A 132,141-nucleotide genomic window follows, 5' to 3' on the forward strand; every position below is an offset into this window, starting at 1 on the left:
TGAAACAAATATTTCCTGAAACAACATCCGGTACCACATGCAGTGCATTCTGATGTTTTGTCCTATTCCATTTCCTTTTTTACATGCTGTCCACACCCCACTAATGAGCCTCTCCCTGGGACTCTGCTCCTAGTGACCCGCTCCCCAACCTCGTCTCCCACTATGCCCTGCCTATTCCCAAGCGCTGTCTCTCCCACCTGGAGCACTCATTGTGCAGGTGCTGCCGTAGCCCACTCCCTCCATCTATTCAGGTCTCTGCCCCAACAGCACCCCGCCCCCCCCCCCCTGCCGCCCCAGAAAGGCATTCCCTGGCTACCGGTCTGAAGTCACGTCCTCTAGAGCCCTGTCATTCTCCGTCCCTTTCCCTGCTTTCTATAGCTCTGTGGCACTGATCACAGCCTGATATTATGTCACATATGTTTGTTGTGTATTTGTGTGCTGTCTTTCTCCCTGACTAGAGAGTCAGCCCCATCAAACATGGACTTGATCTGTTTTTGCTGCGCTGTGTCCTGCCTGCACCACAGCAGCCAGTTTTTAAAATCCTGTGTGTTTCCAGATGCAAGAAGAGATAACTTGGCTCAACTAAAACTTGCATTTTCTTGCTTTCCTCCCTTAATTATGGACCCAAGCCCAGCTTCCGTGGTCTCCTGCATTCATGTCGAGTTCTCTGCAGCCCTGCCGTGACCAGGGCCTTCAGCTCCTATCCACCAGTGTGTGCTCAGCTTTTATTGAACAACCGGCTTCTCTCTGCTTCCACGTGGCTATTCCTCCAGACTTCTCAGCAATCTTTTTTATTTCCATCAAGAATCTGAGAGGAAGGAAAGGAAGAGGAGGGAGAGAAGGAGGGGGAGAAGAAGGACAATGCATCGGCCTTCTCTATCACCACTTCTCTTGCAATAAAGCTTGTCACCCTTGGCCCTCAGGCTTCTGCAGGGCTCACTCACGTCAGACGCCCAGCTTTGGCATTCTCCCCTGAAGTCTGAACTGTCTCTGCATTAAATAACTTAAGAGTTCTCTTTAACTACATTCTGTAGCTCAGTGTTTTCTGACTGGATACAAACTGCTTCTACCTCCTTAACACGTTAAGCGCCCAGCCTGTTTTGTTTTCTGGACGCAAAGTATAGTGTCAGTCACCGGTGACTGATAGGGCGCTTAACGTTAAGGGCTGTATGTTTCTCTCCCTCCTGACCATTTTGGGGGGAGGGGTACTAGTAGCTTCCTCATAATTAAGGGTTTTAAAAAGGGGATTTGATTGTTAACTAGCAAAGACAAGGTACACAGTGTATTAACGGCTATGTAAAAGGGGAAAGAGGAGAATATGTATTTGGTTTTTGTTTGTAAATGGTTAAGAGACTCAGAAAATGTACATAAGAAATAAATAACAGTGGGTCCCTCTGGAAAGTCCCTGGGGAACAGGAAAACTTTTCCTGTTATTTAGTGCAAGCATTTAATCAGCCAATTAATGTTGAGCTGTTGGCCCAGGGGGTGGACAGGAAGGTAAGTTTGTGTTTGGGAGGAGGAAATAGCTCATCTACGTGTCTGTGGGAGGTGAAGCCTGTGATGTCATCAAGAGTGTAACTAAGGGGACGGATGAAACTGGCCTTTGATACCCAAGGCCATTTAAGGAACTTTGTAAGCCCCAGGGACGCCTACCTTTATTATAGCAAACCTGTTAAAGTGCACTCACATCCCACAATAATTACAATTTTGCCCCGAAAATTTGAAAGGATTTTTATAATTTTGTTTTGGAAATTATTTGGTTCTGAATAATATTTAATTTGCAATTGGCTACGATTTCTCCGAAGTCACCATCCCTGCTCGGGAATTCTTATAAAGTGGGGAAATCTAACCCTCAAATTCTTTCCAAATGGAATGACTATCCATGCTAAACTTTGTGATGAAGCTGACATAATGTTAGGTTCTGCTGGCATTTAATTATTTATTACTTTTGCTTTCTTTCTGTATTTGGAGCCAAAATTCTCTTCTCAGTTCGATACAAGATGAAATGCCCCTTTGATTAGTGTCCCCATCTTTCCTTTTGGAATCTCTACCCCAGGGTAAGTGGGTCCTTAGTTCCCTCCTCCGTCCCTCCAATGCCCCTACCTCTCCCAACCTTATCCAGTCAACTGTCTTCAAAAGTGTCTCATGCTCAACTCTCTCCTCCTCCATCCTCTACCCTTCTTCCACTTCTCACCCTTTTTGCCACCTAATTCCCCGTGTCATCAGGACCCCTGAGCTCTGGGCTCTGCTAATCTGATAATGCCCAAGTGGCCAATGGCTCACAGTCTAGGCAGCATGTTCACATCTTTTCAGTTACATTTTAATTGGGTCTTTCCAGAGACACATTTGAATTCAAAGGTCTCTCTTTAACGATGTAACTTAGGGTTCAGTTGTAGGAGACATTTCTGTGCAGGTGCAAAATCCTTCTGGAGTAAAGTTCAAGAAAAAAACGCTTTTCCTTTGGGAGCTCACAAATTAGTTGGGGAGATAACATGTGTACTATATGACCGTGACGTAAGACAGACAGCACCATTCGGGACGTGTACGGGAAGGGCTGTGAGAGCTCACATTAAAGAACTTGCTTTTAGCGCCAAGAATCATAGAGGGGGCTTCCTGGAAGAGGTGACATTTAAATTGGAGCCTGAAGGAAGAGCAGGATTTGCGTGGGATTTCGGAAGCCTCTTGCCTTGGGTTTCTCTCTCCTGACACTGTTCACAAGTCATTCCAGCAGAGGGCAGGCTGAGCAAAGATGGGATGGGAAGTTCGTTGTCCCGCCGAGTTTCATGTTGGTCTCGGCATAGCCAGAACTGTCTGGACAGCTTTCTGGGCTTACTAAGAAGGGTGAGTCCGCTCTGTGTGAATTTTGAAGTTATTTGCTCCAAGTCTGGGCTCCAGATTTACTCCTTTGTCTTTGCCTGGAATTGATACTGAGTTTGCATTCACCATGGTTCGGGGCAGTCTGATGCCTGGTGCCACCTCTCCTTGGACACTAGCAATGCCCTGTTACAGAGGCTGGGCCAGGCAGGTTTGGGCAGTCCAGGATGGGGGAGGGGAGAGGTCAGCTTTTCTCCTCCTCCCCTCATTTTGTCCCTTCTCTCTAAAGAATGGGGAGCTGTTGCTTTAGTGCTACACCTGTCTCTGTCTCAGGTTAGATGGCACAGATTCAGTCACAAGTGGTTTACAAGGAAGTATTCCCATGACGCTAAGTGGGTGGGGAAAGCAGAATAGGAAGAAGTCAGTGCTCGACTTCAGGTGCAGGTCCAGCTTTGGCCTGATCCTGCAGGGAGCTCTGAGTGTAACTGGTAGCCGGGGACTGTCCCACCTGGGCAAAGGGACTGACAGGACAGTACTTTCACGCTCCTGCACCCATCAGTCACTCCGTCACTGGCTCTGACGGCCCAGAGGGACGTAAACTTGGTGAAGTGGCTCTGGTGGTCCATGGTTTTTGTTTGTTTGTTTGTTTGTTTCTATGGATTTTAGAGAGAGACGAAGGGAGAGAGAGAAACCTCGATTTGTTGTTCCACTTATTTATGCACTTATTGGTTGATTCTTGTATGTGCCCTAACTGGGGATTGAACCCACAACCTTGGTGTATCAGGACGATGATCTACCAGGCGTCCTTAAACTACGGCCCGTGGGCCACATGCGGCCCGCCGAGGACATTTATCCGGCCCGCCGGGTGCCGCTGCCTGTCCTGCTTAGCAGCGCACTCGTCCCGGGCCCGCAGTGCACATAGGAATTTGTTCATAGTTGTTTTTTTTAAACTATAGTCCAGCCCTCCAATGGTCTGAGGGACGGTGAACTGGCCCCCTGTTTAAAAAGTTTGGGGACCCCTGATAGCCAATTGAGCCACCTGGCCAGGTCCTGGCAGCCCATGTCTTATCCTTTGAAGACAGTTGCTGACAGGAGCCTTTAGGAGTGAACACACGGAAGCTGCAGGATGGACACGGCTGGTGAGCGGGGATCCAAGCGGATCAGGGGGCAGCACCAACAGTGTTTGCTCCTCTCTCCAAGGGCCCTTCTATCTTTCCAGTCTCCACAGGACCAAAGCCTCTGTCTCTCCAGGCCGTGGCGCTGTGTGGCTGGGAGGCAGACTGTAGGCTGCAGGCCTCACGGCTGAGGAGAAAGGGGGATCAGTTCCGCACTTGCCATCGGGGTCCCCGCAACCATGAGTGCTGCCAGGGAGCCCCTCCCGGTGGGCTGAGCGTTCAGCCTCCCCAGATGACGACGACCTTGGAGCTAGCCACTGGGAGACAGCAGACTTAGGGAACGAGAAAGAAAACAAAAGTTCTTGAGACTTATGGGCGCAGGAAAGAAAACTTACTGGCGGTCTTGTTAGAGGAGCTAGCAAATCAACTTCTCACTTTGGAACGGGGCGGAAGACAAGAGGAATGTAGAGCTGCAATCTCAGTGTCAGCCCAGTGTGGACAGTGGACAGTCAGGAGGATATTGGTGACCAGCGTCACGGAGGTGGGAGAGGAGGTCTGGGGAGACCCGTGAAGGATCAGCGCGCACTCGCCTTCCCATAGGACAGTTCCCAGGATCTCGGCACCCAGGTATTCATTTCTGTCCCCTAACTCCTCCTACCCGAGTGCCTCAACATGTGTCCCTTCAGAGTTCTCTTCTCTCCGCAACTGTCAATTCAGAAAGCCCGGGGGATGTATTAATGGCAGAGAAATGCTCCAAAAGGCGTTACATTTCATCCAGATGCCCCTCACGTCACTGAAGAGTACATTCTTTCAGGGCAAGGGCTGTGTCTTCTCCACCTGGCAGGCTGCCTAGTGGGGGGTGTCCCTACAGTAGCTCACAGGCCACCAGTGTCCAGCTAACTGGAAGTGCGTGTTTACTGGTAAAATATTAACCCCCTTCCTCCCTCCACGCACACAAAAGAGGTCTGGACAACTGTGTGTGTGTGTGTGTGTGTGTGTGTGTGTGTGTGTGTGTGTGTGTGTGTTTCACAAGCTCCCTAAGTGATTACTGTACTCATCACAGAATAAGAACGCTGCCCAGCGTGGCCGGTGGCTGAGTTGGGTGCAGTGTTGCGCTGTACACCAAAAGATTGCGGGTTCAATTCCTGGTTGGGGCACATGCTGGAGGCAGCCGATCAATATTTCTCTCTCATATCCATGTTTCTCTTTTCCCTTCTTCTCTCTCTAAAAATCAATAAACATATCCTTGGGTGAGGATTTCACACACACACACACAAACACAGTGCCCAATGCTCAGGGACAGAGCAGGTCCTCCAGAGAGCGTTTGAAGCAGTGACCCTCAGGGTAGCGCCCTCCTCTCTGTCAAGCCACATCTCACCTTCTCAGTGAGCTCCACCCCCACCCTAGCACCGTGGGTCCCATCCGGCTCCCCTGTCCCCACTGGAACCCACGCTCCCTGAGGGCAGAGACCTTCGTGTCACTGACCGGACTCCGGTGCCTGAAATGCAACGTCTACACATTGTGGGTGTTTAAGAAATGTCTGTTGCATAAATGAAGGACGTGTATCTGTGGAAAGGCATCAATGCAGCTGAAGAGAGAGATCATTTTACGTCTAAGCTTCTTTCATCGCATTGTGCTGAGGGTCCCCAGGCCACGCTCGAGTGCAGTGATTCACTGGAAGGACTCACAGGACTCGGGGAAGCTCTTACAGTTTATTACACAGAAGGATGCAGGCGGAAGTCCGCAAAGGGGAACGTGCAAGGTGACGTGCAGGAGAAACCAGCCTCAGCCTCCCAGGTATCTCCTCCCACGGAGTTGCATGAGGATGCACTCAATCCCCCCAGAAACTGTGTGACAACACTCGCCAAATACTGCCAACCGGAGAGGCGCATCCAGCCCGGTTGTCCAAGGGTTCTACTGGAGGCCGGGCCTGGAGGCACGCAGGGCCCATGTGACTGACCTCCACGCAGCCTCTGCATTCTGCCCCGATACAGCATGACCCAGGGCCGCGGGCATACAAAACAGGCTTATCATGAGTCAGCTTGTTGGCATAAACTGCCCATCACACTGATACAATACACATATATTGGTTTCTGCCTGATTCCTGGCACAGAGCTCTTAAAACTTATCATCTCCTGAATAATAGGAGCATCTGACACAGGGCTCCTAACCCCTCGGCATCTCCTGGGCGATAGGTGTGCCTTTTATGATAATGAGGCAGCTCTTGGTGGGCTACTGGGAGGGACTGGTCACCAGAAAGACCGAGCCGTGATTAGAAACTCGGAGTTTTCAGCTCCACCCCCCACATCGAGGGGGAGGGGGACTGGAAATTGAGTTAATTGATCGTGCCTACGTAATGAAGCCTCCTTAAAAACCCTGGAACACGGGGTTCACAGAGCTTCTGGGTGGTGAACCGTTCACGTGCTGGGAGGGTGGCACACCTCAACTCCTTGGGGACAGAAGCTCCTGCAGCTGAGACCTTTCAGACCTCGCTCATGTATCTCTTCATAGGGCTGTTTGTATCCTTTAAAATATACTTTGAAACTGTGGTACATCTACACAATGGAATACTATGCTGCTGTAAAAAAGAAGGAATTCTTACCATTTGCAACAGCATGGATGGACCTGGAGAGCATTATGCTAAGCAAAACAAGCCAGTCAGAGAAAGATAAATATCACATGATCTCACTCATTTGTGGAAAATAATGAACAACATAAACTGATGAACAAAAATAGAGCCAGAGACACAGAAGCATTGGACAGACTGTCCAACCTAAGAGGGAAGGCAGGGGAGAGAGGTGGTAAGAGATCAACCAAAGGACTTGTATGCATGCATTTGAGCATAACCAATGGCCATGGACAGTAATAGGGGGGTGAGGGCATGTGCTGGGGGGTGGGAGAAGCTGGGAAGAGTCAATGGGGGAAAATAAAAAAATATATTTAAAAACAAAAACTTCAAACAATAAATAATTTAAATAAAATAATAAAATAAAATATACTTTGAGCCCAGCCAGTGTGGGTCAGTGGTTGAACATCAACCTATGAACCTGGAGGTTGTGGTTCGATTCCCGGTCAGGGCACATGGCCGGGTTGGGGGCTTGATCCCCAGTAGGGGGCATGCAGGAGGCAGCCGATGGATGATTCTCTCTCATCATTGATGTTTCTCTCTCTCCCTTCCTCTCTGAAATGAATAAAAACATAGTAAAAGTAAATAAATAAAATATACTTTGAAATAAATTGGCAATAAACTGTTTTCCTAGGTTCTGTGAGCCACTTTCGCAAGTTTCCAAACCAGAGGAGGGGTCATGAGAACGTCCAGTTTGTAGCCAAGTTGCTCTCTAATAAACTTCTCTGTGTATATGGAATGATTTCCCCCCCAAAAATAAAGAAATCCCCCAGAATGTGGACACGGATTTTCTAAATTTCAAACTATTTCTCCAAGTCCTATTTCTCCTGAGGGGCACCTGTTCTGTGCTCGAACAGCAGGTCACACCCTGACGGTAGGAGCTTCCTCTCTCTCTTCTCCGTGTTGGGCTGACCCACTCTCTCCAGCCTGGGGAACAGCTGTGCTTCCTGGTAAGGGCTGTGTTCGAGTCCTGGGGCTGATGAGAAATCTGGGCTACCCTTGCCTGTTTGGGGGGAGGTGCTCAGTCTGGGATCTTGCTCAGGGAGGCGCAAGCATCTCAACTCAACCAAAACCAGGAGGTCCCAAACCGAGACCCAGCACAGCAAAATGAGCATGCTCATCCCCTGTGGGGGCGCATCCGCTGGTCCCTTTGGGGAAAGCAGCCAGCCAATTGTATCAGGAGCCTTAAGAATTGCCGTGCCCTTTATGTCCACACTCTCCATCGGGACTAAAGAAGTAGTGTGACGTGTAGAAGACACTTATGCGCAAACACGTTTGTCACTGTGTTGATAATAATGGGCAAAAAATTAGGCACAACATGAACCTCCAACAATAAGAAACTAGTTAAACGCCATACTACATCCCGTGGTAGGAGCTATCCAGTCGTTAGTAATGATGCGTGTAATGACTTCTCCGTGACGTGACAGTGTTAAAAAATAATCCAGATTCAAACTGCAGTAATGTGATTTTAGTAATGCGAAAAGAAATATGCTCAGAAAAAGACTGGGAGGATAGCCCAAATGTTAGCAATGGTGGATTACAGATTATATTGTGTATCTTCTTTTCACTGGCTACTAGCCACGCGTGGCTATGAAGCATTCGAAATGCAGCTGGTGAGACTAAGGAACTGAATTTTTACATTTAAAAAAGTTAAGTTTAAATAGCCACATGTGGCTAGTGGGTAGCATATTTGACAACACGATTCTATAATTTATTTTTATAATTTAAATTTGACCCATGAAACAAACTGCCGGTAAATGTCCACTTTGACAGGGTGTGAAACTGCACGAACCTCGACAGGCGGCCATGAGGGACAGCTGATTGGCTGTGGCCCTGAGTGCTCTTACCGCTAAAAGGGAAGAACAACTGCCCTTAAGACAGTTTCAAGGATCAGATAAGATGCTTACGCAAAAAGGCGGCTATGAAGAAAGACGCCAGGCCCGCTCAGTCTCCTCCAGTTTGGGACAAACTGATTGAAAGAGGAGCTGCTTTCTGGGTAACCTCAGTGCTTTCTGAGCGATGGTTCAGGCAGAGGAGGCAGGACAGGCTCCGGTCCCATCCCCGAGCCCGGAAGGTCCGTTCCTCGGGCTTGGCCCGATTCCAGCTCAGAGGCACTGTGCTTCTCGCTCTAAGGCACCGGCAGGTCCCTTCCTTTCTCACTGTACTCGTCTGGCTGAGAACAGGAGGGTCTGGCCGCTCCCCTGATGGAGTCACACCCCTCAAAGGTCCTGGGGAGCTGGGCTGGGGTGGCGAGAATCTCTTCCTATGAATGTGCACAGCAGGCTCTGAGGGTGAGAAGGCAGTAGGATACAGAGTGGATACAGTATTAGGAAATACTTTCATATTCAGGTAGTGAGCACCGGTTAAAAGGCTTGCCTTTTCTGGAGGCTCTGGGAGGTAACTGAATGTAGTTGGAGGAGGAAAGGATTTTGGAGTTATATCTGCTACCTAATAGCTTGTGTGATCTAAGGAGAATTACTTAGCATCTCTGAGCCCATTTCTTTGTCTATAAAATAGGAATAACTATACCTACAATACACTGCTCCACAAAAGGTATGTTTTATTTGAGACTATGTATAGCCCAACAGCATCCATATACCTCATCCAATTCCAATCCCTGGTGAGGCTGAGAGTGCAGTGGTAGATGAGAGAGGAGCTGGAGGCAGGAGAGGGCCTTGTTGGGCGCGCACAGTGGGGGGTTAATATGAGAGGCACCAGGGAGCCCTGGAGCCAGGGGAGCCCTGGGAGAGAAAGAGGTTCCATAGTGTTCTCTGAGATATGACACTTCCTGCATATTTATCCTGAGCAAGAGGGGAGGGGATGGGTGAGAAGGAACCAGTGGGCAGAATGAGGGTTGGAGATGTGGGGAGGGGCTGTGCTAGGGGAATAGTAAGTGGGAAGATGAGGCCCGTAGCGAGCCATTTCTCACGTGGACAACAGAAGGCTGCTCTGGGTGTGGGGGGGGGGGGCAGGGGGTGGGGGGCGGGGCGGCTAGACAAGTCTCTCCCTCTGCAAGTGTTCATTTCCACCCTCCTGGTTGGGACGCTGCCAGTGGGACGAACTCCAGCTCCAGGGATTTGATCCGCAAGGTCATAGTGTTGTCTGGGGGTGTGGCTTTCTCTACAGTAACATGATGCAGGTTCCCTCCAGTTGGATTTTTCCAATAACTCAGTAAAGGCCATACAAAGTGCCTTGCCCTCTGCTCAGCGAGACCCTGCTGCTGCCACTGCCACCACTCAGTACACGCACGCTGTGCCAGTGTCCTCTGTCCTGGGCCAGGAAAAGCACCCGCTCGTGCCCTTTATGGAACCCGTTTTTTAAGCCTAGATCCGTGTAACCTGGCACCCATGTAACCCAAAGACCAAGTCCCAGAGCAGGGGACTCGAAGTGCTGGGGCTGTCATCACCCTCTCGGCCGTGGAGCAGACCACAGCGTCCCCCTCGCTTTTTCTTCCCCGCACTGTTTGCTCCCTCCACTTGACTCAGACATCTGTCCCCCACCCCCTCCTTCACCACCCTCCCAGGCGATGCTGTCTGTCTGCACACCCGCCCGTCCGGTCACCTGCAGCTTTCCTGGCAGGCGGCCCCTGCGCCCAGTGAGCATCTCCGTGCTGGGCGCTCGCTGGCTTCCGAGGCAGCGAGTCCATTCTCGGGCAGTGTTGGGCATGAGCCCAATCTGCCTCCTAAGAGGGTACGTCGGTCCCAGTTATGTCCCCTGGAGCACTGCGAACAAGTTCCCTCTGTTTACATGCAGCGCTTCTCTCAGGTGGGTGACGTCACAGTGATGTTCACTCCATGCACTGCCCCCCCACCCAGTCACTCTCCCTTTCCTCTCCCTCCTCTGCCCTCCCCTCCATCCCCGGGACCTGTGCATCCACTTCAGGTCTCTCCTCTTCCAATTCTTCCTCCTCACTGCCACCAGGTGAATTTATCCCAAACAGCAACAAGCACCCTCTCCCTGTAGACAGTGGCTGGGAGAGTGCTCACTACCTAACCTGGCATTTAAGGTCTTCTTTCTTCTGCCTCTTCTGTTACATACAATTGCTTCCTTATACGGAAGCACTAGCTCAAGCAAACCAGTGACATCCACTGGCACCAGAACTTCCCATCAGGGCTCCGACTCTGGGGTCCAGTCTCCAGCCTTTGTCCTCCCTCCCCCACCCTGTGTTGTCCTTGGAGGGCTGACCACCGGACGCTCTGAAAGGATCTCCTCCACGCTGCAGAACCCAGTCCTCACCGCTGGGCTTTGCAAACGCTGTCTGTTTTGGACGAGTCCAATTGTAGGTCCTCGGAAAACTGCTTTATTCCCCTACACCCTTTGGAGGTGGGTGCTCAAACGATGAGTTTTGAGGATAATGATGTGATAAACCCAGCTGCCCGGGCTCCCTGAGTCTCTTCCCCATTTTCTTTTTCTTCAAATGTTCCTCCTAAGGGCATGCTTCGGGCTTGTTCTTCCAGCAGCTGTGCAGACCACTCAGAGAGCACATCTGTGGTCTGACCAGAGTAAGGTACCGGGGAACCGTGGTTCCCCCGAGCCAAGGGATGCAGAGGGGTGCAGTGGGTTATGATGAAACAATTTGGCCACTGGCAGGGATTTACTCAGGTTCCCAAATATCTGATTAGTGCTTGAGTTCTTTACATCTTAACAATGAGTCCTCAAGTTCTTCCTGAGAAAAGTTTTCCAGGATTGATCAGGAGTGATCACTACCTCCCTTGGCCATTCATTAAAAAAAAAATGGTTGCACCCTGGCTGGTGTGGGTCAGTTGGTCAGAGTGCTGTCCCATACACTAAAAGGTGACGGGTTCAATTCCTGGTCAGGGCACATACCTAGGTTGCAGGTTTGATCCCTAACCCTAACCCAAAATTCTAGAGACAGCAAATTTTTAAAATCTGAATTTCTAAGCAGTGGAGAGTTCTTAGATATTAGCAATTCCTCTCATCAGCCTGGTTGCATCTCCAAAATGAGCTTTCTTTTCATACTGTCCCATCCCCCGACCCAAACGTAAGTCTAAGCGATCCATGGCTCTGCCCCTAGGAGGCCCAGGCCCCTCCCAAGGCACATTCCACAGACACACCACATCTTCCCCTCACCCCTTTCGAACTCTTCTTCACAAGTTCTGAGGTTGGTTCAGCATTGACTCATCCCCTTGGTTGACTCAAAGAACACCACAGGTGTGAGCAGTTTACACAGACTTTATTTCTCGCCCACTGAGCACAGGAAAGTCTGGGCAGGCCTAGGCGTCGCACCACCTCCCCTGGGTCCCAGACGGACTGTGAGACTTGGTGGTAAGGGAGAGGGGTCCTAGTCCTGCCACAGATTGCTATGGGGTTATCACAAAGACATATGATTCCTGGTTCTATTTACACCACGGAGTGTGGAGAGGGTACATTTCTTACACTAAAAATATATACTTTGGAATCTCTAAAACAAAAATATCTCTATCTCTACATGAAACCTACTAGAAAGAAGGACATAGAAAACAGGGAAATGTACCAGCACCTCAAGTTGTCCCCTCCCATGGGAAGGTTGCTCTGCTCTCCACCAGACACCCTTAGTTTGGGAGGGCAGCCATATCTAACCACCACACAGACAAATACAGGTAAACAAGAGGGAGGCTCGTCATCTGGGAGGAGTGAACAGGGGAGAAAGGAGTGAGGAGGAGGATTTTGGCCTCTTTTGCAAAAGGAGTAATGGCACATTCAGTTTGCTACTTCTGTTTCCAACATTCCTGCTTGTGTGCGAAACCTGTGTGTTGGCGTCAATTGCAAACCTGCTAAGAGAAGCCCTAGCTCTGATTTCGGCTGGGCTCAGAACAGGGCCGGGGGTGGGTGCTCTCCCTCAGGAAATATTAATGCCATCAGCTAGAAGACAAAGCTCTGTATTCTCCGGAGCCGAACGTGGGTTAGGTTTAAGAAGAATGTTATTCCTTTTCAGAAGGGTTAGAAACCATTCCATTCCCTTTGAGCACAGAATCTCCCACAAGAATTATGCCTATGGATGAATCATTCCACCTTCTGGATTTTCCTACTGAAAAGATGCACAGAATTCTCCTTTCCTCTTTTCATGTTTCAAGCGGTGATGGGTAGCATGACTCCACACCTCTTTTGGTTATGAAATTAGCCTCCTTTCAGGTAAAGAAATGTTAACTGAGTCAACTGTCCATTCATATACGAGACCAAGGGTACCAAGAACCATAAAGAAAAGCCCTGGACGGGTAACTAAGTTGATTTAGTATCATCCTAATACGCAAGGTTGTGGGCTCAATCCCCAGTCAGGGCACTTACAAGAAGCAACCAATGAATGCATAAATAAGTGGAACAACAAATTGAGGGTTTTCTCTTTCTCTCACTCTCTCTTACCCTTCCTCTCTCTCTAGAATCAATCAATAAATTTTTTTAAAGAAGAATCATAAAGAATAGGTTTAGTAGAAAAAATCACTTCTACTTGGTTTCAGAATGTCTTTTTCTATTTATACTGAAATATGGATGAGCCTGAAAGCTTGAGAATCCATAATCCCTCATCCTAAATAAGAAAAACAACCATGATGTCCCCTTTGCAAGAAGCCCCAAACCTCCTCACCTCTCTCACCAGCCCCAAAACTGGTGGTGGTTTTTAGAACCTCTTACCAAGAACTTCTTCTCTCCAAGGAGAACTTGAAAGACTGAGGAAAAGACAGAAAGGATGCTTGAAAAAGGTGAGTTAGTAAAAGGGGTAGAACTTGGATGATCTGGCCAGCCACGGCCCGCAGGAAGACCTCCTACCTCAAGGGAGGCCCGACAGCTACAACCGAAAGAACGTTCACTGCAGGGCTCCTGAACGTCCTGCCCGGATGTGACTTGGAAAGCTGAGAAGTCCAAGGAAAATGCAGTAGCTAACTAGCAAACACTGTTGAAGTCCTAGAAGAAGGTGCTAACTCTCTTACAAAAGAAGAAATTTAGAGAAGCTGGTAAAGTAGCAGAGACACATCCTGGATAGTACTTCTGATGCACGTTATAAGGAGAGCTAGGGGACCTAGGGTCAAGTCTCCTCCTATGCTTCAGGAAATCATGGCGTCTCAGAACATGGACACTGAAATCAATGGAGAAGATTCAGGGAGAATTGCTGACTCCTCTACTAAAAGGAGAGTCTGGAGCTGAGTAGGTAGAAAGTAACGTGGAACTGGGAATTGTCTGTTGGGGATGACTAGAAACCACAGATTCCTAGAATCACAGACCTCTTGAAGGTCACAGTGGTCATAGCCTGAGACATCAACCAAGCCCGAGACTTAGCACGTACCAGATTTTACCAAACATTTATGACTGGCCAGTGTGGCTCAGTTGGTTAAGCATCGTCCTGTGTCCTGGTCAGGGCACATGCCCAGGTTGCAGGTTCCGTCCCTGGTTGGGGTGTGTGCAGGACACAACCAATAGATGTTTCTCTCTTGCATCAATGTTACTTTTCCTCTTTCTCCCTCTCCCTTCCTCTCTCTCTAAAATCAACAGAAACATATTTTTTTTAAAAAAAAAACAAAACATTTTTTACTAATTTAAAAGCCAGTCGTCCCAGACAAAGAGAAATAGCAAATGTTCACACCGTCTTTGGGAAATGTATGGCTCACTACCCCTCTATCCTAAAGGCAAATTTCTCTGAATAAGGAGACAGGGATAGGAGCTGTATGTGATAAAGATCATATCTCCTGATTATCCCATCATCAGAAGTCTGAAATCATATATAGCCTCAAAGAGCTAGCCTGCATTTTATGCAATCAAATGTATTTGACAACTACACAGCATATTTCTGCTGGTCTTCACCTTCTCTCCAGACCCTCCCTAGAAGTCATGGGCTAGGAAGTAGCACACCCTCTTAGCAATGCCAGTTCTTCCTTCCATCTTAGAACCAAGATTACACTCGCTATCTCTTTCTTAAATCCCGGGCCTCTGTACTACCAGCCCATTGGCCTACCAACACTCAACTGAAATCTGCCCTTGTCATAAAAGAGGTGACTGCTTCTCTGGCCCAAACACCAGGGCATGGGACTCATAACTACCTGCCTTGCTTCCCAACCCTAAGTCAGTTTCTCTACAGACTAATCAGCATGTTTGTCCCTGAGCTATCCATTGGAGAAGTCTGAGAGGGGAATCCATAGATGGGGAATGATCATATTGTTTTGATATCCCCACAGATTAGGTTGCACAGACTGACTAATAGCAGCAATGAAAGCTTACGGATAAGCACATATGCATATGCGCGCGCGCACACACACACACATGCACACACACGCACACACACGCACACACACACACACACGTTGTTGCTGCTTCACCTCCACTCCCAGTTTCCTATTCCACACACAGCCCAGCTTGACTCTGCTACCCCAGTCACCAGCCACAGACCTGAGCCAAGGAAGCAGCCAGGACTGAGATTGTTTGGTGGAGCTGAGAAACAGAAGAGACAGGTAGCAGAAATGAGTCTGGCTACTGTCTGAGAAAAACCTAGTGGCCTACAGCATTGCCTCAGCCTTAAAGCAGCTAAGTCCCTAAGGCTCAGTAACCTGGGAGGGTTTGGTTTGGGACTCCAAAGTGCACCGTGGTCCGATCACTGCTCTGCACAGTTAACAAAGGCAGGTTCCCTACTCCGGGGAAGCCGAGCAGACACAAAGTATCACAAGACATCAGTGTATTAGAAGAGAGATTTTTCTGAGTGATATTGTCACCCAGTTTCATTGCACGAAGGGCTTTCCCTGTTATATTTCTTACAACCACGCTGAGGCCAGGGAATAGGTGAAGCAGTCACCAGCTTCCCTACACAGAGGTGGCAGGTGAAGATGCGAGGGGCAAGATGGAGGGACAGCGTAGATAGGCATATTCTCCGAAAACAAAGGTGAAAAAGAAGGCGAGCTCCAGGAAGCAGCCAGAGAGGAACAGGGTAAGCTAGCAGGAAAGCTTTTCTCTTTGACAGGTTGCCTTTTGATTCTTCTAAATTAGGTAGGTAAATGTAAATGACAAATGTGAAGCGATGGCTCACAAAGATTTTAGTGCCCGTGTAGTTCAAAGAAATACTATTCCTGTCTGCACCACATGAAAGGAAGTTGAGGCTTCCTTGTAAGTAGAAAATCAGAAAAACCAGGAACAATTCCCACAACTCAAAGGGATATCATTTTAGCATTTGAAAGCAGCGTGCCGTTCAGCTGACAGATCACACATATTGCTTGTTTACAGCAGGCGTCCATTCTGAGTGGATGGTGTCCATCCTATGCCAGTTGTTAAATATTTTGAAAATCATCTGTGTATTAAAATAACTGTGGCTCTAAGAGTTAGGAAAAATATGAAAGAACTGCAGGATTCCTTTAATATCAAAGGTCCTTAGAGTAAGCCTAGAATACACTAATATATTTAAAAGCCTAAGGAATTGCAAAATCCCATTAAGGTATGTAGCCATTGCTTCACCTATGGAAAGGTGAGCACACTGAGGGAACATCCCACTATACAAAGATTTTCCAATTGGAAAACTAATATGATTGGATTCCTTGGGTGTTGACATGCTTGCTAGTCACATTCTGTGCACAAAGGAAGGGAAGATCTATACACACTGGAGCCCAAACCATTGATATTCATTGTAACAGAGAAGAGGAAAAACTATAAACATAGTTGTAAACTAAATACAAAATTAATTTTACCACTTACAGTTCATTTCCCAATATGGCTTTTTAGATCTGAGAGCCAGAACATTTATCAACCAACAGAAATCCATGATGATGAAGAAACCACATGGCGAAAGGTGACTTGGATCCATTGAGGTGATGATGGTTCACTACTAAGGCAGCTAAGGAGACATTACATAAGCACTTGGACATCTCCAGGAATGCAATCAAATGTGTTCTCAAGAGAGAGTAGCAAGACATGGATGTTTCTACAACATGGCCAATAAAAACACCTTATCTTCCTTTCCACTCACAACTATTATCAAACCTTTCCCAAGTATTTAGAAAGCAGACACTATGACAAATTTTCAGCTTAGGAAGTCCTTCCTAGTGTCTAAATGAAATCTTTCTATAGCAATTTAAGTTCAGTCTCTAACTCTCTCCTCAATGAAGCCAAGAGAAGCTACTCACCCTCACGTCTCATTATTGATTTCCCCCCAAGCCTTTTCCTGTCTAAGCTAAACAACTCTAATGCCCTTCTTGGCTCTTTCATCATCCAAGGTTCTTGCTGAGTTATGCAAACTGCTACTAGGGAACAATAAAGGTGCACCCAGGTCAGAGGCGTCTTCTGGCTACAGTGATGGGCACTGCCAATGCCCAGGCCACTGACTCTCCTGGTAGCCAACCCTCCTGACAACCTCTGAGTTGACCAGCATCCCCTAGAGCAGGCATTCCAACCAAGCCCAGGGCTGCCTAGGAGCCCACAGATACTATGGGACTAGAGAGCCTTCCCTTTTCTCTCTGCTCTGATCCCACTTCGCCACCCCATCCTTTAGGAAAAGGAACCTCATTAACGGAATCCTCAATGGCAGCACAGATCCATATGGCTTGGCAGGCCAGCAGAGAGTTTCAGAGAAAATGTCAGGAAGATGGGAAGCTGGGTCTTCAGTAGTGGCAGTTTTGAAGAGAAAGAGAAGGAAGAGGAGAAGTACCAACAGGAGGTGGTCTTCTGCTTCCACGTTTCCATCTGGCTGCTGGCATGGGGACAACTGGATGCCCTCCAACACACACCATGATAACTGAATGCTTCGGCATGGCTTGGACGTGACCCAGGACAGGGCCAGACTGGGTCTTGCTTCTTCTCTGAGAAATTTGCCATCTTCTCTGTAACCAGAACTTCCCTGAGGCATCTTATGGCCCAAATCTTCCATCCGGCAAAGACTTCTAGTTGAAGAGACTGAATAAAAGTGTTACAATTAGACAAAAAGGGAACACATGATTCATTCCTGCTTTTAACACAATACTTTTGAAGATGTCACCACAATTTGGATCTGGCTATATTTTAAGTCCATTTATAAGCAGACTAATTTTCAACTAAAAATACCCATATGCGTTATACATTTCAACAGCTGCCTGGATTTTCCTCTGAAGGAAACAAGATTCTATATTTCACCCACATTCAGCACAGATTTATTTTAACCCACTCGATTAAGAAATAACCAGTTTCTCCTCAGAGCAGCCTTCTGAGTGCAACAGTCAGTACTATTCCCATTTTCCTGCCCAGTAAACTGAGAGCCAGAAACAGTGGCCCACCAGATTGCACATGGAAGAATAACTAAGCCAGGTCTCATTGCTGCCCTACTGCTTTTTTTTATTATTAACTAGAAAAGTTAATAAAACCTAAGAGCTTCCCTTCAGCTATCTGCCTACTTAAACCTAAATGGTGTTTGGACTAAATTATTCCATTTGGGTGCATAGCCTACCTCACTGTAGGCAAAGACACCTCAAGACCTTCCAGTTTCTTCATTAACCTGATTACATTTGATCTATGCTATTGGCAAGTGATACATAGAATTTAGTTTCCAAAATAAGAAAACATCTGCAATTCAATATTTTAAAATCTTTACTTGGCAATAATTCTCATTATGGAATTGTATCAATACTATCAACACTATCTAAATATTTTAGCAATTTCCCAATTTGTGTGGTTGCAGTAACCAGAGAAATGCTCTATAGATTTTGAAATGGGGACTAGAAAGAAGATTAAGGGAACTAAATAGATAAAGCAAATTTACATCCCCAAATAATTCCATCCTGACTTTGGACCTGTATAAACGTTCAGCTCAAAAGAGCATATCTATTCAAATAGTTAGAAAACATTTTTACTTTCTTAGGCTTCTTGGGGTTAGTAGCAGGCCTAGAAGGGATATTTGTTAGACAAATTCAATTTTACGAATAAAATATCTTTTACTTGCAACATGACTGCTATTTTTAAAAGCCAGAAATAAGTAAAAATCAGCAATTATAGTTCTCTTTACCTCTTTTCCTTTGTATTTCCAGGGTTCATACTGAGAGCTTTCCAGACTGTGGTTTTAGGCATTTCATCAGATATATTAATCTCAGAGGGGTCACATCTGAAATGAACACTTAGGACAGTAAATGTCAGACATACAAATAAGATACATATCTCAGTCTATAATGACCACCAAAAGGGAAAAGATGAGGTCTGAAGGAGTGCAGCTAACAGCTCTTAGGAGGACTGGGATCCAGATGGTCAGGAGGTAGAGAGGCAAGGTGACCTATAAGGTGCTGGCTGCTGAGGGCTGAGCTGGTGTGCCAGGTGGTAGCCAGTCCTGCCCCCACAATTCTGCACTCCTTCGCGAGGCCCCTCGGGGGAAGCTGATGTTGGTGCTATAATGCCAATGGTGGCAGCATCAGCTCCCACTTACTGAGGGTTGGCTATACCAGCCACAGGGCTAAGCAAGCTTCATTCATTTTCTCACTTACTTGGCCAAATGTTTTTCATTTGTAGTTAACAAAAGACTTTTATATTATCTTAACTATCACAGATTCAGAGATTATTAACATTCTTATTTGAAGACACAGAAACCAAAGCTTCCAGGGCTAATTGACCATCCAAGGTCAAATGTCAGTAAGTGGAGAATCAAGACCTTGAATCCAGTCCTTGGTTTCCTAGAACCCCAGAGTCCTCTGAAGTTTTCTACAAGCCAAACGGTCTCCTTCAAAAGGCTAAGAAAGCAGGCAGTATCCTAATAGAGGAGGAACATTGCTCCTACTTTGCTGCCAAAGAATTCAAAGCCTATGGCTCCTTCTAGAACAACCTTCTAGAAAGTTTATTAAGGTCCAAAGACTCCATTCTTCTGGAATCAGTTAAAAAAAAAAGTCAAACTCATAGTACCAGAGAGTAGAACGGTGATTACAAGAGGCTGGGAGAGGGGGAAAGGGAAGATGTTGATCAAAGAATGCCAACTTTCAGTTATAAGATAAATAAATTCTGAAGACCATGCACACCATGGTGAGCACAATTAACAATAACGTATTGTACATCTGAAATGTGCTAAGAAAGTGGATCTCAAGTATTCTCACCACAGAACATAATGCTAACTACAGGAGGTGATGCATATGTTAGTTTGACTGTAGTAATCATTTCACAATATATACATCAAAATATCACATTGTACACCTTAAATATGTACTATTTTTATTTGTCAAAAATAAATATATTTAAAATTTTTTAAATGTTCAAAGAAAAGACTTTCCTCATTTCCCCCTCTGTATAAACACAATGAATTCAATGATTCAGCAATAAATTATCCAGGATCTAGATGACCCAGATCCCTTCTCTTCCTTTTCTGCCCCTTCTTGACCTCTGGGCTTCTTTCAGCTGCGTATCTCTCTTCCAGAGTGGAAACAAAATGCCAGGAATGAAACCACAAATGGACCCGTTTAGCTTCCTGTGACTTGTGGTGAGCAAGAGCTTCAATAGAGAAAGGGGCTGATATCACTGGCAGAAGGAAGGAATTTTTGTGATCCCAGTTCAGTTCACAGGAGTGTAAATGTCATGAGCCAAGCTGGAATGGGCTGTTCCTGCCCATCCCAAAAGGCTCGCCTAACTGTGAGAATTTCATGCCCACCAGGCTGAGAGCTCTCTGAAAACAAAGACCACATCCTATTCATCTTTGAAAAGTAGCAGAGGAAGGCAGAAGAAACACTGGGTTGCGGAGTGCAAAGACCAGGGTTTGAATCTTAAACTTCCTACTTAGCAGCATTGTGACCTTGGGCAAATTACCTAAAACCCTCCAAGCCCCGGCTTCTTCACTGTACAAATGTGGATAATGAGACTTAGAGCAGAAAGTTGTAAAGGTTAAATGAGTGCACATACAGTAGTAAATCTTTTAGCGCAGTCCTGGCACAGAGGAGACGCTCAGTGCATGGGCTCCCTCAGCTCTGTCCTCCTCGTGATTCCCAGCACTAGTCTAGTGCATCACACAAGGCTTGTCCTCAGTAAACCATGAAAGGAAAAGGTGTTTCCACATTTTCAAACAGGGAGGCTGAGTGTTGGCTTTTTATGCCAGCAACTACAACTGTGACCCTACCTGAGACACACACACACACACAAAGCCAGAACATTTACAGAACAATCAAAATAGTCAACATCTTGTTATTCTACCTGAAACTGTTGTTCTTTCCAGTACTACTTAGTAACTTCCTGCTCTCTAAGGGGAACTTGTCTCTCTCCATTTCTATCATTTTCTCGGCCTCCTGGAAAAAAAGAAGACATTATTATATCTTGTAAAGTAAAAGTATCAAGTAAAACCATAAGTCTACACAAGTCCATTTTTTCTGTCACTGTAATTTCTACCTAATTTTTCTCACATTTACTATAAAAAAAGGTATAATTATGTTCTTTCCTACATTTGACTCATCACAAAAAGAGAGACAACTAAATATTTATAACTATGGAATAGTATTTTTTTAAAAATCCTGACTCTGATGATTTAAACTATCAATTTCCTGGAAACACAGGGGACAAACAAACATGTTAAATGATACCAAGGACACATTTAATAAAATCTAAATGGTGGGAAACCCTATAGGTCAAAGACCCAATTTCTTCAACAAAAATTAAAAAGAAGGGTAATTCCTAAAGAGATTTAAGAAACATATCAACTAATTGCAATATATGGATATTTCGATCCCAATTCAAACATATCTATATATATATAAAAGCCTAAGCAACTGCTATGACCGGTTGACCCATCGCTATGACACACACTGATCATGAGGGGGCAGACGCTCAATGCAGGAGCTGCCCCCTGGTGGTCAGTGTCTCCCACAGCCAACCTCCTGCCGTCAGCCAACCTCCTGTGGTCCCTCCCCCTAGGTGGCTGGCCCCGATCGGCCCCAATCATTGGGGTGGAGATGGCCCCGATGTGCCCCGATTGCTGGCCAGGCCAAGGGATCCCACCCATGCACAAATTCATGCACCAGGCCTCTAGTTATTAAAATAATAATAAGGCAATTGGGAGAAATATTAATACTGAATATTCTTTCTACTTTTGTATATGTTTAAAATGTTCCATAATAAAATGTTTTCTTAGAAACAATGTAATTAATACAAAGGAAATAATTATAGAGAAAAATGTGTACAAAGATGTTTAATTAGTATAATTAAAAATAAAACCTAAAACAACTATAAACTTTAACAAAGGAAGAATATTTACATTAATTATTAGATAAAAATATTATAGAATACTAGAGGCTGGGTGCCCAAATTTATGCACTGGTGGGATCCAGCTGGCCCGCCCCCTATGGGGGCCATCGAGGGCAGGCTGGCTGGAGCGAGGGGCCGTGGGCAGAGCCAGACGGGGCGAGGGGCCGCCAGCAGTTTGCTGGCCAGCCCCGTCCCCGATCAGGGTTGGGGGGCCCCCTCGAGGGCAGGGACCATCGGGGTGAGGGGCCATGGGCGTTCCGGTTGTTCTGTCGTTCAGTTGATTTGCATATTACCTTTTTATTATATAAGAATTATGCAGCCATTAAAAGAATAAATAGCCCTAATCGGTTTGGCTCAGTGGATAGAGCACCGGCCTGCTGACTGAAAGGTCCCAGGTTCGATTCCAGTCAAGGGCATGTACCTTGGTTGCGGGCATATCCCCAGTAGGAGGTGTGCAGGAGGCAGCTGATCGATGTTTCTCTCTCATCGATGTTTCTAACTCTCTATCCCTCTCCCTTCCTCTCTGTAAAAAATCAATAAAATGTATTTTTTAAAATTAAAAAAAAAAAGAATAAATAGGAGCCCTTGTCGGTGTTTCTCAGTGGTTAAGGCATCAGCCCGCATGATGGAGGATCGCGGGTTTGATTCCCAGTCAAGGACACATACCTGGGGTTGCAGGTTTTATTCCCAGCCTCAGGTGGGGTGCACGCAAGAGGCAATCAATCGATGTTTGTGTGTGTGTGTGTGTGTGTGTGTGTGTGTGTGAGTATGTGTGTGTGTCTCCCTCCTTACCTCCCTTCCACTCTCTAAAAATCAATGGAAAAAATATCCTCGCATAAGGATTAACAACCACAAAAAAGAATCAAATATATTTACTGTATGGACACACAGAAACATGAGAGTGTCATAAAATCAAGGTAAGGGGGGAAATCAGAATATATAATAGCCCCCCCCTGAAATATACAATTATTACACTTATATGAAAACTATGTTAAGGATTTAAAGAGAACATAAAGAAATGACCATAAATGTTGAATGCTAACATGAAATTTTTGGGGTGAAATCTTCATTTTTTTCATTTGATTTAGTTTTTAAAATAATTTTATAAAGAATTTTTGTAAAGTAAGAATATAATGTTTACTAGCCACCTTATACTTAACATCCAAAAGGCATCCCTTGATTTTCCTCTCAAACCTGCTATTCCTAGGTCTTCCCCATCTTAATAAATAGCACAGCCATTCATCTAATTGTTCCTCCAAAAATCTAAGTCTTGTCCTTCATTCCTCTCCTACCCATCCTCACTATAATTAGCAAAACCTGTCAGCTCTATCTTCAAAATAAGTCCCCAATCCAGCCATTTTCACCAACTCTCCCTTAGCCTAAGCCACCATCACCTCTTCTTGCCTTAACTATTGCCAAAAGATAACAAGTGCTGGCAAAGATGTAAAAAAAAAAAAAAAGGGAACCCTTGTACACTGTTGGTGGGAATATAAATTGGTACAGCCACTATGGAAAACAGTATGGAGGTTCTTTAAAAAATTAAAAATAGAACTACCATATGATCCAACAATTCTACTTCTGGGTATATAGTCAAAGGAAATGAAATCACTATCTCTAAGTGATAGCTGTGCCCCCATGTTTATTGCAACATTATTTCCAATAGCTAAGATATGGAAACAACCTAAGTGCCCATTAATGGATGAGTGGATAAAGTTTATTACACACACACACACACACACACACACACACACACACACACACACACACACACTGGAATATTATTTAGCCATAAAAGGAAATCCTGCCGTTTGCAACAATGTGAATGAATCTTGAGGGCACTATGCTAAGTGAAATAAGTCAGACAGAGAAAGACAAATACTGTATAATCTCTCTTATATGTGGAATCTAAAAAAACTGGAGTCACAGAAACAGAACACATTGGTGGTTACCAGGGGTTGGAGGTGGGGTAAGGGAAATGGGTGAAGGTAGTCAAAGTGTACAGGCTTTCAGTTATAAGATGAATAAATTTTTCTGGGGATATAATGTACAGCATGGTGACTATATTTAACAATACTTAAAAATTGTATATTTGAAAATTGCTATGAGAGTAGATTTAAAAGTTCTCACCATAACAAATAATTGTGACTATGTGATGGATGTGTTAACTAATGCTATTGTGGCAGTTATTTTGCAATGTACCCATATATGAAATCATTATATAGTACTAAAGGCTCAGGGCACGACATTCGTGCACTCGGGGGTCCCTCAGCCCAGCCTGCGCCCTTTTGCAGTCTGGGACCCCTCAGGGGATGTCTGCCTGTCAGCTTCAGGTGCACATCCCCCCAAGGGATCCTTAGCACTGCCGCGGAAGTGGGGGTGGCACTTGCCAGCCACAAGCCAGCTTCTAGCTGAGCGGCGCTCCCCCTGTGGGAGCGCACTGACTACCAGGGGGCAGCTCCTGCATTGAGCGTCTGCCCCCAGTGGTCAGTGCATGTCATAGTGACCAGCGTTTGGTTAATTTGCATATTAGGGTTTTATTATATAGGATACCTTAAACTTATACAATGCTATATGTCAATTATATCTCAATAAAAGTGGGGAAAAAATAAAAGATTTTAAAAATTCAAGGTATTTTTTTTAAAAAAGTCCTTTAAAAGGCTTTGCCAAGGACACTATTTCAGGCACTAACTGTACTTGGAAACACTTTCCCACTCACTCAGTTCTTGGTCTGGTATTTTCATTTTGTTACATATCCATTCTTTGCATGTAGAGTCCACTGATGGAGGGTCCACTGTGTGGGTGGCAGATGGCAAGTGCTAAGGGAAATGAGGAAGGACAGAAAGTCCTATGCAAGTTATCTTTGCATGGTGCCAACCACAACATCCTCTGCAATTAGGTACATAACAAATACTCTCAGAAAACAATGGGTTTTGTATACTTGTCAAATTAGACCTTTCGGGAGAACATGACCCATTAGATCTGATATAAGAGCAGATTCTATGTTTATATTCTAAGTGTGAACCTGGTGAATAGACTAGATAAGCAAAGAAAAAAACAACTGGTTATCCAATCCAAAAATGAAGAAGAGAGGGACAAGAGTCCTTAATCCTTTCTCAGCTGAGAACAGCTCTGGAGGAATCTTCCCAGCTCCTAAACATGACACTTGGGATTCCAGACATGCTGACTTTTCATGTGGCCCTTCCTATGTCCTGTAATTTGAGGCTGCCCCAAAGTGTACAGTTGGTGTAAGAACTCTGACCTCTTCCTCCTTGGCCTTCTTTTTGGCATCATCCAACTTCTTCTTTTTGCTTTCAGGCATGAGATCATCTAACCAGCTCAGCTCTCGCTTAGAGAAACAGAGATCCATGACTTTCCTGACAAAGACCAAGGCCAAAACCTGAAGAAAAGTTTAAAAAGTGAATTAAAGGGACTCATTTACTTCCTGATTGTTAAAAGCACAAACTTATTTTCACAGCAGAATAGGACATTTCATGCAAAATCAAACTCATAATAATCTTTATAGTTGCCTTAAATTGACTGTCCTCTTTGTACCAGAAACTAAGATAAGTGTTTTATATACAATATTTTACTTAACTTTCAGAAGTGTCTAAAGTGGTAAATATGCACTGTTTTGAGCCACTGGGAGAGAGGAATAGGTTGGAGAGCAATTAATTTAATTCCCTCATTAAGAAGAGAAAACTCTTCATTTGTAGATGGCCCTAAGAGCTACTTTCCCTGGCTTGGGCCAGCAGGAAGGGCAGCAGGAAGCATGGGGAACATGGCCACAGTGGGTCCAGCACAGCCTAAGCATACTCACCATGGGGTGAGGGGACCTTGAAGGACTATCTGGATTCCCGCCAATCCTTTGCCTATGCGTTTTCCCCAGAAAATCCTTGCTTTATGCCCTGCTTCATGATCTGTAGTAGGTTTTTGTCTTTGTGCTCTGGTCTGGTCTGATAGTCATTTTATAAATGGAAAACTGAGGTCCAGGGAGAGAAAGTAACTTGCCTAAAATCTGACAGCTAATCGCCTTAATAGAAACAGCTCAGGGTGCCTCATTTGCTGCTCCATTTTTTCCCATAAGGGCCACTTCAGCCAGAGGAGAACAAATAACCCAGAATGACCTGCCTGGATTGAATGAGGTTCACCAGCTACCTCTGGTGGCTGGACAAAGAATGAGGCAAATCGAGCTTATGAAATTCAACCACATTTCTCCTGAATTTCTCTGACTATTTTCCCAATCGATCCAAAATTGATAGTATCCCTTCCAGGAGTTGTCAGGAATTTGCTACTTTTTTAACCAAACACTCAACCCCTGAACATAACACCCAAATGCAGAACCCTACAGATATTCTGGCAAAATTGAGAAGCCCATCAGGAGAGGATACATCTAGGAGACTAGAGAGAAAGAGACCCCCTCCAGTTTCCTAACCCTTGAATATTCTCTCAGTAAGACAGAGTTCAAAAGTACCTAACAAGTACCAAACATTGCCTTTTCTCTCTAGAGGCCCACCCTTTAATTAACTTTCACACAGCCCACTGAATTCTCAGCTTCCTCATGACAGAGGGAGCCAGAGAGAAGGCATCAAGAGGAGGCAATGAAACAGTCAGGTGGCAAGAATTTCATCACCACCCTAGATTTAGAAAACAGCTTGTCACCTGCACCACACACAGTTCAGCTTCCCAAGACTGTCCCAGACACTTAGTGTTAGACAACCTCTTCCTCTCTCCCAGTGGCTCAAAACAGTGCATTTCTACCACTTCAGAAACTTCTAATTGCATTAAATTATAAATTGGAACTCTATGCTTTGAAGTAATATGCAAATTATTGCAAACATGAAGAATCCTTTCCATGTCAGATTCACAAAAGAAAGTAAGGTGGGGGAGGGAAGAAGGAAGAGAGAACAGGCAGATCGGTAGCCTGGAAAATAAACATGGCAAACTGTTACACACATGTACCCACACCTCAAGGTCCCCAAAATAATGCTGCTCCTACAAAGACCAACCAAAACACAAAACCTCACCATCAATAGGTATTAATATCCAGATTTTATAAAGAACTCCTAAAAAAACAAAAAACCCAATTAAAAAATGGGCAAAGAATTTGAATAGGCATTTCTCCAAATAAAATATACAAATAGCCAATAAGCACATGAAAAAATGCTCAACATCACTAGTCATTAGGGAAATACAATAAAAACTACAATGAGATACCACTTCACACCCATTAGGATGGCTGTTACTTTTTTAAAGATATATTTTTATTGATTTTAGAGAGGAAGGGAGAGGGAGAGATAGAAACATCAGTGATGAGAGAGAATCATTAATTGGCTGCCTCCTGCATGCCGCGCCCCCCCCCACCCCCGCCCGCCCGCTGCCACTGGAGGTCGAACCAGCAAGTACCATATGACCCAGAAATCCCACTTCTTGCTATTTACCCAAAAGAACTGAAAGCAGGGACACAAACAGGCATTTGTTTCCTGTTATCATTATTCACATAGTCAAATTATTGTTCACAATAGCCAAAAGGTGGAAGCAATCCAAGTGTCTATTGACAAATGAATAAACAAAATGTGGTCTATATCATAATGGAATCATTTTTTTAAAAGGAAGGAAATTCTGACACATGTTACAACATGGATGAATCTTGAAGACGTTATGAGTGAAATAAACAAATCACACAAGGACAAATACTACAGGATTCCACTCAGATGAGGTACCTAGAGTAGTCAAATGCAGAGACAGAGAGTAGAATGGTGGTTACCAAGGGCTAGTGGGAGAAAGGAATGGGGAGTTATTGTTTAATGGGTACAGAGTTTCAGTTGTGCAAGATGAAAAAAGTTCTGGAGGTGCATGGTGGCAATGTGAATGTACTTAAAAATTAAGATGGTAAATTTTATGTTATGTATATTTTATCACAATTTTAAAAATAAGTAATAATTTTTTAAAACTCACCATCATTGGAAAGACAATGGCGGCTGGCGATGCCTTGATGACCCAGAGCAAGACCAGGCAAGTCAGCTGGATGAGAGTGAAGAGGTGCACTTTGCGTAGCGGCACGTGCCGGAGGTAAATGAAATCTGGCTGATGCTTTGCAGGCATCCCGAAGAGCTTCAGCCGATCAAAGAACTGAAAGAAGGGGACTGGCATTTATTTTCAGGAGGTTTCTCTGGGTCAGAAACTTCTTAGGCAAATTCATGTCTCTTACATCACCTGCTCTGAAAGGCAGGCAATAACCATTTCCACTGGACAGAAATGGAAACCAAGTCTCAGAAGAGGCAATTTGGCCAAGGTTGGTAAGTGACAGTGTCAAATTTAAAATTCACCTTTTTAAATTCTAGGTTCAAATTCCTTTTTCCTCCCCACACTGTGGACCTAAAAAAGCTCTTTCTCAGGGAGTGTTGAAAATAAAATAAGGCAATTGCATCTTTCTATTATCAAAACCAAATCTCTTTTTGGCTATTGGAGGAGTTTGCAGATTCTCATTATTACTTATAGTAAAAATATAAAATGAAACATAACATTCTGGATATAGAAAGTACGACTATTCTTATATTATAAAATGCAAAAAAAAAAAAAGGCCCAGAGAGATTAAATAACCTGTCCACAGTCGTATTACAATTCAGTATATGAGAATGACCACTGGACATTTCATAAAAACAAAGAGGAACCAGCCACCAATAGTAGAAGCAGCTACGTCATTGTCTCACCTGCGGTAATCAGTGACGAGCTCATGCGTTTCTATGTTCGAAGGATTCAGAGGGATTAGCTGGTAGATGGGAAAGGGCAGAGTGCCAGGAAGTACTATTTGCTTACCTGGAGCAGCTCCCACTATGCCCCAATCTCTTTACCAAAGTGCCCCCAGTTAAACCCCTCGCTCACACTTTAGCCTAGCACTGTCCATGTGTGGTTCTTGGCCAGCATCTGACAAAGCACCTATTATTTAATGTGTGCCTAATAATTGTCTGTTGAAAACTATAACAAATTACTGGAACCATGACATCAAGCCAGGCTACTCTGTAAGTCCCTGTACCCTCATGCCAACATGGTTGTATTTTGCCCAAAGTCCAAAGAAATGTCAAAATAGCTTAACCAGCAAGACTAGGGAAAAGTTTCTCAAGAACTAATTTGTGCTGGAGCTGTCTCCCCCTCCCACCCCGGTCAGGACAAGTGAGCGCACAGTGAGAAGACATTGCCCTGGCTGAGCCATATGGTACCTGAATTCCCTGTAGTGAAGAGACTCCCATGTAGAGGAAGACTCCATAGAGTACCGGCATCGGGATGAACTGAACACAAAGGGCAGAAAGACCAGAGATTACACTTGGTATCAGCACACTTAAGACTGTAACAACTTTTAAATCTCCAAGGGGGAAGTAAAGTCACAAAATCACAACATAAACATTACATTCGTTTCTGCTGCCTTTTCAAGATGTAGAAGTAGAGGCAAAACAACCTATGATAAAAACTCCTTTGTTCTGAAATGAAATGATTACACATAAGTGTAATATGGTCCTGGTTAAATCATAGGCCTCATTTCTTAACCATATTTGGCTCTTTCTCCTCTGTGGGGACACACACACACCTTTTTTTTTTTTTTTTACTAGTATGAGAGGAAAAGTGTATTTTTTTTCATTTTTTAAATGTTATTTTTTAATAACAGTTGACAGTCAATATTATTTTATACTAGAGGCCCAGTGCATGAAATTCATGCACGGGGTTCATGCATGGGGGCGGGGAGAGGGTGTCCCTCAGCCCAGCCCGCACCCTCTCCAAACTGGGACCCCTTGAGGGATGTCCGACTGACTGTTTAGGCCCAGTCCCAGTAGGATCAGGCCTAAACGGGCAGTCGGACATCCCTCTCACAATCCAGGACTGCTGGCTCCCAACTGCTCACCTGCCTGCCTTCCTGATTGCCCCTAACCACTTCTGCCTGCCAGCCTGATCACCCCCTAACCACTCCCCTGCCAGCCTGATTGATGCCTAACTGCTCCCCTGGCAGACTGTTTGCCCCTAAATGCCCTCCCCTGCAGGCCTGGTCACCCCCAACTGCTCTCGCCTGCAGGCCTGGGTCCCCCACAACTGCCCTTCCCTGCAGGCCTGGTCGCCCCCAACTTCCCTCCTCTGCCGGCTTGGTCACCCCTAACTGCCCTCCCCTTCAGGCTTGATCACCCCCAACTGACCTTCCTTGCAGGCCTGGTCCCTCCCAACTGCCTTCCCCTGCTGGCCTGATTGCCCACAACTGCCCTTCCTTGCAGGCTTGGTCCCTCCCAACTGCCCTCCCCTGCTGGCCATCTTGTGTCCACATGGGAGCAGCCATCTTTGACCACATGGGGGCAGCCATCTTGTGTGTTGGAGTGATGGTCAATTTGCATATTACTCTTTTATTATATAGGAGGATAGAGGCCTGGTGCATGGGTGGGGGCCAGCTGGTTTGCCCTAAAGGGTGTCCCGGATCAGGTGGGGGTTCCCTTGGAGCGTGGGGCAGCCTGGGCGAGGGGCCTGTGGTGGTTTGCAGGCCGGCCATGCCCCCCGGCAACCCAAGTGGAGGCCCTGGTATCTGGGATTTATCTATCTTCTATAATTGAAACTTTGTAGCCTTGAGTGGAGGCCTAGGCCAGCCAGGGTGTGCGGAAAGCTTGGCTTCCTCCATCGCCGGGGAAACCCAAGCCTCCTGCTCGCTCTGTGGCCGCAGCCATCTTGATTGGGTTAATTTGCATACTTGCTCCTGATTGGCTGGTGGGCGTGGCAGAGTGATGGTTAATTTGCATATTACTCTTTTATTAGATAGGATTAGTTTCAGGTTTACAGAATAGTGGTTAGACAATTATATAATTTATGAAGTGATCCCCTTGATAATTCTAGTACCCATCTGGCACCATATATAGCATATATAGTTATTATAATATTATTGACTATATTCCCTATGCTGTACTTTTATACCCCCATGACTATTTTGTAACTCCCATTTAGTACTTCTTAATACCTTCAGCTTTTTCTCCCTGCCCTCTCCAACCTCCACCCATTTGGCAATGCTCAGTTTATTCTCTGTATCTATGAGTCTATTTCTGTTTTATTTGCTCATTTATTTTGTTCTTTAGATTCTATATATATAAGTGAAATCATATCATATTAGTCTTTCTCTGTCTGACTTATTTTGCTTAGCATAATACCCTTTAGGTCCATCTATACTGATGCAAATGGTAAGATTTCATTCATTTTTATGGCCAAGAAAGATTCCATTATATATATGTCCCACCACTTTTTTATCCACTCATCTATTGATGGGAACTTGGGTTGCTTCTTTATCTTGGCTATTGTAAATAACACTGCAATGAAATAGGAGTGCATATATCTTTTCAAATAAGTGTTTTAGAGTTCTTCAAATATATACTCAGAAGTGGAATCACTGGGACATAATGCAGTTTCATATTCACTTTTTTGAGGCCCCTCCATATTGTTTTCCACAGCTGCTGCACCAATCTACATTCCCCCAACATTGCAAGAGTGTTCCCTTTCTCCACATCCTCACCAATATTTGTTGTTTGTTGATTTACTGGTGCTAGCCATTCTGATAGGTGTGAATTGGTATCCCATTGTGATTTTAATTTGCATTTCCCTGATGATCAGTGCACTGAGCATTTTTTCCTATGTCTGTCTAAAAAGGACATACAGATCCATTTTTAATTGGATTGTGTGTTGTTTTTTTTTGTTGTTGAGTTTTATGAGTTCTTTATAAATTTTGAATATTAACCCTTTATGGGATGTATCATTGGCAAATATCTCTTTCCATTCAGTAGGTTGTCTTTTCATTTTGTTAATTGTTTCCTCTGCGGTGTAAAAACTTTTTACTTTGCTATAGTCCCATTTGTTTATTTTTTTCTTTTGTTTCCTTTATCTGAGAAGATATATCAGAAAAAGTATTACTAAGAGAAATATCAGAGTGTTTATCGCCTATTTTTTCTTCTAGGAGCTTGATGGTTTCGAGTCTTACATTTAAGTCTCTCATCCATTTTGAGTTTATTCTTGTATATGGTGTAAGAAGGTGGTCTACTTTCATTTTTTGCTTGTATCTGTCCAATGTTACAAATACCATTTATTGAATAGACTGTCTTTACCCCATTGTATATACTTTTTTTGTAAATATGTTTATTGATTTTAGAGAGAAAGAAAGGGAAAGGGAAAGACAGAGGGAGGGAGGAAGGGAGGAAATCATTGATTGGCTGCCTCCTACGCGCCCCTCAGATGGGACGACCCTCAGCCAACTGAGCCACACTGGCCAGGACCACATTGTATATTCTTGCCTCCTTTGTAATATATTGACCATATAGGAGTAGGTTCATTTGTGGACTCTCTTCTGTTCCACTGATCTATAGGCCTGTTTTTATACCAATGCTGTTTTGATTACTATAGTCTTGTAATATAGTTTGATGTCAAGTAGCATGGTAACTCCAACTTTTTTCTCCTTTTTCAAGATTGCTGTGGCTATTTCAGGGCCTTTTTTGGTTCCATATAAATTTTTGCATTATTTGTTCTAGTTCTGTGAAAAATGCCATTGTTATTTTGATAGGGATTGCACAGAATCTATAGATTGCTTTGGGTAGTGTGAACATTTTAACAATGTTAATTCTTCCTACCCTAGAGTGCCAGTATATGTTTCCATTTATTTGTATCTTCTTCAATGTCTTATAATTTTCCAAGGACAGGTCTTTTACTTTCTTGGTTAAATTTACTCCTAAGTATTTTTTTATGCAATTGTAAATGGGATTGTTTTCTTAATTTCTCTTTCTGATAGTTCATTATTGGACACATACTCCCTCTTTTATAAAACTGATACCTCTTATTTTATTTTTTATTACAGTTTGCATTCAACACTTTCTATTAGCTTTAGTTATATAGCACAGCAGATAAAAATTCATATAGGTTACAAAGTGTTCTTTCTGATAATTCAAGTGCCCACCTGCACTATAAATAGTTATTACAATATTAATTATATTCCCTACTAGAGGCCCGATGCACGAAATTTTTGCATGGGGCAGGAGGTGTCTCTCAACCTGGCCTGCACCCTCTCCAATCCGATTCCCCTTGGGGGATGTCCAACTGCCGGTTAGGCCCGATCCCTCCACAATGGTTGAGGCCTGGAGATATGGCCACAGAGGTCCCCTTTCACCCCATTTTTCCCAGATGCAGGCCTTCCACCCACACAAAAACATATTTTCTCATATTTAAGTTATCTTCCAACTTTCCAAAAATCCCCTTTTAACCCCACATCTCACACCAGCCACTGCCCATTTTTCTGTTCCACTTCATAGAAAAACCTCTTGAAAGAGCTGTCTGCTTGCACTCTTTTCTTCCTCACCTCCTATTTACTCTTTAGTCCCTGTAACTCAGCTTCTGCCCTATTTTCCTACTGTATCTGCTCTTGTCAAGTCACATTAGGCCTCTGTGCGGTCAAATCCAATGGTCTTTGTGTAGTCTTCATCTTTCTAGACAGTTTCTAACTAATCCCTCCTGTTTGAAACATTCCCCTCACATGGCATCCTTGACACTACACCCTCCTGGTTTCCCTACCTCTGGCAGCTCCTTCAGAGTCTCTGTTGCTGTCTCCTCCTCTACCCAACTTCTAAATATGGAGCGCCTTATATTCTGCTCTTCTCTCTGCTCCTACTTCTCTCTTATATTTACCCTTCTCACTGAGAGATCTCACCTACTCCCTTGGCTGTCAATACCACCTATGTGCTGTTGACGCCCACATTTATGTTTTTAGTTCAGAACCCTCCTCTAGCCTCTTCACTCAGATGCTTCCTGAACATCTTATCCCAAATGTGGCCACAGCCTTGCCTCTGACGAAATCACTTCCTCCATCAGGCAGTCTTCTCTATCTTAAATGCCATCACTCTCAGTGTTGTATGAAAGGAGAGAAGGTTAGCACTACCCTTGACAAAGATGGAAGAGGCGCCTGGCCAGTGTGGTTTATTGAGCTTCAACCTATAAACCAGGAGGTCAGGGTTCAATTCCAGGTAAGGCACGTGCCCCGGTTGTGGGCTCAATCCCTGGTGGTGGGCATTCAGGAAGCAGCCAACTGATGACCTTCTCTCATCATTGATGTTTCTATCTCTCTCCTTCTCCCTTCCTCTCTCTTAAGTCAATAAAAATATATTTTAAAAAAGATGGAAGAGGCTCTAGAACCTAACAACATGCATATGGTTAAGGCATTGCCACTTAAATGCCATCACTCTCCACCCAGGTAGTCAAGTCAGAAACCTAGCAAACATTTTGACTTTTCCATTTTCCTCACCCCATTCTATATCCAGCAAGACCTTTGGATCTATCTCAAAAATACACAGAAGCCATGCCTTTTATCCATCCCTACTACCAACTTCCTTAGCCAAATCACCATAATCTCTTACCTGTAATAGCCTCACTGGTTTCTCTACTTCTATTTTTCCCTATCCCTAAAATTTAGTCTCTAATCATCAGCTAGAGCAGTGGTCGGCAAACTCATTAGTCAACAGAGCCAAGTATCAACAGTACAACGATTGAAATTTCTTTTGAGAGCCAAATTTTTTAAACTTAAACTTCTTCTAATGCCACTTCTTCAAAATAGACTCGCCAGGTCGTGGTATTTTGTGGAAGAGCCACACTCAAGGGGCCAAAGAGCCGCATGTGGCTCGCGAGCCGCAGTTTGCTGACCACGGAGCTAGAGTAATCTTTTAAAAATACAAAATGGATCATGTCCCTCTCCTGTTAAAACCCTTTAAAGTTTACCTTTACTAGTGTCAACAAGGCCCTGCATGATCTGTCTCTGCTCACTCTTCGATCTCATTTCACTGTTTTGTCTTGACTCAACATCCTTGAGCCATATGGTCATGATGTTTCCTAGAACATATATAATTCTTTCCCACCTAAGAGTCTGACTAGACTGCTTTTCTCCCTTTCCCCCATGCCATCTCCCACTGTCCATCTCGCCTTAAATACCATCTCCTTAGAGAGGCCTTTTCCAACGACACTAACTAAAAAACAGAACCCCTGCAATTCTATATAGCACCATAGACCACTATATATTTCCTTCTATCACGTATATTCTCTAATTATTATGTTTGTTTTCTTTTGGTTTTTATTTAATATTTTTAAAAATTGATATTTAGAGAGAAAGGAAGGGAGACAGAGAAACATCAATATAAGAGTGAAACACTGATGGGCTGTACCCTGACTGGGAGTCAAACTGGCAACCTTCTAGTGCACAGTCCTTACAGCCAACCAACTGAGCCACCCAGCCAGGACTTGTTTGTTTTCTTAATTAACTTCCTTTTTTTAAAATTTGTATTTTTATTGATTTTTTACAGAGACGAAGGGAGAGGTATAGAGAGTTAGAAACATTGATGAGAGAGAAACATCAATCAGCTGCCTCCTGCACACCCCTACTGGGGATGTGCCCACAACCAAGGTACATGCCCTTGATCGGAATTGAACCTGCGACCCTTCAGTCCGCAGGCCGATGCTCTATCCACTGAGCCAAACCAGTTAGGGCCTTACTTAACTTTCTTAACCACATCTTATATACCTTATCCAATTAGAATATGCTATTTCTTATTTTCAAAACAGGCACTCAATATATTACCTAATGAATAAATGAATGATTACCTTTAATATAGTTGTCATGAAGACTGAGCAGCCCATCAGCACAAAAATCATAAGGCCTGTCACTCTCTGTTCTCGGATGCCCAAGAACTTGGGCTGTTCTCCAGGAGCGGAGCACTCAGATTCCAGTTTGAGGCTGTTCACATGTGTGATGGACAGGACAGTTGCAGCCACAAACCAGGGCAGGCCCATGATGGAGCAGACACCCAACATGATGGCCACCATTAGCAGGTCCAGGTGGTAACCACAGCCTTTCTGTAGGGAAATAGAGTCTCCATCACCATCAGTTGGGCATAGAACAGTGAGCTAAGAGTATTCCAGCCCCTTCTGGTTTGGAGGGAACAGAGAAAAAAAAGGGAAACTTTAGTTTTTCCAAAACATGCCAATATCCATTCTTTATGCAAGTGCCCCCAGATCTCACTCTGCATCTCACACATTCAATTATTCATCCTTTCTTGGAAGAATAACCAGAGATCAAGCCACATCTTGACCATTCTAGATGGTAGACATTATAGGGGTTAAAGATAAATATCCTTATTGGGTTCCAGATCCTTGCTAAATTTGTGTTGCCTACTCTAAGTAAGGAAAGTACAGAGATGAACACATTAAGCATCTCACTAATACATTCATTGGAACTTACCCTACCTCTGTAGGATCCTTGAGCTTAAGGTTCAGTCTAGAAACCCCAGAAATAGACAGCAATGGGAGAATACCTGCCTCTAGGAAACAGTGGCCCAAGCCCTGACCTGAACCTCAGGAAGATAAGCCTGACCCAGAGCATGTGGCTATATAAGGACCACTAGGAACTGTGCCAGTCCAGCTTCCCCATAGGTTTGAATAGAGAGTAGTGGAGCCCAAGCTTCTTTTGTATCATACCATTGTACTCCACTCTAGGAATTGTAAACCCCTAGAAACCTCTTATGAGCTCCTTCCATGACTTCTTTTATCCAGGTACTACAGTTCCTGGTCTAAATGAATTTACCCTAAATTTTTTTAAAAAATGTAATAGGATGCCATTAATCCTTCTAGGTCAGAATTTCTTGTTACCTTGAGCTTGTGTTCCTTCCTGTTAATAATAACAGCTGTGATCTGCTGGTCCATGAATATTAAGATAGTGCAGAGTAGAGCTGGGATAATTGCAGCTATCACAGTCCACCAGGGATTGGGGCCAATGGGACTAATAATCCACCCTCGATCATCCCTTGTTGGCTAAAGGAAAAAACAAGGTTTTATTTTTGTATTTTAAGTTAACTATAGTCATTAGGGCAAAACAGATCAAACTGAATCACAATATCCACAACTCTTTTATTCCTGAATGAGAATCCTTTAAAAAAAAAAAAAAGGCAAGAATACAGCAACTTTTTTTTTCCAGTATAAGCTCTATATACTTGAAAGACAGACTTTTACACATTTCCCTTACCCAGTTCTCTTACCTGTGTGCATATATGCTTCCTTATCTTCAGTTACACTCAAGGCATTCTATGTGATTCTATTTAAAGCCAGCCTATCCAATTCTGCATCATGTTTCCTGACCTCATACTTAAGAACTTCTAACTTTCATTTTGCCACACTCTTGGTTCTTCATTTTTTCCTTTCTACCAAAGCACTCCACTCAGATATAATTATTTTATAACTAAAGGGCCAATACACGAAATTCGTGCATGGGTAAGGTCCCTAGGCCCAGCCGGCGATCAGGGCTGATCTGTGGGGTGACCAGCCGGGTGACTGGGCCCCCACTAGCACCCTCCTTGGCCAGCCTAGTGCAGGCCGCTCGCCAGCCCTGCCCCCTGCCACTGCCACGGGTCGCCTCCCTCTGCCTCCTTCTGTGGGGCGACCGGCGGGACAATCAGGGAGGGCCCTCCTTCCCCCCTCCCCCTGCTAGCACCTGCCTTGGCTGGCCTGGGGCCTGCAGGCTGGGGATAGCTCCCTTGCTGAGCGTCTGTCCCATGGTAGTCAGTGCACATCATAGCAATTGGTCGTTCCACCAGTCATTCAGCTGTTCGGTCAATTTGCATATTGTGCTTTTATTATATAGGATGTCTAATACTTAAAGAAAACTCTCATCTGTTCCTCATGCATACTCCAGAAACTACCCCATCATTGTGTTCTACTCCGCATTATTGTAGTGTACAGCAACTCTTTAGGAAATCTATGACCTTGCTCAGAGTCAATCCTCAATTATGAACTTCTTATGGAATACTCATTAGTTCTTTACTTCCTTCTCCTACTCTCCAAACCCCTATGTACAGAGAAAACAAACTTATCTCAACATTAACCCAAATAAAATATAATTAACAACAAAATTTTTTGTCCAGTATAATTTATTAACTTCAAACAATAAATATAAATAACTTTGACTCTCTTCCTCCTGAAGCCATATAATGTATGTCTACAGGACAAATAAAGGCAAAGTAGAGCCAGTTGCACAGAATCTCATGCACTTAGCTTGGAATGGTTTAGGGGTCTTCTCTCATCAGTACTGAAACAGGGGCCCAGGCACTATGAACTTGAGAGAGGAATCTAATGAGGAGACAGAAGGAAGCTAGGTAGTTAGGAATTGGTACCATGGTGGTGGGGAGGAAGGAGAACCAGGAACCTAGCTAAGCAGAGTTACTAAGGCACCCCAACTGGGCACGGAAGGGAGGGTGCACTTGGAAGACATAAGCTTTAAAATGTATGAATGTTGCTAAGACAGGCAGCTTGCAGATAACCAATCACAAGACAATGAGGCCTATAACCAATCCCAAGGATGTTATTAAGGCAGAATTATTTGAAAGGACCAATCAGGAGCTAGCAAGGCTGTAAACTGCATCCACCCCCTAAATTAAAAAGTGCTCGCTTGTTTCTCTCTTCTCTCTGGTGTGCTGGGTCCCAGGGGGATGCTTCCCTGTGCCCACTTGGCTTATGGCCATGTGGGGCTCTACACATGGATTAATATACTTTAACACCTGGCTGTAATATGTAAAAGAAGCTCTGGATATTTGTCTGCTCTTGGAACCCTAACTGCACCTTTTCCAGGACTGGCTTCTCTCAATAAACTTTGCTTCCATTAACGGTTTTAGTCCGCGAATCCATTCTTTGGTTTTGTGAGACAACCAACTCAGACTCAAACACCCTACAATTTGGTTTCATTAAAACTGCTGAATCTGGGTACTTGTTTGACCTTTCCAATGCCCCTGTAAAACCACACTGTTCATAAATCTTATTTGGGTGTTCATGGCATACCTAAACTCTCCTAGATCCTCAATCTCTGCCTCCCCCTTCCAAAGTACTCTGAGGAAGAAAAGTTCACCTTGTTTGGCTAAGCAGTAATCCTATATAATAAAAGGCTAATATGCTAATAGACCAAATGGAAGAACAACCTGTCGCTATGACGTGCACTGACCACCAGGGGGCATGTGTGGAACATGGCAGGCATTGGCAGCAGCGGGATGGTGGAGCAGGTGAGCGGGGGCGCCAGACCAAGATGGGGCGCCACTCACTGTCATCGGGGCGAACCTCTGGTGGTTACTGAAAATTCTTTGCTCCTGCTTGCCATGGTCCCACCTGCCACTCATACCCACTGCCAGTTCCTCGCACCGGTCCCGATCACTCAGCGCCATCAGCAGGTGCAAGCGGTGGCTGCCAGCCCTAATCGCCCCTGAGGTCTTCTCCACCTCCCCGCCTCCCTGCTCCTGAGGGGCAATCGTGGTAGCAGCTGCTGCTCACACCCGCTGCTGGCACCAGCCCCAACTGCTCCACACCATCAGTGGGTTCGAGCAGGGCCAGCGTCGTCAGCACATGGGAGTGGCGGCAGCAGACAGGGGACCGGGGGCCATGGTGGGAGGGCCCAGGCAGGGGCGTGGAGGATGGGCCAAGACCTGCCCCTGTACCTACTGTAGCCTCGCGGCCCACAGTTCCTTCAAGGTGTAAGAATTTGTGCACTGGGCCCCTAGTGGAGTATAAAGGCCCAGGATACAAACTGGCCCAGAAGTGACCCAAACTCAACAAAGCCAAGACTGTTATATCTGAAGTATTTGGTTCCATATTGGTCATGACTCTAGGATTCAAAGACTCCTGAATAATGTCACCAAGTCCCAAATTATAAATGGGTTAGATCAGTGGTCGGCAAACTGCGGCTCGCAAGCCACTTGAGGCTCTTTGGCCCCTTAAGTGTGGCTCTTCCACAAAATACCATGGCCTGGGCAAGTCTATTTTGAAGAAGTGGTGTTAGAAGAAGTTTAAGTTTAAAAAATTTGGCTCTCAAAAGAAATTTCAATCGTTGTACTGTTGATATTTGGCTCTGTTGAATAATGAGTTTGCCAACCACTGGGTTAGATTATAAAAGTTTACAAAATCTTTTAGTCTCCTTAATAACAACGTTCTAAGTGGTAATTAAATTGTCAGGCCAACACAAAAACTTATTAAACTCTGACTGACATTAAGCCATTAGTAATAGTACTAATCTACAGATTGGGTCTTGGGGGCTATGTGGAGTAACAGGAAAGGGAAAAAGTAAGAATATTTCCTCTCTGATTCCTAAAAGCAAGGCCTGCCAATGAACATTTTCTTTTTTTTTTAAATAAATCTTTATTCAGATTATTACAATTATTTCTCCTTTTTCCCCCCATAGCTCCCCCCTCCACCCATTTCCCACCCCACCTTCTGCCCTTACCTCCCCCCCACTGTCCTCATCCATAGGTGTACGCTTTTTGTCCATTCTCTTCATGAACCCCCCATACCCCTTTCCCCCTGAGAGTTATCAGTCCACTCCCTTTCTATGCCCCTGATTCTATTATATTCACCAGATTATTCTGTTCCTCAGGTTTTTAATTCACTTGATTTTTAGGTTCGCTTGTTGATAGATATGTATTTGTTGTTCATAATTTTTATCTTTACTTTTTTCTTCTTCCTCTTCTTTAAGAATACCTTTCAGCATTTCATATAATACTGGTTTGGTGGTGATGAACTCCTTCAGCTTTTTCTTATCTGTGAAGCTCTTTATCTGCCCTTCAGTTCTGAATGATAGCTTTGCTGGGTAGAGTAATCTTGGTTGTAGGTTCTTGCTATTCATCACATTGAAAATTTCTTGCCACTCCCGTCTGGCCTGCATAGTTTCTGTTGAGAAGTCAGCTGACAGTCGTATGGGTGCTCCCTTGTAGGTAACTAACTGTTTTTCTCTTGCTGCTTTTAATATTCTCTCTTTGTCTTTTGCTCTTGGCATTTTAATTATGATGTGTCTTGGTGTGGTCCTCTTTGGATTCCTTTTGTTTGGGGTTCTGTGGGCTTCCTGGACTTGTAAGTCTATTTCTTTCACCAGGTGGGGGAAGTTTTCGGTCATTATTTCTTCAAATAGGTTTTCAGTATCTTGCTCTCTCTCTTCTTCTGGCACCCCCATAATTCTGATGTTGGTACGCTTGAAGTTGTCCCAGAGTCTTCTTACATTATCTTCAACCCAGGGGCCCAGGCACTATGGATTTTTTTTTTTGCTTTTTGCTTTTTCGGTTGAGTGTTTTTTGCTTCTTTGTATTTCAATTCTTTGACTTGATTCTTGGGTTCCTCTATTCTGTTTCTGGGTCTCTGTATAATATTTTTTATTTCAGTCAGTGTATGTTTAATTTCTAGTTGGTCCTTTTTCATATCTTCGAGGGTCTCGTTATATTTATCGGCCTTTTCTAGGATATTCTTAAAAAGTCTTATAACCGTGGTTTTGAATTCTATATCCAATCGTTTGTTTTCCTCCATTTCTTTCATTTGTGATCTGATTCTTTGACCCCGCATTTTCACTGATTCCCTGAGTTGGTAAGGTAGATATTTGTGCTAGGTTTCTAATATGGCCCAGTGGGTCTGCTTCCCCAGTTAACCTGAGGTTGACACTCTTGGTGCACCCCTTTGTGGACTGTGTGTACAGCCTTGTTGTAATTAAGTCTTTATTGTTGTTGGTATCACTGGGAAGAATTCACCTCCGGGCCAGTTGGCTGTAAGGATCAGCTGTGTCTATGCTGGGAGAAGTTCGGTGCTGGAGACAGCCTTATAGGATTAGACTTGCCAAATTGCAATAGCCTCTGTGCTCAGCTTGGATGGGGTGGAGTCTCAGTTTTGGCTTCCTGTCAGCCTTGCCCTTGCATGCATGTGCGCTTTCAGTCCTCCGCCTTCCCCAGCTCGAGTCTCCGCCTGAGAGTCCAGACTCCCCCCACAAGAGCGTGGGTCCCCAGGGGCTCGCCTGGAACTGGGGTTCACTGCAGTCAGAACTGGGGCTCAGTGCCGTCAGGAGCCTCTGACTCCCTTTCACTAGGGAAAGCCTGTGGCAACCTCCGCAGCCTTTGTGCGCACTGGCACGCGCACGCGCGCTTTCAGTCCTCCGCCTTCCCCGGCTCCCGAGTCTCCGCCCGAGAGTCCAGACTCCCCCACAAGAGCGTGGGTCCCCAGGGGCTCGCCTGGAACTGGGGTTCACTGCAGTCAGAACTGGGGCTCAGTGCAGTCAGAATCCTCTGACTCCCTTTCACTAGGGAAAGCCTGTGGCAACCTCCGCAGCCTTTGTGCGCACTGGCGCGCGCACGCGCGCTTTCAGTCCTCCGCCTTCCCCGGCTCCCGAGTCTCCGCCCGAGAGTCCAGACTCCCCCCGTAAGAGCGTGGGTCCCCAGGGGTTCGCCCGGAACTGGGGTTCAGTGCTGTCAGAACTGGGGTTCAGTGCGGTCGGAAGCTTCCTTCCCCCTTCCGCCAGAGAAAGTCAGCCAGGCTCTCAGCCGCCCTTCCTCTCTGCGCGCACAAAGCCCCTTTGCCGTACCTCCAATTCTCTGTGAGCTTTCCTCTTTCCTTCTAGTTGTAGAATTTTCACTCAGCCAGCTTTCCTGTGGTTCTGGATGGTGTCCGTTCTGTCTTTTAGTTGTAGTTTTGAAATTGTTGTGCGAGGCAGCAGTTTAGGTGTTTACCTATGCCGCCATCTTGGTTTCTCCCCAATGAACATTTTCTTTGACATTCTTCCATTTCCCTTTCTCATCTTTCTTCCATCTCCCAGAGACCTTCTTCCCAGATGTCCCAGGAATTCTGTGCCTTCTGACTATCTTAAACCTACCCATCAGGGAACCATTTCAAGGACTATTTAATGCTCCCAAATTTCTTATTTTTATGCAAAATTCATTCCTCTTGCAGGGTTGACCTGAGAGGGAAAGGTAATTGCACTCATTCACACAAAAGTGAGAATGACATATTATTGGAAATATTACAGTTTTAAAGAGTGTGTTTTTTAATCCATAAATTTCTAACTGGTGGCATTTCAGCAAATTTACCAAAATACAATACAAAAATTTCAGGCCTACTTTAGGCAGAGCAAGGGAAGACAAAGGCCATTACAAGTCAAAGACTGCTTTATTCCTATCTTCCTTTTCCTCCCCAGCCTCTCATTATATGATTCTTCTCCAGTCACTGACTATAGCCAGGTTTTTTTCTCCTCTCCACCTCGTGGGGATCTATGGAGCTGAGTTCAGCTTTTCCATCTTCTCTATTTACTCAGTCACTGTCCCCAACAGAATTAGATTTGAAGTCCCACATATTGATCATTTATTTTACTTTTTATATAGGTTTTTGGGGAAATATTATAGATTATAGAGAGTTATGCAAACAATGAAATAGGGTTGAAAACATGTCATGGTTACTCTGGCAGGAGCCCTAGGCTCTGGATGAGGCACCTTCCCTAGCTCACCTCCTCACCTGGCAAAATACGTTAGGGTAGGACCAAGTCCTACGTTTAGCTTTCTCACCCTTCCCAGTGCCTCATACAGTTGGTGCTCAATAAAAGTGCTGTTAACCAGACTTGTGCCAGAGACCCATATTTCCACAGTAACTGGTATGCATTAATGTAAATGTGCACATTCCAATATTTTAAACCTTAACATTAAAAACAGTTAAGTGGCCCTAACCGGTTTGGCTCAGTGGATAGAGCGTCGGCCTGTGGACTGAAGGGTCCCAGGTTTGATTCCGGTCAAGAGCATGTACCTTGGTTGCGGGCACATCCCCAGTAGGGGGTGTGCCAGAGGCAGCTGATCAATGTTTCTCTCTCATTGATGTTTCTAACTCTCTATCCCTCTCCCTTCCTTTCTGTAAAAAAAACAATAAAAATATAAAAACAAAACAAAACACACAGTTAAGTGGCAGACTCCTGGTCAAGATGGCAGCATAGGGAAATGTGGTACTTGCATTCTCCCACAACCACATCCAAATTACAACTAAACTATATAACCACCATCATTCAGACCACCTGAAATCTAGCTGAATGAAAGTCCTAAAACTAGGATGATGAATGGGCTGGTACCACACCCACGTGTGGAAAATGAACATCAGGAGGGACATCTTGGTTGTGGAGGTACACCCTGAGGAGTGAGGGGTTCCAGTCTCATACCAGGCCCCCAGTCCAGGGTTCCAAAGCTGAGAAATCCCCATAATATCTGGCTGTAATAATCAGCAGGAATAGAGTTGCGTGAGATGGAGGGCTGCTGGAGTCCCAGGCAGTTCCTCTTAAAGGGCCTGTGCACATACTTACTCTGACTCACGAATCTCAGAGAAAAGGGGGGGAGGGGTGGGGAAGAGATTAACCAAAGAACTTATATGCATATAAACATAACGCATAGACACAGACAACAGTGCCATAGGCTTGGGGGTGTGGAGGGTAGAGGGAGTCAATGGGGGGAAAAAGGGGACATCTGAAATACTTTCAACAATAAAGATAAATTTTAAAATAAATTAATTTTAAAAATAAAAACAGTTAAGTTGCATTAATGATAATAAATAATACTTTTTGTTCATTAAATAAACTTAGGCTTGCTCCTTTCTGACTTGAACCTAGCCAAGCCTGATGAGTTCATTTTTCTGAAAAGGCATAAAGAGCAAGGTTCATAAAGGACTGAAAAACTCAGGATTTAGGATATGAAAGGAGGTCTTTGAAATTAACTCCAAAGCAGATTCTATGAAATTACATGAGGTACCAAGTACCCTGAGATCTGTTTACCTTGAACACACTTGGAACTTGAAGTTTTGGTGATGGGACTCCAATCAGAAAGTCAATAATCACCATTGTGAAGATTGTGAGGAAAACGGCAAAGTCACTCACCATGGAGCGTACCTGGCATGCAAAAGAATTAGAAAAGTGTTTTAGTAGGTTGAAAGCAGTAGAAAAGAATTTAATATTGTAAAAGGTTTAAAAATCCTCAGGAGAATGCTTTAATTTTATATTTGAATTAATACAAGCATATTTAAACAACAGGAATATGTTAATATGCCCAAGTTAATGCCTCCACCAAACCCCGAAATGGTTGCTCATTTCACTGAGTTAAAAACCCAAAAGGCCCTCTTGGCCTATGAGGCCCACACTCACTGGCATCATTACCTCTCTGAACCCAGCTCCTAATGCTCTCTGTTTGCTCACTCTGCTCCAGCACACAGACCTCCCTGTTGTTTCTTAAACATGCCAGACTCACTCCCACCCGAATCTTTGAACTTATTCATCCCTCTATCTCGAATGTGTTTTCTCCAGTAATTTCTTGAGTCGCTCCCTTATCTCCTTTATGTTCACTCAAATACGACCTTTATGAGATCTTCTTTGATGACCCTACTTAAAATTGGTTGCCACCTGCCTCCCCAGCTCTTCCTATACTCCTTTCCTGCTTTATTTTTTCTCCATAGCATTTATCACCATTTTTTCCTAAGAGGACTAACCCACTTTATAGTTTAGTGTAGCTTTAATAAATACAATGCTTCTGAAATGCTCAGTGCCGGTCTTAAGCTGAACTTCCAACAGAAATAGAGAAAATATATCTCAGCCATGCTGAATATCACTAATACCCGAACCCACCATGAAGCCCATCTTGACCATCCTGGGGCCCAGCGGCTCTTCTCTCCTCTGAACTCCTATGGCACTTACATCCAACTCTTTACTACTGTCTCATATGACCTGGTTGTTTCATATGTTTCCACTTCCTAGCCAATCTTTTGCATCCCCTACAGCACTTAACCCAGACCTGAGCAAGTAGTTAGTACATAACTGCCATTTGTTCACCATTTGTCCAGACTGGAAACAATGACCGGGAGCATATCTAATATGTATCTCCTTAATTACTGTGTAGATCCACTGAAGTCTAAGAACGTTTTAGTGATGTATGTGTGAACAGTAAATATCCAATCAACTGACCCCTTTCCCCATTCATACATCCTGCTCTGCAAATGTGCCTGATTGAAACCTCAGAGAAAAACCACCAATTCCTCCTGATTCAAGCTCCTTTTCAAAGCAATAGCCCCTTCAGCCACTCTAAACTTGGCCTATAATTCTGTCCTACCATAACTGGGCATGACAAACAGTGTCATCTGCATCAGGGAGAGGTTATTGAGGCTTCAAACACACAAGCAAACCAAGTCAGGAGCGTTCTCACTGCTGCAGTCAATTTAAACAGTGATTTCACAAGCTATTACAAGAGCCATTCTCGAGAGGAGACTTTGGGATCCCCTACCTAATCCAAAGCAATCATCCCAATTAATTATATTAATTATATTAAGTAGCCAGCTCTAGCTATTGCATTATAGAAATAAAACTTAATAGCATTTCAGAAATGAAACTTAGTAGCTGTTAGAGAATACTACTCCACCTTAAACTCACCTGTGACTTTTAAATCAAAAATATTTTACATATTAACTCCTCATTCCACACCACACATCTATGAAAGGGCCTGCTGGACACTAGAAGAAGAGATGATGCAGTGTGGCTCATCGGGACATTTAGAATTCTCCACCTGCCACTCTACTCAACAAGTAGCTTGGAGGCTGAGATGAGTCTGTTATATTAGGACTAGAGGCCCGGTGAACTACATTCGTGCACTGGCGGGGGGTGGGGTTCCCTCAGCCCGGTCTGCACCCTCTTGCAGTCTGGGACCCCTTGGGGGATGCCGCCTGCTGGCTTAGGCCTGCCCCCCCACAGAGCCAGCCAAGAGTCTGGCTCAGGGCTTCTGGCTAAGTGGGGGAGCACACTGACCACCAGGGGGTAGCTCCTGCATTGAGCGTCTGGCCCCTGCTGGTAAGTGCGCATCACAGCGACCAGTCGTTCCACCGTTTGGTCAATTTGCAATAGCCTTTTATTTTATAGGATTCTAACACAAAAGAAATGTATGAACATGCTACCTACTCTGGTTGGGAAATAGCGGCTTGTCTTAAATGTCTTTAAGGTGCTTGAAAGGATGAAGGTGGTGAAGAAGAGAATGCAGGACCAAAACAGCACATCAGGAGTATAGGGTCCGTGATGGCCACATGCAGGTCCTGTGAACTCTCCATGCATCTCCTGGCATTCCTGGAGAAACAAACATTCTGGATAATGAAAAGCAGGCAAGAGGGAGTAACTAGTGGCTGCCTTCTGAGTCCACCACTCACTGTGATCCCGCAACTGCTGAGGAGCACATGCTGCCAGCAGCGTTAACCTCCATATAGTCATGTGGGTCTCACTTGCGTAGGCCCCTTCCAGGTAGGGTGCCTACTTACCGTCTGAACTAAGACATTTAAAAAAAGTTTTTTTCATTGATTTCAGAGGAAGGGAGAGGGAGAGAGAGATAGAAACATCAATGATTACAGAGAATCATTGATTGGCTGCCTCCTACATGCTCCCTTCTGGAACTGAGCCTGCAACCCAAGCATGTGCCCTGCCCAGGAATCAAACCAGGTTCATAGGTCAATGCTCAACCACTGAGTCACACTGGCCGGGCCAAACTAAGACACTTTTGAAAATGAAACCAGAACTGTTTCAAGAAAACATGAGGTTCTAAGAGGGCCCTAGCAATTTGTACTATTTTTATTACAGAGGCCTTGCTGATTTGAATGTCCTTCAAGCTCCATAAAACGGGATCTGCTCCCCAACCCTGCCTGGTTTCATTCCCACATATCTTTAGTACAGTGCATGTGAGAGAGAAGTAAGAGATAATATTCTTTTATCTTTATGTGCAAGACAATTTTGAAGTGGGGGGAGTCAGTAATAATAGTTTAAAAGAAGAAAAATGCTTTATTTCTGTAAATGCCAGAGCTTGCTAAAGGGCTACCCACTTCTACCTAGAAGACTCCCTTAAACCTGGTAGTCACAATGTTAGGCCATCTGGCAGCTCCCAGACTTACAGTAACAGTCAGGTTAGCCCAGTGGACTTCTGTTGTCACGATGTTTTCATTCTTCCAATACTGTAGTGTGTGATTGTTTGGATTCTCTGGGACAGTACACCTGCAGCTGGAGGGGGGAAAAAAGATTCCTGAGGAAAGCAGCCAACTATTCAATAAAATATTTTTCGCCATGACTGGGCTAAAGGCTTTAGTATCAGAGCCTGCTTTGCTTCTCCTTTGCCCACTTCAGATTCCTGAGGTTGGTCTTACTGGATGAGGCCCAACCACACCCTGGTTTTTCAGTCAGTCATTAATAAAGATGGACTCAAATCAGTGTGTGGATCTTGGATTCTGTTGTATTGACAACCAAGCTTAGCATCTGATGCACTCAGAATGAGCCCTGGAGGTTTCTTAGTTTCTACCTCTTAGGCTTGTCCTGTGGAATTCAATCTACATAGCAAGGAGGACATGATAACCCACTCTGCTCCCAACAGTTTTCTCTAAACCTGGATGCCTTGCTCCCTATACCCGTCACACTACTGCTCTAAAATTCAGAGTCTCCTAACACTGTGGTATCCCTCGTAATCCACTATCTTGGCCATTCCCTGGCTTCCCAGGTCTCTTCCTCTATCTAAACCAGACCAGGCCAGACCTGTGTCACTGGCCACCATGCTGCCTCCCAGTCTCAGCATGCTTCATGCCTGAACTGGCTCCCTGTACACTCAACTAACATGGTCATTCCCACCAACTTTGTTTCATACAAGAATCTAATAAGCATGTCTTCTAAGGATACAGCATAAACAGAATTAAAATTCAAAAAGATCTCAATAGTTTACAAAATAGGAGGAATCAACAAAATGAAAAGTAATACGGAAATCTATAAAGTCCTAGATTTAAGTATATAAAAAAAAAAATCAATTCCAAACTTTGAAGCAACAGAGATATCCTTCAGTAGGTGAATGGATGTACTTTAGTATAGCTCAGTGGTCGGCAAACTCATTAGTCAACAGAGTCAAATATCAACAGTACAACGATTGAAGTTTCTTTTGAGAGCCAAATTTTTTAAACTTAAACTTCTTCTAATGCCACTTCTTCAAAATAGACTAGCCCAGGCCATGGTATTTTGTGGAAGAGCCACACTCAAGGGGCCAAAGAGCTACATGTGGCTCACGAGCCACGGTTTGCCAACCACTGCTATAGCTACACAATGGACTATTATTCAGTGCTAAAAAGAAAAAACCTAAGGGTCCTTCAATGGACAATTGAATAAAGAAGATGTGGTATACGTATATAATGGAATACTACTCAGCCATAAGAAAGTATAAAATACTGCCATTTGCCACTACATGGGTAGATCTTGAGAATACCATGCTAAGCAAAATAAGTCAGACAGAAAGAACCACATGATTTCACTCATTTGTGGGATATAAAACAAAAAGTAACAGGTGAACAAACAAAACCAACAAATGAATTCATACACATAAACAACAACATGGTGGTTACAAGAAAGGGGTAGGAGTGGGGAGGATGAGAAGGGTAAAGGGGGTCAAATAAAGGGTGGGGCAAAAGTAGGTTAATAGATAAAACCAAGATGGCGGCATAGGTAAACACCTAAACTGCTGCCTCGCACAATATCAAAACTACAACTAAAAGACAAAACGGACACCATCCAGAACCACAGGAAGGCTGGCTGAGTGGAAATTCTACAACTGGAAGAAAAGAGGAAAGCACATTGAGACTCAGAGGAGCTGCAAAAGGCTGAGGTACGGAGACTTGCACGCAGAGAGGACGGGCGGCTGTGTTCATGGGCGGCTGAGTGTGCGGCTGGCTTTCTAAAATGGGAGGGAAAAGGAAGCTCCTGACTGCACTGAACGCCAGTCCCAGGCAAGACACTGGGAAATCAGACTCATTCGGGGGGAATCTGGACTGTCAGGAAAAGAGAAAGCACACTGAGACTTAGGAGCTGCGGAAGGCAGAGATCAGGAGGCACGTGTGCGCAGAGAGGACTGACTGCTGAATGCACCGGAGGTTGAGTGCGCAGCTGGCTTTCTAAAGCGGGAGGGAGATGGAAGCTCCCGACCGCGCTGAACTCCAGTTCTGCCAAGTTTCTGGGAACCCCGACTCATTCGGAGAGAAACTGGACTGTCTGGCAGTGGGTGAAACTCGAGGGCGGCTTTCTCTCAGAGGTGCTTGCAGTGATTATCGAAGGACACTGAGACCCAGGGGCCTCATAGGGCAGGGCTGACGGGAAGCCAAGGCTGTCTGCTCTGCCCTGACACTCTGCCCCATCCAAGCTGAGTACAGAGGCTTTTGCAATTTTGCAAGTCTTGTCTCATAAGAGTGTCTCCAGCACAGAAGTTCTCCCAGCGTAGACACAGCTGATCCTCACAGCCAATTGGTCTGGAGGTCAATTCCTCCCAGTGATACCAACAACAATCAAGACTTAACTACAACAAGGCTGTACACACAGTCCACAAAGGGGTGCACCAAGAGTGTCCACCTCAGGTAACTGGGGAGGCTGAGCCACTGTGCCCTAGAGGACACCTACCACACAAATCTATTCTACCAACTCAGGGAAGCAGCAAAAATGCGGAGACAAAGAAACAGATCACAAATGAAAGAAATGGAGGAAAACAAATGACTGGATATAGAGTTCAAAACCACGGTTATAAGGTTTTTCAAGAATTTCCTAGAAAAGGCCGATTAATTTAGCGAGACTGTCAAGGATATTAAAAAGGACCAACTAGAAATTAAACATACACTGACTGAAATAAAAAATATTATACAGAGACCTAACAGCAGACAAGAGGATTGCAAGAATCAAGTCAAAGATTTGAAATACAAAGAAGCAAAAAACACTCAACCGGAAAAGCAATAAGAAAAAAGAATCCAAAAATTTGAAGATAGTGTAAGGAACCTCTGGGGCAACCTCAAGCATACCAACATCCGAATTATGGGGGTGCCAGAAGAAGAGAGATAGCAAGATACTGAAAACCTATTTGAAGAAATAATGACCGAAAACTTCCCCCACCTGCCGAAACCGGTTTGGCTCAGTGGATAGAGCGTCGGCCTGCGGACTGAAAGGTCCCGGGTTCGATTCCGGTCAAGGGCATGTACCTTGGTTGCGGGCACATCCTCAGTGCGAGGTGTGAAGGAGGCAGCTGATCGATGTTTCTCTCTCATCAATGTTTCTAGCTCTCTATCCCTCTCCCTTCCTCTCTGTGAAATATCAATAAAATATATTTTTTTTTTTAAAAAAAGAAAACTTCCCCCACCTGGTGAAAGAAATAGACTTACAAGTCCAGGAAGCGCACAGAACCCCAAACAAAAGGAATCCAAAGAGGATCACACCAAGACACATCATAATTAAAATGCCAAGAGCAAAAGACAAAGAGGGAATATTAAAAGCAGCAAGAGAAAAACAGTTAATTAACTACAAGGGAGCACCCATACAACTGTCAGCTGATTTCTCAACAGAAACTATGCAGGCCAGACGGGAGTGGCAAGAAATATTCAAAGTGATGAATAGCAAGAACCTACAACCAAGATTACTCTACCCAGCAAAGCTACCATTCAGAATTGAAGGGCAGATAAAGAGCTTCACAGATAAGAAAAAGCTAAAGGAGTTCATCACCACCAAACCAGTATTATATGAAATGCTGAAAGGTATTCTTTAAGAAGAGGAAGAAGAAAAAGTTAAAGATAAAAATTATGAACAACAAATACATGTCTATCAACAAGTGAATCTAAAAATCAAGTGAATAAAAAATCTGATGAACAGAATAAACTGGTGAATATAATAGAATCAGGGGCATAGAAAGGGAGTGGACTGACAATTCTCAGGGGGAAAGGAGTGTGGGAGGTGTGGGAAGAAACTGGACAAAAAGCGTACACCTATGGAAGAGGACAGTGTGGGGGAGGTAAGGGCAGAGGGTGGGGTGGGAACCGGGTGGAGGGGAGCTATGGGGGGAAAAAAGACGAACAATTGTAATAATATGAACAATAAAGATTTAATGTAATAATTTTTTTAAAAAGTAGGTTTATAGTTGTGAGTACCTGAAACACAGAGTTTATTATTTATTAATTATTGTATCATTATTTATTAATTATTGTATTATTTTCTACTAGAGGCCTGATGCATGACATTCATGCATGGGTAGGGTCCCTAGGCCTGGCCCGGCGATCAGGGCTGATCTGCGGGACGACTGGCCTCCCCATTCTCCGCCCCACCCCCCAGCACCTGCCTTGGCCAGCCTGCGGCCTGTGGGCTGGGGGCAGCTCCTGCATTGAGCGTCTGCCCCCTGGTGGTCAGTGTATATCATAGTGACCAGTTGTTCCACCAGTTGTCCCCCTTCCCCCCCCCCCCCCCCGCGCCAGTTTGGTCAATTTGCATATTAGGCTTTTATTATATAGGATATGAACAACTATTAACCTACTTTTGCCCCACTCTGTATATGGTGACAGAAGGAGCCTAGATTTTGTTTGGGTAGTGAGTACCCAATGCAATATATAGATAACGTATTATAGGATTGTACACTTGAAACATATAATTATTAATCAATGTTACCCCAATAAATTTAAAATTAATAAATTTTAGTCCAGGCCGAGTAACTCAGTTGGTTAGAGCATTGACCCGATATGCCAAGGTTGTGGGTTCAATCCCTAGTCAGGGCACATACAAGAATCAACCAATGAATGTATAAATAAGTGGAACAACAAATTGGTGTTTTTCTCTCTCTCTCTCTTCCCCCTCCCTCCCTCTAAAAAAATAAAATTAAATTAATAAAATTTTAAAATATAAATTAAAAAAATTAACTATCAAGCCAAAACACATAGAAGACCTTCAAGTGCATATTACTAAATGAACAAAGCCAATGTGAAAGCCAAATATTGTATGATTTTGCCAAACTGTATGATGTTGTGGAAAAGGCAAAACCATGGAGACAGTATAAAGATCAGTGGTTGCCAAGGATTGGGGTGATAGGGTAGGATGAAAAGGCAGAGTACAAAGGATTTTTAGGGCAGTGAAACTACTCATTATAAAACTATAATGATGGAATGCTCTTATACATTTGTCAAAACTCAGAATGTGTAACACCAAGAGTGAACCCTAATGTAAACTGTAGACTCCGGGTGATAATGATATATCAATGCAAGTTCATTGATTACAACAAATGTACCACTCTGGTATGGGATAGGGATAGTGGAGAAAGCTATGCATAAGAGGGAGCAGGAGGGTATATGGGAACTCTATGTACTTTTTGCTCATTTTTGCTGTGAACCTAACTAAACCTGCTCTTTAAAAAAATTATGTTAAAAAAATCAGTTCTACACATATTAACATAAAATCATTTAAAGAGTTGGGAAGTTCTAGCTTCACATCAGTTCCATATGAACCAACAGTAGAATGCAAATAATAAAAATACCATTTGAGCTTTATTAAAGAATTACAGTATACAGATCCAAAGCCTAATCAGGGCAGGGCTGATTACTTTTGTCTGTCTTCTCCCACTTAGATATAAGTCTCATGAGGATAGATCCTTTGTCTATCATATTCATCGCTCTTTCCAGGGCCTAAAACAGTGCTGGCAAATAGTAGATGCTCAGCAAATACTTGTTAAATAAATAAATTATAAAAAAGGTCAAAGAATGAACTTACTCCATTGCCAATGGGCAATTCAGGGCTCCAATGCCAATTGGCAATCCACTAGGCTTCAAAGATTATACTCCCTAATGGTTGTTATTTTGTGATAAAACAATTTTTAGAAATTCTAATAAATTTTGATTTTTTTAGGTTGATGAACAGGTAACTAGAATCTACAGAAGTGTCTCTGTTGATAGTTAGCAGACACCTCCATGCAGTGCGCTCTATCTACCCAGGCAGTTTCAGGTGGAAATGTCCACTTCACAACCAGACCCTCCATATCAGAACTGTACGGCCAGAAGGTAAGGAACTTGAGATACAGAGCTAGAGCTAAAGGATGAAAGTCTTTAGTTACAATTTGGAGAATACTATTCCAGAGAAGAAATGTTGTATAGGACCAGACTCTTCTTGATGATTGAAACCACAGACAAATACTAGTACTATTTTGGCCTCAATGCCTGGAACCAAAAGACATGCTTGGAAAGCATTTCTCAACTTCCATCTGAGTTTTACTCTTAGTCCATCTTCTCTGTCATCAATGTTGACTGTTCTCCTCTGGCAGGAGTCTCCACATCCATACCTGAACTCTGTTTCCCAAAGGGCCAAGACAGTTCCATAACAGAAGCTGTAAGCACTGCCTGGCATACTGTATCAGCCATTAAACTCAGGCCCTTTGCTCAATTAAAAAATAAAGAAAGACTTGCAGAAGCATACTTACTAATACAGGCTAAGGTGGTCCAGCTGGCTGTGCATGTGGATGGGATAGGTCTCTGCCAGGTGAACCAGCTTTTCTATTGCTTCATAGATGAAAATAATGCAAATTAAGGAAGCAAATGCTTCTTCAGTGAAGCGAGTAATGTAGCAGACAAGGGAACTGGCATCAGTTGCCACAAGAACAATACATAGGAAGGCGGTCCACAGTCCAATACAAGCACGCAAGGAGAGGTATGAAAGAGCATAGTCTCTGAAACAAGACAAAAGTTCATCAAAAAGCATGGATGGATGGCAGAAACATGATTAATTCATCTCATTTTATCTATACCAGTATTGCAACCCAATTTCTCCTTAATTCTGACTGTATTTCACTTTTAAATGCTGCCTTGGGACTGTTGTGACACAGATTTGCTTCATGGGTGGTATCTGCTATCGTAAGAACATGGAAAACGGAGAACTGTCCCACATACATTTCTGCCATTACTGCCCAATGCGATTAAGATCTTATTATTAGCCGAAACCGGTTTGGCTCAGTGGATAGAGCGTCGGCCTGCGGACTGAAGGGTCCCGGGTTCGATTCCCGTCAAGGGCATGTACCTTGGTTGCGGGCACATCCTCAGTGTGAGGTGTGCAGGAGGCAGCTGATCGATGTTTCTCTCTCATCGATCTTTCTAGCTCTCTATCCCTCTCTCTTCCTCTCTGTAAAATATCAATAAAATATATTTTTTTTAAAAAAGATCTTATTATTACAGTTAAGACAAAAAAGCTGGCCCAGCTGGTGTGGCTCAGTGGTTGAGCATCAACCTATGAATCTGGAGGTCACTGTTCTATTCCCAGTCAGGGCACATGCCCATGGTGTGGGCTCAATCCCTTATAGGGGGCGTGAAGGAAGCACCTCATCAATGAGTCTCTCTCATCATTGATGTTTCTCTCTCTCTCTCCCTTCCTCTCTGAAATCAATAAAAATGTATACATATAAAAAAGAGCTATATAGCTCTTGTTCCATATGCTCCTATTTCTAATACAAAAGTCTATTTAAAAATCAGTTCTAGGAAAAGTAGGGAAATTAGGGCATTTCAATCAGAATATAAAAGGACATATTAGGCCAAATTTAAAACTGACTTGAAATGGAAATGGGAGGAGTCTGAATTAGCTAGGGAAAGTTTTTTTAAAGATAAAGTGAAGGTGTGGCTCAGTCGGTTAGAGCGCTGTCCCATACACCAAAGACTGTCCGTTTGACTTCTGGTCAGGGCACATACCTAGGTTGCAGGTTCAATCCCCATTGGGGGTGCATACAGGAGGCAACCAATCGATGTTTCTCTCTTTCTCTCCCCTCCCCCCTCTCCATAATCAGTAAAAACATATCCTCTGGTGAGGATTAAAAAAAAAAAGACTAGGAAATCTTCTGTTTTAGGTATGGTACTACTTGGAGGCAGGACAATAGACCAAATGATGTTCATTCTTCAGGTTTTTACTGTCAAGAATGATGTTTGCCTACTTATATATCTAAGACCCTGGCATTCAAGCCTAACAGCCCAATAACACATCCATTAGAGTTTTCAGTAAATCAAGTATCTTACTTGCAGAATTTGAACAAAATCTTTTCAAACACAAGCACTGGCCCAGTGCTTCCCAGGATGGTGAGAGCCTGTCCTGCAAACAAGGAATAGGCAATCCCAGTCATGGAGGCTCCGAACAAGGATTCAATTGCACTCTGAGAGGGGAAAAAAAATCATCACTGAGTCCACAGCCCATCTGCAATGAGTCATGTGGGCTTATGTACATTCCTAACTTAGTTCTCATGCACGCCCCAATGAATCATTTGCTTGTATTTCATCTTAGCAAGAGTGATGTGTACACACTGTCTAATACTCCTGTAAATGGCATCACTTTGATAATTCAGAAGCCCAAATCCATCTACATATGGTTCCTTAACTAAGTCCTGTTCTACAGTGACTCACTTCAGTATTTAATAGATTTAGAAAGCACAGTAATACCATTCACACAACGATCTGTCATACACAGTCACCTAAATCTTATTTTTAAATGACATTAATATATTATTTTCCATCCTTAGAGCAACAGGCAATTAACTGGGCAATCAGCTACGGAAATTGATATTTAACCAGAAGTGAGTCTGTTCTAAAGCAAGAACTGTGTTGCTGCTTGGTATGAAATCAGAATACACAGTAATTCAACAGAAAGACTCTGGGGTCTTTAGTCCCAGCCCAGGCAATTTCTCCCCCAGTGAACTTGGCAGCCACCACAATATGTGATGTCTTCTTTGGGACCATGAGTAGTGGTAAGAAGTTCTTACTATGCGTCCCTCAGTGGCTTCTCCGAGTAACCCCCCAAAGGTGATGACAGGTGACATGCAGGCACAGTACAGGAACAGAAAGGAGGCCAAACACTGTAAGCTGAGTGCATCCTGGTAGTCGCTCCAGTACCAAGGGGCCTTCCGCTTGATGTCCAGCACCAAGCCTCCAAAGAGCCTGCAGAAACACAGCAGACAGGCCTCTAGCACAGTCCCTCTTTCACAGAAGCATGTGAACAGCACACATTTAAAAGCACTTCAAATGTGCTCTGTCCGGAGGTAGTACTTTGGCTTCAATTCTACCCCAAGTACAAGATTCAATTCCACTCTGAGAGGAAAAAAAAAATCATCACTGAGTCCACAGCCCATCTGCAATGAGTCATGTGGGCTTATGTACATTCCTGTCTTAGTTCTCATGTGTGCCCCAACAAATCATTTGCATGTATTTCATCTTAGCAAGAGTACTGTCTGGGGTCAGTACAGACTGTATTTGCAACCAAGGTCATGAATTTGAATGGTTATCCTAAGCATAAAAAGAATTAATTTAGGTATGTATATTACCCATTCAATAAAAAGTTCCAAAAAATTAATGTGAAATTATTAGTTTCAAACTTCAAATTTGTGCTGTTATGAGGAAATGTGCAAAAACTAATTCAAAGAATTAAAATTGTTAGTTTTATTACATCTTTTCTAGATAAAAAGCCTCTTTCACATGCACTTTTCTACTCTGAACAACTACCCACCTTACACCTGAGAAATTAGCATAATAATTCATTCATGCAGTTGATAAGTAGCAGCAGATTTGGGTGCCAGGCACTGTGCCAGGTACTGGAGATGCAGCAGTGAGTAAAACACAGGACCAAAGATCTAGTGCAGGAGACAGGCAGTGCTATGAGGGTGGCATGGCAACACGAGACAGGGAGGGGCATTTTATCGAGGGCCCAGTGAATGGACCGGGAGTTAGCCTAATGAGGCAGAGGGGTTAGCATGGATGAAACCTAGAGGTGAGAGGCCTGGCAGGTTCCAGGTGCTGAAAGAGATATGGCTGGATAAGACAGTGTGAGGGGCAAATAGCCGAGGCTGGAGAAGCTAGAAAAGCTGAGCCACAAAAAGCCTTGGAAACTTTTAAGGAATTAGAACTTTATCCTAATGGCATGTCAAGTCACTGAAGGATTGTAAACAGGGAAGTAACATAATTAAACCTGCATCCTGGAAGGATCACTCTGGAGGGGGTGTAATGAATGGAACATGGGGCAAGACTAGAGGCAGAGGTGGATGGATTCAGGGGCTAATCAGGAGTTAGAAGCAACAGGACTTGGTGGCAGGACTTCAGGACCCCTCTCCACCTCCCAAGGATGAGACAATATATCCCACACCGAGGTGAGCAGTGTTCCCACACTGAGTAACTTCTAAGTGTGGAGTAACTGTACCATGGTGAAAGTTGTTAGGTGAATAACAGCAAGAGCCATTCAGCATTCTACAGGACAATTTGCCCAGTTGCTTCTACAAATCAATGGCATAGACAAAAAGGAGGGAGGGCTGTGATAGAATGGAAACATAATAATCAAATGCAAACCTTAATTGAATCTATATCACATAAATTAATTCTAAAAAGATGTTGCTAAGACAATCACAAAATGGACTGAGCAACATGCAAATTTAAAGAATTATTGTTTATTTTGTTAGATGTAATAATGGCATGATAGTTGTTTGTAAAATGTCCTTATCAAACAAAGATACATACTGAAGTAGTTACAAGTAAAATGACATGCTACTGGTTATTTGGTTTTAAATAATCTAGAAAGCATAAAAACAAAACAATTAAGTGGGGGGAAATAGGTGAAACAAGACTGGCAAAATGTTGTTAACTCTTGATGGGCACATGGGGGTTCATTATACTATCCTCTCTTCTATATTTGAAATTTTTTATAATAAAAACTTAAAAAAACAATCTACTCTCTCATAAAAGGAAATTTGGCCAGCCCTTCCTTCCTTCCTTTCTTCCTTCCTCCCTTCCTCCCTCCCTCCTTTCCTTCCTTCCTTCCTTCTTTCCTCTTTTTAGGAGCCTGGAGGTGTGACACAATGTCTGGGACCTGTATGCCAGGGGAAAAGGCACAACAAGCTCTTTCTCCATTTGAAAGCTCTCTCTCTCCCTCTCTCATGGTTAAGTACAATAAGTGTGCTGGCAGACACCGGGAAGACACTATTCTATCACACCCACTTGCTCTTTTCCTCTGCTTTGGGTGGACATAGCTGGGATTCACCCATTCTTGATTTACAGCAGTAACATTCCAGTGTGGATCTGGGCTTAGGGGAGAGAAGCAGAACAGCCTTGTGACCTGCTTTCGATTTAGCTTGTCTGGCAAACCTAGCTTAAGAAGGAGCTACAGGGTCCAACTTAGAACACAAGAGATCCACCTCAGGGTTTGGGACCAAGACTCCAGTTTGTAATAAAGTGCTTTTTCTTGCTTTCTTCTCTGGGCAAATAGCCCCTCAAGGAACTTACAGGCAGCTGCAATTAGTCTGGGGCAAGATTCTATTGTTTCTGGGTCCTTAGCCAACATAGCATCTTAGTACCATGTGAATCTCACCTCTCAATCACCAATGACCTTCCTCTGAAGGATATTTTTCTGAGAGAAGAATCTCCTTCTGCAATAATGAGCCTCACCCCACTGAGGCAACCTGAGATGCTGCCAGGATTGGTCAGCCTCTGGGCACAGGAGGCACCTTCAGGAAGCACTGTTTGTGAGTAACAGACAAAAGATTTATCTGCAATGGATTTATGGGGAGCTGTAGAAAGGGAGAACATCTGTCTGCCTGGCTGTAATTAAAAGGGGAGAGAAAAGATCTGAGGCTCTTATTGATAGTATAAATTACTGAAATGATTTCTGAACACTATTTATGGAGTCAGCACATACCTCACTCATGCATAAAATCAGACCATAATTGCACATCTACCACAGGTATTAATAGACATGGATGCTTTTTCCACATTTTAGACTTCCTTTCCCTTTCAACACTACCCTTAATGTTCAAATTGGAGGTGGGGGGCAGGAATATGAATGTAAGCTTGATGCAAGAAAAGGACTTACCGTACAGAGGGTCACTAGGCTCTGGAGCACTGACTTAGGGAGCCCTTCTCTGGAGGGCTTTAGGGACAGGCCAGCCATCCATTTGTCTGGTGTGCTTTGGAAGAAATCTGTCTGAAGCGTTGGGGGGGATCATCGAGATAGCAGCTAATTCTTTTTTTTCATTAACCCTTCCTAGGAGTGGCACCCACACTTAAGTACATAAATCTACCTTTCCAGGATATCTTCTCTGCTGTGAAGGGTCTGGCCTAGGAACACTCTAATCAGACTTTCCTTTTGTTACATACAGGAATGCACTGGCATCACTGCCTACACCAGCCTCAGGGATGCTGGGGAGGTCTAAGACACTGTCTGAGCCCTGGCTTTGTGATCAGGTAACGCAAACCTCAGAGTTCTGTTCTCAACTTTGTCTCCTTAGAGTCTACATTCCCACATTTTCAAACACCTCTACATCCAATGCGGATAATATTCTCTAAGTCTCCAAGTTCTGTCCCAGGTTGTGCACCACCTCAAGGAAACACTACTAATGGTGTGCAGAATGATAAAACCTAGGCTAATGCATTTTTAGTCTATCCAGTCCTAGAGGATCCAGAAAGTTCTAGGATGTCCATCTGCAGGGGAAGGTTCACATTCACCCCCTACATAAATGAGACTGGGGAAGGGGCTAGAGTTGGCATGGAAGTATGGGTCCCTGATATAAGCATTAGGTTGCCTGGCCTAAAGGGCTACAATGGGAGCAAAGTGTCTTAAGGCTTTTAGAAAGGGCTCTGAAGAAAACTTCAGGAGCTTAGGAAGAGAAAGCATCTCCCACACCAAGCATGGACACAGGGCAGAGACTGTTCTATCACATCCACTTGCTTCCTTCCTCCTATTTCCCTCCCTGCCTCCCTCACTTTCTTTCTTTTCATTCAAAAGCTCTCTCTCTCTCTCTCTCTCTCTCTCTCTCTCTCTCTCTCTCTCTCTGGCTAGGTACAATGAATATATAGGTGGACACAGGGTAGACATTGGATAAAACCATCAGAGAGCTCAGATAACCCTTCTAATTTCAGCTTTGTCAATTCCAGAAGTTCCTGACATGACATTATAGAAGAACTTCCTCAAACCACATTTGAATTTGTGAGTAAAGTCATTTGGGGTTAGTAGTTAAACATGTAACGGTCCTAGCTATATAGGATTTTTTGGTGGAATGTTAGGCACCATTTCTGAGATTCTATAGCTATTGAAATCCAATCTAATGGGTCTCCTAAACTCCCTATGAAAGTGATTATCGGTGACCCCACTCAAAAGGCCTGGGGCCCTAGCTTCTTCTTCTCCCTCTGACACCAAAAGAAACCTGAAGTCTTATCTCTGCATGATTATCTGTTTGGAGGAAACTTTGCTGTCCTCATTTCTTCTACTTTCAACTCTAAATTCTGGGGTGTAGACATGCTTTATTGTCCAAAGATAAATCATAACTCTGAAATATGATCAAGTCCATGCCATGAGACCCTTCGCCTTAAAAAACAACACCTCCTCTAAGACAGTCTCAATCCTGGAACCTATTCTAAGGACAGATGCTTCCCTTGAACTGCCTCTCAACACCAGGCCTCCCTACCCAACACAGACCCCACACCACTTAAAGAAAATATTAAACTTAACCCTTAGAGGTCACTCCTTCTTTTCAGTGGCCCCTTCCATCAAAGGGCTCCTCCTTTCCTCCAGTGATTCCTCCCCAGGACCTACTTATCTTCCTCCATCCTCAATACATTCCTCCGACCATGACACATACTCCCCTACCAGGACACTGCTAGTTAGGTATCATTATCTCCTGCTCCTCAGTCTCTTTGCATTTTCTCTTGATGAATTTCCAAGAACGGAAAAATAAATCACTCTCCACAGTTAAACAAACAAACAAACACAAAACCACGAATTTCCACTGGGAAGGGTACTGAAGATAGAAAAATAAGGAAAGCAATTTTAAGCAAGGAGGAAAAAACTAAAGTGAAAGCAAGGGAGTAGAAAATGTTAAAAGTTTCTTTCCATGAGCTTAGTCTTGTACTGAGAATCTCCACCCAGCACATCATTCTTAGACAACACAATTTACAGAGTCAGGATCACAGTCTCAACCTTCTCCCATGATCTGGGGACATCACCGGATATCACTCCAACCCAAAATATCATTCTCTTTTACCATCTTCCTCCCTGGCAAATAAAACCTCCTAGTCTGGGAGCCTGCTTCTCTCTCCTACCATAGAGAACCTCCTTTTTGGATATCACTCTTTAAAATCTTGACCTAGAAGAGTAGACTACCTATTCTGAGACACACATCTATTTTTCTATCCTAAGGGAGTTTCTTAAAATAATCACTCAATACTTATCAATACTTATCCATACCTAGTCCATTCATGTTTCTGAACAGGCAGCATTCTAAAAGCATTCATTCATTAATTCTATATTGAGTGCCTGCTCTGTGCAGGGCACTGTGCTGGGTGCTAGGAATATAATGGGGTCCCTGCCCTTATAAAGCAAACATTCTAGCAGGAAAGACAATGAATCAAGCAATAATAATCCTACCTAATAAAAGAGTAATATGCAAATTGACCATACCTCAACTACACCCACAGGCCACACCCACAGGCCAATCAGGAGCAAGTATGCAAATTAACCCAACCAAGATGGCTGTGGCCATGGAGAGAGCAGGAGGCTTGGGTTTCCCCGGCAATGGAGGAAGCCAAGCTTTCCTCACACCCTGGCGGGCTCAGGCCTCCACTCAAGGCTACAAAGTTTCAATTATAGAAGATAAATAAATCCCAGATACCAGGGCCTTCGCTTGGGTCACTGGGGGGTGTGGCCAGCCTGCAAACTACCACAGGCCCCTCGCCCAGGCTGCCCCACACCCCAAGGGAACCCCCACCCTGATCCGGACACCCTTCAGTCAGAATTACCCAGGTGCTTTACATATGCTAATTCAGTCTTTTCAACAATATCCCCCAGCCAGCCCCCACCTGTGTACCAGGCCTCTATCCTATCTAATCCTATCTAATCAAAGAATAATATTCAAATTGACCGTCACTCCAACACACAAGATGGCTGCCCCCATGTGGACACAAGATGGCCGCCACAAGATGGCCAGCAGGGGAGGGCAGTTGGGGGTGACCAGGCCAGCAGAGGAGGGAAGTTGGGGGAGACTGGGCCTGCAGGGGAGGGCAGTTGGGGGGGACCCAGGCCTGCAGAGGAGGGCAGTTAGGGGTGACCAGGCCTGCAGGGGAGGGTAGTTAGGGGCAAACAGGCTGGCAGGGGAGCAGTTAGGCATCAATCAGGCTGGCAGGAGAGTGGTTAGGGGGTGATCAGGCTGGCAGGCAGAAGCAGTTAGGGGCAATCAGGAAGGCAGGCAGGCAAGCAGTTGGGAGCCAGCAGTCCTGGATTGTGAGAGGGATGTCCGACTGCCCATTTAAACAAGCAGTCAAACATCCCTCGAGGGGTCCCAGATTGGAGAGGGTGCAGGCTGGGCTGAGGGACACCCCCCCTATGCACGAATTTTGTGCACCGGGCCTCTAGTAAAGTATAATAAGAGCTGTAACAGGGGGTTGGCGGCAGGATGGCAGGCAGGCAGGGGACAGAGCTCAAAGCTGTGACACCACATTGCAGGAACACCTAACCTCACCTACAGAGAGTCCTGGAAGGCTTTTCAAAAGAAGTAACACCTAAACTGAGACAAAGGATAAATAGCAATTAACCAGGAGATGAGGAAGGATTCCCTCAAATCAGAGGGTACAATGTGTGGGAAGAACTAGAGGTGAAACAGAACATGGTAGGTGTTCTGAGAAACCTGAATGAATACAATACTTGATATATTCGTAATACTTATAGTCAATGGTTCCATTTGAAAAGTCATTCCCAGACAATTAAGATACCACAGAGAAGAAGGCTGAAAGCAAAGAGGATGACTCATTCCTTTACACATCTGCCCAGCAAGCAGTATCAGCTGTGAAACATTCCAGAACTTACCGCCCAGTGCGCTGAAGTTCTGGCCCACTGTGGCCCCCATGTGGTTCTGGTTCTACGTGGCAAACGTTTCCATTTGGAACTCCAGGCATTTTTCTTTTCTCCTTTTAACAGATGACCACAAAATTAGCAGTTAGCCATCTATCCTGTTCTTTCTACTAATGGGGGGAGTAGTAAAATAACCCAAAAGCAGCCAAAAAATACCCAAGTGTTTGTAGTTTTCAAATGCATTCATTGATTTGGGGTAGTTTATTGACTTTCGGGGGAGGGAGGGGACCACAAAAAATGTAATTTATCCTCCTCTCCACTAGTATCTGACTTCTAACTCTGCCTTGCTCAGAAACAGAAAAATGGAGGCTTTGGCATCAGATATAACCTAAGTTCCAGTTTCAAATCTCCCTCTGTATAATCTTACTTTACCTTAAAACCTTGAAGATAATTTTATTCCTTATTTGTAAAACTAAAGATAACAATACCCATTGGGGAATGCTGTTGAAAAGACTGAATTAGCATATGTAAAGCATCTGGCTTAGTGTCTAGTGCATAGTAGGAGTACCCTTCCCAGCTTTAATCTATGGGGAACTCTATTTGTTCTCTACATACAACTTACTCTTTTAATTTAAAATAGCTTAATTCATGTTACACTCCCAAAAAATATCCTTCTCTCTCCTCTTTGCCATTCCACATCAATTCTTCAAAAGTTGGCTTAAAATTCATCCTGGGTAATTCTGACTGACCCTATCACACCTGAGCTAATCTATATTATTGCATATTCATTTTTTCACTACTGTTCTGACATTCTAGGTGCCCCGAAACAGGACCACGTGTCGACTTATTTAGCATATACCCTACGTGGTCTTTGCTTTGTCCATGGTTGGTCACTCAGTGACACTAAGCCACCATTGGCTAATGTGCATACATTACCTGGGAAGGGACGTTTTTGGGTGGCTCAATTCTAATGGAAGGGTCCCACTCCCCTGGAGGGAGCACCGTCACCTGGTCTAGGAACTCATCAATCCCCGCCAGGAGATCATCTCGATCTTTTGCCTTATATGCCACATCATGAAAAATCTACAGAGAAGAAAAAACCCTCAGGAAAGTTGAAAATGACTTTACTTAAAACAATCACCAATGGATATGGTGAAGAATGAATACAACCTCGTGATTTTTATTTCTGTCATGGGGATCTGAAATGTAGAAAACTTTTAGCACTTAGAGAAGTGTAAGGATAAAAGGATTTTTTAAAAAGAACCTAAAGATGAGATAAGTCAAAAGAACTAAATATATGTCTATTTGTATAAGAAGAGATAAGACATTTGTATAATTCTTATAATTGTACAAGACATTCTATAATTCTACAGTTGTATAATTCTGTTATCTCCTCAAAGAATGGAATAAAGAGGAAGATGTATAAGAAAATTTTCCTGATCATAATGGTTGGAAAAACTGGATGGAATTACTAATGAAGGTTCTCTGTGAAATAAGCCTCCCAATCAAAGAGAGCTAATAAAACACAGCCTCCATCTCCTCTGCCTGCTAAGACATATGCCTTGAAACTCCTGCTTTACAATTTATAAGAGCAGTGAAGTCCTCACTGGGGTATGCAGTGGGGGTTCAGCCAAAATGTCTGGCTGCTTTGGAACATTCACATTACAGTGTCGAGCATAAACCCCTAACTTATACAAACTGGTCTCATTTATGTGGAACTGGACTGAGGTTTCTGTATGTAAATAGTTTGGATGCATTTAATTAACAATCATCTCTAGAAAGTTAAGTCAGCCTTAATATCTTTCTCTCTTAATAGTCTACTTGGCAATAATAATTTCCCAAGAAAAATATTTCTTTGAATCCTTGATTATTCAAAAAGGAAGAGATGTCATAGGAAGAAAAATCCCCCAAAGAGCTCAGTCCTCCCACAATAAGAATTCAGAGAAGTGACCTGAACTGCTTCCAGCCAACATTGCAATTGTAATTATTTTATCCTTAATAATTAGCACAGTGCCTGGCACATAGTAAATACTCAATAAATATTTATGAGTTGAATGAAGAAAAAACAGAAGTGGTGCATACCTCATCTGTCATGATGGTGGCCATGGATCTGCCAATCTCATGGTACTGCTGACCTTTCCCTACTGGACCCAATAGGATAAATAAAAATCTGCCAACACACACAAAGGACGAAAGTATGTAAGTAAAATTAAAGAAGTGGCATCTTACTCCTCTCTAAACAGCAGAACATTTCTCTTGCTTATCAAGCAGAAATCATCGCAGTACCTTCAATAAAAGGAGGCAGACTAATGATGGAGCAGTATGAGCTGCCTTGATCTAATAGCTCCACTATGGACATTGGAAGCTATTTGTATGACTCCGTTAATAATGTGGTTGTAATTCTTAGGATTTTCATGGACTTGATTCCTTGTTATAGAAAAGACACTTTTTCAAGACATGGCATTGTAATGCAAATTCAAGGTTATCTGAATCTCATTGATGGCTCTAATAAGAAAATAATGGGGAGAGGAGAGGAATAAGGAAGTTGAAATTATCAAGCCTTGGAGAGGAGTCTAAATTATCTTCTGGACATGTGAATACTCTGTAATTCATAGGGCTCTGAGTCATCTGAATCACCACCTCAGAGTGCATGAATAGCCTTCTGAACAAATGTGGACATATCTGCAAGCCAAACAAATCCTACCAGACTGTGGAAAGAGACATCAATGCCTTCGCTCACAGACATTTCCCTGGGAAACGGCTCTGCAGAATTGGGAGGGCAACACAGCCCTTGCTATGTCCTTTGAATGCTCTTCAGTTGTCCATTTCCAAGGCTGCAGGTACTGTGCAGTCATAGCCTTAAAAGTCTTAGAATTCTGCATGGAGGTTAACCAAATATACCCCATTGAGATCACTGCTGAATTTTAAGCAGCATTCCCAAAATTAATTAATTATCCTAAGTTTTGGCATTAGTTTGCTTCTTCCCCCAGAGCTCACACAAATCTGTACTCTGGATATAATGCACTGAGTCGTGCTGTTTTTGTCTTTACCTTGTGGGGATGGGCACTTCTGTCAAGCCTGAGAGAAGAACAGCTGGAGAAAGCCTCACAAAGGCAACAATGGGGCGGTTCAGAGAATCCACCTCACCAACCAGGACGTTTGAGGCCTCTGCCCCAGTGGGAATTTTTTTCATGAAATGAAGGTCCACCTGAAAGTCCAAAGAGCCTTTGAGAACCTGGGAGCAATTACCTCAAACGTCAATCACCCTCCTCATGCCTTACATTCACATGTCATTTTATGATTTAACAAAAGTTTTCTCACCCTGTTTCATTTGATCCTTACAAGAAACTCTGTAAGGTGGGTAAGAGTTTTGTGTTTGTTTTTTTAATTAAGCAACTGAGACCCAGACAAGGGAAGTTGACTAGCTCAGGACAAGAGCTTTTACGAAAGAATTTAAATCAGGTATTGTGATTTGAATCCATTATACCATGCTTCCTCAAAGAAAATTGTTTTTGAAACTCTAGGTCAAATTTTCCCCATTTTAAAATACTTGAGTGCTTTGTCAGAGGTTCAAGTTTTTATAAGGCTCCCTGCCTCATGAGCAGAGACATGACCTGACACTATCTGGGCTTTAGAAAGACAATGTCAAGCGTAGACTAGAGCAGTAAGAGGCTGGAGGCAGGATGGCTTGAACCAGCAACTGAAGTGAGGCCATGGATACCAAAGTCACAGTCCCAGCCATGAAGGAATTTTAGAAGATCGTAGCAAATACATTGTTTTGACAAAACTTTTGGAGGCAAGAAGGAGCTGCTAGAGAGCAGGTGCCAAAATAAATCTGAAAAAATGAGGAGGTCTGAGTCAGGGAGGGTTGTCTGTGGCAAGTCTCAGTTTCAGCATGTTGAACCTGGTGAACCTGGTGGAACAAACTGATGAGTCAGCCCCATTGAGGCTGGAGTAGAAGGAAGAAGACTAGAGCAGACGGGCCTCCTTTTCTACAGAGGGGGCTCTGGTCTTGGAAAAAGGGTGCTGAAATACCAAAGCTTACTCTGGGTTCCACTAGAGATACTCTTAGGCCTATAAGCCAACTTCCCATGTCTCCACTCACCTTACTTAAATCCACAGGACTGTGTTCACAATTCACTCCATTCTTTACTTCAAGATTTGTAGTTGGAACAGACTGAGGAGACACAGTTTGACCTATATGGAGAAAATCAAACAGAATTCTCTGAGTCCCTGCCCTTTCCCCCTCTAGCACATCGCACCCATGATCGTTTAGCTATAACTATCTCCTGCAAAAGCCCTCATAGAGAAGAGGTTAAGGTGATTAAGAAGCTAGGACCACACATGCCTATCTCCTTACCTACTAATTAGTGGTAAAAGGAGGACAGGGGTATTACTACTCCTGCACCTTCTTCCTGAACACCTTTGTAATCCTCTTTTCTTCCTCTATTAAGGTAGTAATCCTTAACCAGGAATGTATACCAGACTCCCATCAAGAACTTTTCAAATATATTGATTCCCAGGCATATCCCCTGCACATTGTGACTCAATAAATGTGGGGACAAGATCATGTAGGTTACACCCTGCCAGGCCACAGAAAACAAAACCAATCAGCATGTGAGTGAGATTCATTGAGTGCACATGGCTAAGGGCCTTACATGAATTAAGTTACTGAAGCCTCACAATAAACTTATGGAGTTGAACCTATTATTATCCTTATTTTACAGAGGAGAATATTAGACTTAAAGAGGTTTAGAGGTTTCCCAAAGTCACACACTTTTCAAGTGGTGAAGCCAAAATCTCAAGCCTAGAAGGCCAACTCAAGAGTCTACACTAGCCTGGCCAGTGTGACTCAGTGGTTGAGCATTGACCTATGAACCAGGGAGTCACGGTTTGCTTCACAGCCAGGGCATATGCCTGGGTTGCAGGCTCGATTCCCTGCCCTGGTCGGAGCACTTGTGGGAGGCAACCAATCAATGTGTCTCTCTCACATCGATGTTTCTCTCTCTCTCTCTCTCTCTCTCTCTCTCTCTCTCTCTCTGTCCTCCTCCCTCCCTCCCTTCCACTCTCTCTAAAAATCAATGGAAAAAATATCCTCAGGTGAGGATTAACAATAACAAAAAAATCTCCAATTCACCTTCTCTGACCCCAAATTACCCCCAAAGTGGGTATCTCCCAAAAGCCATATTAGTTCTGAGGCCACTCTGCGCTACGATCCTCTCACCCTGGGTCCACTGAGGTCTATCTGAGGCAGGCATCCCTAGTGCCACAAGAGCACCAGTCCCAGCCACCCAACCATCGATCACAAAAAGTATTGCATCTAAGTGAGCATGGAAGCATATTAGATAAATATAGCCCCTACCCTCCAGTCACTTAGTATCTACAGTTAATTCTGAAATGTCTGATTAATAAAATAAAGTCACTCCTAATAATCTTACCATTTTTATCCATCGAATGTGGATCAGACTGCTTCTTGCCAACCTCAGTAAAGGAGCGAACAATGGGAATGAGGTTATTTCTCTTCTTTTCATTCTGATGATGATGCTTTTTGAGAAGGGCTTCCCGTACTTTAACCCTCATGCTGTCACTCAGGTCACTGAACAGTTCTTGCTGGTCCAGGACCAGGTCTGGAAAATAGATGCTAACATGAACACTCTGATGGTCAATGAACCCAAAGAGGCCAACGTCAAGTGGGTTAAGGGCAGGGGTGGCGGGGGTGGTCAATGAGCACCAGGAAGCAGTTCAACCAGTGTCACTGAGATAAAATTTCCTGAAATAGTATCTTTGATGGTAGCAGCTGTGTTAAGTTATACTTTATTCATATAACAAATCATTATTATTAGAAATAGAAACTATTGAACACTTTGAATGTGCCAGGAATTATACTAGATTATCTAATCTTATCCTCATAAACTCTGAAAAGTGGCTTGTATAACAATTTCTACACATGGGGAAACTGAGGTCCAAACATTACAAAATTCCTCAAAGTCTCACATCTAGTAAGTTGCAGAGCTGGGACTCAAGCATAAGACAGTCTGAGTCAAAAGCCCACATTATTACCCATTTTGTTCTGTCATCTACCAAAGGTCCTCTATATTCCCTTCCTCCAAGATTTTTTTTAATCCTCACCCAAGTAGTGAGGATACTTTTTCCATTGATTTTTAGAGAGAGTGGAAGGGAGGTGGGGAGAGACACACACACATCGATTGGCTGCCTCCCACTCACACCCCCACTGGGGCCAAAGATTGAACCTACAACCACAGTATGTGCCCTTGACCAGGAATCGAACCCATGCCCCTGCAGTCTGTGGGCTGATGCTCTAACCCTGGGGTGGAGAACCTTTTTTCTGCCAAGAGCCATTTGGATATTTATAAAATTATTAACTTAAAAATTAGCTTGCTATATTTGGTCAAACATTTAATTAGTTCATCCCTAATGCCTTGGCAGGGCCAAACCAATTGACTTCTTGGGCCTTATAGGGCCCACTGGCTGGAAAATCCCCACCCCCCCTGCTCTAACCACTGAGCAAAACTGCCCAGGAAGAGCATTTTAACATTGCTGTGATTCATCACTAATATGAATACATCAGGTATCTAATGTGGAGAACCATGACAGTTTTACTTCAATCCTACATACCTACTCCCAAGCCTCCCCCAAACTTAAACCTATTCTCAACTCCAACCTCATCCATAACTATCCAAGTGCTAGTAGTAATAAAGAAAGAAAATCTATTTTAAATATTCAAGCCAAAGATCCATGCTTCTCTATCTTAACCTTTGTATTGATTGTTTCCTTGCTCCAATATTATAAACACTAGTGGCCCGGTGCACAAAATTCGTGCACATTAAATGGGGATTAATTAGAAGAAATAATTTAATATTGCTATTTGCCCTTTCTCTATAATAGAAGTGTCAGAGATGAAAGAAAATTAGTAAAATGTATATGAAAACCTTCCTCCTGTCAGAGTCTGGGGCACACCACGGGACCCAGAGTCAAGTCCCTGCCCACCCACATGCGCCTCAAAATCGCATGAGACCCAGACCCGGCCGCGCTCCCCCCCATTGGGTTAGATCCAGACCTGGCTAGTCCCACCCTTGTCAAGCCCCGCTGGGCAGGGAATGTAGCCTCAGGTCCCCTGGCCTGGCGCCAGGACGGGGGGCGTGGCCTGAGGTCCCCCATCAAGCCCCACCAGGTGTGGGACATGACCTGAGGTCTCCCGTCAAGCCCTGCCAGGCTGGGGGGGGGGGAGAACCGCAGCCTCAGGTCCCCCAGCCTGGCACCGGGAGGGGGGAACAGCCTCAGGTCCCCTATCAAGCCCCATCGGCAGGGGGGTGCAGCCTCAGGTCCCCCCTGGGTGGGGGGCACAGCCTGAGTTCTCCCAACCCAGCACTGGGGGTGTACCTTGAGGTCCCCTGTCAAGCCCCACCAGGCAGGGGAGCACAGCCTCAGGTCCCCTGGCTCGGTGCTGGGGCGGGGGATGCGGCCTGAGGTCCCCCGGCCTTGTGCCGGGGGTGGGGGGCGTGGCCTTAAATCCCCTATCAAGCCCCACCTGGTGGGGGGTATGGCCTGAGGTCCCTTGTCAAGCCCTGCCAGGTGGGGGGCGCAGCCTGAGGTCCCCTGGCCTGGCACTGGGGCGGGAGGAGCAGCCTGAGGTCCCCTAGCCCAGCACCAGGATGGGAAGCACACCTTGAGGTCCCCTGTCAAGCCCTGCCAGGTGGGGGGCAAAGCCTGAGATCCCCTGTCAAGACCTGCCTGCCTGAGGTCCCCTGTCAAGCCCCACGGGGGTGGGGGAGGGCGTAGCCTCAGGTCCCTGCTGATTGCTTGTTAAGGCTCCTTATGGGAACTTGGCCTCAGCTGTGGGTGCAGCCATCTTTGTGATGGAGTGATGGTTAATTAGCATATTCCCTCTTTATTAGATAGGATGCTTCAGGATCCTTCATCTTCAAAAAAAAAAAAAAAAGGATAAGAATATCCTCCCCAAGTCCTCCTTTATCTATTTCATCTATGTCTCTCTCTCTCTCCCTCCTTCTCCCTCCTTCTCCTTCTTCTTCTCCCTCTCCCTCTCTCCTATCACTTAAAGTTCTCAAAACAAAAATTCTTCAGCCCACTGTAATTTGGCTACCTCAAAGAAACTGCTTTTGATAAAATCATCAATAACCTTCCAGTTGTTCAATCTGATGGATGTTCTAGTCCTTACCTAACCTGACCTCTCTATAGCATTTGACATTGATGAATTAAAACTCTCTTCCCTTTTGGCTTTTGTAGTGGGTTCAATGGTGACCCCATAAAGATATGTCTATGTATAACCCTAAGACCTGTGAATGTGGTTTTATTTTAAGAGTCCTTATAGATATAATTAAGGATCTCCAGATGAGATCATCCTGAATGATAGTGACAAATATCTTTATGAGAGAGATACAGAGCCTTAGAGAGACACTAGAACAGGGGTGGGCAAACTTTTTGACTCGAGGGCCACAATGGGTTCTTAAACTGGACCGGAGGGCCGAAACAAAAGCATGGATGGAGTGTTTGTGTGAACTAATATAAATTCAAAGTAGAGGAGCGGAGGGGAGAGCAAGAGAACCGGATAGAACAGCCGGATCCGGCCCGTGGGCTGTAGTTTGCCCAAGGCTGCACTAGAAGCTGTAAGCTGGAAGCATCAAGGAATAACTTCCCTCTAGAATCTTGAGGGGACACAGGATCCATCAGTGCTGACCTCTCCCTTGGGTCCCCATGTGATCCCAGAGAGACAGAATTACTTGGATACTTTAAATGGAGAAGAGTTTGGAGAAATCCTTATTTAACCTCTCCAGCCAAATCAAGCCAAGCTGAGGGGAAAATCCTCACATGCACCCATACGCCAAACTCCATTCCCAAAACATAGTAATGTAACACTCAACCACTCCATAAAACTTCATCAGACATCTCCCTTTCATATCTTGCTGAAGAAGCAGAGGTACTGTGACTCAATTTCTTACATGTCTTCCTAGCTGCCATATTTTAAAAATCTTTCTTTAACTCCCTTTTCTCTGAACAACTCCTAGTTGCCCCTTTCTGTAATTATTGTCAAAATATGTCTCCCATTGTTGCACTTACATTAATTGTTCCATAGCTATTTTCCCCACTAAAAGATGAGATTCTTTAAGGTAGGAGCTGTATTTTACCTTTAATCACTGTGCCTAGGACATAATCAGGCATAAATAAATAAATATAAAATAAATGTTTGCTGAATGAACAAAAAAATGGAAGACTAAGTACCATGTCATTTGAATCCCACAAGTCTGTGAAATAGATGGTTTCTTAGTTTGAAACCCATCCCCCGGCTGAGAATGTTGAGGTCAGAACGCTAAGTGACTTGCTTAAGGAAACACAGCCACTTGATTCTTTCCTCTCTACCAGTGGTCGCCAACCTTTCGGACCTCACAGACCACCAGTGGTCCGCAGACCACCGGTTGGCTACCGCTGCTCTATACCACACTTCTTAATTTACACAAACATTCCTCTGTTTTCCTTCACCTAACCTTACCTGAGATTTCTTCTATGCTATTTGCACGCATATCCAGAAGGACCGTTCCATTAATAAGGCAGCTCCTTAGCTCAAAGAGACTGTGCAATGAAAGGGTTGCCACATAGGGCTTACTCCAGCGTTCTCCCCCATCTTCAACATCTTCTTCAAATTTCAACCACCTGAAAGCATTACAAAGAACTAGATGCCGAAGATAGAAAATGAGGACTTTTTAAGAGTGAATCTTTAATGTAAATCACAAAAAAGATATCTAAATAATCACACTGAACATTGTAATCTACTCTTTGTGTTCAAGGTACATTGTAAGTGAAAACAGCAGACTGTACAACAGTGCAAGGTTGAGTACAGTTTAATTCCATTTTTATTTAAAGAAAATTTTAAAAACACAAACACATCCATATATAAGACACCAAATATTATATTCCTCATTATCCCTGGGGTTCTGCACATAATTTCCATTTTCTTTTTATTTATTTATTTATAAATTTTCTAATTTTTTATAATGAGCATGCATTACTTATGCAATTAAAAATAGATCCAATCTCTATCATTTGGATACACTGACAAATCACATGAATAAAATGATTTTTTCTTTCTTAAAGAGCCTATCCATGTGACCTTTAGCAGTTTACAAACACAAAATGACAGGATTAATTGCCTTTTCACTTGGTATCAGATGGCTTGGCTTGTTTAATCCTTTCTACCTGTAGAAAACATCCATGGGGACAGCAGGCATCAAGGAAGAGGTATTCCGATGTGAGCTGGAGCCATGCTTTGCTAGTTATGCACATTGCCTCTTACCCCGAGGCTCGGGCATGCTGGCTTTGTATCATCCACAAGGCCCACTGGTCAGTTACTAGAGAAGCCCAGACATGGCTCTGGTTAATCTAAGGGCTTCTTGGGTTTGAGCCTTATACAAGCACGGCCACTCTACAACTACTTCAAAAAGCCTATTGTCAGACACACTATAACCTCAAGGGTCTATGAAGTTGGACTGTCCCATAAGAAGTTAAAATCTCAAAAATTATGTGAATTCCACTGAATTAAAACCGAAATGACTCTATGGTTCACCTGTAGGAAAAGTCTGGACCTGTGCTCTGTCTTCTTGGCTAGGTCCAAACCAAGGTGGCCCTGTCAGGCATCCTCTAAACCAGACCTATAATATCAAGATAGCCCATGAAGTACTCTGGGCCCCTCCAAAATAAGAGAGGACCTCAATTCTAGGCTCAAGGTCAATTGGCATAGGTGTGACCAGAGACACCACAAAGACCTCAACATTAAGACTCTCCAAAGAACACTCTCAGACATCAGTTCCCAAGTCAGCCATCACTTTTCCCATGAAGAAATAAAAGACAAGGCAGGCCTGTCACTTGCTGAAAGGTACCATTGCCTACAAGCAAATCCTGACCCAGTTTATTTTAGGAACGTACCTGGCTGTCTCTTTCCACTCAGCATCTTCTCCCTCTTTCATACAGATCTCATCCAGCTCTGTGAACAGCTCATGAGGCACATGCTCCTCATCCTCCTCAGTGCCTAGAATGAACTGAACACGCTGAGATGGTGTGTCTGGAAAATCAACCACAGAGATAGGTCTGCTCCCAGCCTCAACTAGAGCAGAGATAGAATTCTGCCATACTTATCACATCTGGGGCCTTAAAACTTCAGGAACATATTTAAAATAATCCTGAACACAGATAAGAAAAATTTTATTTATTCCCAGAAAAATTTTTAAAAATCTCTTCTGTGGCCGAAACCGGTTTGGCTCAGTGGATAGAGCATCGGCCTGCGGACTGAAGGGTCCCGGGTTCGATTCCGGTCAAGGGCATGTACCTTGGTTGCGGGCACATCCCCAGTGGGAGGTGTGCAGGAGGCAGCTGATCGATGTTTCTCTCTCATCGATGTTTCTGGCTTTCTATCCCTCTCCTTTCCTCTCTGTAAAATATCAATAAAATATATTTAAAAAAAAAAAAAGAAGAAGCTGTGTACTGTGTTTAAAAAAAAAAAAATCTCTTCTGTGAAAGCAGTTTCACGGGAGGAAAAAATTGTAACTAAGACCACTTGAAAAAAAACCCGCAACAAACTGGAAATCTGATGAATCTGATCCAAAGGAATGGCTAGTTCTCTAGCAAATTATTTCACCTATTATGGTATTGATTTGGGGGCCTGAATTGTATAGTTTTCAGGAAGATACTTTTGATTCTTAGAAGCATTTTTTCTTCTTGGAAGCAAGCTCTAAAAACTCTATAGAAGGGGCAGAAAATCAAAACCATCTGCTTAATGTCCCTTGGTCTCACCAATCCTCCCGGCCATCGACACCCACCTTCTCTCCCAAGGGTGATACCGTGTGCCAGGGCCTCTGGGCCTTCCTCCCCTTGGCCGGCTCCTTTACCCCGGCCTCGTCTCCGGTGCTTCTGGCCATGAGTTCGATGATGCCGATGGCTCTGCCGGCCCAGAGGCATCCGAACCCCCACATACAGAGTTCTATGACCTGAAAAGAAGCAGAAGGTCTGTACAGAAAACCCCTTTAGCAAAAGGAGTTTAGAATATTTAAGGGGGGGCGGTGTAGATTATAATTCTTTGGCCTGGTCACAACCCTGTAATGATAAACTTCAAAGACTTCCAGAGCTAAGGATATAGAGATCTTAGAATTTGAAGGTCGCTTGCATGTGGCTGCAAACCTCACAGTAGTGTTGTTAAGATCAAAAGAAACAATGTGCATGAACATTAAAGGCCAATACAAATGTTAGTTGTTATTACAACAACAATCTGATCAATTATTTTTAAAAAGGCAATAGAATCACTCTATGACAACTGCAACAAGTCTTAGCAGGGAGGCAGCTGGGATAAGTGCTCAGGTCAACCTGCCTGGGTCCAAAACTTGACCTCATCATTCACAACTTGTGACCTTGAACAAGTTATCTGATCTCTCTGTGACTGCCTTTAAAAGGAGTACTGAAAGTTTATTATTTAAACTCAGAGGGGTTTTGTGCACAGTAAATAACGTAATGTATGTAAAATGCTTAACACAATACCTGGAATAAATTTTAGCAGCTAATATATTCTAGGATCAGTTTCCTTTTTCTTTTTCTTTTTTTTTCTGCACTGTAGAATAGCATGAGAGACTAGTTACAAACCAGAGGGAGGCTAAGGTTATAGGGAGAGATATAAAATAATTATATAAAAAGAGGGGAACATGAAAAAGTGATCCAATAGCATTCCTCTCTAGTTCTTCCTTTCCTTACTCCCTCATTCCTTCTGTAAACCTTATTTTGTTCTGTTAATGACTTCCAGGCCTCTCTCACCTCCACCTGGCTTCATTAGCCTTCCTGCCTAGCCTGGAGTCCAGAATCAGAAGCTTTCAGGATGCTCCCACCCCCGACACACAGAGCCTTGGTCTTCCCTCATTTCTGCCCAGTTACTGCGGCTCAGCACTCTAGATCTCAGACTGACTCCCAACATCTTCCATCACAAAAGCTGTTCCAGTCTTTAGTCGCTATCTTCAAATCTACAGCCTTCTCCACATTTCCTCCCTCTGAGCAGGTGACCTCCCTTCATGTTTTAATGGGAAAATTCAGGCCCTCTCATGTAAGCTCCTCCACCTCAGCCTGGCTCACTTTCCTCCCCCAGCTTCTCCTCTTTGCCAGGCTAACGAGCAAAGCCCCCACCCCTCTGGAGTTCTGCTCCATCAGTTATCCTCCGTCTCTCCTTTCCATCCATCCCCTCCATGAATTTCTCCTGCTCCAGTTTCTTTTATCTTAACAAGAAACTTCCCCAATGCAGAGCCACTCTCCCACCTTTCTGCCTTGTCCTCTTCCCTTCTCCATCAAACCACTTTTAAGAACAGTCTACCAACCTAGCTCCCTTTCCTCATCACCTCCTTGTTCCATAGCCACTGCATGTGACCACTCTCCACTGACACTGCCCTCTCAGGGACACCAAAGACCACCTAAGCTCTATCACCAAATCTCTAACATCTTACTTCTCTCTCAATTCAATTAAAAGACTTTCTTGACAGCCCACCACTTTCCATGCAGTATCCAAATCCCTTGACCACTTCCTCCCCTTGGTGGTCGGGGCTCCCTCAGCTCCTGTCCCACTGCCCTCTCCGACTCACTTGCACTTCTCTGGCTGTGCTTCTCATTGCTTCCACAATCCCACAATCAAAGGAAGGCTCCCAGTTTTCCCTCCTTGACCCTTTCTTCTCTTCTTTTAGTAATTTTTACTCCCCTGGTTTCAAAATTCACTTCTACAAATGATTCCCAAATCTTTATCTAAATGATTCAAAGCAAACCACCATGCTCCATCCCAAATCAGGCTCATACTCATTTCTTCACGTTTCTGTCCACAACAGCCCCATTCTCTCAACATTCCAGACTTGAAACATCAGAATTACCTTAGATTTCCACCTCTACCTCTGGCCCCTCAGGGATACATCCTATGACTAGGGCTGTCAAGCCTTTCTCTCTTCTTACTTGGACAACAGCAGGAGCCTTCTTCCTTTCTTCCACACCAATTAAATCCCACAAACCAATCCTCCTGAAGTGCTGCTCTGGAGCTGCTCTCTCCTACATGGTCAGCACCCTTCATGCTCCAGCATGCTCGGGGCCCCAACCTCCTTTCTAATCTCTTCCTCCTCTGGGACAAATTATACATTCAATAGGAAAATAAAGGGAAAGACCTCTAAGACAGTGGTCGGCAAACTGCGGCTCACGAGCCACATGCGGCTCTTTGGCCCCTTGAGTGTGGCTCTTCCACAAAATACCACATGCAGGCGCGCACATACAGTGCGATTGAAACTTCGTGGCCAATGCACAGAAATCGGTTTTCGGCTCTCAAAATAAATTTCAATCATTGTACTATTGATATTTGGCTCTGTTGACTAATGAGTTTGCCAACCACTGCTCTAAGAGAACTGAGTGATCATCAGCTCAAGAGAGATAAAAGTTAAAATCCTATACATGCTCATATCAAATAAATATTCAGGGGGACGGGATATCCAGAGATGCTCACCTTCTGCATTTACCTTAGCAATTGAATAGCTTGGTTTTGACTCTGTCTCCTCTCATGACATTGGCTGCTGCACCCACCATCATCTCACACTCTTTCTTCTACCTAAACCAAACCGCTATTCCATAAATGTGCCAATGCTTTCTGGACACTGACGTGGCTCGCTCCTTTAAGATTCATTGCAATGCACCTTCCTTCTTGGTGTTATTTCTGATCTCCCTAATCAGATATGACACCTCCTTTCTCTAAATCCCCAGAGTACTTGGCTAGCATTCTCTTGTGTATTCATTTTATGCCTTGCATTAAAGTTAAGCCTCTATCAGTGTTATCTCCCACTATTCAATTGCAAGATCCTCAAGGTCCCAGGTCAAAATTTCTTCCTCTTGGAATCCTCACATAACAAAATACACAGTGTCTTATATATGGTCATCCCTCCACATATCCAGAAAATGGAATATATCCTAAGTGCGTGCACTAGGAGCATAAACCCCTAGAATCTCCTCAGGAGAATATAACATGACCTAAGAAGGCCTCTAATTTGAAGGGGACCACAAAAGGAATGAGTAACTAAAGTGAATGTATTTGTGGAAGATGAAATACTCACCAGGGCATGAGAGGACTGAGAAAATCCTAGCCAACCTGATAACTAAAAGCTTACTTGAGGAAGTCTTCCTAGATAAGGGGACTCTATGGAAAGAATTACCAACTCTTCATTTTCTTCTCTCCCAGCAATGGGATTTCCTAAGATTATGCTCAACTTCTTCTTTGGGGATTCCTTGATAGTGCTCTCCACTTCCAAGTGGTGTTAAAGTGCCTGCGGGTGCTGCTCTAACACCCCTTTCTTTATTTCTCCCTCCTTTTCTTTGTCCTCCCCTGCCTCTCAACTTCCAAAGTGATAAAGCAAAATAAAGAAGTAACAGTGATGATTAGATGAGAAGATGATCAGAGATTTGTTAGAGTATTGAGAGGCAGGCGGGATAATAAAATATTTAGTTTCTGGAAGAATCGCACCTATTACACACTAACTGTCTCAGGACAGTTCTGTTGACTTGAGCACACCTCAGGATATTTTTGACAGGCAGATTTCAACATATAATGTAGTTATCTTGAAACTTCAATGAAACAGAAATATAGAGCCAGAACAGGTCATTTGCTAAGATGTGGGATTCTGGACCTCTGATATAATCAGTGAAAACTATAAACTATGAAAACAAGTAATTAACTACCACTTTAATAAATACCATCTGTAACTAATCATGTTTGACTATAGCATTTAATTAGGTCCCTGTAGTACACCACTCAGGTCAGCCCAGGCTGGAGTTATCTAATTGTACCAGGTCCTATCCCAAGAGCTGTGGATACAGCAGTGAACTGCACAAAATCCCTGTCTTCAAAACACATATTCTAGTGGGGGAAGACAGACATTATAAAAACAAAAACGTATTATTTCAAATATTGATCATTTTTATGAATAAAATACAATAAAGTTCTAGAATATCTGAGGTAGGGAATAGGATGGAGAAGGGAGACTTTAGCTAAGATGATTAGAAGAGACATCCAGTGATGAGAAGGAGAGGTCATGAGAAGACTCTGGAGAAGAGCATTCCAGGAAGAGGGAAGATTAAGTACATAGGCTCTCTGATGGCAATGTGTGTGGCTAGTTCCAAGGGAAAAGGATAGCCAGTAGGACCAGAGCAAGGTGAAAGAGGAAAGAAGAGGAGGGGGAAAGTTAGAGACAGACAGGCGCAGACATGAAGAACCTGTGGGCCATGAAAAGCATATTTAGATCCTAGAGAATCACTTCAACCACCCCCTAAAATAGTGACCTAAGTGTTATAAAACCAGGTGTGTCCAGGTGAAGAACAGTCTAAGGGTAACTTTCTGTCCTTCAACAGAGCCATCCCAACCATATGCTTCCTCTTCTGAGCAAATCCCCCAGGTTACTGGCCAGGCTAGGACCTCTACTCCTCAAGCACACTCCAAATATTTCTGCTGGGCGCATGCTGGTATAGTGCTAGTATTATTTAACTACATTCTAAAGAGAAATTGAGAACACAAAAATTAGGTATTAGAACCCATGTTATTAGACTCATTTTCTTGGTTAATTTATTCACTGACACTATTAATGTAAAACAAGGAAGTTGGACCAAATGACTTCTCAGGTCTTGTCCAAATGATGGCTAGTCCAGGTTCTAATGTTCAAGACCTAGGAAAGGCTTTGGCTAAGGCTTTCTTTGGAGAATTCACATTGGTTCTATTGTTCTCACGATCTTTACTTATTGCTGCAAAAAGAGATTACTAGTATAAAAGGACCTCAGTAAATGTTTGTTGAGTAAATAATGCATGGTTTTGCCTGATATTTAAATTCCTTCTAGGCAAATCTGTGGCATAATAGGGAAGACATTCTACAGATACCTTTGATGGCTCTGTAGGAAGTAAGGTAAAGCTTACATCTTCAAGAAGACTCCTCCTTCTCTAATAAGTTCTTTTAGTCTAATCCAGCCATGGGCAAACTACGGCCCGCGGGCCGGATCCGGCCCATTCGGCTGTTCTATCCGGCCCGCGGAGCCAAAAGAGCAGAGGGTTCTCTTGCTCTCCCCTCTGCTCCTTCACCAGCAGCAGTGTTAACGTGGCAACGACGGGAAACACGGCCGCAGCTCCTTCTTCTGAGTGGGCGGATTTATATCCGCCCATTCAGTAGAAGGAACAACCTCTCAATCTTCCAGAGCAGGGGTGGGCAAACTTTTTGACTCAAGGGCCGGAACAAAAGCATGGATGGAGTGTTTGTGTGAACTAATATAAATTCAAAGTAAAGGAGCGGAGGGGAGAGCAAGAGAACCGGATAGAACAGCCGGATCCGGCCCGCGGGCCGCAGTTTGCCCACGGCTGTTCCAGAGGCTCCTTGTAATGCCCGCGGACGCGTCTTCCGACATCACCTTGGGAATGCGTACACACGTTAGCATAGTGATATAGGGAGACACGCCCCTGGAGAGCACAGTATCAGAGCCTTTCTGAGGTAAGATTAAGAGCTCTACTCAAACACAATTTTTTCCTGTTCCCACATTCTGTACATCACAATGACTTGTTAATAAAACAACAAAGACTTTCAGCTTTTAGGGCTTGTATCCACTGCAGTTTTTTTTCCCACTGCGGACGCGCGCAGCAGGAAAAAAGACACACAGAGGACATGTCACACTAGCCATGCTGTGGCTGCATTTTTTTGCTGATACGGATGCGGTATCAGTAACGCTACCGTGGCCACTAACTGCATGTGTTAGCGGCAAAACAAATGCATTTTGCGCTGCGTTTGCTTCTCCCCCTTGCGCCTGTAAAAATGCATGCTACAGGGCATTTGTGTTAACATGCACCACTGCACATTAGCATCAATGCAAACATGATGGAAACCTGTGTACCCTGCATTAACCCTAGCTGCGCTGCATTGTAGTACTGCACCACACTGCAACGGCAGTACGGCTAGTGTGAACGAACCCTAATTCAGTGGGTTGAACAAAAAGATTGTATAGAAATGTGATGAACTAAAGATTTTATTACAAAATCGCTTCATTTCAGGGTTTCAGAAGTAATTGGACAAATGAAAAACTGAAAATCCAATGTTCATATCTAATACTTGGATGAAACCCTTTCCTGGTAATGACAGCCTGAAGTCTTGTACTTATGGACATCACCAGATGCTGGGTTTTCTCCTTTGTAATGCTCTGCCAGGCTGTCACAGTAGGGGTATATATATAAATATCCTGCCATTTCCAGCTTTTAATAAGAAAAACTGTTGCAATGGGCATTTAAAAGTGGCACTTGGTTGTTTTTATAGAGTCCAGTGGATGCAATCTGACATTGATAATGGGCTCTTTCACACTATGTGCACTGCGGCTGTTTTTTGCCAGTAACGGAAGTGCTAGTGGTAACTACTGGTTACCCATGTTTTGCACTGCCCTAGCACCTCCCATACAAGTGTGTCTGGAAGACACAGCAATGTGCAGCTATGTGTGTTACCATAAACAAAGAGCCTGTGTGAAAGATACACAGGTTTCCTATGGAGGAAAGGGGTTGTTCTCTATGGTCAGGGTGTGCCTCTGTCCCATGTCTGAACTTTTTCAGATGATTTTGTTATATATATATATATATATATATATATATATATATATATATATATATATTTTTAGAAGACCAAAAATGTTATAGTAGAGCAAATTTAATCACTTGTTTTTATACTTTACTGTCTTATTTTAGTAAAGAATTTAATAAGAGAATGGTACTGTTGGTTTTAGCCCAATATTAAACATAAGTGGACCAAAGAAAAGGAAAGTGGACAGTGAATGCCGAGTGTTTAAGAGGGAGTGGACAACAAAATATTTTTTCACTGAAGTCTGATCAATGCCGGTATGTCTGATATGCCAGGAAACACTTGCAGTCTTCAAAGAGTACAATCTCAGCCGTCACTTTGCCACAAAGCATGGCAACTATGCTAGCAAGCAGTCACCTCAAGAACGGGAGGCTACTGCACAGAGGTTGATGGCTAAATTACAGGCTCAGCAAAATGTCTTTCACAGACAAACTGCAATTCAAGAGACAACTACCAAAGCAAGTTTTATGCTATCATTCAAATTAGCAAAAGCTAGCAAACCTCTCTCTGAAGGCGAGTTTTTGAAAGAATGTATGATAGAGACAGCAGGTCTCTTGTGTCCAGAGAGCAAAGGCAAGTTTGAAAAACTCAGCTTATCACGCAGGACAGTGACTCGTCGAGTGGAACTGTTTGATGAAGACTTGGCCAGCAAATTAAATAGTAAGTCAGAGTTCTTTAAGTTTTATTCACTAGCATTGGATGAAAATAATGATGTAAAGGACACTGCTCAGCTCTTAATTTTTATCCGAGGGATTAGTGACAATTTTGAAATTATGGAGGAGTTTTTAACCGTGGAGCCACTGAAAGGAAAAACACGGGGAGAGGAATTGTATGACCGGGTGTCTACTGTCATCGAGAAAATGAAGCTACCATGGAGTAAACTTGCTAATGTCACGACAGATGGATATCCAAATTTAACTGGAAAAAATGTTGGACTGCTAAAAAGAATTCAGGATAAAGTGAAAGAGGAGAATCCTAACCAAGATGTTATTTTTCTTCACTGTATTATTCACCAGGAATCATTGTGCAAGTCTATAGTACAACTTAATCATGTTGTTAATCCAGTCGTAAAGCTTGTTAATTTCATTCGAGCAAAGGGACTTCAGCACCATCAGTTTATTAAGTTTCTGGAGGAAACTGATGCGGATCACCACGACTTACTTTACAACTCTTGTGTCCGCTGGTTGAGTTTGGGCAAAGTTTTCCAACGAGTGTGGGAGCTCAAAGAAGAGATCGGTGCATTTTTTAAATTAAAGGGGAAGTCTGACGAATTTACTGAGCTGAGTGACAAGAATTGGCTGTGTGACTTTGCATTTGCTGTAGATATATTTTCACATTTGAATGAGCTAAATGTGAAGCTACAGGAAAAAGATCAGTATGTACATGGCAGGTACACTAATGTGAAAGCCTTTAAATCGAAGCTGATTTTCTTTTCCAGACAAATTTCAGACAAAGTCTTCACTCATTTTGCCACACTAGCCACACAGAAGGAGACCATCCAAAACGTGAAGAAATACAGCAAATCACTGGATGACCTGCATGCAGAATTCTGTCATCGGTTTTCTGATGTTGAAAAAATTGACCAGTCACTTCAACTGGTGGCCTGTCCTTTGTCACAAAACCCTGAAACAGCACCAGAAGAGGTGCAACTGGAACTCATCGATCTTCAGTCTGACTTTGTCCTAAAGGAGAAATTCAGCTCTCTTGAACTAAGAGACTTTTATGCTTCACTTAATGAAGCCACTTTTCCAAACATCCGGAGGATGGCACAGAAGATACTGGTGCTGTTTGGGTCAACCTATGTTTGTGAGCAGACATTTAGCGTCATGAACATCAACAAAGCCCCTCACAGATCCAGCTTAACTGACGAACACCTCAGATCTATCCTGAGAATAGCCACAACAAAACTAACTCCAGACTTTGATGCATTAGCTAAAAAAGGAGACCAACAACACTGTTCCCACTGAAGTTGATGTTTTAAAGACCAAAAACCTTTCAACCCAGTCTACATTGCCATCTACATCTATGTCCCGGGCATAATTTAGAAGTTGCACTAAAGAAAATGTTTAATTTACTGTTTATACATTTTGTTCTTTTCTATTTGTTTTAGTTTTAAATTATTTTATTATATTTAAGTTTAATTTGAAAGGCTTTTGTACCTTTCCTTTGTTAGGCAATTTTATTTTGCCTTTGCCATCTTTAATACAAGGTATGTTATTGGGCTATGATTCCTCCATTTTTTGAAGTTTCAAATTATAATAATTAGTGTTTACATTCTTCTTGTTAAAATGTTTGAAATGAATAAAACTACTGAAATAAAATAAAAAAAGACCGTACCCTTTTATGTAATGATGTTTACTTTGAATTTATATTAGTTCACACAAACACTCCATCCATGCTTTTGTTCCGGCCCTCCGGTCCAGTTTAAGAACCCATTGTGGCCCTCGAGTCAAAAAGTTTGCCCACCCCTGGTCTAATCAGTTCTCACAAACATTAGCCAACCACAGTGCCTGCCTCCTTAAAACACCAGCGAGATAAGCAATAATGAAAACAAGCCCCAGCAGAGGTCAGAGCTAAATAAGTCCAAGTACCTATCAGAAAATTAGCCATCAGTTTCTACGCTGGAACTCTGAAGCAAAAACTTGGATTTTCTGAATGAAATCGGCAGAAAAGAAGACAAGTAAATGGACACTAGGAAATGAATATAGCACTAGTAAAATCCAGTCCTAACTGGATTTTGGCATTGTGATGACTTCACTAAACTAATCCCGTGGTCACTTTGCTAGCCATTCAACCCTCTCCTACCCTCACAATCTTCATCCCTTTAATCTACCTATCAACTCACCCAAATTCTACCTCCTTCCCATCCAATTCTCCATTCTTTTTTCCAGTTATTTACTACTCTTCAGAGGCTATCTGTATGCAAATACAAGTATTAATTTAGTAAAACTTATACAAAAGATGTAACAGTGTATATTTTTTAAAATAAGTATGTATACACGCCCAGCTGGCATAGCTTAGTGGCTAAGCGTTGACATATGAACCAGGAGGTCACGGTTCGATTCCCAGTCAGGGCACATGCCTGGGTTGCAGACTCAATCCCCAGTGTAGGGTGTGCAGGAGGCAGCCGATCAGTGATTCTCTCTCATCATTGATGTTTCTATCTCTCTCTCCCTCTCCCTTCCTCTCTGAAATCAATTTTTAAAAGATAAGTATGTATACAAATGCAGAGAACAATCCTTAGTGAACTGGGACTGAATCTTGTGGAGCAAGAAAGAAACCACAGGCGAGACCCACCCTCCAGATGGAGGCTGTATTTAACATTCCATACATGCTGTTTACCAAGAGTGCAGACAGAACTCATTAGCACATACAAAAGGTGTTCCACTCCTCTGGGCTACAGGTTGACTCAAAGTCAATAACCACAGGGGGGAATCTAACATGTGGAGCAGATGCAAGCCTTTTCTTTTTCTTTTAACTTATAAATATGAGCAAATGGCTCTTACACATTTGTTAAAAACTTATTAGAAGGCACTAAACTTACTCTAGGATTCATAAATCTAGTAGTTAATCAGGAATAATGATCTGCCAGAAAAAAATGGAAAAATTCATTCTTCTAACTAAAGCAACTGCTCTGTGTTCCTCTGAGACTGGGAGAGTCCACTGAAGCACATCATGGACTATTATTGCTCTTCGTGAGTTTATCTTTGGAAATCTATTCTAATGTTTGCTTTTGACTCTTCAAAAACAATGTCGTGGTTTAATGCACTATTTCCTACTGATGAAATTAACTTATGCAAAAAAACCCACATTTACAAAAGTCTCTCACAATGTCCAGAGACTAAATCTCAGAATAGTTCTGAAAATGAGTGATGAAATGGTTTATGTCACATGGGGTAGACATATGGAACAAAGGGGAAGGAAGACCAGGGATTTATCTGCAGCCACAAAACCTTGTATCATGGCATACATATCAAACCAGAATATAATTTTATCCTACACCTTCAAAAGACGATGTCACTCTGAGTGCAGCCTCACTGAGTCCCAAAGCTGCCCTCAGAGTGAGTCGGGGTAGAGCCCACAGCAGGGCCAGCCCCACAGCAAATTCCTCATCTCTCCAGAGCTGCTCTAGAACCACATCAGGCCTGAGAAGTAGGCACCATTTGTCCTCCATTTGTCTAAAGTGCTTTTTTAAAATGGTGCTAAAATAAATAAGATTCTAGTTTTCGAAAAGGTCTATGTATAAACGACCATTTCCCAACACATCACTCTCTAATGACATCATAGATTACTATTTTTTATGGCAAAATGGAGAATGCATAAAGAATAGATGATGTCATCATAAGAAGCTGATCCTACTGGCAATTACTCACTCAGCTGACCTCTGTGGATGGAACACAGTCCTCAGGATTCAAGAGAGTTTGCGCAAGTTTATTATTCTACTCACAAGGAGACAAGAGTGTTTATAAATGGTTATCTCCCTGCTGAGGACAAAGGCCCAGTGGGCCCAAACAACTAAACTGAGAGCAGCACTGCCCCATGGGGCAATAAGAGAGTAGAGAAGCAATAGGATTATCTGGGCAGAAGGAGGGCTAATACATGAACATGTTTATATAATGGAACAAAATGTTGAGGTTGGGTAGTTAATGCTGGATACTGTCCTCCCTTGCAGACAGGGTGGTAGAGTGGAAAAGCCAACTTTCATCCCATATCACCTGCCATCAGGCTAGATCAATGGTTTTCAACCGGTGTCACATCAGTGTGCTGCAAGAAATTTTTAAAACTTATAGTATCGAACTATTTAGTCAGGGACACTGATCTCTTTTCCCTTCGATTGTCAAATTAAAAAGTGACAACAGCCCTGGCCAGGTGGCTCAGTTGGTTGGAGCATCAGCCCATACACCAGGTATGCAGGTTCAATCCCCAGTTGAGGCGCATACTGGAGGCAGCTGATAGATGTTCATATCTCTCTAACACACTCTCTCTCTCTCTCTCTCTCTCTCTCTCTCTCCCCCTCTCTCCCTCCGCCCACCTTCCTTTCTCTCTAAAATCAATAAAAAACATATCCTCAGGTGAGGATAAAAAAAATGACAACCAACACAATGGCTATCTGGTGTGAATGAATCAAAATTGTACTTTTGTGTGTGTGTGTGTGTGTGTGTGTGTGTGTGTGTGTGTGTGTGTGTCAGATTGGCAAACAATATATTTTTTGGTGTGCCACAGAATTTTAGTAATTGGTTTGTGTGCCATGAGGTGAAAAGGGTTGAAGATCATTGGGATAGATGACCTCAAATAGGTATAATACCTACCAGGCCTTGTATTGAGAAGATAAAAAAGACAACTTGTTCAAAGACCCCAGTCAAATGCCTAATACACAAGGGTCATTTAACGAATGTTAGCCTCCCACCCCCCACACCCTTTTCTTCTCCCACTTTCTCCCAATTGCTGAAACCCACATTGTCTCTTCCATCTGGTTAAAATAGTTTGGAAAACTTAACCCTGATATATCCAAACCCACTGACCTCCACAGAGCCACCCACATAAGTTTTCATGGTAACAGATCCAAAGGACAAGTTTTCTTGAGGAATTGTACAAGTTTGATGATGAAAAAAAAAAAAAAAAAACCACGTCACAAGAACAAGCAGTACAGAGATTTTTCACATGCTGTCCCAGTCATTAGAAAGTTGCTGTATCATAGCCTTCAACATTGAGAGGGTGCTGCAGAGAGTTCACAAAGGTTTTTGTGCCAAATGTGTGTTCTCATTAAAGTTCTACTAGCCAGGAGCCTTTCTCTAATAAAACCAAGCATCACCACTTATCAGGAAACTAGGCCCCAGGGGAAAAAGGAAAACAGGACACCACATGTGGTCATGTGGGGAGCTAGGGCTGGGGCAGGAAGAAAGGGAGAAGAACCTTAATAAGGTAAACTAGAAACAGCAATGCCTCTTCCTGTCCACTTCAGTTGGATTCTTATGTAATTCTGTGCTGTGACTCTTAAAGAATCCTATATAATAAAAGGGTAATATGCAAATCGACCGAATGGCAGAACGATCGTCTCTATGACACACACTGACCACCAGAAGGCAGATGCTCAACGCAGGAGCTGCCCCCTGGTAGTCAGTGCACTCTCATAGGGGGAGCACTGCTCAGCCAGAAGCCATGCTCACAGCTGGTGAATGCAGCAGTGGTGGCAGGAGCCTCTCTTGCCTCCTCAGTAGCACTAACGACCCCTCGGGGGGTGTCCGTCTGCTGGCTTAGGCCCACTTCCTGGCAGGTGGACATCCCCCAAGGGGTCCCGGACTGAGAGAGGGCACAGGTTGGGCTGAGGGCCCCCCAACCCCCACCCAGTACACAAATGTCGTGCACCAGGCTTCTAGTATAAGTACATATGTGTTTTCCCTTTTCTTGTTTAGATGAAAACACCAGGCAGAAATGGGTTTAGTTGGAAGGAAAGAGCAAACATTGTAAATGGGATACAAACAAGATTTTATAGCCAAACTGAGTTTTTAAAATTATTTGTATTTTTCTTTTAAAAGTTTGCATATATTTGTATTTCTAAGCAGTTGTCAAGAATCAATAAACTGATCTGAGTACTTCACATTCTCATGGAATAGGTCATTTATTAATGTTTATATTGGACTTTACAGTGCTCAAAGCACTATCTCACATGCTGTCTATTGGGTATTATTATCCCTACTTTTATTTAACAGACAAGGAAATTGAGGCTAAGGGAAATTAAGTGATTTCCCCTAAGGTCTTACAGCTAGTGAAAGTTAGGACTCAAACCCCAGACTCCAGATAACAAAGCTGTCCCTCGCACAAGGCTGCCTCTTATTGTTTCCCCCATTACATGGAACAGCAGTTCTTACCTTCCAACTCTTCTTTCTCATAGTGAATGTTGAGAATTGTGCTGGTCCCACCCTGATCCACCACAGCTTCTTCATCTGGTCTCTGTGAAAACATAAATAAGTAGTCATAGTAATACCCACACATTCATTCAAACATTCAGTTAAGTACCATGTGTCAGACTCTTTATGCAACACTTGGAAGAGAAACACAATGGTTTATATATTTTTAAATATGAACCTCACAATAACTTTGAGATACAAATATGGTAGCCATTCTCTTTCTTATTTTTAAATGAACAGCCTGAGACTCAGAGAACATAAAATAATTATTGCCAAGGTCACAAATGTGATAAAAGGCAGAAGTAGGACTGAGCCCAAGTCTTATGACTGCAGATCTCATGCCTTTTCATCTCTGCACTCCATCTATACATCTGTATAATGGCATTTTGTAAGTGGTGTCAACCACATTGTCTCATTTGGTGTAAACTGGTCCGTCTCCTTGACCTCTGCAGCATCTAAGCCTGTTTAACACTCTGTCCTTGAAATTATCCATCCTGCTCCCTGACCAAATCTTCTCTGTCTCATCCTAAGGCTCATCTTCTTTCTCTAAATATAATTCCCAAGGAAGCGCATTCTACCTTTCGTTTCCCTCACTTGAGTATTACAATTTCAATAGCACCCTGAGACAGTGTGGCCCAGTATTTGACAAACCAATGGGATGCCACACCTCAAGACTTAGGTGTCTAAACCCAAATTAATCTTCCTTCCAAAACTAGCAGCCTGTTCTCATTTACTTACTCCTTCCATGGCACCATCATTTCTTAATCCACATTTGAAATTTCAAACATATTTAGTAATCTATTTCATATATATTGAGTATCACTTACATGCCTTCAGAGAAACAGTTCTCTTTTCTTATCAAGACCTCCTTTGCAATTTCCCTCGAATTCACTATCATCCCACATCCACTCTATCCCATACTCTCCAACACTTTCAGTCATACTGGACATTTTTTATCAGTTCTGGAACCATACTTCCTTTCTTCCCTGAGTACTGCTCCTTCTGCCTAGAGCAATCACCCTCTGCCTACTACCCCCACCTCCACCACCAGCAACTAATACTTATTCATCATCCTATAGATCTCAAGCTAAATGCACTTCCTTGGAAGTGTTTCCTGATTACCCCTCTTCTAAACTAAGCTAGGCCCCCCCATTTTTATGTCCTCACTAGAGGCCCGGTGTACGAAATTCATACACTGGGGTGGGGAGGGGTCCTACGCCCTCTCGCAGTCCAGGATGCCTCAGGGGATGTCCGCCTGCCAGCTTAGGCCCACTCCCACGCATCCTCTTGCAGTTCGGGACCCCTTGCTCCTTACCGCCTGCCTGCTCGCCAGCCATGAGCCCAGCTTCTGGCTGAGCAGCGCTCCCCCTGTGGGAGTGAACTGACCACCAGGGGGCAGCTCCGGCTTTGGGCGTCTGCCCCCTGGTGGTCAGTGCGCATCATAGCGACCGGTCATTCTGGTCATTCTGCAATAAAGGTCACTTAGGCTTTTATTATATAGACTAGATGCCCAGTGCACAGATTCGTGCACTGGTGGGGTCCCTCGGCCTGGTCTATGGGGATAGGGCCGAACCGGCTCTCCGACATCCCCCGAGGGGTCCCAGATTGCAGGAGGTGGTTCTCAGGTGACTGTCTATATCTGTCTCGCTTCTTTCATCTCACTTTATCCTAAGTTTGGCGGTAACTGATGACTTGTGGGCATTTAGCTGCAAAATGCAATTATTTAGCAAACAGGATTTACTTAACATGGAATCTAGTTGGCCTAGAGCAGGACCCTACTCAATGTCAGGCTCCTGCCCAGGCCCTTCCGCCCAGTCAGAGTCCTGTGGCAGCAAGAACCTCCTTCTTCCCACCTGAGCTACTCCTTCACCTCCTTCCCTTCCCAGAGGTTGCCCGCTGGTGCTACTGTCCACCCAGAAAAAGGGAAACCGCTTCTGGTTTCCCAGCTGAGAGTGGTAGCGGGAAAATTCGCTGTCTCCACTGGAAAGCAATATTAAGCAGATGGGCCAGCGCAGGGTCAGATATGGGGCCACAGCCAGTAGGTCCTACACGTCTCATCATTTAGCTAATCGAGTCGGGAAGTTTCTGTAAGGGCCAGACCTACGACCTCTGCAATGGGCAAGAGGCCTGGTGGGGAGCCAGACCCGAAGTGGGGAGCCAATGGACTAGAGGCCCGGTGCACGGATTCATGCACCGGTGGGGTCCCTTTGCCTGGCCTGTGGTGATCGGGCAGAAACTCCGACATTTGTGCACCGGTGGGGTCCTTCAGCCTGGTCTACGGGGAGAGGGCAGAACCGGCTCTCCAACATCCCCTAAGGGGTCCCAGATTGTGAGAGGTGGTTCTCAGGTGATGTGCCCAGGAATCGGGCTCCCTCCTCTCTGGTTCTGGGTGCATCACCTGAGAATAGCAGCTGCCAAGTCACTGCAGCTCATCAGCTCCTGCGTTGAGCATCTGCCCCCTGGTGGTCAGTGCGTGTCATAGCTACCGGTCAGATGTCGAACGGTTGGATGGTTGCTTAGGTTTATATATATATAGATAGCACACTGTACTTCTCCTTAGTAATGAAATGTCTCTGCTCCTTAAGGGAGAAACCATATCTGGCTTCCTTTCCACTGTTTCCCCAGCACTCTGAAGACTTTTCACATAGTAGGTGCTCAATAATCTTTGTTAAAAGAATGAATATAATGGTACCTACTTTATCAAGACCTTCGCCATACCCTAAATTATTTCAAAAAATATCTTAACTGATTTCCTTGCCTGTCAATTTCCTTTACCAAACCTGCAGCTCCAGTCAGGCTTACTGATCCCACGGGCACCGTGCACATTCCCACCTTCATGCCTTTGCTCATGCTGTCCAGTCACTTAAGACTCCCCTTCCCCAACTCTGCAGCATAGCAAATCCTCACCATCCTTCCAGATCCTGCTCAAATTTCCAGTTTACTGTTCCAATTTTACTATTTTGTAGCTGTCATCTATGCCCCCAAATAAGACAACCCAGAATATAAAAGAATCCATTTTTCTAAAAACAAGATTCAAAAAAAAGTTTTTGAGGCTAACTTGAATAAATAAATTCGTAGGGAAGTAGATAAAATACTCAAAAGTCTACTTATAGTATTTTATTTAGTTAGTTTTATAGACATATTTAAAAATATATATTACTACTTCTATGGAATAAGCTCCAAGATATAATATCAAATTTAAAAAGGTGGAAAAACTGTATAATTGTTGTCTAAGAAAGGGTTTTGGACCATAAGCATCTGCTTATATTTAAAACATATAAAGGAAGAATAAGCCATAAAAGATGTTTTCAAATAGTTACCTATAGAAGAAGAGAGGGCATAGAGGATAGGAGACAAGGACAGAAACTAAAATTCTGTGAATATACCTTATTTTATATATATTTTACATAATTTTAAAACAAAATTTACAATTTAAAAATCAATTCCCAGAAATCAAAAACAAAATGAAAACAAATGCCAAATTGATGGCATAACTATTCCAAGAGAAATTATTCCAAATAGCTTTAAAAATAATAAATTGAACATCCTTAGTAGGATATACCCTAAAAACAAAAAGAATTGAAAAAGATCCTAAACTGCTTTTTAGTTACCATACTGTTGATTATAGTGTTGGTGTTATTGCTCTGAGACTGTTGTGTATTGTGAGATAAAACAAATAATTATGTGAACTTTTTCTGTCACTCTCAATATGTCTGAGAACTGGTATTCTCAGCAGGGGTGCAAAGAGATACAGTTGTAAGACAGAAGTTAAGTAAAAACCAACACAGTCCTGAATTTGAATTGGAAGTATCAACAAGAATATATGACATATTTTTATCTGTATACACACACACACACACACATATATATATATATATATATATATATATATATATATATATATTTTATTGCCTAAAGTTTTACATATGTCTCCTTTTTCCCCAATTAACGCCCACCCCTCCCCCCCGCCAGCCATTCCCACCCCGGGCAAGCCCCCACCGTCCCAGTGGCTGTGTCCATTGGTTATGCTAATATGCATGCATACAAGTCCTTTGGTTGCTCTCTAACCGCCCCCACTCTCCTGCCATTTGTCTCTGGATCTACTCTTGTTCATCAAATTATGTTGATCACTAGAGGCCTGGTGCATGGATTTGTGCACCTGTGGGCCTCTCGGTCTGGCCTGCGGGGACTGGGCCGAAACCAGCAGTCCTACATCCCCCCAGGGGTCCCGGATTGTGAGAGGGTGCAGGCCAGGCCGAGGGACCCCATCAGTACACGAATCTGAGCACCGGGCCTCTGGTATGCATATAAGATCTTTGGTTAATCTCTTCCCACCCTCTCCCCTCCCCCACTTCCCTCTGAGATTCATCAGTCTGTTCCATGTTTCCATACCTGTGCGTTGAGCATCTGCCCCCTGGTGGTCAGTATGCGTCATAGCTACCGGTCAAACAGTCGCTTAGGCTTTTATATATATATAGATTATATCCCACATATGAATGAGATCATGTGATATTTATCTTTCCCCGACTGGCTTATTTCACTTAGTATAATGCTCTCCAGTTCCATCCAAGCTGTTGCAAATGGTAAAAAATCCTTCTTTTTTATAGCAGCATAGTATTCCATTATGTAGATGTACCACAGTTTTTTAATCCACTCATCTGCTGATGGCCACTTAGGCTGTTTCCAAATCTTAGCTATTGTAAATTGTGCTGTTATGAACATAGGGGTGCATATATCCTTTCTGATTGGTGTTTCTGGTTTCTTGGGATATTGTCCTAGAAGTGGGATTACTGGGTCAAAGGGGAGTTCCATTTTTAACTTTTTGAGGAAACTCCATACTGTCTTCCACAGTGGCTGCACCAGTCTGTATTCCCACCAGCAGTGCAGGAGAGTTCCTTTTTCTCCATATCCTCGCCAGCACTTGTCGTTTGTTGATTTGTTGATGATAGCCATTCTGACAGGTGTGAGATGGTATCTTGTTGTTTTGATTTGCATCTCTCGGATAATTAGTGACTTTGAGCATGTTTTCATATGTCTCTGGGCCTTCTGTATGTTCTCTTTCGATAAGTGTCTATTTAGATCCTTTGCCCATTCTTTGATTGCATCGTTTATCTTCCTTTTGTTAAGTTGTATGAGTTCTCTGTAAATTTTGGAGATTAAACCCTTATCTGAAATATCATTGGCAAATATGTTCTCCCATGCAATGGGCTTTCTTGTTGTTTTATTGATGGTTTCTTTTGCTGTGCAGAAGCTTTCTATTTTGATGTAATCCATTTATTTTCTCCTTAGTCTCCACTGCCCTAGGAGCTGTATCTATAAAGATATTGCTACAACATATGTCTGCTATCTTCCTGCCTATGGAGTCTTGTAGGAATTTTATGGTTTCCCGTCTTACGATTAAGTTCTTTAGCCATTTTGAGTTTGTTTTTGTGTATGGTGTAAGTTGGTGATCTAGTTTCATTTTTTTTTTTTTTTTTTGCTTGTATCTGACCAAATTTCCCAGCACCATTTATTGAAGAGACTGTCTTGACTCCATTGTATGCTCTTGCCTCCTTTGTCAAATATTAATTGAGCATAATGGTTTGGGTCAATTTCTGGATTCTCTGTTCTGTTCCATTGGTGTATATGTCTGTTCTTGTGCCAGTACCAGGCAGTTTTGAGAACTGTGGCTTGGTAATATAGCTTGATATCTGGTATTGTGATCCCTCCAACTCTGTTCTTCTTTCTCAGGATTGCTGTGGCTATTTGGGGTCTTTTTTTATTCCAGATGAATTTTTGGAGAGTTTGTTCTAGATCTTTGAAATATGCTGTTGGTATTTTAATGGGGATTGCATTGAATCTGTAGATTGCTTTGGATAGTATGGGCATTTTAATGATGTTGATTCTACCAATCCATGAACATGGTATGTTCTTCCATGTAAATATATTTTAATTGATAAATTTGTATTTTCTAGCTCTGTCCACTCAAAAGCCCTAGGAAAAAATGGTCAGCCAATAGCAATGAGTATCATTAGCACCTAGATTGTAGTCTCTTACAGTGCCATTTTCTACTAAAAGGCACTCAAAGACAACTTGGGTTGTGTCAATTGGACTCAGTAGACAACTTAAAGAGGTCCCTTGCCAAAAATAGGACAATTTGCCCGGCCGTATGTCTCAGTGGTTGAGCATCAACCTATGAACCAGGAGGTTACGGTTCGATTCCCAGTCAGGGCACATGTCTAAATTGCAGGCTCGATCCCCAGGCAGCCAATCAATGATTCTCTCTCATCATTGATGTTTCTCTCTCTCTCCCTCTCCCTTCCTCCCTGAAATCAGTAAAAATATATTTTTATAAAAGAGGACAATTTGAATCAATAAGGGTAATAACTGCAACAGACTGAATATATCAAATACATATATTAAAATCCACGAGTTTACAATGTCACTTTAAAAATTAACTAATTGGCCCTAGCCAGTTTGACTCAGTGGATAGAGCATCAGCCTGCAGATTGAAGGGTCACAAATCTGATTCTGGTCAAGGGCACACACCTCAATTGCAGGCTCAATCCTGGGCCCTGGTCAGGGTGTGTGTGGGAGTCAACTAATCAATGAGTCTCTCTCACATTGATGTTTCTCTCCCCCTCCTTTCCACTCTCCCTAAAAATGAATGGAAAAATATCCTCGAGTGAGGATTAACAACAACAAAAATTTAACTAATTGGTTAACATTGGAGGATATGCTAATAAGTTAACTGGTTGCTTTGAAAGCTGGTAAAAATTAATCCGTTTCCCTATATAAATTGTACCATAGAGTAGATGAGAGAAGTTCCTTATTATTAAAAAAATAAATGGAAAAGGAGTATTAGAATTAGAACATTGCCATTTTGCAGTCCAAATGGATTGGATTGATTTTCAAAAGCCACTAACATCACAGAGACAGCCAGACATTATATGCCTCCTTATGGGAGACCTTATCACCATCCATGAGGCAATCTTAGCAAATAAATTGTCCCTGAATCTGATCAGGCCTCTAAATACAAATACAAATTTACTGAAAATACAGTGAATCAGAGCGCTACAGAAAAACTACACCATGGGAATACAATCAGCAAAATCCAGACAGTGAAAAATCATATAGGACAAATCCTCCCCTAGCCTCTTTTTAAAAATAAATAATTGCAAAACGAGAAAGAGAGACACAGAGGGAGAGAAAGGTAAAACCAACAGGTTAAGAGAGACAATAAACCAACCACAATCTTGATTCAAACAAACTAACTGAAATAAAATTTTTAGTTATTTCTTAAATAACTTTTTAAAGTCATGACATTTGACCTAGCTGGTTGGCTCAGTGGATAGAGCGTCAGCCTGTGGACTGAAGGGTCCCAGGTTTGATTCTGGTCAAGGGCACATGCCTGTGTTGCAGGCTTGATCCCCAGTAGGGGGCGTGTAGGAGGCAGCTGATCAATGATTCTCTCTCATCATTGATGTTTCTATCTCTCTCACTCTCTCCCTTCCTCTCTGAAATCAATATATTAAAGTTATGACATGAGACAATTGAAAATTTGAATATTGATTAGACCTTTTATGATATTAAAGAAATTGTTAGTTTACTCTTTAGGTGGTACTGTGCTTATTTTTTAAAGAATCCTTATCTTTTAGTGAGACATACTGAAATATCTATACTAATAATAGAGGAATATGCAAATTGGCCGGAACGCTGTCACGTAACGACCAAACAGGATGGAGGCGGGGCCGCGGCAGAGAACTCTCAGCACACCTGCGCCGGGGGTCTGAAGGGTGCGAAGAGGAAGGGAGAGCAGATAGGCAGTTAGGGCGATCAGGCCAGAAAGAGAGAGCAGATAGGCAGTTAGGGCGATCAGGTCAGCAGGGGAGGACAGTTAGGGGGATCAGACTGGCAGGGGAGAGCAGTTAGGGCCATGAGGCAGGCAGGAAGGTGAGCAGTTAGGAGCCAGTGGTTCCTGGTTCTGAGAGGGATCCCGGATTGGAGAGGGTGTAGGCCAGGCTGAGGGACCCCCCGTGCACCAATTTCATGCACAGAGCCTCTAGTTTATAGATAACACTGAAAGATTACAGATATGCAAAATAATAAATTAACTTAGAAATATTACTTATTGTCACACTTTATAAACGTTATTCAAAATCTTCAAATACATCTTTAACATCAATGTCCTCCTCATCCCCATAGGTGCTTTGTTTGAGTCAGTTTTCTAAGCATGTCAATTTCACTTCCATCTAAGTTGTAAAGACTCCGATATAAAGTCCTGTTTGAGGAATAACTTTTAGATGGAAAAAACTTGCCTTTGTTTTAGACTTATTTGTTCATCTAGCTTATGATTAAGATCATGAATTTCCTGATAGCAGGAACCACATATTTTCATCTTTATGTTCTCCCAGAGTCTAATACTGTAGCTTACCATTGTAAGTAGCTTTCACGCCTCTAAGTCCCAGGAGGGTACGTACTTATGTTCACTCCTATGTAATAGCACCTAGTAAAATGTCCAGTATGTGGTAAATATCCAATAAATTTTGATGAGTAAATACTTATTAGTTTTCTGAACTCTTTATTTAAGTCATATAACATATTTTCTCATAATAAATTTTCATGTTGGCTCCCCTACAGGTTTGTAATATCCAGAGGACAAGGACCAATTAATTAGTATGCTTAATACTGCCTACAGACACCTGACACAGCATAGAACACAGCAGGAATCTGGATAAAAGGGGGAAGGGAGGAATGATTGATTTTTTTGACTCAAAGACTATGAAAGCAAAATATAAAGAGCAAGGTCAACCGTCTGAAAAATTCAGGTTGAAAATCGACTTGTTGTTTGTTTCCTTAATTTAGATTGGTTAATCACAGCCTAAACTCACTGAATAAACATTCATCTACTTTCTTTGTCTTGCCAAAGAAAACAGAGTCACTGTCAAACACCATTAGCCAGAGCATTTAAAAGGTCAGGCTTGAATATGAATGTGGATCCTGATTCAAATAAGTCAACTATTTTAAAAACTTGTAAGGCACTCACAGAATTTTAAACAACTAAATGGATGTTTGATTATATAAAGAATATGTTAATTTTAAATGTAACAATACTATTGTAATATAGTGGTTATGTCATCTTTAAAAATGGTCCTTAATCTTTAGTGATACACAATGAAGTTTTTACTGATGAAATAATATGATGTCTGGAATTTGGAGAATGGGTGGAAACAGATGAATCAATATGGATGTGTGCTCATTGTTGAAGCCAGGTCATTGGGTACATGGTGATTCATTTTTACAAGTCTTTCTTACTTTGGTACATGCTTGAAATGTCCCATAAATTTCAAGTATATATGAATTTTGTTTAAAGTCATAAAAATGAAAAGAAAGGTACGTCAAGTCTCATTGGTCTGTTCTTGTTGCAGAGTCCTCAGCAGTTGCCTATTATCTCCTCTGATACCATCATTATTTATGGCAGAGAAGATCTCTTAACCATGGATTTCTAGGGTCCCTATGAATGGGCTTCAGAGGATTATGTGTGAGTGTGCATTTTTCTTGGGAAAGGTTCATAACTTACACCAGATTCTCAGGGGAGTTTATGACTCAGAAAAAGATTAGAATCATATTAGCCACATTATATAAGTTTAGGAGAAAAAAGAAAGGAGGGAAGGAGGAAAAGAAGGATGCACTAGAGAAAAGGCCCTGTTTCTAAGTCTCTTTTCTGTACTTCCTCCTGACTCACTGACAATGAACCATTGCATAGCTGTAAATTTATTTGGATGCCTATCACAAGAACACGATAAGATAAAAAGAACTAAAGGAGTTAAACAAACATTGAAACTGCAAGGCACATAGTGAGAGAGAAAGCATTGTTATGAGCCTTGAAAAATGAATGAATTATAGCTGAGTAGCAAACCAGATTCTCACTTACAGTTAATGGACAAATTAAAAGGCAGGGGCAGGGCTGAGTCTTACATAATGGCTCCTGCTCCTAGAAGCAGCCACAGAGGCTGCAGGGGAGGAAGAAGACGGCAGGCAGTGGAGCCCACCTTGAGCTCTCTCCCTGACACACCTCTACTGTTCAACTCCACCTGTGGGGCTGTATACCTGCCAAACGCAGCCCCACCTCTTTTCTGGCAGTCAGTCTCAGATATTTTACCTCTAAAGACCTCTTTCATCTTCTCCTAAGGTTCCAATGTTTTCAGAGATTGTAAATAGCACGCTCCTACCCCTCCACCTTCCCATCCTCCCCTGCCCTGGACAATAAAAAGTCAAGTGTTTAAGTTCTAACATATTTAATCAATTTTTTAAAATCAACAAATATATAAGTGGCTACCAGGGTTTCTAATCAGCGAACTGAGTTAATACAATTAGTATTAGAAACAAATATTTATGAGCACTTACTATATCATGGTCTAGCATTGTGCTTTACATATATTACCTCACTTAATCCTCAAAACAGACCTAAATCAAGGCTAAGATCTCACAAGAACTAAGTGGGATAGGAAGAACTTAAGTTTCTCTGTATTCCTTATATTAACATTATACTCTAATACTGCTAAAAGCAAAGAACCTGGGTTGTTTTTGAGAGCTCATGTCCACAGAACAGCTCAAGATCCACATTATTACCTTCTTAAATCCTTAGTGCTCCTGAATCTTGTCCCTCAAACTGCCCCAAGACTTTCAATAGTACTCCATCTTTTTATTCATTTCCATCTTCCTCTTTATCCAGCAAAGTCTGTGAATTCTGGCCCTTGAAGACTCTGTCACTGGCTCAGTCTGGTGTTGCTCAATGGATAGAGCATTGGCCCACGCACGGAAGGAGTCGTGGGTTCAATTCCCAGTCGAGGGCACATGACTGGGTTGCAGGCTCGATTCCTAGTAGGGGACGAGCAGGAGGCAGCTGATCAATGTGTTTCTCTTATTGATGTTTCTCTCTTTCCCTACCCCTTCCTCTCTCTCTAAAAAAATCATTAAAAACGTATTTAAAAAGAAAAATATATATTTAAAAGAAAAAAAAGACTCTGTCACTGAATATGACCCATAAACCCCCAACTTTTGAATGACCTCAATTTGACTTCCTCACTGAATGCAGCCACAGGGGAAAAAAAACGGTTCCATCAGGATTTGTCACAGCTGTCCCAGACCTCTTCTGGGTAGCCATGAGCTCCTGAATACCCATGATTTTCTTATTCTGACTCTTCAGCAGCTTTCTAAAGGCATAAAATTTCAAACTGGTTCTGGTTTCTCAGTGATTCTTTTATTGAACCCCACTTGGAGTCACTCACTCCTGTACAATATAGATTACTGGTTAATACATAATGGTATGCAGAATAATGACCCCCGAAATAAGGTTGCAAATGGAAGTAATATTGTTAATCAACTGAATTTAAAATAAAGAGATTATCCTGGACTCTCTGGTGGGCTCTATGTAATCACAAGGGTCCCTAAAAGTGGAAGAGGGAGGCAGAAGAGTAGAGTCAGAGAAAGATATGATGCCAAAGGCAGGGTCTGAGACACACTATATTGCTGGCTTTGAAGATGGAGGAAGGGAGCTATGAGCCAAGGAATGCAGGCAACCTCAAGAAGCTGAAGAGGTCAAGGAAACAGATTCTCTCCTAGAGCCTCCAGAAAGAACCCCAACCCCACCAACATCTGACTTTAGCCCATTGAGAGACCTTGTTGGATTTCTGAACTACAGAACTGTAAGAGTATAAATTTGTGTTGTTTAAGGCACTAAATTTGTGGTAATTTGTTATGGAAGCAATAGAAACTAACACATACACTATGGCTTTCTAACTACCAAGACCAGAGTAAATGTGTTACTACCTTACAAGAAACAAGCAACCTCTCCATTATCTAAGATTTGTTGCTGTTACCCAGCAGCAGATTTAGAATAAACACAGTTGCTTTGCTGTGTCCTGGTTACTGTGCGGGCTTGACTAAGAGCCCTGTCTACCCTGCCAAGGCAAAGCATGAGCTAAGACAATTATCTGCAAATATTTCAGGCAGTGACTTTGCAGCCCGAATTGTCCCCAGACAATCTCAATTCTCTGCTTGGCAGGACAGCCCACACCTCTCCTACTGAAGTTTCCCAATAGAACTGGTAAAGAGAATTCTCACAATTTCCCCAATTCCCACTTAGGGAAAGAACACCCAGCATGTGTTGGGAAAGGGTGATGGAGTATTGACTGTACACTGCAATGTAGTAAGAGGAGAGCTGCTATGATTGATACTTTTGTTCAATAACATTCAACAAATACTGACTGCTTATCATAAACTGACCTCAGAAAAGCTGACCTGCTCTCTACAAAGCCATTCATTCATTCACTCAGAAAATATTAACCGACATGTGCCAGCGTCATTGGGCATGAGTATTCAGGTCTCCTTCAGGAACTCTTGCCTTAGAACTCCATAAGATATAGAGTGTGACTCTATAAGATATAGAGTGTGACTCGCTTCCTATTTTGCTATGCTTTTCAATTATCACCCACTTACCAGGGTTTGTTATTCTCAAGACTTCAGCAAAGCTTTCCATTCTGAACAGGCCTAATTCACAGAAAAGCCTTAGTAATTTCCAAAATTCACTTGCTCCCCATTCCTCCACTTCCACCTTCTCTGAACCCCCCTGCAAGTCCTAGACCTCTCCACCTTCTCTTCCAGCACTTCTTTCTACTCAGAATGGACTGCTGATCAGGAGAAATTTTAGGAATTTTGAAGATGTCCCCAGTTCCAGTCCAAACTAGGCTTCCCTAAAGCTTTCTTATCTTCTTTCATTGCTACGCCCTTAAAGGGCTCAATGACTCCTAAAATTTCAATAGTCACCTCTACAGATGTCATCAAAATTCAATAATGCAGACCTTCATTGATTCATCCTAAATTATAGCCTCTTAGCCGGTCCCCTCATTCCAGTCTCTTCCCACTCTAATAATATCCTTTATATACCTTGTCATACATATCTTTCTAAACATTTATTAAATGCTCACTCTGAGCCAGGCACTGGTCTAGGAATCAAAGACAAAAACTATAGTAATGCAGAGTGATTAAGGAGACATCCTTTGAAGAGGGGCAGCCACTTATTAGAAAAAATTGCTTAATATTTTTGCATCTTGGTTTTGTCAGATGAAAAATGGGGATAATAAGAGCATGTAGCTCTCAGGGTTATTGAGAGACTTAAATGAAATAATGCATGGAAAGCACTTAACACAGTGTCTTGCACGTGGCAAGCACCAATAAAAGCTTACATAAAACATCATCATCAAAGGGAACTGCCAGGTTAGCAGTAGAGAGAACAGGTATATTCCATAAGCAAGGGTGGGAGAAAAAACAGAACTTGGTGGGTGTAGTGAGCAGAGAAGACAGAGTGATGAATTCTGATAGTGATATGAAGCTTGGAGGTTAAAATGGGATATTTTGGAGAGGATGGGAAAGATTTTCCAGCTGGGAACATCTGTGCAAAGACACAACAGCACAGAAGGGAGAGCTTTTGTGTAATCGGGCAATGACAGTGTGTTGCCCTGTGCTAATCCTGACCAGGCCACAAGCTCCTTAAGGAGAGGCACACTGGCTTTGACTATGGAAGAATCATCCATTCTAAAATAGAGAATCATGAACCTATATTATACCAGGCACTGTGCTAGATGAAAATACTTTGTGCCTGGTCCCTGCCCTCATGAAACTTCTACTTGAAAATAAACAAGAAATCAAAACAAGAACACTTCGGATGAATTATATGTGCTATTAAGAAAACAAAACAGTATTGTATGAAAGGGAGTGACTGTTGTTAAAGGTCAAGAAAAGACACTCTTGGGAGGTGACACTTGAGTCATGAGAAGACCTAGGTAGCAAAATGTCCTAGGCAGAGGGAACAGTAAGAACAGAGATCCTGAAGCATGAAGGAGCTTGACATATCGAAAAACAGAAAGCCATTGCAAGGATGCATAGAGAGTGGAAGAGAGGCAGAGAGGGTGGTCAAGGCCTTGATCATGTTAAAGCTTGATAAGCAGTTTGGATTTTATTCTAAAATGAACTGGAAACTCACTAAAAGGTTTCAAGATAGATATGACATGATCTGATTTGTATTTTTAAAAGCTCCCTCTGACTGCCAGGCTTGAAGTAGAATGGCAAGAGAGAAGACAGAGGGAATCATGAGAGGCTAGTGCAACAGTCCAAACCAAAGAAAACAACAGACTTATGATATTTAGATGTGATACCTGGAATCTATCTGTTTACACAAGTTATACAATCTCCTCAATTTTCGAGGTCTATCTCCCTTCCACACAGCCTACTTGGGAGGATTAATTGGTAATTTTCAGTTGCTTGATTGTGTCTCCCACAAGTCAGCCATTTACTTTCCTCCTTCCACACTCATTTCTTTTCCTCCCTACTAGTATATCCATGTTCCCATTTGTCTATCACCTGACTCAGCCTTCCTGAGGTCCTACTGTTCCTACTCTATTTATTTTCTTCTCCCCATCCTACCACTCATGAAATTTCATGAACTAGATGTAAAGGAGGTAATTATTTTCTATCTTATACCAGAAGCACTCAGGAATTTTTTTTTCACAGAACACTAACAGAAGGTTAGGGGTTATTATGACCTTGACAATATAACCTGTACACATCCTGCACATTAAGGACACTGTCTCCTCACATTCATTCCAGCCTGTTCTCCCACTGCAGCCAAAGAAATCTTTTTTAAAATGTTTTTATTGATTTTTTCAGAGAGAGAGGAAGAAGGATAGAGATATAGAAACATCAATGAGAGAGAAACTTCATCGATTGGCTGCCTCCTGCACACCCCCTACTGGGGACTGAGCCCACGACCCGGGCATGTGACCTGACCAGGAATCCAACCAGTGACCTCTTGGTTCCTGGCTCAACACTCAACCACTGAGCCATACCAGCCAGGCAAGAGAAATCTTTTTTTTATATATATATATTTTATTGATTTTTTACAGAGAGCAAGGGAGAGGAATAGAGTTAGAAACATCCATCAGCTGCCTCCTGCACACCCCCCACTGGGGATGTGCCTGCAACCAAGGTACATGCCCTTGACCGGAATCAAACCTGGGACCCTTCAGTCCAGAGGCCGACGCTCTATCCACTGAACCATACCAGTCAGGGCAAGAGAAATATTTTTCATAGGAAAATCTGATCTCTCATTAGCACGCTCTCTCCTCTCTCTCTCTCTCTCTCTCTCTCTCTCTCTCTCTCTCTCTCTCCCTCTTCTTTTGCTCTCTAGAGTGTCTTCCCCTTGTTCCTCAGAGAAATACCAACTTCCTCAGCGTGGGCTACAATGGCCCTGTATATTATGACACCAGAGTATACCTCACACCATTCCCCTCATTTACTCTCTGTGGCTCTAGCCACACAGGCCCTCTTTCAGGTCTTGTAGCCAGATGTACCCCCTTCTGCCACAGGACTTTTGCATATGGTGTTCTTTGCGTCTCCAAGGCCCTTTGAGCTCCCTCTTCCCTCAGGAGACACTTATTCTTTAGATTTTTGTCCATATTTTGTCTATCTTTCTTTCAAAGAACTTATCACAGTTTATAATAACACATTTACTTGTGATTATCCCCCAAACACACACACACACACACACACACACACACACACACACACACTCTAGATGAGAAGCTCCAAAGAGCAAAAACATTGCCTATTTTTGTTCATCATTGTATTCCAAATGTAAGTGAATAATACACTTAATAGGCCTTAACAGATTAGATAAGGATTTTCCAAAACCTTAGATAAGGTTCCTTTTTGATGGAGCAAACAAAGAAAGAATTACAGATCTTCTAGTAGCAAACTACCACAGGAAGAAGAGAGTCAGTATCTGATACCCATTTTGCTACAAACTCAGTGTTTTTGCTGACTCCTTACAGAAACCGCCCCTGATGTCAATGTGGCACTTGTTTCCAAGACCCATCATCCTTCCCAAGAAGGTCCATCATTCTCTTCACAGCCTCACTTCAGACTAGACCCTCTCTTCAATCGGTCCCTCGTTCCAGGGCAGTAACTCTGCCTCCTGATCGCACAGGGAAGGGGGTGGTGATGGTCGAGAATTGAGTAAGGACCACTCACTAACTGGTTGTCTCACAATAAACATCATTTCACAAAGCCCTTTCACAAACAGCACCCCGCTTTGCCCTCAAACCAAAGCAGACATTATCATTCCCATTTTACTAGATGGGGAACTGAGGTTAAAGGAGGCAAGCGATTCACTCAAGGTCGCAAAGCCTGTAAGAGATTTGAACCTACAGACTGACACACAGTCCAATGCTTTTCTTTACATTAGCCACCCCAACAGTTGGGCTATCAGTTACTTAAACCTGGTTTCCTCATTCTCTTAAATAAGCACTGTTCCTGCCTCCTCAACACTGCCCCAGCCCACTTCTGCTTCCCCACCCAGAACTTGTCAGATGTCTCCGCAATGAGGTGGAGGGAGTCAGAAAGCTGGACACACTACCAGGGTTTGGTCCCAGCCTCCCGTCTTCCCAGCGCTTCCAGAAACCCCCAGAAACAGCACAATGAGGAGACCTGCTTCACCAAAGGATGGCCCTTGGCTACTCTCTCCCACGTCCCTGCTCGACACGGCGAGGCCAGAAGCCGGCCTCCCCCCTAACAGGGAGGACCCCAGGAGAACTGAGGTCACCGGCGGCGCACACGGGATGCGGCGGCGATCCGCCAGCTCCCGGATTCGGCCCAAGGTCACCCTCTCGCAGCCCCTGCCCGGTCCCCAGCCTCCCGGAGCGCCCCCTGGTGTCCCGGGATGGCCTCCCCTCGCCCTCAGGGAGTGGCCTCGGAGTCCAGCTGGGGGGCAGAGGCGGGGAGGTGGACAGAGGATGAGGAGGCTGAGCTCGGGGAGGGGCGGGAGGCGGGCCCTACCTGATAGCGGAGGACGCCGTCCGGCTCGTTACTCCCGGCGCGCATGGCGGAGCCGAGCAAGTTCTCGCCCGCAGGCTCCAGGCCGAGCGTCAGCAACACGTACACTCCGATCGGGTCTGAGCGAAGCGCCCCAACGGCGACCCCTACTCTGGAGCCAACGGTCAACCATCAACCTCCTCCGCCTCCGTGGCCACCGGCCAGCGAGGCATCACTGCGGCCAATCAGCGCGCGGCCTGTGCAGCCAATCAGGGCGCGAAGCACGGGAGGACGCTGGCCGGCGGTACCCAGGGCTACCGCGAGGAGGGGGGGGGGGCAGCCGGAGGAGCCCAGGTTGCCATGGAAACCGCCTCCCTCCCTTCAGGGGCCCCTGGGCTTGAAGGTCCTTCCAACTGCTTGTTGGAAACTGAAAATCTCATTCTTCTATTTGCAGCTGCCCCTCACCCTGGGAAAGTGAGAAAGTGTTGATTTTGTCTATTCTGATTTTATTCTTTGGATGATTTTTAAATTCTGGGGAACCGTCCCTTGGGGATTGCAGAAGGAAGTAATTGAGGATGAGGGAAAAGGACAAGAATACTTGTTAATCTCTGAGCTAGTGGCCAGATTAAAAAGCATTAAAGATAAGCACACTGGCAGTGATCCTGTCCCCTCTACAGCCTCGCTATGACTTAGGTCTCCTCCCTGGGTCTCAGGTTGGCAGCAAAAAGCACAGGGTTGAACTAAAGATGGTTGTTGAACTAATAACACGAAAATGCTTCCAACTTTTCCAAGAAGGCAAATTATTATTTAATAACAAGAACTATTGATTTAAGGCGACGTTGGAAAATCATGAGTAACACATTCCATTTGATATAGGTTTGAAAGAAAAGAGTCTGGCCATCATCCAACCAATCCTCTGTCCCCAATCGAAGGGAAGGGGCCTTTTCTTGTATGTACTATTACATCAGGCTGTATGTGAGTCACATTAGAACAAAAAGAACTGTTGCAAATCATTCTCCAGTCTCCACAGAAGCTACACCTGAAGATAAATAGTCAGGGACATGTTAAAATTTCAACCCTGCATCCCACCCCTGCACTGTCCCTGAAATGTGAAACAAGGTTGTGCTTCAGTATAACTGAGGCAGAACCATATTTCTAATCTTTATAAGCTCCTGGTCCTATTTCTAAGACTTAACATTCATTGCCACAGTCTCTATCATTCTCTACACTAAACATGTCCCTTGACTCTGGCATTCACCCCATCATTTCCCATGAAATTCTTAACCTTTCTTCAAAGTCAGTATATTTTAATTGAACTTATTGGGGTGACATTGGTTAATAAAATTATATAGTTTCAGGTGTACAATTCTATAACACATCATCTATATATTATATGGTGTGTTCACCACCACAAGTCAAGTCTCCTTCCATCACCATTTATCCCCCCATACCCTTCTCTACCTACCCTCACCACTCCTTCCATCTGGCAGTCACCATGCTGTTATCTGTGTCTACAAGTTTTGGGTTTTTTTTGATTAATCCTTTTACCTTTTTTACCCAGCCTCAAACTCCATCCCCTCTGACAGCTATCAGTCTATTCTTTATTCGTCTGTTTCTATTGTGTTTGTTAGTTTATTTTGTTCCTTAGATTCCACATATGAGTGAAATAACATTGTACTTGTCTTTCTCTGACTGGCTTATTTCACTTAACATAATGCTCTCTAGGTCCATCTATGCTGTTGCAAAGAGTAAGATTCCATTCCTTTTTTACAGCTGTGTAGTATTCCATTGTGTAAATGTACCACAGCTTTTTTATCTACCATGTTCCCCGAAAATAAAACATCCTCCGAAAATAAGACCTACTTACAGGTTTCCTTCTGAGTGAAATAGAAGGCATCCCCCGAAAATAAGGCTCCAGGCTCTGTCTCAGAATGAAAATTAATTTACCGTAAACTGGTTGCTAGGGCTGCCCCAACTGGCGTCTAGCAACCAGTGACGTTACGCGGAGTCCTGACGTCACTGCTGTGTGGAGGCGGAGCAGAGGTCGGAGTGAGCGGTGAGCACGGGGCGGGAGAGAGGAGGAGACTTTCGCAGATGTGTGTAGAACAGGAGGATTAGAGTGGAAGGGACTCAGCGAAGGTGGTGAGTGCTGGTCTGTCTCTGGTGACACTACCTGATGCTCGCGGCCGCCTTCATGATAACTGAAGGTTCTCAGTCAGTGGCAGACCCTGCTCCAGCCCAGATCCAGGCCCCAGCAAGCCCAGTGACAGTCCCCAGGCAGGCTCCAGGGGGTAAATGTCTGACAAAGGGGTAGGGGGGGATGTCTGGTGAAAGTGTTCAGTGGCACAGGGGTGGGGGGAGGGGGATCACTTAAAATGACACAGGAGGATCAGAGGGTGCAATCAAAATGACACAGGAGGATCAAAAGGGGTTACTAAAATGGTAATCCCCCCTCTGATTCTCCTGTGCCATTTTGATCCCCCCTCTGATCCCCCCTGTGTCATTTCGAGTTATCCCCCTCCCCCCACCTTGATACCCCAATTCCTTTTTTTTTACCCCTACGGTAGAAATGAGCGCGAAAAGAAAAAGCTACTCCGTGGAGTACAAGAAAGGAATCGTGGAAGACTCTTGGGGCCAAAATCTTACTGCTTTCTGCAAAGAGAAGATGTTGAGTATCCGATTGGTCCGAAAATGGCGAGCAGAGTATGGTAACCTCATTGAACAAGTGGACAAGGGAAATGCTAAAAAGCGCAAGTGTGGATCAGGTCGGCAACCATTATTTTCCGAGCTGGAAGACCTGATCTGTGAATGGGTTGTTGACAGGAGAGCAAAGGCTTTGGTTGTGAATAGGGCTCAGATTCAAGAATTTGCCCTTGCAATGGCACCACAGTTTGACATAGCCCCTGAAGACTTCAAAGCATCACAACACTGGCTGGATAATTTCCTTCAGCGAAGTGAACTGTCTTTAAGAAGATCTACAACATTGTTTAGGTTGGAAGATACTCAAGTTATTAAGCGAGCACTTGCATTCAAGTCCTTTATTGATGATACTGACTTCTCTAAATACAATCTTTCCAACATGATTGCTATGGATGAAACTGCAGTGTTTATGGGCCAATCATCTCAAACAACAATTGAACAGTGGGGTGCCTCCTTAGCGTACATTCCCTCCACTGCTTACGAAAGTGCACGTGTTTCCTGTATTTTGGCAATTCGTCTGGATGGCACTAAAATCCCACCTTTAATCATTTCTAAGGGCAAGAAGGAAAAGATTGAACGTGTTTTGGGCGTTTTTATTCTTGAAACTGAAAAAGCCTGGGCCACACAAGCAGTTATAAGGAAGTGGGTTGATTTAATGCTGCCGCTTGTTATGTGAGGGAGCCAAAGAGGTCTGCTAGTCTGGGATGCAGCCAGCACTCACCGCGCTAAAGACATGAAAACATTTCTTCATGAAAGAAAAACAGATCAGATAATGATTCCCGCAGGAATGACGGCCTATCTCCAGACTCTTGATATTGCAATAAACAAGCCATTCAAAGACAATTTGCGCATGGAAATTAATGACTACATTGAAAATAGAATGGAGAGAAATCAGCGTGGAAACTTTGTGAAACCTAAACTGCAAGAAGTTGTGACTTGGGTGAAGAATTCATGGGAGAAAATCACTGACAGTTGCATTGCAAATGCACTGCGAGCAGGCTACCTTGACAAGAAGTACTCATTTAAAGACAGTGCTATTGCTAAACATGAGAGATTTGGTCCACTGATTCTGAAAGAAATGGAGTCACAAGAAATTCACCAGGAAATTCAGGAATTGGATTGTTATGATGATGTTCCAGAAGATGATGACATGATTGTCATTGAATAAATGAGTAAATTCTTGATACTGTAGGATTCACAGTTTGTCTGGTTTGTGTTGACAACTACCGTACTACCATACCGTATACAGGTAATAAATTTCCTTTATTTTCATTTAACAATAAATGTGTACCATATTCTTCTTCATGGAAAAATAAGACATCCCCTGAAAATAAGACCTAGCGTATCTTTGGGGGCGAAAATTAATATAAGACACTGTCTTATTTTTGGGGAAACATGGTACTGATCTACTGATGGACACTTGGGCTGCTTCCAAATCCTGGTTATCTATATAAGAGAGGCCCGGTGAACGAAATTTGTGCCTGGGTAGGGTCCCTAGCGGCTGCCAGCTGTCAGCCAGGATCTCCCTTCCCCAGCTGCCGGGAAATAATGATGTTATGAATATTAAATGACACAATGTATTTACACTATTAAACAGGGTCTTGATGCATGGAGGTGCTCTCTAAGACCACAGTGTTTTACTTTCTATCACGTGAGAAAAATGAAATCGGAACTAATTAGCCAGCTCTCCAAAATTCGGCCATAGCTTTTCTTTACCACATTTTTTTTACTTGCCTTGTATGTTGACTTTAACTTACTGTAATATTGTACATGTTTGAAGGCAATGGCTATTTTTCTTATGCCCTTCTGTATACTTCACAGAGCTTCAAAGAATGCTGGGCACATAGAAAGTAGTTAGCAAATATATGTTTGAACACCTACTATGTACAGGCCCAAGTGGCATAGAAGATGCAGAGAAATCTAAAATAAAATACAAAAATAAATAAATAAATAAATAAATAAATAAATAAATAAATAAATAAAATAAAATAAAATACAGCCCAGCCAGCATGGCTCAGTGGTTGAGCGTTGACCTATGAACCAGGAGGTCCATTACAAGTCAGGGCACAAACCCAGGTTGCTGGCTCAATTCCCAGTAGGGAGCGTGCAGGAGACAGCCGATCAATGATTCTCTGTCATCAATGTTTCTATCTCTCTATCCCTCTCCCTTCCTCTGTCTCTAAAAATCAATAAAAACATATTTAAAAAATAAAAAATATGTAACATAATACATATCTCCAAGGGGCTTACAATTTAATCAGGGAAACAGGATTTACTGTATGTTAATATAATGACAAGCTAATAGAACATAGAATAAGAACCCTATGAGTAATGAAAACAACAAAGATTATAAAAATTCAAAAGAGAAAATGATCTTTATGACTTGGGGCACAGAGAACATGGATTTTATCTAAATCTGAAAATAGCTGAGCCAAGGTAAGGAGAGTAAGCATCTTAACTCTTAGGCAAAGACTTAAGAATGCACGTGGCCCATTCAGGGTAACTGATTTGGACCAAAGTTGAAAGGTATAAAGAGGAGCAGTAGGAAGTAAAAAAAATGTGGTAAAGAAAAGCTATGGCCGAATTTTGGAGAGCTGGCTAATTAGTTCCGATTTCATTTTTCTCACGTGATAGAAAGTAAAACACTGTGGTCTTAGAGAGCACCTCCATGCATCAAGACCCTGTTTAATAGTGTAAATACATTGTGTCATTTAATATTCATAACATCATTATTTCTCCATTTCACTGGTAAGGAAACTGAGACTTAGAGAAGTTTAACAGCTTTCTCAAAGTTAAGCAGTCATTAAGCTGGGACTCAATCATTTATTAATTCCAAACATATTTACTAAGAATCTATGTATTCAGCCCTGTGTTGGGTGTTGGGGAAACGGCAATAAGACAAAAACAGGGTCTTGCCCTCTTGAGCCTTACAATCTAGTGGGGAGAGAGTGAACAAGATAATTACAGGCTGTGGTCGCTTCTATGAAGTAAATAATGGGTCGTATGATAGAGAGTAACTGACATGGGGTTGGGGAGAGCTACTTTAAATGGGGTGTTCAGGGAGGGCTTCTCTGAGGAGGGGAGGAGAGCTTCTTCTGGTGAGATGAGTCAAGGACAGGTCTGTCTGATTCCACTAGTTCTTGGCCTCTATGCGTCATATCCCATATAAGTGGTACCATTGCCAAAATCTGCCATTAGGGACAAGCCAATTAGAGGAGGAAACCTGGGGCAGGGGGTCAGTTAGACTAGCTCTGGCAACGTGGTAATTCAGGAGGGGCCAAGGATGGTGACCAAAGGAAAAATATGCCCACATTTTCCTCTCCCCAGAAAGACAGCTCCCAGCCATGGGAGTGGGCTTGAGTGGGCAGAGTAAAGAGAGGACTGAGGAAGTAGAGGATTCCCAGGAGCTCTGATGGGTCTGATTTCCCACCAGTTCAATCATAAAACAAGTCAGAGCCCCTGGCCCTTGACTTCAGAGTCAAGAGCCCCATCTTCTGGTCTATTGTGAAAATTACAAAAGGAACTAGGCCACAGAGTTGGCTTCTGAGGCTGCCTGAGGCAGCCGCCACCTGGGGCGTTGCAGCCGCCACCTGGGGTGTTGCAGCCTATAGGCCCTGCCCCTCAGCCCCCACCCCCGGATTAATTTGGTCTCGTTCCCTAAGAGACCCTTCGCTCCAGGCTCCAGGTTCCTAGCTTTTATTGCTCCCTACACTGCTTGGAAAAATGCAAATATGCTGCTCTCAGCCTGGCCGGCCAGCTGGGGGAGCTGGAAGAGGGACATGCAGTCAAGGACACCACCTCACGCTCTTACTTTTCTAAAGAGAGCAGGAAAAAAACAACCAAATAGCAGAACATAACTCAGCCTTCTGAGACCTGCACAGGATGCTTGGCCTGGAATGAGGCATACAATTCAAAATGCACATAGAGATAGACTACACACATCAACAGGGAAGCAAGGAGGCATGCTACATGGATAACTTTAATTAATCCTTGCAATGATTCTATGAGGTATGTTCAACTATCATCCCATATTATAGATGAGAAAACTAAAGCCTGTGGCTTAAAAGTGTAGATTGCCCAGATCACACAGCTGGCACAGTTAATAAATGGTGACACTGGGCTCTGAGATCGGATGTATCTGATATAAGTGCACATGCTTAACCACCTACTGCCTCTCATGGGGCTGCCTGGACCTCCATCCTTCTCTAACTTTTATAGGTTCCAGCCTCTCTTCATGGCTTCCAAATGTGGCTGTCCTTCCAGATTTGCATCTCTAGATCCTTCTTTAATACCAGTGGTGGGGGATAGGAGGGAAAGTAGGTCTTGAACCCCCTGTAAAATATATGAGACTCTCCTTTCAGATAAGTACACAAAAGCCCCAAATTTTGTATCCTATATAATAAAAGCTTAATATGCTAAGTGTCTGGTCATCCAGTCGGCCATTCAACCAATCAAAGCATAATATGCTAATGATATGCTAAGGCCACTCAACCGCTCACTATGACGTCCACTGACCACCAGGGGACCAGGGGGCAGACGCTCTAACGGGTAGATTAGCTTGCTGCTGGGGTCCAGCCGATCAGGACTGAGCAAGACTGGCGGACATGCCCTGGAGCCCTCACATGGTCCCTCCCTGGCCCCGATCGTGCACCGGTAGGGTCCCTCAGTCTGGCCTGCGCACTCTCATAATCCGGGCTGAGGGCCTCCCCCGAGTGCACGAATTCCTGGCACTGGGCCTCTAGTATAATTATAAGGCGTGTTCACAGCCTTCCCAGGGAAGCAGTAGGTACCTTCCATGTATTATCTTTAAATATTGGCTGAGAAACATTGAAATTCTCTTATTCAGAGACAAAAAGGCAAAAACACAAACTCAAAAGGTCTAAGAAAATGTGCTCATATAATTGCAACCAACTCTTCCTTCCAAAGCATCTTAATTCCTCCATCAATTTACCATGTCTCTTGCCATTTAAACTGTCCAAAAGGCCACCAGGGCAGAGGTTCTAGTCTTTGCTTGCCATTAGGTACTCCCAATTCCCAGCTGCATCTCATACCTGACTTACTTTCTCCCACTTCCTCTTAATTACACATCTAAACTCAAGAAAAGGTTGGTGGAAAAAATGTGGAGATTCAAGGAAAGACTTAATTAGGGCTTGTTTGTGCTGTCGTCTGGGAGAATTTCCTGTGAAGGGAGGGGAAGTGGGAAAGAGATACCATTCTTCATCAAGCTAAAGAGGTTATGCAGGTGCATGATTTGCCTTCAGCCCTTGCCAAGTCACAGCACAGCTAAAGAGACTACAGAATACAAGTTTCTTTGTTCACAGCATGCTGCCAGCCTGGAACACTGCACATCACAGGGAAGAACAATGAAACACCACAAAAACTGAGTCTTGACTGGGAAAATCAGTCCCCCTCCATTTGTCATCACCAACATTATTCATAGAAATGCCCTATATTGTACTCACTTACATCTTGCTCCAAACTAAGTGAGACCAAACACAAGTAAAATAGCAAAAACCTACTTTCTGCCTTCTCAGGAATCACGAGAATCTCTGGACAGAGACAGAGGTAGCGGGAAGGACCAATAGAAGGGGCAGACAAAATAGAAAAGCAGGCCTTGGATGTAACATGTCATGGGACTTCCAGACCCATATGGGAAGTAGTTCCAGAATTTGGGAGAATCAAGTGTTAACCACGGACCACTTGCCAAGTGCTTGATGTCAGATCTGAACACATTTATATTAATTAAATACATCTATCTTATCTGTTTCTAACCCAACCAAGCCCTGCTTAGAAATCAGGTCTGTGTACAGTAGTTTCACCCTACATTTTATCTACCTGGGGATAAGGCCTCCTGAGCTTGTTATATTAAGTAGGAATAGGAAAGTTCTTACTTTTAGCCAATAGACCTGGGATATCCTTAGGGCGGCAGCAAATTCAATACCTCATATTTGTATAATTCTATATACTCTTAACTTCTTTATCACCTTATCTCATTTCCCTTTAATGCGTCTGCAAATGTACACAGAACATTTCATGGACTAGGAAGCTGCAATGTGACTAGAAGAGAGACTTGCCCAGGTCAGTTAATAGCCAAGCTGGGTCAAGAACTACTGATGCTGCCCAGCCATGTGGCTCAGTGGTTGAGTGTTGACCTATGAACCAGGAGGTCACAGTTTGATACCTGGTCAGGGCACATGCCCAGGTTGCAGGCTCAATCCCCAGTGGGGGGCGTGCAGGAGACAGCTGATCAATGATTCTCTCTCATCATCGATGCTTCTATTGCTCCCTCTCCCTTCCTCTCTGAAATCAATAAAAATATATTTTTAGCCCTAACCGGTTTGGCTCAGTGGATAGAGCGTCAGCCTGCGGGCTCAAGGGTCCCAGGTTCGATTCCGGTCAAGGGCACGTACCTTGGTTGCGGGCACATCCCCAGCAGGGAGTGTGCAGGAGGCAGCTGATGGATGTTTCTCTCTCATCGATGTTTCTGGCTCTCTTTCTCTCTCCCTTCCTCTCTGTAAAGAAAATCAATAAAATATATTTAAAATATATATTTTTTTTTTTAAAAATAAAATAAAGCAAATCTCAGGCCATCTTAAAAAGAAAAAAAAAAAAGAACTACTGATGTTTTCCACTTTATTGAGTGGCTTCCTAGAAATACAATTCCATTCAGCCACTTCTTGCATAAAATTGAATTGGTTTCAATGGAACAGTGAGAATACGAATTTCTTTTAAAATTGGCATGAACTCCCTATAGCAAAAACTCAAGGTTTCTCCTCTGTTACTCTTTCCTATCAGATGACAGTTTCATATAATTTTCACTTTGGAAAGCTTGTCAGTGATACCCATTCATTAGTTTACTTAACAAACTCATGAAGTTCTTCTGAAAATAACTATTACTGCTTTTTATCTCAGGAAGCACATATCTGACTTAGGTATAAATTCAGTCCAAGCCACTCTTATTCCCCATGAAACATCCCTTCAAGCCTTTTATTTTGCAGTTAATAAAAAAGAAAAGAGATCCATTCAGACATTTGAGCTGAGGCAAGAAAGAATAGGCATAGAATTTGAAGGTATTTCACTGGTTTATCTTCATTTGTTTGTTTGCTTTGTTTTGTGGTTGTTGTTGTTTTAATTCCTACTGTCAAATTGAAAAGGCCAGCATCCTCTTTAAAGAAGGCAAATATCTCTGGTATTTTCTTATAAAAGAAAGAACATATGCTAGATTTACTAAGAACTACCAAGGCTATGAGATGGTCAGCCAATAAATATCAAGGGGATAACAAATCCAGCCTTAAGACAGAAATAGACACAATCAGCTTTGCTGGGTAGACAAAATGAACAAGGGCATTACAATTTGATGGTAACCTAAAGATCAGTTTGGGCCTCTCCAGAATTTCTTGTCCCTGTCCCCTAAAAATTATTGGAAAGGACTTAAAAGTCCTATAGACCAGTTTTCTATTCAACACAATTTCTCTCCACAGCATCCTTGAGAAGGGGCCATCTAATGTTTCCTGGATATTTCCAGTGACCGGGAGCTCACTGCTGATTATAGGCCAGTAGCCACATTCCTGGTTCAATTTGTCTCCTTGAAACTTCCACTCGTTACTAGTATATTCCAAATGCTCCTCTCTGTAGATCCAAAGAGAAAAATCTGCTCACTCTTCCACATGACGGCCCTTCAAATAGTATAGCCAGTTCTGATACCCTCTCTTGTTCTTATCTTCCTGAGAGGCCATGATCAGGATGGGATTCCTGTCTCCAGCAAGCCCCCTGTAATTCTAGACTACTGGGAGAACTTCCAGCAATGACATACAGAATTTAAAAAGATTCCACTATGTTTGTTTTCGTATGTGATAATGGTTTGTGATTAGTCTTAGCAGATGCACACTATAGTATTTAGGAGTAGTGTATCATGATGCATACTACTTATTTTCAAATATTATAGCAATATAGGTATAGGAATAGATAGATATGCCTAGGTCAGTGGTCGGCAAACTGCGGCTCGCGAGCCGCGGTTTGCCACTGGTTTGCCACTCTGTTGACTAATGAGTTTGCCGACCACTGACCTAGGTAGAGATAAAAAGAGAGATAAATAGAAAGTAAATATGGAAAGATGTTAACAATTGTGGAGTCTAGTGGAGGCTTTACAGGTGTTTGTTGTCCTTGTTTTACATCTTCTATGTTTGAAATTTTTCATAACTAAGATTTTGGAAATAGAAGTGGGGGATTAAAGAGAAATAAAGATATTTTCAAAAACACAAATCATCAAACAAAAAGAGACCTCCATCCAACAAATTTTCAGGCCAGTGAGCACTACTTCAGAACTCCTCCTGCCCCGAGCTGGCCAAATGCCAAAAGTACAGATTATCCACAAACTATTAAGAGTCACGCCTAAAGCAAGCTGACTCAGACAGTTTGAACAATAAAGAATGTGCAAAGGTATGCGAGGGGAGGAAGAGAGGGGTAAGGGGGAGGAGGAAAAAGGAAAGAGAAAGGAGGGAGACGGGAAGTCATGACCTAAAGTCTGTCCTTCTGGTAATACTGATTTCAAGATAAAAGTATAGGCACTTTATAACAATAAATGTTTACTCTACAATAAAGATCTAACAAATATCAAATAACATAATAAGAAATATACAAGGAAGAATTGACACACATAGTATTATGAGGAGAGCTTATTTTACCTCTCTCAATCTGTGACAGAGCAAGACAAACAATAAGTAAAGATATATACTTGAGGAACGTAATTGATATGATTTATCTAATTGATATATATATTAAACACAATATTTTGAAAACGAGGAATATATCTTTTCAAGGGCTTATGGACTATTCACCAAAATTGACTATTGAACCAAAGAAAAATAATAAATTCTGTAGAGTAAAAGATATTCTATTATCATAATGTAATAAAACTTTAAGTCAGTAACAAAAATCTTTTAAACTCTACTAAATGGTTTTTTAAAAAATCGTAATTCGTAAGCAAAAAATTTAAAATTGACACTGAAGCATCCATCTTATATAAATACTGCTGTTTGAAATTTTAACCCTGCTATTTGGCTTCTGTAAATTCTTGCTTGCTAAGACTATCCCACTTCAGAGAGGCCATTAAACCTTCCCCAGACAACGTTATCAGTGCTGGCGCCAGGCCAGGCCTCTGGTTGAGGTCTCAAGGCCCCAGCACATACGGGCTCTTTAAGAACTTGCAAAAGGGGCTGGAAACACCCCATATTTGCGAGACAAAGAAGGTAAAAACATATAAATAGGAAAAATTCCTGTATGTTGGGGCCCAGAATTTGAGAGACATTTTCCTCTGGACCCGCGCGTAATAAATGTAACTCCATCTCTCTAAGTATTGCTTTGTTCTTCTTCGGTTTTCTGTAACAACACAGCATAAGACTTGGACCAAAAATATTTTATAGCTTTAAACAATTACACATATAAATATGAAAATGAAAAAAAATGAATTAAGCACCCAACTCAAGAAGTTAGAGAGCCACAGGAAAACTAAAGACTTTCTAAAGTAGAAATTATTAAATGAGAAAAGAGAAAAACAACAGAGCTTATAAACATGCTCAAGAATATTTCAAATTAAATTACAAAGCTATAGTCATCAAAATAGTATAGTGCTGGCATAAACACAGACCACGGACCAATGCAACAGAAACTAGAGCCCAGAAATAAATCCATGCATATTTGGTCAACTAATATTTAACAACAGAGCCAAGGATACTTAATGGGGGAAAAAATAGTGTCTTCAATAAATGTGTCAGGAAAACTGGATATTCACATGCAAAAGAATGAAATTGGACCTTATCTTACACCATTCACAAAAATTAGCTCAAAATGGGTTAAAGACTCAGATATAAGACCTGAAACCATAAAATTCCTAGAAGGAAACAGAGAAAAAGCTCCTTGACAGTGGTCTTGGCAATGATTTTTGGGGGTATCACACCAAAAGCACATGGTACAAAAGCAAAAACAGATAAGTGGGACTACATCAAACTAAAACGTTTCTGCACAGCAAAAGAAACAATTGACAAAATGAAAAGGCATCCTATGGGATACATTTTTCCTCAAAAATTAAAAATGGAACCTGTGGGAATGGAGGAAAATATTTGCAAACCATATATCTGGTACAGGTTAATATCCAAAATGTATAAGGAGCTGGGAAGGGCTATCGGGGGGTCCAGGTCTCTGATGGCAGGAGCTTTGACCATGGCCTGGGATCACTGTGTGGCCCTGCTGCTGCTGCTGCTGCTGCTGGCCACTCTGGGGCTGAGTTAGCAGCCACACCCCAAGCCTGGTCTCCTTATTTTTTGTCTTGCTCTGTCACAGACTGAGAGAGGTAAAATAAGCTCTTCTCACAGGCATAGCTATAACTGTGGGGTCAAAGTCATGCAGCTTCTAATGACCCCTTGGGAAGCCTGGACTATTCAATTCAAGGCGATGGATCAATTTCGGAACCAATCTGAGGTGAACAACTGCTCCAGCTGCTACGACTAAGTTACGGCAAAGCCCCAGGGGCCTGCAGTCTTCTTGCTGATTACAAAGGCGGCCACATGCTGGAGAAGGAAGGGGGCTCCCAACTGAGAGTGTTCATAGAAGCTGTGCTGCCGATGGTCATGTAGCACAAAATGTTACTCTGGTCTGTCCCAAAACTGACCTCACCTGGAGGACACCAGATGGCCAGCTGGTGCCATCCATCACATTCTCACTCTCTACCCCACATAGCCATTAATAAACATTAAAAAAAATTATAAGGAACTCATACAACTCAACAGCAAAAAAACCCAAATAATTTAATTTTAAAATGGGCAAAGGACCTGAATAGACATTTTCCTAAAGAAGACATACAAATAGCTAATAAGTACCTGAAAAGATGCTCACTGATCATCAGGAAAATGCAAAGCAAAACTACAGTGAGATATCACATCACACCTGCTAGAATGGCTATTATCAAAAAGACAAGAGACTTCCACAAAGTGGACACTGGATTCTCCTATGATCAAGCCACATCTGCTTCCAAAAAATACTTTGAGAAGGTAAGTCGGTAGATCATCCGATGTGCACCAACAGCTTCTCGAAAGAACCACAGTTGAAACTCACTTTCAGCATTTCAAAGATGATTATGTATAAAAGGCAAAACACCAATTATGCTTGCATTTGTAAATATCACTCTAAAAGTTTTGTTTTTGTAACATTGGCTAAGGCTTTTTAAACATGGTTAGTTTAACTAACATGAGTCTTTTATTAGTAACTTCTTGATGACTAGCTAGTGTTTAGAGTGCTTAGCTCATCTATTTCTTTGATCATGTTTTCAGTGGAAAGAAGCACTCTTCTTACCCTTACTTGAACCTTCATGAACATCAGAGTAGTAACACAAGTATCTAAAGCTTCTGATCAAGGGTCCTAACATTTTCTTCTTGATTTTCTCTGTGTTAAATTAAATTATCTTTTAAGGTAACAGAGATCATAGTGTTAAGCTGTTAGCATCAGCTATCTAATTTAACTCTTGGAGTACATGTATATGTGATTGAAACAAATGTGAATCGTGTTTTTTAAAATACATGGTGGCAAAGTGACTTAATTGATCATGTATGTTCCTCATCCCTGAGGTTTCTAGTTTACATAGTTATTTTATTATTTATTAGCTGACTTAGTGTCTACATACATTTCTAGATATTGATTGAGTATAGTTATAAAGAATATTTATTTAATCCAGGGATTGCATTTTGAAATCATTGTAATTATTTTCTTTTCTGAAGCACTCAATGTAAAGTATATAATAAAAATTTTATAAAAATAATTATCACAATTACCATTATTACTTAATGTGTAGGGAGGGGATTAGCCAGTGGAACTTGACAACATAAAATAATAAAATATATGAAACATCAGAAAGGAAGAGATTAAATTATAACATTGCAAACCTGGAAAACCTCAGAGACTCAACTGAAAACTATTGCAAACAATAAGAAAATTCAGAAAAGTGGCTGAACACAAGATTATTATGCAAAATATCAATACTTTTCCTATAAAACAAAGCACAACTGATTAGATAATAGAATGAAAGAAACTATTCCTGTTACAGTAATAAGCAAAGAAATGAAAGATTGCCCTATCTAGTTGCTCAGTGGTTAGAGCATCAGCCCAAGGACAGAAAGGTGACAGGTTCGATTCCTCTCCCTTCCCCTTCCACTCTTTCCGAAAATCAATAGAAAAATCTTCAGGTGAAGATTAACAACAAAAAAAAGAAATAAAAGATCAAGCAAACACGTAATAAGCAAGAACTACATGAAAAAAACAAACAATTACTACTGAATGGCACAAAAGAAGTCTTGATCAAATGGAATAGCATACCCTGTGTCTGGTAGAAAAAACTCAATTTTATTAAAGCTGTCAATTCCCCTTTTACTTTTCTATAAATTTCAGGATATCACACACATTACCAAGAGGGTTTATTTTTTAATGGTCAAGCAAAACTATCCAGGAAAACTGAAAACACAAAACAACAACAACAAAAACTGGGTATATTCCTTCCTTACTTCCCACCTGCTCTGGAAGGAAAATGCTCCAGAGTGAACATTACACTGGGAGCCTCTTTTCTTGAAGAATGACTGCAAAAGGGCCCCCAAAATGGCTCCCCTGACAGAGACTCAACTCCACCCCCTTTCTCCACCCTGAACATCACTGCATGTGGCAGAGCTCCCGCACCCTGTAGCCCAGCCACAGCCACAATCCTGGGCAGTGTGAGTCTTCAAGCAGACAGATGTAAACACTAAGCCCCTGAGCTGTCACCCTGAGCAGCACTAAAGCACTGGGATCTCCAGTCCTTGTCATCTGAAAGCTTTGCCACATGAATGGGGTTAAATATTGTGCACCCCACAAACACACACAAAAAAAGACATGTTGAAGTCCTAACCTCCAGTACCTCAGAATGTGACCTTATTTGGAAACTAGAGGCCCTGTGCACAAATTTGTGCACCAGTGGGGTCCCTCAGCCTGGCCTGCAGGATTGGGCCGAAACTGGCTCTCCGACATCCCCCCAGGGGTCCCGGGTTGAGGGACCCCACCAGAGCAAGATCGGGACTAGGGAGAGATGTGGGAGGGCTCCAAGGCATGTCTGGCCCATCTCACTCAGTCCCAATTGGCCGGACCCCAGCAGCAAGGTAACCTACTGGTCAGAGCATCTGCCCCTTGGTGGTTAGTGCACATCATAGCGAGCAGTTGAGTGGCCTTAGCATATCATTAGCATATTACACTTCAATTGGTTAAACGGATGAACAGACACTTAGCATATTAGGCTTTTATTATATAGGATAGGGTCATTGCAGGTGTAATTAATTAAGATGATGTCATACTGGAGTAGGCCCCTAATCCAATATAATTGGTGTCCTTATAAAGAGATGGCCATGCAAAGACAGAGAATTGGAGTGATGCATCTACAGTCCAAAGAATGACAAAGAGTGATAAAAAGAGAATACACTGAGTTCCATAGAGACAGCGCCGGGGCAAGTTCAAGCCAGATGGGCACTGGGTGACTGTGTGCCTTGCTGAAGAAAAGTAATTAAACATGGGCAAATGAGATCCTTAGAAGCCGAGAGGTAAAATGTCAGCGTATGCATTTGTTGTGCAAACTTGCTGGGAGAAGCATAAGAAGAAGCATCCAGAGGCTTCAGTGAACTTCTCAGAGTTTTCTAAGAAGTGCTCAGAGAGATGGAAGACTAACGAGAAAGAAAAATTTGAAGACATGGCAAAAGCGGACAAGGTCATTAAGAAAGAGAAATTAAAACTTATATCCCTCCTAAAGGGGAAACAAAAAAGAAACTCAAGGATCCCAAAGACCTAAGAGGCCTCCTTCCGCCTTTTTCTTGTTTGGTTCTGAGTATCACCCAAAAATCAAAGGAGAGCATCCCAGCCTACCCATTGGTGACGTTGCAAAGAAGCTGGGAGAGGTGTGGAATCACACTGCTGCAGATGACAGGCAGCCTTATGAAAAAAAGGCTGTTAATCTGAAGGAGAACTATGAAAAGGATATTGCTGCATACCGAGCTAAAGGAAAGCCTGATATGACCAAAAAGGGAGTTGTCAAGGCTGAAAAAAGCAAGAAAAAGAAGGAAGAGGAGGAAGGCAAGGAAGATGAAGAGGATGAGGAGAAGGAGGGAGATGAGTAAGAACATGATGATGGTGAATAAGTTGGTTCTAGCACAGTTTTTTTCCCCTTGTCTATAAAGCATTTAACAGCCCTGAACACAACTCATTCCTTTTAAAGAAAAAAAAAACTGAAATGTAAGCTGTATAAGATGTTTTTAAACTGTACGGTGTCTTTTTAAATGTGTATTTATTTATTTATTTATTTATTTATTTATTTATTGTTGTTAATCCTCACCTGAGGATATTTTTTCCATTGCTTTTCAGAGAGAGTAGAAGGGAAGGAAGGAGGGAAAGAGAAACATCAATGTGAGAGAGACACATCCACTGCTTGCCTCCCACATGTGCCCCATTTAGGGGCCTGGGATGAACCTGCAACCCATTTATGTGTCCTTGACTAGATTTGAACCCACAATCCTTCTGTGCCTGGGCTGAAGCTCCAACCACTGAGCAACACTGGCCAGTGCCAAATGTGTCTAGATAGCCCTGTCCTGGAGGTATTTTCAATGATCACTAACCTTGCCTGGTACAGTATGGGGGCTGTAAATTGGCATGGAAATTTAAAGCCGGTTCTTGGTGCACAGCACAAATTAGTAATATATGGGGATGGTAGTTTTTTCATCTTCAGTTGTCTCTGATGTAACTTATATGAAATAATTCTTGTTCTGTTAACTGAATACCACTCTGTAATTGCAAAAACAAAAACTGCAGCTGTTTTGCTGACATTCTGAATGCTTCTAAGTAAATACAATTTTTTTAATTTAAAAAAATGATTGCCAGGAAGAAGCATAGAAGGGTTCCTCCCAGTGGTCGGCAAACTCATTAATCAACAGAGCCAAATATCAACAGTACAACGATTGAAATTTCTTTTGAGAGCCAAATTTTTTAAACTTAAACTTCTTCTAATGCCACTTCTTCAAAATAGACTCGCCCAGGCCATGGTATTTTGTGGAAGAGCCACACTCAAGGGGCCAAAGAGCCGCATGTGGCTCGTGAGCCACAGTTTGCCGACCACGGCTCTATACTATAGGTTTTAGATGGAGCATGGCTCTGCAGATTTCTCCAGAACCTGGAGAAATAAATTTCTATTTTAAGCCACACAATTAGTGGTACTTTGTCACAGAAGCTCTAGGAAATTAATACAGTTGTCTACAGTCAGAATCTGTGCATTCCACACTAGGCAGGCAGCTGAGCACCCGGTGGAAGTTGTCAATAGTTTTAAAAGGAAATTCTGACCCAGCCAACATGGCTCAGTGGTCCACCTAGGAACCAGGCAGTCACAGTTTGATTCCCAGTCAGGGCATATGCCTGGGTTGAGGGCTTGATCCTCTGTAGGGGGCTTGCAGGAGGCAGCCGATCAATGTTTCTTTCTCATCATTAATGTTTCTCTCTCTCCCTCTCTGAAATCAATAAAAATATATTTTTTTAAATAAAAGGAAATTCTGCCCTGGCCGGTTTGGCTCGGTGGATGGAGCGTTGGCCTGCGGACTGGGGGGTCCCAGGTTCGATTCCGGTCAAGGGCGTGTTCCTCGGTTGCGGGCACATTCCCAGTGGGGTGTGTGCGGGAGGCAGCTGATCAATGTTTCTCTCTCATCGATGTTTCTGGCTCTCTGTCCCTCTCCCTTCCTCTCTGTAAAAGAATCAATAAAAAATATATTAAAAAAAATAATAATAAAAGGAAATTCTGACTGTCCAAGCTAGGAGTGCAAGGGTCTCATGTTTGAGAGACATACCCTGGGGGCAAGACATCGCTCTCACATGTCTCCTAACTTTGTGCAGCCTCCACCTTGAGGACTTACTGGCCTGGGCTGGCTCCCCCTCGTTAAGTGCAGTCTCCTGCCACAATGAGCCCACCTAGCCAGGACCAAGCTGGCTCTGTTGTTACATAACACTAGTAACCCCAAGGATCCTGGGGATAGCGTGGAGCCTCAGAGGGCCCCAGACTGGACTTCTGGATCTGATACCGCTGCGTGTGGGGCCTGGAACACTAAATTCTGGGGACAGCCGAGGCATGTTACTTGTAGTCCAAATTATGGGGGCCACCCAGGTCACATTGTGCCCCTCACTATACCTGCCTCTCTCCCACTTAAACCCACCAGGCAAATTTTTACTCATTCTTCACAAATCTGGTCATGTCACCTCTTCCTCCAGCAGGTAAATGAATCACTCCCTCCTGGGCCTCCCATACACATTTCTCTGATACAGCTCTTAATCACGTTCTAGAGAAATGGTTCCGTAGACTGGGAGACAGAGACTAGTCTTTCATCTCTGACTCCCGAGTACCTAGCACTGTACCCCCCACCAATAATACTGTATGGCTTCCACAGCGCTTTCATATACATTAACCTTTCCAACTATGGATAGAATGTTAGAGTATTCTTGCTTATACCAGGAAAAACATCTCTCTCCTGGAATAATTTTATTTGTAGCTGGTGATCTCCCTCATTATACAGAGTTCCCTGGGAGAGACATGCTAGTTCTTTGCACTCCTCTCGTCCTAACCCCATTTACACAGAAGTTGCCCTTAGTAAATGCAACTTCAGCTGCTGCCACCACCACAACTTCCTATTTTCAAGGAGCCATCCGATAACCCCATTCTGTCTCTCTGGTGTTTTCTGTCTCATGAATCTCCAGGCAGTCCAATTTGTTTAATACCATGTGATCTGCTGCACCCAGACCACATTTTATGTTCTTAATTTAATTTATTATAGACATTGTGGCATGTCTGTTTTTTAGAAAAACAGGCCACCTCTGACATTAGTTATTTGGCCATCAGTTCTCTCCAAGTTGACAAGGGCAGGAACTTTTTACATCTCTTTTTCTAGTAATGGATAATATTTCCTCCTGGAATGAGAATCAAAAACCTTAATGATGTTCATAGCCTTTGATCCAGCAAGTTCCACTTCTAGAAGTTTACCCTAGGAAAATCGGACTTTACAGCAGCACTGTTTATATGTTACAGGGGACAAGTAAGAATTGTATTTTTTCCCCTCACTAACCAAAGGTTTTTCTTAGTATCACTCCTCGCCAAATATCACCAACTCGCTCTCTGGCAGGGGGTCCCAACTCTGAGAAAACCTACAGACATCTCCATTGTGTAGGGCTATTTAGCCACTACCATAGTTGTAGGGCTGGGGTTAGAGGACCTCACTGATAATCAGTAGCTCTTCAAAGAGTTTCTGTAAATCTTTTATTTCTAACAAAATCTATTTTAATCTGCTCTCAGCAAACTTAACTCACATTCCATTCATTAATAAAGAAAAGACTATTTTCGTTTAGGGCTTCCTTTTTAGTCTCTTCTCCTGATCTCTGGGTCCTTAGAAATCCCGAGATCAAAGCCCTCCGGCTTTATCACGCACAGATCCCGGTGGAACAAATCCAGGAGAGTGCAGAGGGACAGTGCTTGGCTTTGTGCAGCCTCTGCCCACTCTCCCCACCACACCTGGGGGAAGGACCACTTTGTACTTACATGCTGCCTTTGGAGAGTGCCAGTATTTTATAAAGGCTGGATTTCAGATTAGATAGCAGGTAACTGGGAGAGCCAGGATTCGGCTCAGGTCTCACTTCAAAACTATTTTCACTTTGTCAAAACCATATGCTATCGATGTGTTTGTCTACCTATACAACCCAAAGAACCAACTGGAAATCCATCAGAGCCACAAAGAGAGCTCAGTAAGTTGACTGCTTTTAAAATAACTTTAACCATTTCGGACAATATCATGAAAAAAGTTACTATTTAAGGTACTTACTAAAATCAGCATGACTTGTTCTCTGGGCAGTAACAATAGCTGCCTCTGGGAGGGAAACTGGGTCACCAGGGATAGTAGAAAGGAGACTTACACTTAACAAGACTTTTGAACTTTTAATTCTTGTGCCGTATGCACATTACCTATAGGAAATAAATAAGACTCCATGGGAATTAATAAGTAGTATGGCAAAAATTTTAGGACATTAGAGTGTTGTCCCATGTACCAGGGCTGGTCCAATTCCTGGTCAGGGCACATGCCCAGGTTGTGGGCTTGATCCCCAGTAGGGGACCTGCAGGAGGCAGCCGATCAATGATTCTCTCTCATCATTTATGTTTCTATCCCTCTCTCCATCTCCCTTCTTCTCTCTGAAATCAATAAAAACTTATTTTTTTTAAAAAAAAAAAAGAAGACATCAGACATCAGGACATTAGAACAGGTATTGAGTTCTATTGCCTCTCCTTTACTTTATTATTATTATTTTTATTTTTTTCAATTATTATTTTGCATTAGTTTCTGGTGTATAGCATAGTGGTTCAACAATCATATACTTCACAAAGTGTCCCCCTGATATTTCCAGTACCCACCTGGCACCATACATAATTATTATAATACTAGAGGCTCAATGTACAAAACTGTACACAGCCACGGCCGGCCCGTGCAGCCCCAGCCTTGTCTGGAAGGTCGTCTGGACAGTCATTCTGCTGTTCGGTCTAATTAGCATATTAGCTCTTTATTAGATAGGATTATTGACTATATTTCCTATGCTGTCTTTTACATCCCCATGACTATTTTCTAACTACCAATCTGTACTTCTCAATCCCTTCAACCTTTTTTACCCAATCCTCCCTCTCCTCTGGCAACCATCAGTTTGTTTTCTGTATCTATGAGTCTGTTTCTGTTTTGTTTGTTCCTTTATATTGTTTGTTAAATTCCACATATAAGTGAAATCTATGGTATCTGTCTTTCTCTGATTGACTTATTTCACTTAACACAATACCTCTAGGACCTAGAGTCTAGGTTCATCCATGCTGTTGCAAATGTTAAGATATATACACTGAGTGGCCAGATTATTATGATCTCTGAACGTATAATAATCTGACCACTCAGTGTATATCCTATATAATAAAAGGCTAATATGCAAATTGTCCCCTCAACCAGGAGTTCGACCAGCAGGCAGGCCGGCCAACCGCCCATGGCCCCTCTCCCTGGCCAGGCTGGCCAGACCCCACCCGTTCAGAGATCATAATAATCTGGCCACTCAGTGTATATGTGTGTGTGTGTGTGTGTGTGTGTGTGTGTATCATCACTTTAATTTATTTTTTATCCTCACCTGAGAATATGTGGATGTGTTTATTAATTTGATAGAGAAACATCAATGAGAGAGACACATCAACCAGTTTCCTCCCCTATGTGACCTGACCAGAGATCAAACCTAAAACCTAGATATGTGCCCTGCCAGGAATCAAACCCCCCACAACCCTTTGGTGTATACAGGACGATACTCTTGCCAGAGCTATACCACCACATTTTTATCCACTCATCAATTGATGAGCATTTGGGTTGCTTCCATATCTTGGCTATCCTATATAATAAAAGCCTAATATGCTAAGTGTCCAGTCAACCTGTTGACCGTTCAACCAATCAAAGCATAATAAGCTAATGATATGCTAAGGCCACTCAACCACTCGCTATGATGTGCACTGACCACCAGGGGGCAGACAGTTGACCAGTTGACCACTTGCTATGATGTGCACTGACCACCAGGGGGCAGATGCTCCAACCAGTAGGTTAGCTTGCTGCTGGGGTCTGGCCAATTGGGACTGAGTGAGATAAGCCGGACATGCCCTGGAGCCCTCCCACGGTCCCTCCCCAGCTGGTCAACCTCCCACATCTCTCCCGGGCCCCAATCTTGCACCGGTGGGGTCCCTTGGCCTGGCCTATGCCCTCTTGCAATCTGAGACCCCTTGGGGATGTCCAAGAGCTAGTTTCAGCCTGATCCCACAGGCCAGGCCGAGGGATCCCACTGGTGCACAAATTCATGCACTGGGCCTCTAGTTATAAATAATGCTGCAATGAACATGGGGGTGCATATATCCTTTCAAATTAGTGTTTTGGTTTCTTAGCCTATATACCCAGAAGTGGAATCATAGGCAGTTCCATTTTTAATTTTTTTAGGAACCTTCACACTGTTGTTGTTTTTTAAAAAACGTTTTTATTGATTTCAGAGAGAGTAAAGAAGATGGAGAGAGAGATAGAAGCATCCATGATGAAAGAGAATCGTTGATCAGCTGTCTCCTGCATGCCCCCCTACTGAGGATCAAGCCCACAAAGTGGGCATATGCCCTGACTGGGAATCAAACTAGTTTCCTCCGGGTGATGGGACGACACTAACCACCTAAGCCACACCAGCCAGGCCTCCACACTATTTTCCACAGTAGCTGCACCCGTCTGCATTCACACCAACAGTGCAGGACTCCCTTTTCTCCACAACCTCTCCAACACTAGTTGGTTCATTTATTAATGATAGCCATTCTGACAGGTGTCAGGTGATACCTCATTATGGTGTTTTTTTAATTTTTTAAATTTACTTATTGGTTTTTAGAGAGAGAGAGGAAGGAAGCGGGAGAGGAAGAAAGAGAAACATCAATTTGTTGTTCCACTTATTTATGTGTTCATTGGTTGCTTCTTGTATGTACCCTCACCAGAGATCGAACCCTCAACCTGGGCATATCAGGACAATGTTCTACTACCATTGTGGTTTTAATTTGTATTTCTCTGATGATTAGTGACTTTGAGCATCTTTTCATCTGTCTATTGTCCATCTGTATGTCCTCTTTGGAGAAGTGTCTATTCAGGTCCTTTACCCATTTTTTAACTGGTTGATTGTTTTGTTATGTTTTTTTGTGTGTGTGTTTTTTTTGTTTTGTTTTGTTTTGTTTTGTTTTTTGGTGTTGAGTTGTATGAGTTCTTTATAAACTTTGCATATTATGGGATGTTTCATTGGTGAATATCTTCTTCCATTCAGTAGGTTGTCTTTTCATTTTGTTGATGGTTTCCTTTGCTGTGCAAAAACTTTTTAGTTTGATGTAGTCCTATTTGTTTATTTTTTTCTTTTGTTTCCCTTGCCCAAGGAGAAAAAATGTTGCTAAGAGAAATGTCTGAGATCTTACTGCCTATGTTTTCTACTAGGAGTTTTATTGCTTTGAGTCTTACATTGATGTCTTTAATCCATTTTGAATGTATCCTTGTATATGGTCTAAGAAGGTAGACTAGTTCCATTTTTTTGCATGTATCTGTCTGATTTCCCCAACACAATTTATTGAATAGACTGTGTTTACCATATTGTATGTTCTTGCCTCCTTTGTCAAATATTAATTGACCATATAGGCATGGGTCTCTCCTTTACTTTTAATCCAAAACAATATTGAACAACATTTAGATGCTATCAGATAGATTGCAACAGTTCCTAATGAAATTCATTGTTTTTTCAAACACTAAGAAGATAGGAATTTCCTTTCTTATTTTTTAGGGAAAGATAACAGGATTTGCTGTAGCTGGTTCATGGTTTGCTCTGGGGGATAGTTTATTACTCCTTTTATTACTTCCCTTTGAGCAAAATAATTGTTAGGGTGAGATCCAATTACCTCTGTTTCAGAAGGTTCAGTGTGCATACCACTTTTTTAAAGAGAGCTATTAAGCAATCAGATATCATAATTTTAGGAAGAAGGAGTTCTCACAACAAAACCTTGCAACATTTATGTGTTTTATTCTTCACAATTATTAAATGTCTCTTTTGCAAAAGGTACACACAGATCCTGGACATCTTGAGTACTTTTAAGGAGAAAATCTTGTGTTATTTAAGTAGAAGAGTGCATAGTCACAATTTGCCAATCCCACGTGTTTCCCAAGAGAGGAAAAATTATTCATTGTATGATATAAGAAGACCTCTGTTATATTTTTGAAAATGGACCAAGAGTCTCCCAGAAAATATAATATTTACAATAGGAACCAAAATATAAAATACTGAGGAGTAATTCCAACAAGAACTGTGCAGATTGGGGAGGGAGAGCACCAGAAAATTTTCTGCAGATCATAAACTAAGAATTCAAGTAAATGAAGGGACTTGCAGAAAGTAGTGATGAAGAGTTAGACACTGGGGTCACAGGGACCTGCTGTGCTTATATACTGCTCGATTGTAAAAAAAAAAAAAAAAAAAAAAGGATATTCATAGTACCTATTTTTCTACTCCTGAGAGAAGGGGTGTTGTTTCCTGTGATGCTGTCTACGTCATACCAGGTTTCATAACGGATAAAGATGCCAGCATTTTCTGCAGCAAAAGGGGTAGAGGCCAAGACAACTGGGCCTAATCTTGTGAAAAGCTGTATTTTCAAGTGGAATCTCTGCTATGAGCTCTTGTCCAATGTCCACAATCTTATCTCATGCACAGTCACTGTATTAGTCATGGTTCTCTAGAGAAACAGAACATAGACTTATTTTAAAGAACTGACATGACCAAGGGTGCTAGCAAGTCTGAAATTTGTGGGGCAGGCCAGCAGGCTGAAAACTCAGATAGGGTTTCTATGTTGCAAACTTGAGGCTGAATTGATTCTCTCTCCCCACCCCCATTCTACACCCCAAACCTCAGGCTTTGCCCTTAAGGCCTGGAACTGATTGGATGAAGTCCACTCACATTGTGGAGGGTAATCTGCTTTACTTAAAGTCAACTGATTGTTTATGTTAAGGACATTCACAAATGCCTTTTAAGCAACCTCTAGACTAGAGTTTGACCAAACAACTGGGCACCATAACCTAGTTAAGATGACACATAAAATTAACCAACACAGCCACCTCCCAGCTATAAAGGGCCTCTGTGACCCACCACTCTCTCAAACTATATTTCCTTCCCTTATTCACCTCCAAGAGGTTAGTTAGCATTTCTTCCTTTAGATCCTCCTAACACAAAGAGACTGATAAAAATCTCTTTCCTGTAGGCTCTGTGACTACCTTTAGTGGTCCCCTCAGTGCTTCCCAGGCTAACACACACACACACACACACACACACACACACACACACACACACACACACGCCCATGCTATTTCTTGGGGGGAAAGGAGCTACACCAGGGACTCAAGCTGATTTATCTTATAAATGCCAATGTAAGTGACTTTCTGACTCCTCTCTCACTTGAGGTGGGACAGAGAGGGAAAGAAAAACCTGTACATGGACTTAACCTCTAGTGGGACAGCCAGCTACATATAATAGAAAAACAAAAAAGGCAAACAACCTAATGTCCTGTAATGAATGGTTGGTTAAATTAAAAAAAACCACACATTTATCTACATAAAGTGATTCATGATCTTATATGAGATTTCATCACCTTGAAAAATATATAATATAGTAAATAAAAAAATTTAGGTCATAATACAGTATATTTGATATGATTCCAATTTTGTAATATACATAGTAATTACATACCTATGTAATTTCATATATATGTATACATATAATTTCATGACTATACATATAGTCATCTAACCTAGATTAAAGACAAATCATTATTTTATACTTGAGGCCCAGTGCACGAATTCATGCACCAGTGGGGTCCCTCAGCCTGGCCTGCGGGATCGGGCTGAAACCAGCTCTCCGACATCCCCCAAGGGGTCTCAGATTGCAAGAGGGCGCAGGCCAGGCAGAGGAACCCCACTGATGCACAATCGGGGCCGGGGAGGGACATGGGAGGTTGGCCAGCCAGGGAGGGACTGCAGGAGGGCTCCAGGGCGTGTCTGGCCCATCTTGCTCAGTCCTGACCTGCCGGACCCCAGCAGCACGCTAACCTACTGGTCAGAGCATCTGCCCCCTGGTGGTCAGTGAACATCATAGCAAGCAGTTGAGTGGCCTTAGCATATCATTAGCATATTACACTTTAATTGGTTGAATGGCCAACCAG

General features: G+C 43.0%; 1 protein-coding gene and 1 pseudogene across 2 annotated transcripts; one reads left to right on the top strand and one right to left on the bottom strand.

Moving 5' to 3' along the window:
• Nucleotides 1–11,728: 11,728 nt before the first annotated feature.
• SLC4A8 (solute carrier family 4 member 8) lies at nt 11,729–105,833 on the bottom strand. The gene is made up of 25 exons (XM_080662911.1): nt 105,615–105,833; nt 88,704–88,785; nt 75,007–75,174; nt 74,117–74,252; nt 72,687–72,847; nt 68,599–68,787; nt 67,266–67,357; nt 66,211–66,368; nt 65,243–65,330; nt 64,097–64,243; nt 63,176–63,276; nt 56,103–56,277; nt 55,366–55,499; nt 53,790–54,035; nt 47,449–47,554; nt 46,475–46,636; nt 44,312–44,425; nt 36,376–36,537; nt 35,332–35,583; nt 28,908–28,976; nt 27,646–27,819; nt 24,950–25,087; nt 20,647–20,738; nt 18,494–18,589; nt 11,729–17,412 (listed from the first exon to the last, which is right to left on the bottom strand). The coding sequence occupies exons 1-25, from the start codon at nt 105,657–105,659 to the stop codon at nt 17,400–17,402; spliced, it is 3,300 nt and encodes a 1,099-aa protein (XP_080519037.1). The 5' UTR covers nt 105,660–105,833; the 3' UTR covers nt 11,729–17,399.
• Nucleotides 105,834–121,893: 16,060 nt separating this feature from the next.
• LOC308243998 (high mobility group protein B1-like) lies at nt 121,894–122,467 on the top strand (annotated as a pseudogene). Its single transcript has one exon. The product of its transcript is annotated as a high mobility group protein B1-like (transcript).
• The last annotated feature ends 9,674 nt before the right edge of the window (nt 122,468–132,141 follow it).

Source organism: Plecotus auritus (genome assembly GCF_963455305.1).
Source record: "Plecotus auritus genome assembly, chromosome: 3".
NCBI lineage: Eukaryota > Metazoa > Chordata > Mammalia > Chiroptera > Vespertilionidae > Plecotus > Plecotus auritus.

Coding starts and splice junctions, on each gene's coding strand:
- SLC4A8 (XM_080662911.1), bottom strand. CDS start 105,659: ATGCGCGCCGGGAGTAACGAGCCGGACGGCGTCCTCCGCTATCAG. Junction 68,788..72,686: donor TAGCATAGAAGAAATCTCAG/GTAAGGTTAGGT, acceptor TCTATTTTCCAG/ACCTGGTCCTGGACCAGCAA. Junction 35,584..36,375: donor GGAAGGAACACAAGCTCAAG/GTAACAAGAAAT, acceptor ATTTCCCTACAG/AAAGGCTGTGGTTACCACCT.